General features: G+C 26.2%; 2 protein-coding genes and 2 long non-coding RNA genes across 4 annotated transcripts; 2 read left to right on the top strand and 2 right to left on the bottom strand.

Moving 5' to 3' along the window:
- The first annotated feature begins 3,256 nt into the window (after positions 1-3,256).
- Positions 3,257-3,713, top strand: LOC136083613 (uncharacterized). Its single transcript, XR_010639938.1, has 3 exons — positions 3,257-3,389; positions 3,471-3,521; positions 3,633-3,713. It is a non-coding gene; the product is annotated as an uncharacterized LOC136083613 (long non-coding RNA).
- A 3,214-nt stretch (positions 3,714-6,927) lies between these two features.
- On the top strand, positions 6,928-7,251 carry LOC136083612 (uncharacterized). The gene is made up of 2 exons (XR_010639937.1): positions 6,928-7,061; positions 7,148-7,251. It is a non-coding gene; the product is annotated as an uncharacterized LOC136083612 (long non-coding RNA).
- A 7,774-nt stretch (positions 7,252-15,025) lies between these two features.
- Positions 15,026-80,745, bottom strand: LOC136083005 (dynein axonemal heavy chain 3-like). The gene is given in 70 exon segments (XM_065802416.1): positions 15,026-15,088; positions 15,576-15,697; positions 16,505-16,593; positions 16,679-16,815; positions 22,870-23,127; positions 23,197-23,350; positions 23,569-23,732; positions 23,801-23,944; positions 24,148-24,254; positions 24,576-24,783; positions 24,913-25,119; positions 25,235-25,286; positions 27,077-27,173; positions 27,308-27,313; positions 27,616-27,776; positions 28,457-28,614; positions 32,260-32,421; positions 32,615-32,695; positions 33,603-33,650; positions 35,714-35,851; positions 36,001-36,105; positions 36,182-36,280; positions 36,601-36,704; positions 39,312-39,513; positions 39,687-39,768; positions 40,054-40,232; positions 40,391-40,467; positions 40,470-40,485; positions 40,571-40,682; positions 41,202-41,301; positions 41,304-41,415; positions 41,572-41,739; positions 41,983-42,268; positions 42,585-42,718; positions 42,979-43,080; positions 45,884-46,051; positions 46,177-46,278; positions 46,438-46,569; positions 48,926-49,324; positions 49,396-49,432; positions 49,588-49,769; positions 49,853-50,042; positions 50,139-50,258; positions 50,351-50,430; positions 51,635-51,760; positions 54,927-55,014; positions 55,798-55,862; positions 55,965-56,052; positions 56,142-56,276; positions 56,543-56,728; positions 56,840-56,931; positions 57,281-57,451; positions 57,533-57,652; positions 57,758-57,866; positions 59,903-60,103; positions 60,200-60,393; positions 61,879-62,010; positions 62,241-62,423; positions 62,425-62,443; positions 63,261-63,397; positions 63,534-63,659; positions 66,801-66,971; positions 67,314-67,425; positions 69,047-69,138; positions 69,275-69,485; positions 69,576-69,724; positions 69,768-69,840; positions 71,453-71,526; positions 71,597-71,683; positions 80,608-80,745. Coding segments are annotated over 70 exon segments (9,123 nt in total).
- Positions 80,746-82,206: 1,461 nt separating this feature from the next.
- On the bottom strand, positions 82,207-84,560 carry LOC136083003 (uncharacterized). The gene is made up of 8 exons (XM_065802415.1): positions 84,528-84,560; positions 84,329-84,422; positions 84,007-84,129; positions 83,768-83,872; positions 83,226-83,404; positions 82,647-82,806; positions 82,387-82,523; positions 82,207-82,290 (listed from the first exon to the last, which is right to left on the bottom strand). Exons 1-8 carry the CDS (start codon positions 84,558-84,560, stop codon positions 82,207-82,209), a joined length of 915 nt encoding a protein of 304 aa, XP_065658487.1.
- Positions 84,561-105,000: the final 20,440 nt, after the last annotated feature.

Genomic DNA, 105,000 nt, shown 5'->3' with positions numbered 1-105,000 from the left:
AAAAAAAAAAAATACCAATAACTTTTGAAATTTTTATTGAATAACTGTAAGCTTTTTACAGCTGACGCGTTAAAGTTATAGTTATATTATTTAAGAAAAATTTAGAAAAAATATACAAAAACCATTCTTTAAACCGCATTGTTGCAACTTACCCCTGTTGGAAGAGGCCCTGGTCTCCCCCTATATATATGTGTGTATACATATATATATATGTGTGTGTTTGTGTGTGTTTATGTATATATATATATATATATATATATATATATATATATATATATATATATATATATATATATATATATATATATATATATATATATATATATATATATATATATTATATATAATATTGGAAAAGTTTAATAACTTCTAATGTAAAATCCTTATTATATATGAAATTATTATAGTACTTAAAATTGAATTATTCATTTTAACATACCTGTGAATGAAAGAATTTCTTAATCTCCCTTACGCAATTTTCTGTCAAATAAAATATACACACACCAATTGGTTTGTGTATAAAATCTCTAAAAATGTTCAGGTCACACTTATAAGAATAACTAAGGAGTTAAGATTGTTCTGTTAATAATTTTGTCTATAAAAAAATTAGGGAAGATTTATCCGAATCCGGCTAATCATTATTTTTAAATTGTTGAAATAATATATTATATCTATTCTGTCATCTCCTGTTGTAATTTCAAAGCACTTTAGATTAACAGTTACATGATATTCCCGTCACATGCTTTTTCAATCTTAGATCTTAAAAAAATTCTCTCTTTTTGCTCCTTTAATGTTTTTCTGTGAACGTAATGTTGTCTACATCATCCAACATATTTTTTTTTAATATTAAAGTTGTGTAACTTATCCTTTCACCATTATTGGTGTAGTTATAAAGAACATTGACCACTATGGTTTTTACCCAGCAAACATTGAACACCAGTTGTTGTTTCAAAGCTGCCCTTTTTTTGTAATGACCACAGAACTTTATAACACTGTTTTTTTGTTATGAATTTTAAATTAAAATAGCTTAGTACTTATCAATATCATAAAAATATCTAAAACCTACAATTTTCAAAAAGTGACATCAGTGGTTTTACCCATGCGGTCTTCTTATCTAGAACTAAAGTAATATTTTTTTATACCAAAAATAATAATTGCATGATATTATTTGCAAACTATATTGCAAACAATATTATGCAAACAATAAAACTATATTGTTACTATTGTATGCAAAGATATTGATTGTATAAGCGTGTATAGCATAGTAACTAGCAATAGTTACCCATTCCGTTCAAAAAAAAATAAATATAATATACATACATAAATATAAGATGTATAAAAATACAAAACACAACATAAAATATAAAATAAATTACTATAAATTTAGATAAAAATATAGCTTACACGCATGAATTTTTTTTTTTTACACAAGCATGTAAAATTATTTTTTTAAAAAAAATATATAGAGGATAGAGGAGAAGAAAAAGCATGTCCTTTAATCAAACAAGTATCTTGTTGGGTTAAAGACCACACTTTGTATAAACAATTTTTTTATGTTTAATTAAAAAAAAATAAAAGCGCGAAAAAAAGACTTAGATAAGTACTTTCAATGCATGTAAATGCTAAACTATAAAAAATTATGCTTCATAGCGAAAAAAATTTAATACTATCTTTAAATTTTTTGTTACTAAAAATCTATTAACAAAAAGCACATGCAAACAAACATTTTCAAATAAATCTTATAATATATAAAATATTAATAAAAGATACAGTTGGCATTTCATCGTACAAAACTTTGGAAAATGATTCTCCTAATTTGTGTTTTTCATGATCCCAACGTGCAGCCTGTAATAGAAAATCGTATCCGCCTAGAATATCGTATCCCCCATAAGAAAATTGAAAACACAGATGCAATTTAAAATTATAGTGTTTAGAAGTGCACCTAAGCCGTCCGAAATAACAAACAAATGAGTTTTTTGGAAAATTTTATTGATTTTTTGCAGTGGAAAATATAATTTTTGACATACCTAATACATTTCCTAGTTAAATTAGAAAGAGTTAAATAATATTGAAAAAATTAAATATCATATATCATATCATATGACATGATTGACCATATAACTTATGGTCAATGATGTTCAAATAAACCTTACCATGGGGGATATGATATTCTAAGCAACAAATTCATTTGATATACAAGGTTATACAAACGCGTATGTTACAAGTAGTATTATAAGTATCAATATAAAACAAATATTTATAGATAAAGATAAAATAGATCTATTAAATAGTTTTTTAGGGTTTGCTTTTTACTGCTTTTATAGTAATACTTTATAGTATAATGTATAAGTTTATGCAATAAAATTTATACAATACATATTAGCATTTTAATTCTAATACTTATTTTGAAAATGAAAATGATACTCTCTCTCTCTCTCTCTCTCTCTCTCTCTCTCTCTCTCTCTCTGTATATATATATATATATATATATACATATATATATATATATATATATATATATATATATATATATATATATATATATATATATATATATATACATACATACATACATATATATATATATATATATATATATATATATATATATATATATATATATATATATATAAATATATATATATAATATATATGTATAAATATATATATATATATATATATATATATATATATATATATATATATAGAGAGAGAGAGAGAGAGAGAGAGAGAGAGAGATATACATATATATATATATATATATATATATATATATATATATATATATATATAAATATATATATATATATATAGAGAGAGAGAGATATATATATATATATACACACACATATATATATATATATATATATATATATATATATATATATATATATATATATATATATATATATAGAGAGAGAGAGAGAGAGAGAGAGAGAGAGATACATATATATATATATACATATATATATATATATATATACATATATATATATATATATATATACATATATATATATATATATATATATATATATATATATATATATATATATATATATATATATATATATATATATATATGTATGTATATATATATATATATATATATATATATATATATATATATATATATATATATATAATTAAAGCATATATATATGTATATATATTATTAAAGTATAAGTCTATTTATTTATTTCGTTTTAATTCATATATTCGAATATATGAAATAATATTAATTTTTAATTAAGTTTACATATATTCAATGGAGAAAATATTGGTAAATTGTGTGTTGTGTAAAAAATCTACTGATAATGATAAATATCATTTTGGATGTTATAAATTATGGGAAAATGATCTGCTCAAAATTTGCAATACATGTGCAGGTATACAATTTTTTATGTCATTTGTCTTTAGTTTGATTATATATAAATCAAATTTAATAGATATATTTCTTTATTTAATAGACTCAATAAGTGGTATTTCTTATCAAGAAAAAGTTGTTATAGTTGAAAAAGGTATCATTGTCACACTATATTTGTACTATCTATTATGTATGTATATAAATATGTGTGTGTCTGTTTGTGTGTCTATATATATGCATAATAATATATGTGTATATTATTTAGCTTTTCAAAAGTTCACAAAGCAATCAATTTGTGAAATTTTATCATCAGCATTGCTAAAGTCAATTTTTGTGGGTCAAGTATGTGTAATTCATGTCACCGTTACTGTTAAAAGTTGTTTATTTCTTTCGGATTTAATTAAGAAAATTTAATAATGAAAATAGCTTCAAACAAGTATTACAACATAATGTCAAAATTTGTAAAAATAAAAAAAAATTGCCATTTTTTTAATTTAAAATTTTTTAGTAATTAAGTAATGTTATTTTAGACTTTTTAAAATTGAAGTTTTATTTATTGCTTTATAGCTATACAGTTATAGACATATTATATATAGTTCTGGTATGAAATTAAAACATAAGTTTTATTTTAAATCTTACCAATATTATGTTAACATTATTGTTTTTCTTTTGTAAACTTTATCAAGTATTTGTAAATTTACTTTTCGCAGATAATTTAAGGTTGTATTTCGTAATAGACATAAGAAAACATAATTACAAGATTCAACTTAATTTTAAAATAAAAGGGAACCTTATGGACCAAGATTTGATGTACTTATTGACAAATCAACAAAAAGATGACTTATTGTTGACTTTGGGCAAATTCTCGAATAATCTCAAGGTAAGTGTTATATATAAGCAAATAAGAAATTGATTATCTATGTTTAAAGTTGTTTAAGTTGTTTAATATTATTTTAAAATAAAGAAAAGTTTAAAATTTTGTTTTTTCATTTAGGATAGTGATTTTACATTTAAAGTCTTGGTCCCTGAAGCAATATTATATCTGTTTGCTGAATTGGAAGGAATCTCAAGAAATAAAGTATTGTTCATTAAATTGCAACATTCTGCATAATAATTATTCAAACCTTGTAATATGATACCTATGTAAGATACCTATGATAAAATCTTGTAATTAGGCATTATGATTGTTTGATTTATATATATATATTTATATTTATATCTATATGTATATATTAATTATGTTTTACTAGGCTGAAGTATTGCTAAGTTCTTACTCTTTACAAAGGTATGATTGGTGAAAGGTGAACTGGTGAAAGTTGTCATTTTATAAAATTCAGTACTAAATATGGTATTAATTGATATTTTTTTATTAACTGATTATTTCAGGAAAAAAGCTAGAATAAATTTTCATACATTTTAAATTTTTTACTGATTAGTATTGCTGTGATTGCTTCTAATTTATTCTAGATTGCATTAGCTCCATTAATTGAAACATCCTAATTATTTATGCAATTTTATAATGTACTAATGGCAAATTGCCAATGGCAATCAAGTATATTGATTAATTGAATGACTGATTTCATTTCAGAACCAATGAGTTAGTGAGTAAATTGTCTGATGAAGACGATGATTTTTTTTTAGGTAATAATTTTTTTCTATGATTATTTGTTTGCTTTGTCAAGACAGTTTATTATATGCTCAATAAGTTTAATCCCATGGGGCTGTAGAAAATTGTTCCACTAATCAAAATCTGTTTCATATATAATGCAACTCTCACTTGCTGGTGGTTCCTCTTACAGCCTGTTGCCTATTTTTGAAATAAAATATAACACTCCTGCCTGTTACTATTTTTAAATAAAATAAAACAAATTGTTATTTTTGTATGCATATTTTTTTTTTATTGTTTTAGATAAAAGTCTGGTAATAGGAAAGAAGGTTTCACATATAAATTAATTTTTTTGTTTATTATTTATGCCTAATATTTATATTATGACATATATTAATTGTTTATTTTATTATGACTCTATTAATTTTTTTTTACCATTAGAATCTTTTGAGCGTTAATTATAGTGCAAATGAAAACAGTTCCAAAGACGAATCATCACAAATAGCACAGGTTGATCTCTATTTAAATGATAATTAAGTATTATAATAATTTAAATAGTAATTTAAATTACTATAAAACTTGTTGTTGTCTGTAATAGAATATGACATTTCTCATAAAAACACAAGAGTAATTTTAAGTTATAGTATTTAGAAAAATAAAAATAAAATAGTTGAAATATTATAAGTAATCAAAAGACTTTAAAAAATACGCAAGTTGTGTAAAATATAATTTTATATTTTTAATACTTTATTGATTTAAAAGGAAAATATAGTTTTCTACATTGATATTCTAATACCTTTCTAAATGCCTAGTCAAATTAGAAAAAGTTCAATGATGTTCAAATAATACATATTAAATAGAACCAATATTTTATTAAGTTGTATGCAGGTTGTGTTAGTATGTAAAATATATATTCTAAAAGTTATTATTATATAACAATACATATTTTTAATTATTTTCCAGCCTACAATTGAAAAGGAAGAGAAAAAACCACAATACTTTGATAATTTTATCCAATATTTGACGGAAAACATATATCCACCTGGTCTTGGTAAAAATGATAAACGTTCGTTTCGAAGTGTGGCGAAAAAATATTGTGTAGAAAGTAAGATGGTTAATGATATACAAGTTTTACATTTTTTTAGCGAAACTGCTTTTTAAGTTGTTAATTATTTGTAGATGGTAAGCTCAAGCGAAAAGTGACTGTTTGTGGAAATTCTGTATATGCAAATGTTATTGTAGACCAAGAAGAAAGAATAAAAATATTTACAGCGGAGCATGACAGTCCTTTAGGTGGACATAGTGGCCAAACAAAAACAAAAGTCAAAATTATGGAAAAATATTATTGGCCTAATATCAGCGGAGATATTATAAAAAGGGTAAATTGTTCACTTTTTAGAAGAGGAGTTAACTTTTAACATTTTTACTTCCTCTATAGAATTCCTGATTTTCAATGTTTAAATTTTGTTTTTATAAATTATTTAAAATAGCCTGACTGTTTTAAATCCTTTAAAGGCCCTACCAAGATATACACTCTAGACAACTCTATATTACACATATTTTTTTATCACAGTTTTTAACTAATGGTTTAATAGTAATTATAACTAATATTTATCTCACAGGTAAAACAATGCAAGCGTTGTCAAAAATCTGGTCAGATGCTTTCCGTATCAGAACCTTTACATTCAATAAAGGTAAAATAAAATGGTGTTAATATAAAACAAATTTTATATATTGCCTTTTTTCCATACTCAAAAATATAGAATTTTGTAAAATAATTAATTTAATAAGAATTTTAGCTAAAAAAACTGACTAAACCAAATACAGCAACAATACTTGAGCTAATTTTTTTAGACTACACGAGTTTGGGAAATTGTTGGGATAGATTTTGCTAGCCCGTTTACGGAAACATCAATGGGAAATAAATATTTCATGAGCTGCACAGATCTATTTTCAAAGTGGCCTATTGCTTATGCATTGCGAAATAAGGAGGCTTTAACGGTAGCAAAGTCGATAATTAAGTTAGTAACTACATTTGGGTTTCCATCTGTGATACTTTCTGACAATAGTACAGAGTTTTGTAATGAGGTAAGGACTTATATATAAGTTTTTAATTTTTTAATTTAAAACAAAAGTACTTTAATGAGTTTACGAAAATTTCACTGTCTTTCTAGTTGAACAACGAAATGTATAGGTTGTTAGGAATAGAGAGAAGAAAAACGGCTGTCTATCATCCTCAAACAAATGGCCAGGATGAAAACACAAACAAAAATATAAAGAGGCATTCATTCTTATTTTGTGTATTTTTAAATTCTGCACTGGTCATATAAAAACATTGAAATTAAAGTATTGTTACAGTCAATTTGTAACAAAATTATTTATTGTACTAATTTTTATTAGAAAAATAAGAAAACTAATTGATGAAAATCAATCCAATTGGGATGAATTTCTTGATGTAGTTTTGTATCCACTACGAATTGAAAGACAAACCTCTACAAAAGTTTTGCCATTTGAGATAATGTTTGGGGGTCGCTTACCTGTTTTTAGTTGTGAATTAAAAGATGTAAATACATTTTCTTACATGTACTTAAGTGTTTAAAAAACTCTTAAGTACATTTATTTAAAATATTACAAGTGCATTTATTATAGGAATCGCATAATATTTTACGGAAATTCCTGTTTTGGTCCTACAGAGGAAGAAGTTGTAGTTGAAGTTGAAAAAAATAAGAGCCATGTTAAAAATTTAACAAATCTAGTTGCCAAGGTAAACTTTACTTGTAGTTACTTAGTTGAGATAACACATTAATTGTACACATTATCTTTAGAAAATTATAGTTGTATTTCAACACTCAATTGATTTTAGAACATCAAAGATGCTCAAGCAAAACAAAAAAAATACTATGATGCTAGAGTTCTGAAAAATTATAAAGTAGCTTTAGACCCAATTGTGGTAGGAGATAAAGTTTTACTTCTGGATTTAAGAGGAAGAAGAAGCAAAGGGGCTGCATTCAAGCCAAGATTTAAAGGTCCTTATTATGTAGCCCACATTACAAAATGTGGCAATTTCAAACTCACTGAGTTGAATAACGTTCCTTTAAAAGGTACTCACAAAAAATTGCACATTAAAAAGTTCATTGAAAGTTTGGAGAAAGGTATTTATTATTTAATTTGAATCTTTGAAAAAAAAAATCTTTAATTGATAAATGATGAAAAAAACTTAAAATGATAAATTATTAAAAACCTAAAAATAATACCTTTATTAAAAATAATACCTATCAATTATATATATATATAATATATATATATATAATTATATATAAATCAATTATATATATATATATATATATATATATATATATATATATATATATATATATATATATATATATATATATATATATATATATATGGGAGATTCCGTGTGAGTAACATTTGACTCTCTTGAAGCTATTAAAAATGAACCGAAAATAGAAATGACTTAAAATTTTCCAGAAATGTGAAATGCTATCATATAATTTAGTATTTAGTTACAGCATTAAAGTCTTCACTTTTTTTCAAAAATTAACTTAGTGTAATTTTTGAAAAAAAGTTAAGACATTAATTTACGTAGCATGGCAGTCGTAATGCTTACTTTTTACCACTTCTGAAAAAAACAACATTGTCAGACAATATGCAGCGAATGGCATGGTTAAAAAAAATCAATTGATGTGTGTATTTGTAGAACATGTACATCTAGTTAATTTTAATATAATATATATTGATAATTTTAATATAATATATATTGATAATTGTCTAATATATTGATTTATGCAGTGTAGGAAACACTGATGATTTTGTAACATATTAGATCATCTTAGAAAATGTAAAATAAAGTTATTAATTTAATTTTTAGATAATGTTTTAGAGAATGTTGTTACAGAAAATTACAGCAATATTGAAAACAGTGAAGGTATATGTTATTCTGTTATAGAATGTGATAAAAAAGACTTTTGTCACAATCAGGGGCTAGCATGATGTATTAATGGGTTTGTGACATAGCCAACAAATTGAAGATTAAAAGAAACCTCTACCTCAACCCTACCTCTCTCTAGTCATCTAGTCACATTAATTCCTTTCAATAAAATAAACATTTTTTTGTTGTTGTTGTTCACCACCTCAAGGCCGAGAAGGCCACTAAAGGTGAGGAGGCTATTTAGTAGTGGTTATAACCCTCTCTCAACTCTATAACTCCGAAACATGAACCTTGATGAACAAGGCTGCTGCTCGGAGAAACAAGTTGAGCGCGGTACTACCAAGGACGTGGTGGGGATCGAACTCGGAACCTCTCCCTAATGAATCGAGTGCTTTACCACTACACCACTACCGCTTTACAACTACCACACTACAAACATTACAATAGTTATCTTCTTTTTTTATTTTAAAGAGCTAAAATCAAATATGTAAATACATATTATGTAAATATGCTTCATGTATATTTACAGTGGTAACAGATACAAAAAAAAGTTGCCTGATTGAAGATTTGAAAGGTACGTAGAACTTAATGGCACACCAATCAACTAATTTGCATTTAACAGCACACCAATTAAATATAAAAATATAACTACATTTAAAATATAACTAATAATAAAATGTTTTTAAAATATTGTTTTATGGTTGTTTTTTTTTAATCTGTTAATAGTCAATATATGTATTACTATTACATTTCAAAACAGGGGATATACCAATGGAGTGTCTTTGTCAGATTAGACCTATTAAAGCTATAATGGGTATCTATTCCAATTTGGGTGGTTGTAAGGTATATTATTACTCATTACTCATTACAAGATGCTCAATTTTTGAAATTGAGAAATTGAGAAATTGAGAAAATATCATTACTCATTACAAGATGCTCAAAAACAAGATTACTCATTACAAGATGCGTTAAATGACTGTCTAAGTGATGAAATTGTTTATGTTTATCTTAAACTCCTGGCAAGTGATCAGAAAAAGGTAAGATTTTTTTCAGAAATTTTTTTAATTAATAACAATATACCAGTGTTAAAGGTATCTTATATTACCTGAGTAGGTATTTACTGCAATGCTGCTTAAACTATATATATATACATATATATATATATATATATATATATATATATATATATATATATATTTATATATATATATATATATATATATATATATATATATATATATATATATATATATATATATATATTTATATATGGATGTGTGTTTATATATAAAATTTTATAATAAGTATCGAATCAAAGTATTGGCACCAGCTGGGTTACTTTCATTAGAGGAGTTGCCACATCAAACTGACTTGATAAGAAGGAAAAATGTGGTAAATTATTGTCTTGTGGTATCTCTATTTTTTTAAATAATGTTAAAATATATGAAGGTATTAATGATAATAAAATTTATGTTTCATTTCAGAATGCGCTCTTTAAGCTTGATATTTTAATATGCTGTGTTGTTGCAAAATTTCATTGGACGCTGAAAATTGTGCCTTTTTTTTTTTGAATAAGAAATATTTTTAATGTGTGAACAAGGCGTTATTTTCCAATGTTAACCAACCAATGTTAAAACAGTCTACATGTTTATAATTTTCAGTAGCCTCTTTAGTGTTTTAGTTGCACAATACTGAACATTTGATCTGTAGTGTAATTTCTATAATAAAATTTAGAGGCTTTACTTTTTAAGATTATCAAACCACACGAGAAAACAATCCATTATATCAACCCTCTTGGTGAAGCCAAAGCTTCTATACTAAAAGAAGAAACAAAATGGAAGTATGAAATCAATGATTTTAAATTTTCCAATTTGAAATCAAATTCAAAAAAAGATTTTCAAAAAATTTAAATAATTCTTTTGTAAATAACTTAGTAGTTACTTGCTGCAAAGATACGGTGTTGATGAGAAATTCAAGCTAGTGACATCAAAAAATGAAAAGTACATGAAAAAATGTTGACTGAGTGTCAAAGCCTAATAATTTTTAAACAAGAAAGATAAGGCAAAGGTTTAAATGAGATAATAGGAACTTAAAATAAATCTGCATGGTCATAGCACTGCATACTAAAACTGCAAATCATAAATTTACAGTGAATGGTTTCACTGTTAATTTATGGTTTGCAGTGAAACCATTGAAGTTATGAAGTCATAAGATTCAAAGATTTACTTAAAACGAATTAATGAAAGTTGACAATGATTTCTTTTTAATTGCAGTTGTATCATTTAATTAAATCAGGAGTTTGTAAAAAAAAATTTTTTAGTTTGCCGAAAATTATATGAACGGGGAAGAGTTGGTGCTTAACTTTCCAATTGAAGATGTTATAGAGTTTAGAAAGAGAGTGGTGCATTTACTTATTGATAGAGGAGGTAATTTAACTGTATTTGTTTTTATGACAGAAAATAAATTAAAAAAAAAAAGCAGTAAATGGTGGTGCATGTTTAAATTATTAGGTCAGAGAAGTTGGCAAGATAAACTTTGTCGAGTATGTGGGAATAAAGTAGGACCAAACACACAGCAAGTTAAAAATTTAGATAAATGGGTATATGAACTAAATTTGCTTCCGTTTTCTATTATTACGTTTTAAAATTTTATTTTTATTTTTTTATCAACTAAAAGACGGTATATTACCTAAAAAACCACTACTATTTTATAGATAAAATGCGATAACTGCATTCCAAATCGATGGCTTCACTTGGAATGCATTGGTTATGCTAAAAAAACAAGTGCTTTATTTACTTGCTCAAACATTTCTCTTGCTAATGTAAGTTGTTAAAAAAATCGATTTTAGTTTTTTTTGCTTTATCAACTTTATACTTAATTTCGTGAAAATTTTTGAATAAATAAAACAATAAATTATTTGGACTGATATCATGTTTTTAGATATGTCTGCCACGATGAGAGTTGATTTCGTAATAGTTGAAACTTTGATTCTTAAAAGACTATTTTTTAAAAAACGTTGTTATTATTAATTGTTTTTTAAAAGCAGTTCATATTAACAAAGAAGTTTAACAATAATTATTTTTTTATGTGGGAAGATATTTTTATTCAGAATTTAATTCGATTAAAAAAATTATAGCAAATCAATTTGTTTAAAAATCAAATCCGATATATCAAATTTTACTTAGAATATCATATCCCCCTTGTGTAACATTCGTTTTTGACATAGCACTTAGTAAATTATAGTATCAAATTTTTACTTAGAATATCATATCCCCCACATATAAGAATCGTTTTTGACAAAGAAGTTAGTAAAGTATAAGATATACTTTTATATTTTACTTAGAATATCATATCCCCCTTGTATAACATTTGCTTTCGACATAAAACTTAGTAAAATATAGAATTTAGTATCAAATTTTTACTTAGAATATCATATCCCCCTCGTATAAGAATCGTATTTGACAAAGAAGTTAATAAAATATAGGATTTAGTTTCAAATTTTTACTTAAAATATCATATCCTCCTTGCGTAATATTCTTATTCGGCATAGAACTAAGTTAATTATAGGATATAGTATCAATTTTTACTTAGAATATCATATCCCCCTCGTATAGGAATCGTATTTGACGAAGAAGTTAGTAAAATATAGGATATACTATTATATTTTACTTAGAGTATCATATCCCCGTTTTGCAACATTCGTTTTCGACATAAAACTTAGTAAAATATAGGATTTAGTATCAAACTTTATTTAGAATATCATATCCCCCTCGTATAGGAATGTTATTGACAGAGAAGGTAGTATAATATAGGATATAGTATCAAATTTTTACCTAAAATATCATATCCTCCGTGCATAATATACTTATTCGGCATAGTATAAGAATCGTATTTGACAAAGAAGTTTGTAAAATATAGGATTTAGTATCAAATTTTTACTTAAAATATCGTATCCTCCTTGCGTAATATACTTATTCCGCATAGAACTAAGTTAATTATAGGATATAGTATCAATTTTTTACTTAGAATATCATATCCCTCTTCTATAAGAATAATTCTATAAAAGTATATCTTATACTTTACTAACATCTATGTCAAAAACGATTCTTATATGTGGGGGATATGATATTCTAGGTAAAAAATTGATACTATATTCTATAATTTACTAAGTGCTACGTCAAAAGCGAATGTTACACAAGGGAGATATGATATTCTAAGTAAAATATAATAGTATATTCTATAATTTACTAAGTGCTACGTCAAAAATGAATGTTACACAAGGGGGATATGATATTCTAAGTAAAAATTTGAAACTAAATCCTATATTTTACTAACTTCTTTGTCAAATACGAGTCTTATACGAGGGGGATATGATATTCTAAGTAAATATTTGATACTAAAATAAATAAAAATTTGATACTAAAATCCTCCTTGCGTAATATTCTTATTCGGCATAGAACTAAGTTAATTATAGGATATAGTATCAATTTTTTACTTAGAATATCATATCCCCCTCGTATAGGAATCGTATTTGACGAAGAAGTTAGTAAAACATACGATATACTATTATATTTTACTTAGAGTATCATATCCCCGTTTTGTAACATTTGTTTTCGACATGAAATTTAGTAATATATAGGATTTAGTATCAAACTTTACTTAGAATATCATATCCCCCTCGTATAAGAATCGTATTTGACAAAGAAATTAGTAAAATATAGGATTTAGTATCAAATTTTTACCTAAAATATCATATCCTCCTTGCGTAATATACTTATTCGTCCTCGTATAAGAATCGTATTTGACAAAGAAGTTAGTAAAATATAGGATTTAGTATCTGGGTTACTTTCATTACAGGAGTTGCCACATCAAACTGACTTGATAAGAAGGAAAAATGTGGCAATTTATTGTCTTAAGCTATCTCTATTTTTTTTTAATAATGTAAAGATATATGAAGGTATTAATGCTAATAAAATTTATGTTTCATTTCAGAATGCGCTCTTTAAGATTGATATTTTAAAATGCTGTGTTGTTGCAAATTTTCATTTTACTTAGAATATCATATCCCCCTTGTGTAACATTCGTTTTTGACGTAGCACTTAGTAAATTATAGAATATAGTATCAATTTTTTACCTAGAATATCATATTCCCCACATATAAGAATCGTTTTTGACATAGATGTTAGTAAAGTATAAGATATACTTTTATAGTTTACTTAGAATATCATACCCCCCTTGTATAACATTCGCTTTCGACATAAAACTTAGTAAAATATATTTTATTTAGTATCAAATTTTTACTTAGAATATCATATCCCCCTCGTATAAGACTCGTATTTGACAAAGAAGTTAGTAAAATATAGGATTTAGTACCAAATTTTTACTTAAAATGTCATATCCTCCTTGCGTAATATACTTATTCGGCATAGAACTAAGTTAATTATAGGATATAGTATCAATTTTTTACTTAAATTTTCATATCCCCCTTCTATAAGAATCGTATTTAACAAAGAAGTTAGTAAAGTATAGGATACACTATTATATTTTATTTAAAATATCATATCCCTCTTGTGTAATATTCGTATTCGACATAGAACTTAGTCAATTATAGGATATAATATCAAATATTTACTTAGAATATCATATCCCACTTATATAAGAATCGTTTTTGACAAAGAAGTTAGTAAAATATAGGATATACTATTATATTTTACTTAGAATATTATATTTCCCTTGTTTAACATTCGTTTTCGACATAAAACTTAGTAAAATATAGGATATAGTATCAAATTTTGGTTAGAATGTTATATCCCCTTTGTATAATAATCGTATTTGACATAAAACTTAAGAAATATAGGGTACACTATTATTTTTGACTGAGAATATTATATCCTTCTTGCATAAGAATTTTATTAGATATATAATTTAGTATAATATAGGATATAATATCAATTTTTTACTTTAAATAACATTTATGCATAAATTCAATCTTACTTTTTTACCATTTAGAAACATTGTTTATGTCCGATTATTCTTTCGGACGGCCTAGGTGCACTTCTAAATGTTATAACTTTAAATATCGTCTGCGTTTTCAATGTTCTTATGGGGGATATGATATTCTAGGCGGATAGGATATTCTATTACAAGCCTCTAAGTATAAACCCTGTAAAACATTTATAAAATATATTTCTACAATTTTAGAAAGTAAAAAATATCTATAAAATACATTTTACCAAATCTAGAATATATTAAAAAAAAAAATTAGAGTGACTTTGTTTTGATTAGATCACAGCATATCCAACATATTAAGTAAAAAATAATTTTACGATTGTAATTTCAATTTTTTTTTTGTAAAAAATAATTTATTTGTGGCATTTTTTAAAAAGTAATAAATTGTCTTGACAACCCAGTAAACTCTGTTTACTGTCTTGACAACCCAGTTTTTTTCTTAGTTCTCATCTTAAAAAAATAGAGTTTTGAAAGAAAATTTACTTCAAAATCCAATTAGCGATGAAAAAGAAGTAATCAACTCATGTCACTAAAGATAAATTTTGAAATACATCAACACCATTCTCTTAGAGTTTATTCTCTTCTATTTGCAGTGGATAAACACCAAAAAAAACTAAACTTAAACAAAAAGAGAAACTAACCTTTGCATAAACACCATCATCAGGTTTTTTACTTAAGTCTGCATCTTTTTTTATGATGAAAAACTGAAAACAAACGTGATCAATAGGCAAATGGTACTTCCGAGCAAAGTTTTGAGATACACCTAAACAACAAAGAGACTTTACATTTTAAATAGGTTTTAACATTTTTAAAATAAAAATCTTTTTATGATGTTTACAAACTCTTTTATTGTTTAATAGATATAGAAAAAAAGTGTTTTAAGCTAAACAACTTTAACTTAATTTGGAAAAAAATTTAGAATTTTATTAATAGTTACATTTAAAAAAAATTTGAGAAAAATTAAATTATAAGAAAGATTGATTTCAAAGTCACAACTTCAAAGTTTATACTTAGATAGATTTATTATATATTTTATTTATTAAATACTTTCCTCCCTATAAATATATTTATATTATATACTTATATATAATATAAACAAATTTACTTTATATATTTAATGATTGTGGCATTAAATTTTTGTATGCCATATTCAAATTTAACTATATTTACATGTCAAAACTGTATAAATTTATTTTTTGTATATATGACTTTGTCAAAATTTTATATTTGACAAATTTTACATTGACTTTGTATATTTGACTTTGTCAAAATTTTATATTTTTATTTCGAGAAGATAGACTTGTTTTTATTTCAAATAAATTCGAAACAATTGAAATTATTTCTATCTATATATGATATTAACATCGATTGATCCGAATTGGTTTTCACTAAGTTGTTAATTCAGCAATTGGCTGTATCAATAATTCAGTTAATTTTTTTTTAGTTCAAACTGTTTTTAAATATTGTGATTATAGCTAAGGCAATAAAAACTGTTGGTTGCATATTTAAATAAAAAGTATATATATTAACTAATTCATGTTTTACCAAAATGGAAGTTACTATAACCTACCTGTAAGAAAAGACTGAGTGAAGTAAAATCCAGATATCCAAAACACCTTAGGGATGCCATTATTAATCCAATCATTGAAGAAGTTTAACCTTTTTAATTGAAAACATATACTGTTATAAGTAATAATTATAAATGAAAGTTAAATACAAATAGCAAAAATGAAAAAAAAAAAACCTTTCAAGAAGATCTGCAATATAGCTCCCAAGAGGTTTAAGGGAAGGATAAGACTTGGTTGCCCATGCTGTTGGTATTTTACCTACAAGCATACTGTTAAACATATCCTCTAACTCCGAAGATATAACAACTTGACCCTAAATAAAAAAGCGAGTTTATGAATATTATCAAATTAAAAAAATAAGTAAATAAAAGAGAACACATAAAAATAAACTTTTTTAAATTTTATTGTCTTTGAAAAATAAGTTCAATAAAAATATATAAGTATTATTTTTTTAAATATTTAAATCTTTAGATTTGAAGTAAGTTTACCAATATATAATGATAAGATCAGGTTATAAAAACAATTTATAAATGTTCTAAACAACAAGAAGGTTTAAACAAAGATTTTGCTTATTAAAAACGACAGACAACAGCATGCCCCTGATAGATGCAATTTTATGCAACTTTGCATAAACAGTTGTTTTCAAAATAAGAGGAGTTGATTTCTTTCTTAAACAAAACTATTTTTTCTTTATGTAGATGGAATTGTTGTTTAAATATATTTTATGTATAGGCCAAACATAGTGTTATTATCATTCACAATAAACAAGTAGTGTTTCGCAAACGGTAAAAAATCAAAGAATAAACTTCCAATCTGAATGTTGAAACTTTTTTTTGAGTAATGCAGAAAAAAAAGGTTACCTTAAACACTGCCATCATAAGCATATTCAGTAGGTACCAGAAATTTTTAACTTTTTAAAATTAAAATCAATTGCTTCAAGTGACATGCCTTAATTAGACCATAAAACTATGTGCAAAATAGGAAAGTTGCAGTTAAAACAAGTGTATATTATTTTTTCGCATATGTTCATATTTAATGAAACATAAATATTTTTTTTTTAGTTTTTATAACCTTTTAGACATGTTAAGGTCCTGTAAAAAACTTTTACATAAAAACCATAGAATTAGATAGACTTATTTAAATCAAATATTTATAAAAAAACATGGTTTTAAATGTTGCAAATTTTTATTTTTTTATTTTTTTCAATATCTTCACTTCCAACAAGACTGCAAGCAACAAATATAAAAGTTGGGAGTTACTGGAAGATAAAAGATGAAGTTTTTAGAGCAAGATAACGATTAACAGACTACTCAAATGCTCAAGACTATAACAGGTATATTTTCTGGATCACAAGCTGTAGAAGAGTCTAAGAAGGAAACCACTTTAGATACAGAAGCTGGAGTGATACGAATGCCAAGTAACGGATCAACCTGTTTGACAGCTATATCAGGTAGAACGCAACTAGTGGAATCAAGAGGTGATATTGATAAAAAGTTCTAAGCAAACAATTCAGCTTTGTCTTTAGGGAAGGTGACAAAATCTGAACCTTACAAGAAAGGTGGAATAACAGATTTGCCCTTATTATTGATACTGTTAAAGATTCTCCAGAAGTCACCTGTTTGTTGATAAACTAAGTTTGAATTCACTGATTATTCTTTCATGTGGTTTCGTTTAGCACAACTTCACTCAATTGCCTTTCTCTTTGTTCTATATCGCTCTCATCATCTCAAGACACTTTTTTCGATGTTATTTCTGATCAAATTGACCAACCCTATTTTTCTTTATCCTTCAGCCAATATTGTTGCTGTTGGTAACTTTAATACTCATCACACTGAATGGCTTGGCACTAGTGTCAGTGACTCGGCAGGCATTAAGGCACACAACTTTTGACTTTTTCAATCTCTAACTCAAACTGTCAACTTTCCAACCCGCTTTCCAGACAGCCCAAATCATTTAACTTCTCTTCTCGACTTATGTCTTGTTTCTGATCCTAGTCAGTGCTTAGTTTCTCCACATTTACCCTTAGGTGCTTCTGATCACAGTTTGATCTTTCTGAACTATTATCTCATTTTTCTTTATCATAAGAATCCCCCATCATCAGAATCCCCCCATTGTACCTCTTACAACTACCTTGAAGCTGACTGTGGCTCTTTTCCTGATTTTCTTAGTGAAGTCTTTGGGTAGAAATCTTTAGTCTTCCTACAAATGTACTTCTTACATAACTTTTCAGAAAAACAACTTCAGCGAAACATTTCTCCAGAAACCAGACGTCTATTTACTTTTGCTCGAAACTATTGTAAAAAGGTTTTGTCTAATGCCAAAGCCTGCTAATCTCAGGCCATACAGATTGACAACCCTGACAGATTGAAATTATAAAACCATTTGGGTTTAGATTAAACAGTTAGACAGCAAACATAAAAATTTCAGATACTTAATGGAGAAAAAACAATAGACTTTCAATAAAAAAATTTAGTTTTGTTTACGTTTAATTACTTTTGATGATGCACTTCTTTATAATTCTTCAAAAAAAAAGGTGTGTTCACAGGCGTTTATTTATGATGGTCAAACTTTTTTTTTTTTTTTTTTTTTTTTTTTTTTTTTTTTTATAGATTATTCACCACCCCAAGGCCCGAGGGGGGCCACTACAGTCGAGGAGGCTACTTTTTATTTTTATTTTTTTTTAGTTGTTATTCGTGGTACAACCCTCTCTCAACTCTTTAACTCCGAAACACGAACCTTTCTGAGCAAGGCCGCTGCGCGGAGAAACTAAGTTGAGCGCGGTACTTCCAGGGACGTGGTGGGAGTCGAACTCCGAACCTCTCGCTTATGAAGCGAGCGCTCTTACCACTACACCACTACCGCATTATATACCGCAACTTACTTTTCAAACAAGATAGCTATTTATTAACTTTAAAATTTTTATTTTTGATTCAACTGTTATTTTCTTATTAACTACTTACTCCAGCTTGAGGTAAATTAATGGAAAAAAATTGCTGATACATTAGTTAGCAAGTCAGATGTAGAAGGAGAAGATTAAAAACCATATTGATTGTGTGACAGTAAGTTATTTAACTCAAAATGGGATGTTAGAAATTTGTTGATTAAAGACTCTTCTGCAATTAAAACTAATTACAGAGTCACTCTCGATAACGCGTATACTATTCTACATCTTTAAATCCATTTTGTGTAGAATTAAATTTAGAACACACTCTTCACACTGTTAAGCAAACTGACTATAAACTGTTATTAAAAGTTGGATAATAGGAGTCTTGGGTAAATAGAAATAGGTTTTTTAATATAAAGCAAATGCTAGAGTTTGACAAAAACACACATTTTTAACTATTACAAAGTTTTTTTTATATACTGAACTATAGGTTTAAGTTGATAAAACTAAGATGTTAAGGTGTATTAAAAGCCCCTCAATTTTACCATTTCGCCCCATTTATGACTAAACTCTTAAATAAAAATTTTTTTTTCATCTAAACAATAGTTCCCAACTTGTGGGCTGTAACCCAAATGGGGGTTGTCTGACAATTTGTCAGGGGTCCCTATCAATTATAAAAAAATTTGTAACAAAAAAAAAATGGCGCCTATAAAGTTTATAAATAAAATCAGATATAAATAAAATCAGATATATATCTTTATAAATAAAAGAAGTCAAAAAACATAATAGTTAACTGTAAATACGCAGTGATTTAGGAGCAACCCTATTAATTGATTTAGGAGTTTTTATTTTTTGTTAGGGTCACCACAACTTGGCAAATGTTATTAAGGAGTCGCAACATCAGAAAGGTTGAGATTGCTATTTTAAGACAAATACATTAACATGAAAGTTTTGTTTGCATGGTACAATATAAAACCTCATGGTCTCTTTACTACTCAATTTCTAGATATTCTTCATTCTGGCAGTTTTAAAAGCTAGTTCTCTTCAAAACAAGGCTGCAAGCAACTACTATTAAATTGAGAGTTTATAGAAAACAAAAAACTACAATAAAGAGCAAACATGGGAGAAAGTTCCAAGGCATTGATAAGCAACGGAAAAAATAGACTTATAAAAATTTTTAGAACACAAAGGGACAGATACAGTAAAAGTATGCAACTTAGCTGAGTGATGGGTTAAACAAGGATGAGTTTATGATGGAGTGATTTGGAGTTGATAGCTCAGTTGATCACTGATCATGGTAGTATTTGTAGAAAAGAGACAGTGATGCAACCTTATGACATTGGGACAGTGGCTTAGGCTTGAAAAGTAAAGCAGGTACAACTGCATTTACTATGCATTTTTGAACAATATCTAAAAGAATATGAGCATCATTAAAAGAATCAACCTGAATATGAAAACAGTATTCCATACGTGAACAATTAAGAGATTTATAGAGATAGAGAATGAAATCAGAAAAAAGAAAAATATCAACACAATGGAGAGAAACAACCTTAGTAGATGTTAACTTAGCAACGGATAGTATATATCGTTTCCAAGAGGACTCAGTAAGAGAGTTGCTTGCCGTTTCTATATGATCAACAAGTAAAGATTTTTTGTCAAGACAAGAGTATGGTTGAGTAATCAGCAAATAGAGCAACTTGAGATGTAAGGTTGCCAGAAAGATCATTACTTGGGATCGAGTTATGATCTTCCTGAAGATTAGAACTTTATGGAACCCCAATAATTATTGGAAATAAAGAAGAGTGATGGCCTTTGAGGATAACTTTATTACTGCAGTCAGAATAAAAAAAGATTTAATAATCTCAATACTTCTCCAAGATACTTAGAAGTCTGACTGAATAATAGTCAGAGTGTCCTCCAGAGTTTATCAAAATTAAAAATAACTACAGATGCCAGAAAAACAAGATTAAGTTTAGTATTCATTCCAGTCCAGATAATAGTTAATATAAAATATTAGCATAGAGAGAATTTAAAAGATTCCTGGAGAACAGTTTTGTATTCTTATGTAAGATGATAGAAATTTTGGCTGGACCGCAAGCTGTAGAAAAGTTTAATTTAAAAATGAATAAATCTGCTTTTTTCAAAATCAAGCAACAAAAAGTTGGATTATTTTGAAGAAACTGACAAAAAGAAGATTTCAAAACAGCAAATCATGTTAAATAGAATCTTTTAATTTTAGATAAATTAAAAGATTAGTGTGAATCCTATATACAAAAACAGATTTCATGCTTATATGTCTGATATAGTTTTAGCTGTAGTTTATAAACAACATGAAAATGTTTTTTTGGAAAGAATAAAATGTTAAAATTGTTATATAATTTTTTAAATTACATTTTTATAACTACAATGCTTAGAAAAATTAATTTATTTTTAGCTAGTCTGTGACTCTTATAGATCTGAGCCATCTTGCATTTAAGAGCCTATTGCTATGCTATTGATTGTTAAATATAAATACATTACAATGTAAACATTATTTATTTATTATTTATTATACATTATTTATATAAATTACATAACAGATTTATGTAAACTGCATAATACATTTATGTAAATTAAATAATTGATTAATGTAAATTAACCGTCCCTCGTAGTACCGCGCTCAACTTGTTTCTCTGCGCAGCGGCCTTGTTTGTCAAGTTTTGTGTTTCAGAGTTATAGAGTTGAGAGAGGGTTATAACCACAATTAAGTAGCCTCCTTGTCTGTAGCGGCCTTCTGGGCCTTGGGGAGGTGAATTAATAAAAAAAATAAAAAAAATAAATAAAAAATAACACATTTATGTAAATTGCATATTACTTTTATTTAATATCTGAATTCTTTTATAATCATGATGACCATGATGATCATCATGATGATTATGATGATAATGATCACAATGATGATGATTATTATGATCATCATTATCATGGTAATCATGATCATGATGATAATGATCCTAATGATGATGACAAATCATCATTAGGATCATTATCATAATGATCATGATTGTCATCATCAATGATCATAATGATCGTGAAGACGATGATCATAATAAACATGATGATAATGATCATTATCATGATTATCTTCATGATTATCATGATGATGATACTTATGATGATGATCATCATAATTATCATTATTAATGATGACAATGATGATAAACATGATGATTATGATGATCATGATCATAATCATGATCATCATAATGATGATGATGATGAAGACGATCATGATGATGATCATTATGATTATAATGATCATTCATGATGATGATCATCATCATGATGATCATGATAATGATGATCATTATGATGATCATCATTATTATTGACAAACTTGTGTAAGAAACAAAAGTTGACAAAAATTTAAGTCTAAAAAAAAAAGAAAAAATAAGTTTTCTGATAAAAATGATGGTGATAATAATAATAATAATAAAAGTCTACCTTAATAACCTTCTGAATATCAACTAATGAAGTGCGGACAACCTTTATTAAACAATTAAATCGAATTAACTCTTGTTTGAGAAAAGTATTCATTGACTCTTCATAACAAACTGGAAACTTTTTCACTACACTAGTTAAATTACATTCTTGTGGAAACTTTGCTAGTATACTGTCAGCTAAATCAGATACTGAGTCAGCAGTTGACTTACCAGGTCCACTAGATTGACGAGGCAGAGACAGTAGAATTTTATCAAATAACTAAATTCAAAATTTAAAAAACGACTTTTTTTTAACAAGAATATTTAAAAAAGTATGAATTTTTTTTACATCTTGAGTTTCCTTTTGTTCTTTTGTGATATCAGCATTCTCATGAAGACCAAAAACTTCAGGATTAGATAATATTGGAAGTGCTCTTATGTACTCAACATATGTTTCAAGACCAATTTTATTGGGGACAAAATAAAGTCCACTTGGTGAAAAACTAAAAAATTTTTCAGTGATGTAGTAACATAACTGTAGAAACAAATATTAGCAATATATACTTAAAAATTTTATATAGACAAAAATCATAATAAAAAAATTATATATACTATAAGAATTATAGTAAAAAAATTATACATGCTATAATAATTATAATAAAAAATAATTAAAAAAATATATATATACTATAATAGTTATAATAAAATAACTTGTATTTACCAATATTGATCAACACTATACACTTTTTCACAAACAAAATTTTTAAGTAGAGAGAGTAACAATCTACGATCTTTATCATCAGTAACTCTTCCACCATAATGACATTCACCAAACAAATACACCAGAGCATCCAATGGAACGACATTGTAATCATTGAGAAACATCTATTTAAAAAAAATGACAATTAAAAAAAATCTAATAATTTAAAAAAATTAAATAAAGGATTATAAACCTGCAACTGTCTCATACTGATGCGTAAGTCAGACTCATTAAACTCATAAGGTATGTTCCATACTAGCGAACCAAAATTTCGTCTTTCTTGAACCAAAGCATGAAAAAAGCACAATTCGAACAGCATTTTTTCCCATTGCAGCAACTATGAATGTAAAAATAAAATAAAAAAAGTCACTTTAAACTGTAATTAGCATTATTTTACTTTAACTCAGAAAGTATTCATCAATAGTATGAGATAGAAATCAACAAATAAAAAGATTCTTGATGGTACCAAAACAAAAATATTGAAAAAGTTGCTTCAATATTCTATAATGAAAAAATCAATTCTAAAAACGAAAATGTTACCTTGTTGCAGCTACTATAAAATTCATTGTCTGATATGGGATCATTAGTGTATGATCTAAGTAAATTTGCCCTTATTCCCTTTGGAGGCTCATTAGTCAATTTAACACCTTTAAAAGTAGAAAAATTTGAATTAATATAACATTCAACAAAAAAAAAGCATTAACTATCCAAACATGAATTAAAAGCTAGTTAAAGTTATAATATACATTCACTGGAAGTCAAAGCTCTACTAAAACTTGTATATAAATTTGATTTATAAACCTATAAGATTCATTCCTAGCTTTTTTTATTACTATTTGGTTAATTATATTATTTGGTTAAACCTTTAACTTTGGTAGAAAAACCTTTTAAGACATTTGAAAAAATCTCTTGAAAAAAAATTATTTGAAAAATATGTTTGCATTTTCATATTAACTAAGAAAACATACCAATTTCTAAAATAGATACAGGGAAACTTGGCGATGGGTAACTTGTTAACCATAACCTAAAATTGGGGTGAGTATTTTCTGGAATTATATCTTGTTCACAAATCTTTTCAAGAGTTGGCATCCAACTTGTAGCTACATGGCAATTTTGCAGAACAACCCAGGTCCCATTTTTCAAAGCCAACTGAATCATTTTATACGCAATTGGACCCTACAACCATATAAAAAAAACTATAAATCAATTTTATCTTTTTTATAAAAACATAATGATGAAAAAAATAATAAGTTGTTTATTTAAAGTTTAGCTAACCATTAATGTAATTGAATTTAATTCTCATACTTGTCCTTGTCCGAGAGATATGCATTGAGTCATATCTCCACCAAAACCTCTTTCTTCTGCAAACTTTTTTAAAGCAGCCATAGGATCAGCACCAGGAGAAAGAACAAATATTAATGGAGTAGTATTGTTTGCATCACTAAAGCCTAATGGCAAGTTAAATGTTGGAGGTTCAATGTAAAATGCACCCATAGTAACAATAATGAAATCCTAGCAAATAAATGTACAAATGTCTTGTGACAAAAAGTCAATACATTTTAAACAAAACTATAAAAATACAATGACAAAAATAAAACATGAAAAAAATATTAAAAAAAAGTTATACCTGTATAGCTGGAATAATTTTATCTGGTCTGATGCAGCGCAATACTGCAAGCCTGAAAAAAATATTTTAAGATAAAAAATCAAAACCACTTTGTCAAGGGGTCTGTTTTAAGCTGCATATTTTATTGAATTAGATCAGAGTATTAAAACATATTTTAATATAAGTGATATATATTCTTTAATCTAAAGTGAAACTTCTTTTAGAAATTTTTTTGAATCCAAGTTATGTCTGGTTTTCTACTCACTTCGGAGTTTATTTTGGGAACCCTTATTTTAGTTATGCTAAGCTTTAACTCCAGAAACTAAAAGGTTATGAAACATCATTTACTTGATGAACTTGTAAGACAGCAATCAACCTACAGGCCTTGACATTTTTATGGCAGCTTATGATGTTAATTATGCATATACAAAAAACTCAGCACCATTTAAAGGCATAATTTAATTTAAAAAAATTGATCATTAATCAAATCAATTTTAAATATAAAATCAATTTTAAATATAAACTTTATTTAACACAATTATTCAATATTTCTTCTGGCACTGGGTATTGAATTAAAAAATGTGAAAATGAGTTTATATAGGCTGAAACTATTTTTGGCATAGAAGGTTTATTCTAAGTGTTAACTTTATAATAAGAGATTTTAAAATGGTATTTATGTTGTGAACTAGTCAGAATAGTTAAGACAATTTATGCTTTGTAAAACCAAATATCTGTGTCTAGAATGTTGTAAAATTTTATAACTAAAAAGCTTATTTCATCTAGTTTGAGCTGCTTTTTTAACTCATTCAAATATACAATCAAAAACCATGTGATCATTAAAATAGCAATAATTTTACTACCAAATTGCTTGAGGTGTTCATGTATGACAATGCATAAATGCCAACCATCCTTTGCCAGCATTTTGATCATATATTTTTACTTTTTTGTATATTTGGAAAAATGAACTAAAAACTTAACTTATTATTTATCCAAACCAAGTTCCACTTTACAACATTTTCATTTTTATATGAATTTTCTTAAGAAATTTCTAAATTTAAATGAAATTATTTTTATATGAAAAAGTACTAGTGATTAAGTGTTTACTTCATAAATCTTAGTTCAATCTCAATCATGTATTTAGTTCAATCTCCACCATGTCGCTAGTAATACCTAATTTAAATTTTGTTAAGAACAACTTAAAAAATAGGTAAGCTCCTCAACTGCAGTGACTCCTTTGACGTGGGGAGATTAGTAAAGCAAAAAAAAAATTATACACTAACTTAAAATGGGAGGCTAAATAAGTGCGAATTTCATAAGTGTAAACTAGCATAAGTGTGAAGCAGTTTCAAAAACTGGCATAAGTGCAAGCTGGCAAATATGCGCCAAAAAAATTTGCAAAAATTGGCAAAAGCGCAAACTGGCATAAGTGCGAAGCTGTTGCATAAGCGCTAATTGAGATAAATGCACCAAATAAATTTGCAAACGTTGGCATTTCACACTTATGTCAACTGGCATTCATGCCAGTTCACACTTATGGCAAAGTTTAAAAATTCTTTTGGTTTACTAATGCCAGTTTGCACTTATTCAGTTGTCTCATTAAAAATATAAAAAATATTTAAAGTGCCAACTTCTGATTGTTTACATTTTTTTTGGAGAATCCATTTTAAATTTCAACAAAAAATAACGAAAAATTATTATACAATGCAAAAAGCTTTTTTTTAAATCAGTTTTGATTTCAAAGAAGCATGAAATTTTTTTTATATTCACTCCTGCCTAACTTTTTTGAAAATATTGTTGTCACAGTAACCAAGAAATTAAAATTGCAAATAAAAATAATAATAATAAATTAGGAATAATCACAACCTTTTGATGCCTGATAACTTATCCCATGCTTGAGGGAATTTTTCTAAATGAGGAGTCGCAGAATCATAAACAACTTTCCATCCTGGAAGATTCATTTCTAAACATTAAATTTTTTTTTTTTTTAAATCAAATTCACTCCAGATAAAGAAATTATACGAGTCAGGATATTGTGTCAAGAAAACATTAGGACAAGGAAAAAAAGATAAAACTTTTACAGTATGAATGAATGACCTAAATCTATCAAAAATTAAAAACAAGTCTGACAGAATGAAAACAGAAATTACACTTTTATTATCATAAACAAATTATCCATATTTGTTTTCAATGAAAAATGCTAGTAACTCTGCAGTCTGCAGTAGTAAAAATGCAGTTAGCAATAGTGTTTTACTTATAAAGACAGCATGTCCCAAATACTACCTTTATAAGAAAAATACTAATGCTAAAAACAACTTGCCACTTGATGCAAAGGTTGCTTTTATTCTTATGACAAAAATTTAAAATAAAGTTATAACATCAAAAAAAAATAACAACTTCCTTACGATCTTTCAGACCATTAAGCTTTAAAAGATTAGAAGCACGCACAATTTCAGCCCAAGATTTTTTATTTAACCAAGAAGAGCATGGATTTGGGTATGGATTATCTAATCCAACACCGCCAGTTAATAGGAAACGCCATACTTGATCATCTATTTCATTCTTTAATAAAAAAAGATATTAAAATGTTGAGAATTAAAAAATAAAAATGGATTAAACTTTTTTTTATAAATGTATTATCTGGAGTGTTAAAAAACTATAAATTCATATATTATACAAATTTTTATACAATTTTAATAAAACAACTTGATAAAATAAAAGCAGAATAAAAAAAAAAAAAAATTTATTGCTTAGTAAAAACTAAATGCTTAGTAAAAACTAAAAACAAAGAGTGCTTATACACACAAAGAATCATGGTGATGTAATACACAAAGAATCATGGTGATGTAATACATAAAATTAAAAAATAAAAAGAATTCTTTTCATATTAAAAAATATCAAAATAATTTATAAAAACTTGAAATCACATCTTATGTAATGATATATCAGATTTTGGCATTATATAAGATGGAGTTGAATATGGACTTTTATAGAGTTTATTCTGGGGTGGACCTTTATAGGACTTGGTTTAGAGAAGAATTTTTTCATAGAAATAATGAGAAGTAAAAAAATTGATTTAAAATAAAAAATTATAAAAAAATAGCATAAACAACCAAAAAAAAGTGAAACATTATTTCACTACAAGTAAGTTGTTAGACATAAACCAGAGCCAATAAAAATGAAATATTTATTAGAAATCTTTATTTATAAAAATTCTAATATTCATTATAAAATTCCAAGTACCTTGCTTTCAACACATTGATTGTAAGGAGAAATGAAAAAAGAAGTTTATCTTTTTCTAACAATGAACGACAAACATTATTATAGACACTCTTTATAAAGTAATCATTTAGATGAGCGGTTCGTTCTAACAGGTTATCTGATTTTTCACTTTTTTCAATGGTCTGTGAAAAAAGATTTAAAATAATATACAACAATATTAAAAAAAAAAAAATTTTTTATTTAAAAGTATTTTAAACATTACAGGTGTTCAAAAAATAAACAGATGTGTTTGATTAAAAAATATAAACACAGGTGTTCCAGTTGTAAAGATAAAAAAAAGTACAAATTGCCAGAAACATAATTAGAGAATGTTGGCAGTTGTGTTAACTTGTTTTCATGTATTGAATCACATTATCGGAAAAGCACTACCAAAAACTGAATACTTACAGACTACATATAAAAACTAATTAATAATTTTTATAAAAGTCCTGGTAAAAAAAGATAAGCTTAATACTTTCTTAATATTATGAAGTTTATAGTAATGACAAATTTGACTATATTCAAAAACATAATTTTTTAACTTTTCATAAATAACGATCTATTATATAAATGATCATATTTTATTGCAACCAATTTTTGTTTTCTTTTTCTGAAAAACCTTGTATAAGGGAGGAAAAAATAGTACAATAGGGTGGTCCATTTTTAATTTTTTTTTTAATTTCAAACAGGTTTTTTACCGTTTATGACATTTGATCTAAGAATGTTAAAATACAAAAAATTTTGAATTTAGGACAATTTTGTTGGTATAATTTGTTATACCACCAAAAATTTGGAAGTTAGTATAACAAATTGCACAAATGTTGTGCAACATTTTTATCTATTAATGGTTATTATTTTTTAGTGGGGTTCGCATAATTTAATTAATAACCATTAGAAAATAATTATACTAAAGTTGATTAATTTACGACTATTTGTAGAGACTTGTTTTAAAACACCAAATGTTGCATAACATAAATCACGTTAGTTATTTTCATTCCAATACTTACAAAACATTCTAATCTCAATACTTTCGTGATATTACATTTAATATTGTGTAATTACATTTAAGAAAGTCATTAAGTCTTAAGTACCGAATCCTCTTGAGACAAAAACTTAAAAACATCAACGTTAATAAGCATTAGTTATTACAGTTTAATTTATAAAGTTTTTAATGAACCTTATTCTATATAATTTTAATGTTACAAAGTTTGTATATAAATGCATAGTTATTAACAGTGTTTGTATTACAAGCTTCAGTCTTGTAATAAACAATGGTAATGACCATACTTTTTTTTGGAAATACTTTAGTAGAAGGTGGAGCAGCTTTAAATAAAATTACACTTTCTAAAGCATCAGTTTATAGTGCAAGAACAGCTAACAGAATTAAAGAAGCTAAATTAATTGAAGAAACTTAGATTCTACCTGAATTATTGGAGCAACTTGCTGTGTATGTAGGGTCAACTCCTAGATTGCTTGGTACTTCTAAAATTTCAGATGGAACTGGTCAAACACAATGTTGCTCAGTAATGAAATTAGATGATAGTAGCAATTGAAAACATGTTGTTGCACTTTTTTATGATACAACAGCTGCAAACAGCGGAGCATATAATGGAGCTGCAAAAGTTTAGCTGTTTGAAAGGTTCAAGACAGAATTTCATAATCTTAAAAAGAATATAAAAAAACTTAGAATGTGGGACTGGCCACATCATCAAAATAGTTTTTTTTATTTTAACAACCACTGGAAATAAAAAAATGGGCAATGGAATACTTAGAGAGAAAATTTTACTTTGTGAGGACTATCTGGAACTACAGGAGTTTTTTTCCTTTTTTTCATGGGACATATTAAAAGAGGTTTTCCGCATTTGGTATGCTGGTTCTGATCATCATGCAAGATGGATGTCAAAAGCTATTAATTTTACAACAAATATTCCTACTCTATCATTTTTTTGAACTTAATGATGAAGAAGCAAAAAAGGTTAAGAGGATGGCCAAGTATATTTGCCTTTTTTACTGGTGCTCCAGCTAACAGGATTTTTTTTAAAGAGGAAACTTGAACTGACCCTAAAAGTGCAGAAAAAACCATCAAGCTAGTAGTCTTTTCCTTGTTCAACAACTCTGTGAGTTATGCAGAAAAGTCTATAATGGTTCAGAAACTTATTAACTTACCAACAGAATTCATCTAGATCATATTTAAAAAATCAATCTGGAAAACATATTGTAAAAAAAAAATTGGAATTTTTTTCCCAAATATGAATTTGTTATAATTTTAATTTAAACTAATGGCTTTCTCATTTTTTTTTAAATTTTGATTGGGTAATTTTATATGGGTAATTACTTAAAAAATAAAAAAAAACATATATTGCAAAAATATTTATTTAAACTTTTGTTTATGAAAGAATTTTTGGAAATCCGGAAAAACTAAAAGTTGTAAGAAATATCAACTAAAGAAAAAAAATCCCTAAAGTATTTACACCTTACAAACCAAAACCACAGAAATTATTATTTGGCATGACAAAGAAAATTTTTTTTTATTATCTTTCATGGGGAAAAGTCATGGTTGCTTTTTCATATGTTAAAATTAAACAGACCCCAAGAATTACTGAATATTCCATTAGAGCATTGGAACAAATTGGAGGACAAAATTGCAAAAAAATTTGTATGCAATCCTTCGTAAATTAATCAAACTTTTTAGAAGTATTTCTAAATAATTAATAATTAAATTTCGTGAACCCCACTAAGAAACAATAATAACAAGTAGATAAAAACATTGCGCAACATTTGTGCCATCCCTTAATCTAACTTCTAATGTTTTTTTTTTTGTGGGGGATCTGAAAATTATCCTAAATTGGAAAGTTTTGGTATTTAGTTTTTAGTTCAAATGTTATCACTGGTAAAAAAAATCATTTTATCACAGCTTAAAATTAAAAAAAAAAGTTTAAAATGAATCACCTTACTAGTACAATTTGTTGTCTTAATAAGCTATAGTATATATATATATATATATACCATATATATATATATATATTGAAATTTTATATATATATATATATTGAAATATATATATATATATATATATATATATATATATATATATATATATATATATATATATATATATATATATAATTAGTAAAAAACACTTATCTAACTTTTATCTTCGACTTGGAGTTTCACCATTGCTGGATCATCAGGAAGAGTTACTAAATCTCAAAAAAAAATTCAATTTATAGAAAAAAATATTTAACAGGAAGTTATAAATTATTATAAAAAATTTTTAATTACTATATTTTTTTTTATTTTTTTTTTGTTAATGGGAAGTTACAGAAAGTAATTATGAAATAATTTTCTTTGGAATGGGGATAGTTTAATTTGGTCATTTGTTTTTATAATTTTTTAAGAGGTATTTATTTTCGTGCCTACATTTAGAAATTAATTCAGATTTTTTATTTAATAAATTTTCTTGATTCAAATGAGTAATTATTTCAAATTTTTCTTGCAAACATAGCATACATTCTTGCAAACATAGCATACATATATATATATATATATATATATATATATATATATATATATATATCTATATTTCAATATATATATATATATATATATATATATTTATATCTATAAATATATATATATATATATATTTCAATATATATATATATATATATTGAAAATTTTACTTGGTTGCAAAAAACAATTATGTATATACATATACATACATACATACATATATATAAAGTAGTATTTTAACCAAAGCATATAAATTAAACATTAAAATAACTAACCAAAATATATAGATTAATAAACCACAAAAGTGAATACTGGTACATGGGTTCAATAATTCCAAGGTCAGAAATGCAAAAAAATAATGTAGATGAATGTGATGCCACAGATTTGTAACCATTTCGTGTAAAATCTATTTCACATTCTGTTTTAGCAGATTAAGCCTATTTGTAAGTAAATATATCTTTTAGTAAAACTGATCAACATATTATTTAGAAGTTATTTAAATAACTTAACAAAAAATTAAAAATTTAATAAAATGTAGATTTTTTTTATATTCTAACATTTATTTTAAGAAGTATTAAAAAAATATTTCAAAATATTTCTTTTGATATATATAAAAAAAATTATTTTAACCTGTTTTTCAGTAATTTCTTCTGATAAAACTTTGGATGATGACAAGAATTTAATTGCAGTTTCATCTTCCAAAATATTACCCTTGATAAAACATCATTAATATTTGTTTAAATTAAAAGAATGAAAAAGTAAAAAATTTTTAAAGACCATTTAAATACTATTTTAAAATATACACGGCTTAAAAAGAGCAGATATTTCAACTAGATGATCTCTCACAATCAACTGCTTATCTCCAGTATGTTTATATGTATCTTAGTATGATTAGATAAATATGGTAACTATGCATGTAGTTGTGAATTCTTTTTAATATTATTCACAAGGAAGAAATTTAATTTTTCCAATTGAGCTTTTAATGTAAAGATTTAAAACTAATGTTATTGTATAAAACCTTCAAGGTATTAATATTTTCAAGATATTAATCTTTTTAATATTATTCACAAGGAAGAAATTTAATAATTCCAATTGAGCTTTTAATGTAAAGATTTAAAACTAGTGTTATTGTATAAAACCTTCAAGATATTACCTGTTTTCAAACAACTTTTATTTGTAATGAAAAAACATGAGGGACTATTTTCTTAACAACTATAATTCAATATGCATTCAGTAAGTGTCATCAATATTGTTATTGTTTATTAATATTATTCTTTCACATATAGTTAATTATTTTGTTTGTAGCATTATAGTAAATTTGTTAAAACTTTGATGAGATTAATTGCTTTACAAAAATTTATTTATATATATTTTAAAGTCGAATTTTTCAATAATAGAATTAATGCATTTAGAACTGCATTACTATCATCTTCTTTCCGCAAAACTTACAGTGTACACAATTTGTTTAGTTTTATAACTTTTTACATTAATTTACAGAGTTAAAAAAAATTGTAAACTGTTAACAATTATAATTTGCCCTTATTGGTAAACTTATAAATAAATTCTAGAGAAAAAAAAGTTTAGCAAGAAAGAGAGAAATAACAAAAGAAAAGTTTACCTGGGTGGATGAAAGAACAAAAAGGATCTTATCCTTAATCTCTTTTAGCTAAATCACAATAAAAAAAAAATTAATTTGTGAAAATAAAAAAAAGAATAATAGATATAGAAAATAATAAACAAATATGACAATGAAAAAAATATGAACAATGACAAAAAGCAAGAAAATATGAAAACAAAAAAACCACAACAATACAAAAAAATCAAAAAAAGGATAACAATACAAAAAGAATAAAAAAAATAAAAATAAAAGCATTTTATTTTAATTTTATTTGCCAAAACAAATAATAAAGGCAGTTATTTAAGTATGTCGAATATATGTAAAAAACTAACCCTGATTGAGCGATTTTAATATTTTCCGAAAAATAAATTATAAAAACTCAAATGGTCAATAAAAAAGTGTCCAAAAGATTAACCATCTAAGTACTTTATGTCTGCTTTCAACTAAATTGCCCAAAAAAATCAATTTTTTCAAAAAAACAGTCTGGAGTCATTAGGTATTTTAATACTAATATTATATTGTTAATAAGTGAAAATTGGTCTTTATATAGAGAGAGAAAAAAAGAAAACTGGGTACAATTATTTTTTCTCATTTGATCATTATATGACACATATAAAGTTATATATTTATATATATTAAAAAGATATCAAATAAAGAAGACCATGTAATCTAACACATTCCACATTTTTAATTTTGATTATTAAAATGTAATTTATAAAAATGAAATAATAAGCAACACTTGACAAATAATTAAAAAATATAAGACATTTTATTGTATTTTACATGTAACTGGTAAACTTATACTTAAATTTGTATACAAAGGAATTATGTATAATATATAAGAGTATAAGTTATGGCGAAAAAGTAGCTTGTGCTGCAAACTACTTAACTTATGCTTTTGCTAAGAACATGACATGTTGTCACATTTTACAAGTCTAACTCTTGTGTTCTTTCCAAAATTTGAGGCAATCACAAATGTATTTTTGAGAAAGGAATTGCTTTAATGCAGCATTTAACAATTGAAAATAAAGTCCTTGGCAAGAAATTTTTGAACTTTCTGAAAAAGCACTAACATTCACTCTAAAATGCAGTTAAGTATGAATTTTTGAGCTTGAAATATGTAAACCCCTCTCAGCTAAACACTGTATCACTTTCTTGGTTTGAGGATTGGTAATTCTTGTCTTCCACAGGATTATTCTGGATTGATACACCACTGTTGACTTGATGCGCTGAATGTTATCAAGAAAAGTTGTCTTAGATATTCTCAAATGTACAGCAACCATTTGTACAGATTTGCTGACTTATTTTAAAAATTTTACTTGTGCTCATTTAACATATAATGATGTAGCTTTACTCTAAGATAATGATCAAGCTATATATGAATTTATTGTATGTAGAACATATAAAATAATTTTTTTCCGTTGATAACTACATAATTCTATAAGATTTTTTGGCCATAACCGTATGATTGATTCTGGGTTATTGGGCTATTATTGTAATTATTATCATTTTTATTGTTATTATTATTATTATTGTTATTATTATTCTATATGATGAGGTATACAATAGATCAGTATATAATATTGGTTTTTTATATTAACATAGGTAAAAATATGAATTTCTTTTAAAAACTATTTCAGAAGTAAAGAGTGGGAGCCAAAGCCAGAGCCATGGCTGAATAGATTCTGAGCCTTAGCAAAGTCATTTAAAAATAGCTGATTTCTTTGACTTGAATTTTTAATTCAATTTCTTAAATATTATGTCAAGTTTTTAAATAATTATTTCAACTGGAATCTAAAATGTCCAAAACATTTGCACAACTAAACATAATTTGTTTGATTTTTCTAATTTTCAATTCTAAATTTTTTTAATTCATAAAAAATTTAAACTATTTAAGGATACTAAAAGAAGTCGTATTTAAAGAAATAGAAAAAAAAGTTTGTAAAAAAAAAATGAAACCACAGCAGGAGTCAGAAGCATAAGTTCAATTAAATTGCACCTATAACCAGAGCCGTGTTTTTTTTTCCAGCTCTCTACTCTCCATACAAAGATCAGATATTCCCTGGGGAGTATCTGATATTTGTACAATATGAATGATTGCAAATAAATACCTGCTTTTTGTTTGAAGCGCTCTCAAGAACAAGAAGATTCTTTTGTTCTTCTAATTCTGGTTTTTCCTTGGCTGTTACAATGCAAAGTAATTGATCTTCCAGTCCTAATGGCGTAATCATAAAATTTAGCAATGTAACCTAAACAATAACAAAAACATTAAAGATTTATTGTCTGTACACATGGAATTATACAATTAACCATATTCATAATATTATTAATTATAATAAATTTAATAATTCAAAAAATTTATAAAGACAGTTTAAAATCAAAATAATAAAAATTTAACCTTTACTGAAATTTCTGGTAGATAATGAGGATTGCGCAAACGTGTTGTAATATAAAGCTTAAAATCTTTTGAATACTCAATAACATTTTCTCCAAGTTTCATATACTAATTTACAATAAATGTAACTATTTATTTGTTATGCTCAGAAGTGGATTTTAAAAGATTAGAAATAAAGTAATACCTCAATACCACTTTGTTTAAATGTTAATTTCAGCAACACAGGTTCTAACATTGGATCAAGCTCTTCACCTACATTTTCAAGAGGCACAGGATGCCCAAACTGAAAGAATTAAAGTAAAATTTTTAAAAATATGAGAGAAAAAAAAAAGTAAAAAAAAATTATGGACTTATAAATTATGAAGAAAAAAAAAATTGCAAAAGTTGTGCAGTTAAAAAAACAACAAACAAATCAAATGAACTAATATTATAAGCTTAAAAAATTAGTAAAAAAGGACCTGAAAAAAAGGAATTAGAAATTAAAAAAAAAAGGACATGAAAAAAAGAACTTAAAAAACATGAAAAAAGAATCTGAAAAAGGGAACTTAAAAATTAAAAAAAAAAGACCTGAAAAAAGAACTTAAAAAACTAGAAAAAAACAACCTGAATAGCATTTTCTAATGTACGTGCATAATTTGCACTTGACATTTTGACAACTTCTAATTTGTTTGCTTTTTCAAGATTTTTAATCCATTTATTTGCTTGACCTGAACAATTTGATTAAAATAACAAAATTAAAATACTAGAACATTTTAATTAATATAATTGTATATAAGTAACCAGTATAATTAGAATTTCTAATGATACATTTGAAATCATTTCTATACATTGTGAATCACTTTTTATATACTAAGGTAAAATGAGGCAAAATAAAATAATTAAGTTTTAACTTTTTTTAAAGGAAAAATTTTTTTTTGTTAAATTTTAACTGTATATGCAAATTAAATGTATTTTTTTAATTTTTTAAGAAACTAAAAAAAAAAAAAATTATTTGAATTGCATATACAGTTAAAAAATTATATTAAAAGTATTGCTGTTGCGATTTAACGCCATGTTAAATCTATGACAGCTTTTAACAATTTAACAACTACTAATTTAAAAAATAAATAATATATATATACTGTTTTCTAGAGTTTAGACTCAGACTAAGAAAATTTGATGATGAATTTTTAACTTTTAGCTCTCAAAATTATTGACTGTTGATGTTCTGATGGTTGACTATGGTAGACTTTTTCATGATGGTTGATTCTGGTAAACTATTCCATGTTTTTACTATTCGATTAGTAAATAAATGTTCTCAAATTTGACAACTAACCTGTTGAATGTGTAAGCTATGTTTGAACTGATTTCTTCTTGTACTGGCAGCTGGTCCAGACAATAATAACGATGCAAAAAACTTAGGTGGATTATACCATTAGATGTATTCAATATGATGAAAAAATTTATAAAATTTAATTAAATCACCACGTTTTCTTCTTTTGGGCAATGTTGTTAATATCATTTTGATTAAACTTTTTTCACATGATAATTGTTTTATTTCAGGTATCAACTTAGTTGCATGTCTCTGGACATTTTCAAATTTAATGTTAATTCACCTCCCTAAGGCCATGAAAGCCACTACAGTCAAAGAGGCTACTTTAATTATGGTTACAACCTTCTCAAGCGCTTTGCCACTACACCACTACTGCATCAAGTATATTAACATCATTTTTATAGCAACAATACTTTCCATACTTAAAAAATTTGATAAACTACTATTTTTGAATTCTGTGTCTCCAAATGTTAAGATGTATATACAGAAATAAAATAGTTAATTCAAGTTGCATGTTATTTTTGCTTCCTCAATAACAATGATACCATCTTTATTTTCAACTGCTTTAATATGGGTTTTAATTGTTGATTTGCTATTTATATATCTACACAATCATTTTTTGGTTTATGAGTAATAGGACTTTCATAACTTTTAGTTGCGTATTTGATTTTTTTAACTTTTTTATACTGCTCACTCTAGCTACATTCAAAACTGCTAAATTAGAGTTCAACTAGAATATAGAAGATTTAACTGCAGTGAATAAGGTTAATAAACCATAAGGCTAATGAACCATCAGAGTTGATAAATTATAGTTAAGTGAAAATAGCTGTACAGAGGATTAAGTAAGACAAGCTTGTCCTTCTGGTGGATTGGCTGCTATTTTAAAAATTTAATTGTTAAGAAAACATAGAAAATGAGAGAGAATTCTGAAGCACCAATAAGAATTGAGAAAAAAAGCTAAATGATCAAAAGTTTTTTGAGCACAAAGAACAGTTAAAATAAAAGAATGCAACTTTGCTTAAAAATAAAATTGTTACATGAAGCAGAGTTTTGGTAAATAGATAGAGTGATGGCAGCTTTTTTACCATGGTAGCATTTCTAGAAAAGAGAAATAGAGGCAACCATACAATAATGGAACAGAAACTCAACTTTGGCAGCTAGAGAAGGTTCAACAACATTTACAATCGAATCTTGCACCTTGTCAAAAAGAAATAAGGACAATGTAAATACAACAACAGAATTCCATACAAGGACAAGCTACTTAATTCAAAAAACAACAGTATTTTATATAAAGATAAAAGTAAGAAAATGGCAAGCAAGATTAACAGTGATAAATATTCTGAGAAGCATAAAGTATAGGACTCATTATATTATTAAAATAGTGAATAGTGGAATGTCAACAACATTGCAATAAATGCAAGCTCAAAGGTCTCACAAAAGGGGGATCAGATTCAAGATCAACTAACTGTTCTAAGCGACCAAAAAGTAATAACTTTTTGTGAAGACTAAAGTATACAATTGCATTGTCTGTAAATCAATTTAGAAGTAAAACTACCAGAAAGATTATCGATGTAGTGAACAAACAACAAAAGTCTTAGTTCTGCATTCTCCTTTAGAGAGATAGTAAGATCAGATGTATGAGAAATGTTAGACTTGTTTTTGTTACTTGTTTAAGACTTTCCAAAAGCCACTAGAATCTATTTTCTAAGATAAAATACTAATGATATAATGGATCTTAGTGTCAGAAAATACACTTTTTTAAAAACATTATTGTTGTCCTATTTTATTTCAAAAATACAACAATAAAAATATTTATTTAAACTACTTTATGTTCAAATTTGAATTTACTTCTTGTTTTTTTGGGCAAAATGATGGGCTAAGTACAATATTGAGCATTATAAAATATCATAGCATAATAAAATTAAACATATGATATATTTTTGAGAAACCATAATGTACATACATACAGAAACAAACATTTATATTTAAAAACAAATCAAACCTTGAGGATCAATCATAAGAGGCCATCGTCTTGTGTTGTTTACAATGACTCCATTATCAACAGAGAAAGAATCAACAGGAAGACCTGCAATCTGCCATTCTCGAATTTTCAGTGGCTCGCCAAGAGTTGAAGTCAATGTAAAACTTGGAGAACATTTTATCTTGACTTTAGCACAGAGTTATAACCAATCAGAAATACACTCCTAAACCAAAAAACTGCTACTTTATAAAACAAAATTAAAAAAAAAGTAAAAAAAAACAACAACAAAATGTAGCAAAAATTCTCACTGTAGTATTACTACACATAATGGTATATATCTTTACAATTTATATCTTTATAACTTTTATACTATTAAATAGCATAACAATACTCAACATTTCTGAATTCAACTGTAAAAGCACCCAAGTATGCAATAACTGCTGAAGACATTAAAACATCACCAAAAATTCTGGTGGAACTAAAAATAAAACAAAAAACCTCTTTTACAAAAATCAGGCAAACAATAGAGCATAAAAAAGAGTATAGGATTAAAGGTTATACTAACAATCATCTCTAAAATTAACTTTAAAACATGAACTTTAATGAGCATGGATGTTGCACAAAGCAACACATATGCTCATCAGTTGCAAAAAAAGTTGAGCGTGGTTCTACAAAGAACACTAATTCGATTCATGAAACACCACTTGATTTGGTCAAAAACTCATTTAGTATTGATTCAAAAACAACTTAAAACAAGAATTACAGTTCTCCAAGATGAAATGCAGTTTCTGTCCAATGACTTTTTTCGCCACCCAAACCACCAATCAATTTGCCTGCACGCTCTAGCTTTTTTTCACATAAAGAAATGTTTGCTTCTAAATCTTCTTTCTTTTTAGTCATTAAATTGAGTTCATCATGCAAATTTTGCAGCATGTCTGATACCTTTAGATTTGATTTTTAAATCTTAATTATAATATATTTATAAAATTTTTATTAGATAAAAGTTTATATCAACTTAATTGTAATAATTGAACAACTTTAAATATATTTAAACTGTATATTATATTTTTATTGACTTTTAAAAAGTAAAAAAAAAAAACCTCTTTCAAAACACAACGCTTTTCATTAAGCTTTGTCATTTGCATTTGCAACTCATTTTCTGCTTCTGCAAGTTTGAGTTTTTGGGTGCAACAACCTAAAAAATGTTCAATCATTATTTAATCATTTTACTTAATAAATTTTTTAATGAAAATATTTGAAACAAAGTTCTTCTTTTATACTTTAGCAACCCTGTCATACACTTCCATAGCTCGCACCCACTTGCAAAGCCCCTCGCAAGCTTCAGAAGCTTGTTTCACTATGTCTGGAACAAACTGATCATTTGTGATGTATCTAAAATAAATTGAAATGCAAATAAAAATAAGTTTTTTGTTTCTCCACCCCCTTAAATTCTTTTCTCCAACCCCTTAAATTCTTTTCTCCACCCCCTAAATTTTTTTCTCCACCCCCTAAATTCTTTCAGTTAAAACCAACAGCTTAGTGGTTGAAAAAAAGTTTTTATGTTTACAAGTTAAATCAATTTAAAATCATAAAAAATCTCCATCTTTCATCACCAGAAGTAAACAAGTTTTTTTTTAACAGTTTTCATAAACTTGAATTTAATTTACACAATTGTAAAATCAACTCAAATTTGATTTTGAGTTCAAAAAAAAACATCATCCATCTTTTGTTGCACATTCTTTTACTAAAATATTTTGCAAAATACAACCACGTCAGAGACATGACATGGCACAACACAGGAGAGTTAATAGCGACCTACATTTTAAAACAGTTTTAATTTCATTCAATTGCATTATACTAACTCCATAGTGAAAATCATATAGCTATATTTTGATAGAACAATCAACTTACTTTGTTCTTATGACTTTCATAATGGCTGGTGGAATGTTGTCTTTATCAAAAGATTTCAGTTGATCTAGAAACTTTAAATCACTTAGTATTTTTTGAGATGGTCACAATAGTCATCGATTTTTCCAGCACCAGATGCATCATTCTTTCGATCTGGTTTAATACCTTTCATGATACAAACAGCTTCCATCACTAATTTAATTATACTAGGAGGATTCTAGATAAAAAAAATTAAAAAAAATTAAAATAAAAAAAATAAATAAATATAAAAATAAAATAACAATAAAATAAATAACAAATAAAGCAAAAAAAAACAAATAAAAAAAAAATTAATAAAAAAAAAGAAAAAAAAAAACAATGTAAAAATACATACTTTCATAGTTTTTACTTGACTAATATCACTTGGTTTAAGAGTGTTTAAAGCCTCAATTGAAGCTTCAAGGGCTGGAATGGCTTCGGCAAGATCACTTTCACAGTCTGATTTAATTCCTTGAGCTATGGCAGCTGCTTTGTTAGCTATTTCTTCATCTGCAGACACAACCTAAAGTATTATTTTTTTGCAATATTTACTTTTTACTTTAAAAAAAAAAGTTATAAATTTAAAACTATAACTAATTTAATTAAAGGAAATAATTATAACATAAAATAAATAATAATAAAAAATCAAAACTATTAAACAAAAGTAATGTAATAAGGTCTACAACATATAACAAATAAAAAAAGAAAAAAGAAACAATGATTACTCCTGTATTTACAAATGTAAATACAGGAGTAAAGTGAAAACCTCTTTCTTTGCTTGAACTTCAACAGTGTCTTGCGCAATTTTAGTCATCAACTTTTTAGTTTCTTCTGAAGTCTCAACAAGCTTTGGTTGCAGTGATATTAACTCTTCTTGCATAATGCTAACTTGAGATGCTGCAAACTCAAGTTTTTCTAAGCCAATGACATATCAACTTTTGAGTGACTGTATCTCATCTTGTTTAACATAAAGCAAGTTTTTAAATGCTTGAAGCAACTCAAGATAAGAAGTAGAAGTAACGTAATTGTATCTTCTTAATATGAGTAAGTATCTACATGTTAAATTTAAAAAAAAATTTTTCATAGCTTTTTTAATTTTATTTCACAATAAAACATATTCAGCAAGCAAAAATAACATTGAAATAATGCCGACAAACAAAACGACTTCACTTTGAGTGAAAACTAATGATGCTAATGTTTCAGAAGTAAAAATGAATCTAGTTAATACCAAATAAATACAATTTAAGACACTATATACATAACTTGATTAAATCAACTTAGCATTGCTTCGTTTTTAGTAACTGTTTATACCTTAGTATAAATTAATTCAAAAACAAATCAAAATAAAAAAAAAAACTTATAACATACTTTTCTGATTGCGTACAGGCACTTTCATGAAAATACTTACACATTTGAACTGCCGCATTTTGAACAGTTGGCTCTATATTGGTATCTTTTAAAAATGCTTTTGCTACCATTTCTAAAGCATCATCAGGCGATGCCTATGAAACAATTTATATAGCTATGGTGATTTAAATTTCTTTTAATACTGTTTTTTATTTTTTTGACAGCATCCTCGTTAAGTTAATAATCAAACAAATAATATAACAATCAATCATAAATACTAAAAAAATAATCGTTAAATTAATTTAAATTTATTGACGGAGATGATTGACAGCTTTTGATAAAGTTTTGCATTCTGGTCTTCTTCATAAGCTTGTTTCATATGGGTTTTGAGATTATTTAACAATTTCTGTCTAACCCCATTATTAAAGTTGTCATTGAAGCCCAACACTCTTCTTCGTTTTCCAGTAATTTGTGGGGTAGCACAAGATTCTATCTTTGGTTCTGTCTTGTTTCTTATCTACATTAATGATCTTACTGACAATCTTATATCTAAAGTGGCTCTTTATTAGCAGACGACTCAACTTTATACTCCTGTCTTCTCTTTTTGATTGCTTAATACAATCTTGAATTCGATGTCTATTCAGAAACAGCTTAGGGCTTACAGTGGCTTGTGAATTTTAATTCCAACAAAAGTTATTTAATATCACAATATTGTCAATATTTTCTCAAAGTCCTCTTCTTTAAGTCTTATTAGATTATCATTCACTATTGACCTCTCATGAAAACCATATGTTCAATCTATTGCAAAGTTAGCATTTGCTCAGGTTGCTTCTCTTTATCGTGCTCGCCATTTTCTTAGTCCTGATTTATTCAAATATGACAATAGTATTCCTGCATGGAATACTAACATCTGTTCACAAAAAATCCGGACTGATTTCAAATGTACACAAATTGTTCTAAGTTTCGAATTTTCAATTCGAAATTTTTAAATTTATTCGGTCAACAACAACAGTTTCATTTTGTGGCAAAATTGAGTTTTTTTTTTTTTTTTTTTTATAATTAACCTCCCCAAGGCCGAGAAGGCCACTACAGATGAAGAGGCTACTTGTGGTTATAACCTTCTCTCAACTCTTTAACTCCGAAACACGAACCTTGACGAACAAGGCCGCTGCGCGGAGAAACAAGTTGAGCGCGGTACTACCAGGGACGTGGCGGGAATCGAACTCGGAACCTCTTGCTCATGAAGCGAGCGCTCTACCACTATACCACTACCGCATTTAAATAATTTTTAATAATTTAAGCAGTTTAAATAATTAATTCAAATGAACATGGAGCATCTAAAAGAGAACGATGTTAGAAATGTGATTGGAAATTTTTATAAACAAAACATAAACAGTGGAAAGAAATTTACAGTGGATCATTTTAAGAAAATGGGAATCGCTAAATCTACAATTTATGACATAATTAAAAGGTCTGAAAATAATTTGCCAATGAATAGAAAAATCCAGAAAAGAGAGAGTCCATGATTGCAAGAGCAGAAGAGAGAATCGGGATTTCGCAAAGAAAATTGGCACTAAAATATAAGAAAAGCATTTCATACATAAATAGATAATTAAGTATGCATGGACTAAAGTATACCAAAAGAAAAAATGCACCAAAAACAACAGAAAAGCAAGAAATTAAACAAAAGAAAAACTTATTAACACTTTAAAAAACTTTTTTCAAGCCATCAAATGAGTTTGAAATCATCATGGACGATGAATCTTATTTCTGTGTAAATGGTGCAAATTGTTCACAAAACTCTGGCTACTATACAAAGGATAGTTCTCAAACTGATCCTAACATTAAATTCAACTTCAAAAAAAAGTTTGACGAGAAAGTTCTTGTTTGGTTTGCAATCAGTCATTTTGGTCATTCATCGCCTTATTTTGCTGTAAAAAACTGTGCACTGGATGCAAAAACTTATTCTAAAGAATGTATTACAAAAAGACTTCTTCCATTTATAAATTCCAAGCATCAAAACATGAAAATTTTATTTTGGCCTGACGGAGCGAGATGTCATTATGAAAAACACACATTAGAAACTTACAACACTTTAGGTATTAACTTTGTCGACACTAAAGATAACCCCCCAAATGTACCGCAGTTAAGGCCAATTGAAAATTTTTGGGCACATTTAAAAGCAAAAGTTTATGAAAATGGATTTACTGCGAAAAATCTTGACCACCTTAAGAATAGAATTCGATTAAAGTTGAAAGAGTTTGATCCAGAATACTTTTTCAACCTAATGGATTCAGTCAAAATTAAAGTTCGAAAAACCGCTGATTTAGGACCACTTTCGGTTATAAAATAGTTAACCATGTCCAGTCACTCATTTTAGTTAAAATTTTTGTCAAAAATCGATTAATTTTGTATTCAATTAAATACAATTTTTCATTCCGGATTTTTTGTGAACAGACGTTATTGTCATATTTGGGCATGTTCTTCTAATGATGCACTTTCTCTCCTAAACAATGTCTAAAAACACTTTTTAAAAGTAGTTAAGCCTGCTCTACCTGCATTACCTACTTGAGCGACTTTTCCATCATCAAAAAGTTGTTTCTTTTTGATTTGTTTCATTTGATCAAATTTCCTTGTTCCATCATGGTTGCTATTCAAATGAGCTTTTATCACTATTTCCATTAACTTGGCGTTCAGTAAAGTCACATCCTTTTACTGTATTGGCAATTTATGCTCTAAAAACTTTTATTCATCTAGTTTTTTCTCTTTGCACATCTTCATGTTTTCTTGACTCACACAATCAATAACTTTTCTTCTGTCAAACGTTTCCTCGCTCTTTTACACTAATCTTTCTTTAATATTTAACAATATTCGTATTCAATTAATTAATCAACTAACAGATGCAGATTCTCTAATAAAACCCTCTTTATTTAAGACAAGGTCCAAAATCACATTGCCAAAAAAAAAAATGTTATTGGACCTTGTTTTTGTTGTTGCTTGACATGTAATTGACTTGCTATTTATATATACTTGATATTTATATAATTACTTAAATTATAATTTATTTAAATTATAATTTAAGTAATTTTAAGTGTTCTGCTTTTTTTGCACTTAACAAACATTGTGATCAATTACAAATTTAATCACAGATTCAAACACAAAGTCACAGATTAAATCAAAGATTGAAAAAGTTTTTTATGTGGATAAAATCAACAAGTTTAAATATTATTTTAAAAACTAATACAGCCCCTCATTTTTTTTATCCCTTTAACTAAAAATGGATTCCACTATCTTTATCCTAAATGTATAAATGGAATTACCTGAAACCAATCAATAGTACAACAATTAATAAGTGAAGGAAACATTCTTAAATGATTTCTAAAAGTATCTCCAATTGGGCTCATTGCTAATACTATGTGAAGGTTTGCTTTCACTCTATCAATGAAGTAATTATACATTGCTAATGGTGTAGAATCATTTTTTTTACCCTAGAATGATTATATCAAAAAAGAAAAAAATTAAAAACAACACATAAAAAACAAACAAGCATAAAAAATAATGATAACTTATAAAAGCATAATAAACAGAAATAAAAACAAAGCTATTCAATTACTTCATTTCTTGCTATTCCTTGCATTTTATCAATTACATCAGCTTTCTCGTCAGCTGCAATTATATTTGGCACATCACCTGTATTTAGAATCATGTTGATGTCCTCAACAAACAGCTCATCTTTTATTTGGTTATCAATAAACAAAAAAACGGTTGGTTTACCATCAACTCCAGATAAAATCAACAGTTAAAATTAAAACACATTTAAAATACTTAAACATTTTGTTTTGAAAATATAACTAAAAGAAATTTTTAATAAAACCTTTTTAAGATCATTGTGCCAATCAATCTTATTGTAACATTTTGATATCTCAATTTGAAACAGTGCAAAATCTGCAATGAAAGTTGCTAACTTTTCAATACTTTGACGGCCACGTCCTCCAAGACCTAAAATCTACATTTTTATATTATGATCAAAAATTTTCATCTACTTTTAATTATTAAATAAATTGAAATATATATTTTTAAGTGTTTTTATTGTTTTCATAACAACTGCTTTATAATCACTTTTTCAATTTTTGATTAAATGTATGATTTCCATTAATCATACATTTAATCAAAACCATCCAGTCATTAAAAACCTGGTTAAAAATAAAGTATTAAGTAAAATTAGTACCAACTAATAAAGCATGTGTACATTATATATATATATATATATATATATATATATATATATATATATATATATATATATATATATATATATATATATATATTTATATGTATATATATATATATATATATATATATATATATATATATATATATATATATATATATATATATATATATATATGTATATATATATAGTCCCTAAGGCCACTACAGACGAGGAGGCTACTTAATTGTGGTTATAACCCTCTCTTAACTCTTTAACTCCAAAAGACGAACCTTGACGAACAAGACTGCTGTCCAGAGAAACAAGTCGAGCACAGTACTACCAGGGATGTGGTGGGAGTCGAACATGGATCCTCTTGCTTATGAAGCAAGCACTCTACCACTACACCACTACCGCATATATATATATATATATATATATATATATATATATATATATATATATATATATATATATATATATTGTTTAAAACTCATATATATATATTGTTTAAAACTCAATTTAAAAAAAATTTCTCTACCAAACTATAATATTATGATATTTAAAATTTTGTTTTACAAAATCAAAAGCATTTTAATAAAAACAAATTAAAGTATTTGAATACAATATACAACTTTGAATATTATAAACAGTGCTTTCAAAAAAAAATATGTGCAGTAAAATATTCAGTTCATTTTCTTTTCTACTTTCTTTTTAAACTTACAGTTACTCACAATTAATTTATTAATTTAAATATTAGCTTAAGATTTTTCTATAAAAGGTTGAATAAACTAAAAGCCAATGCAAGGTTATGATATAGTGAACTTAACATGTTCAACAAAAACCGCAAAAAATGCATTTCTTCAAATATAGATAGAAATGAAAAAATTAGTGTTTATGCAGCCGGTAGAAAACCTATGTTGACTGCTAGAAAACAGCTCACAAGATTAAGTTGGTGTAAAGAGATGTTTGAGTGGTCTTTGGAGAAGTGGAAATAACTTAGGGATCAACTAGTTGTTTGAGAAGTTAGAGAAGTGGAAACACTAAGATCACCAAGTAAGATCACTAACTTAGTGATTACTAAGTTGGAGAAGTGGAATCAACTTTATGATCACTAAGTAAGTTCACTAAATCTATCAATGCATTTATTGATGAAAGTAGCTTTGAAGTATTACAAATAAAAAACACAAATAGAAAAAACAAAGTTCTATTTAAAAGATTTAATTCTAAAAAAGTGTTAGAAGTATCTTAATTTTAGCAGAGTAGCGTATATATCATTTATACAGACCAAATCATCCAACATATTTATAAAGAGGCGCTAAAAAACTGCATGGATTCATCAGCATAAATGCTAAATGATCAAAATGAATGATGACAAATTCAACAGAATTTAGTGCCTGTCCACACAGCTCCTACAGTAAAAGGATGAAAAAAGAAAGAAAAAAAAGTTTTTATGTCCTTGACAAGCTTGATCGCCTGTTTTGAATCCAATTGAATCTTTATCACCTTGAAAAGACAAAAAATTATTCAATTTATAAATAAGATCTATATATACAGTAGGTAAAAAAAAAAGGCACAACTTTTTTTCAAATGAAATAAAAAACGATTGTTAACTTTTTTTTTAAGGGAAAAAAACAATCAATTATTTGAAAATAGCATTATATTGAAGCATTGCAAAAAAAATGTGTTGCTTACAAAAAAGATGAGTTGCTTACGAAAAAGCTTGTGAGGGATATTTTAAACACTGGTTTGAACGTTATTTTTGTCGCAAATATAAATTTTTTATATTTTTTGTTTTTATGTTTAATAATGTTTTTATATACATTTTTATGTTTAAGTATGTTATCCAAGATGCAATATTTGTTTAAAAAAGATTTTTCTAGCAAATAAATATTTTTAAATATATTTCCTTTAGTTTCTATTTTATGGTAGTTCAAATATGCTTAAAGCAACAAAATTTTAAAATGCATGTTTTTTTCGAAAGCAATGTATATTTTTAAAAAATATATCTTTAAAAAAATGTATATCTTTAATGTATATCTTTGTGTATCATCAATATATATAATGTATATCAATGTATCTTTAAAAAATAATAAAAAAATACATATACACACCTTTCCATTCTTAATGTCAATAAAATAAGGTCTGTTACTTCATCATATATTTTTTCAGAAGAATTGCTTGGCATGTAATCTCCAAAAAACAATGATCTAATGCTAGAATCTGTGATAGGTCCACTAGGTACAAGATGTTTCATTAGAGTGTCAAGTTCTTTATTAAATTGCTTTTTTGTAGTGTCAGTTATCAAATCAAAGAAAAATAATCTATCTGAATCGTCAATAAGTCGATCATAAAAAACTCGATAGACTTCATGAACCCATAATCTAAGAAGTTTATTAGTATCCTGTAAATAGGTACTGGGTACTAATAGTATGCCTCTAATGACTCGAGAAAAATCACGAAGGTTAAATACATAATGTGATTTGGATGGTGTAGGAAGAAAATTAGCCATTGCTGATTTATACACTTGCATTGTGGCATTTACAATTATCTTAAAATATAATTAATAAAAAAAAATATTTAATTTATTTATTTGACGAATACTTATACAGGATAAATTACTTCAGAAATTATTACAATTCTGTAATCAATGTAAGTCCTGTTATAAAATATAATAAAATTATAATCATTTTTTTTATATATATAATTAATATATTTAAAAAAAATAATATATATAAAAAAGCAACCTAAAAATTACTTGAATGTAAAATCATAAAAAAATATAGCTTTAGACTTTTTACAAAAATTGTTCACCCAAGTCGAAGAAAATCTGCTTCAAAACCTCTTTCATGATGCCAATCACAGATAGTGGAAAAAATCTTCGTAAGTGTGTTGTCGTCAAAATCAGCAACAGAAACAACATTCAAGTGTCGCATGAAACGACTTGTAATTTCATTTCTTCCTCCTCCAGGAGGACACATTGCTGTTATAAGCAACTAAGAAAATTGATACAAAAAAGGTTAATACAATGTAATAATAATTCAAAATTTTGCATTGTACTTAATTTCATTTAACTTACAATATCTTCTAAAATTATAGTTGAAGTATCTTTCAAATTATACCAGTTCTTTTGATCTAATAACTGTAAAGTTGAAAATTGTAAAAGTTGTTCGCATAGCTTAATCTGATGAGCTTTACAAATTTCACAATTTAACTTCAATTCAATTTCAAAAATTTTTTTAAAGTTTAGGCCAAAAAAATCTCCAACCCTAAAAAAAGTATATAAAAAAAATTCTATACAATATTATACCTGCCTTAGAAGCTCAATTGGGGGTTGGAGATTTTTTTGGCCTAAACTTTAATACTTTTCTTTTGCTGGCATATTTTTATCATCAATAAAAAAAACCCACTTTTTACCAGGTGGTGGTCCGTATACACCTTTGTGCCGCCAGTCAAGTAACATAGATTTAAAAACATTTGTAAAACTTATTAATATTAAAGGTTGAGTAACGAAAAAAATACCAATATAATCTTTTCATATAAAAAAATGTTTTTACCTGTCAAGCTTTTCCATCACTAGTTCTTGAGTTTGCTGTGTAAATCCAAGAAAAATGTTTGTCTTGTTGTTTCGTCTGTGTTAATTATTAGCTCAGATACCTAACAATATATATGTCAAAATATGTATTTTTTTTTACAAATATTTATGATTTGATTTCTGGCTTCAGACCTCCAGATCTGAAGCCAAAATATATATACATATATATATATATATATATATATATATATATATATATATATATATATATATATATATATATATATATATACACACACACACACATACATACATACATTTATTGTGTTAAGATACATTAGATACATTATACATCACACTTTGCAATGGCATTATACATCATACATTGCAAATGACGAAAGTGTTTATTTAACGGTGAAAAGTAAAAAAAGAGAAAGGGAAAAGCAGAAAGAAATTATTTAAAAAAATAAAAAAGTTAAAAATAAAGTAAAATAACAAAAATGTAAAAAGGAACAAAAAGATTTTAAAAAATGACGAAAGAAGAAAATAAGTAAAAAAGTAAAACGAACAAATAGATTAAATAAAATACAACAAAAACAAGCAATTAAAAGCAAAGTAACAACTTAAAAGAAAAAAAGATCGAAAAATTATCAAAGAAACATTTTTCTGTTTCCGCCAAAAATCTCTTTTGTGGTTCTACCAAGAGTAACAAATATAATTTATTTTATTTTGTAGAAGTTTTTGTATTTGCTTTTTTGTTGTGTAATTTTTGTTTTCGTTTTGTAGTTTTTGCCTTTTCATTTGCGTAAAGTTTGTTATTATTTGTGCTGTTGCTGCTAATGATTTTTATTGTTGTTATTAATTGAGTGTTTTCATATTTTTTGTCTTTTTATTTAATTTATTATATCTTAATTATTATTTTTTTATAATTAATTTAATTTACACTTGCTTTCATTTATTAATATTACAGTTGAATTTTTTTGTTTGTTTGTTTATTTTATTTAGGTGTCACTCCAATGACTAGTTTTTAACTATATGAGTGGCAACTAACCTAATTTTGTAAAATTATAAAAATTTGTAATTTTCAATTTTTGGTTAAATAAATGGATACATACTGAGAGATAAGGTAAATGAAACATGTTTATAGAACATTTATTGCAGCAAAAAACTTTGTTTTTTCATAATACTTCTTTTTCTGAAAACTGGCATATGTATTTAAAAAATAAAGTGAACAAAATAAACAGTTGCAACCTAAATCTGCAAAAATAACTGTGTAGTTAGAGAAATAAAAAGAATTGAGTTTGAACCTAAAAATTAAGTTTGAACCTGTGCAGTTTGAGGAATAACAAGACAATTTTTATCAACAGTCTCCCTCCAATGCAGCCATGAATAATTTCCTTGTTTAACAAACACATAATCATAAACAGTTCCAGCATCAGGAATAAGATTGCTCTAAAACCAAAAAATATTTACCAAGTATATGAAAATATTTTATATAAAAAATAATGCAAACAATATTGAAGTAATGCAAGATACCATTGGTTTTAAAATAACTCATACAAAAAACCAACCTTTAAAATTTTTTTGGCTTTGGATTTAGTTTATCTTGTCCATTAATAAGTGTTCTATAAAATTCACTAAATATTATTCTACTCTTTAAGTCTATGAATGTACCAAGAGACCATACAATAGAGAAAATAAAGCAGGACACCAACCAGGATAAAATCTAAAAAAAATTATTTACTATTATTTACAATAAAAAGCCTGTTTAAAAATATACTTTGTTAGTTTGTTCACAAATCAATTGGCTGATAATTTCAGTTTTGAAATAATAATTTAAACTAAACACTACTTACTGTTTTTTTTATTAAAAAAAAAAATTCTTTTTTATTAAAATTTGTTAAAAAATTTTAAAAGATACAAAAATACTAAAACATTTTTTTTTTAATTTAAAGTGTAAAGAAATTGGAACTAAAATGTTGCAAAAATTTTTGTTAAAAAAAAAAAAGAGCTAAAAATTATCACATTCTTCTTATATCTGTCAGTATTTTAATATTGGATTATTTTAAGGATATTTTCAGAAAGTAATGCTTATTACATAACACAAACCTGACTTGTTGGATACTTAATTGCATTGTCTGATTCTTTACTATGATATACTTCTTCCAATAACAATGAGTAGAGCTTGAAAAAATTCTGAACCAAAAACATGTTTGACATACTGCATAGTAACAGACAGTTGTTTTTAATGTAGTCTAATAATAAAATAAAAACTTGTTAGACAACTTGTTGTTTTTTAAAAACCTTTGATATGTCATCTTTGCATCATTAATTCTATTGAATGCACCATAAAACACTTCAATTACTATTGGTTAACAAATGATCAGTAAAACAAGAGGATCAAAATTCATATTGAATGTTAGAGAGTAAGTTAGACTTAAGGTAAGATATTAAAACTTTGTAAATAAAAACTTAAAGAACTTGCTAATAATAGTAAAAAAACTGATTAGGTAAAAATGATATATATAATATATAAATATATTATTAGAACAGTCAAAGCAATCTATAAATGTTTTTAAAATTAGAATCATATAATTTTTAGATATCATTTTATAGCAGATAACAAAATTCAGTTAAGCACTTGTTAAATAATTACCAAGTATTGAAAAGAATTCTGCAGAACATTTATGCAAGACTGTGACAGGAATGTTAAAAAGCAAACCAAGTATTGAAGAGAATTCTGCAGAACATTTATGCAAGGCTGTGACAGGAATGTTAAAAAACAAGAAATGGGAGTAATTAGTGTCTAATAATGGTTTAACCTCTTAATAAGCAATAGGAAGAGTTTGGTCATTAGATTCTAAAGATGAAAGAAAGATAAGTTAGAAGAAACGAAAATAGTTCTGTCTTTTACTTTGCAAATAATTCTGTCTTTTACTTGAAAAATAAGATATGCTTTCCACATGATTTAACAGTTTTTAAACCAGGTATTTGATGATGTAATGTTTCCAACTAAAACTATATAACAATAGTAGTTTTTTACAGTTTATAAAATTTTAAAACTTTAAATTTAATAAAAATACCAATCTGAAAAACCTTACTAAATTAGAAAAAAAAAATTATTATTTTACGCAATTATTTTTCTGAAGACTTTCATTTTATTTGCTTTTTTTTAGAAAATGTTTTATTTAGAGTTAAAAACTTTAGTCTTTTTAAAGCTCTTTTAAGTATTTTCTTTTTTATAGTTACAAATATAAATGGCATAAAATGCCTCTTAGCAAAAATGAACCAATAATAGAAAATTGGCGCTATAGTACAGATATTTTATATTAAACCAACTTAAAATTTTTTTGTTTAAAAGTCTACCTAAGCAAGGCTGCATCAGCCATTTAAATAAATCTTGTACAAGTTCCATCTGCTCTTTATTCAAAGACTCTTGTATATTTTGCAAGTACGAAATCATAAGTGGCTCCCAACCAAGCTGGAAGCATATATTTATGTTCAAATTTAAACAAAAATTATATAAACTTGGTATAAAATGCAATTTTTTCTTTGCAATTTTTTATATAAAATTTTTTTTTTTTTTATCAAAAAAATGAAAAAAAAACGAGAAAAATGACTTTATAAATAAAATTGAATTTTTTATGGCAAATATCAAAATTAACATTTAATAATATTATACATAATTAGAAAAATCAAAAAATAATAAAATGTGAAATTTTCAAATTTTACCTAGTGTGGTTCCAAATAGATCATGCCACATCGACTGACAGTAGCTGGTGATGCCTGTTCAAGATCAGCAGTTTCAAATACCAAACTCTGTTTAACGCTCATTTGAATAATTTCTCCACTCATTAAGCTTAGCTGAAATTTCAAAATACTTTTAAATATAACTTTATACTTTATTGTATAAGTAAAAGAATTTTTTTTTTATATAAAAAAAAGAGGAAGAAATTCTAAAAAAAAGTCTAGATGGCTTGCATATTGCTGTTGAGGTCAGAAGCATTAAAGAACTCTTTGACAAGACGCTGAGTGTGTCCTTAAGTTATTCAAACAGATGGATGGCCAATTTGAGGGTCAAGCCAACAAATATTTTCAAACTTGTTAATAAACTTGAAGTTGTAGAATAAATTACCTTGAATGCATCTTTTATTTAGTGATGTGAGATGAAGATGTAATTATCTGTCTTTGCTGTATAAGACTCTGAGAAGTGGAATTTCTTTTTTCAAGTATTTTAATGCTGTGTGCAGAAGTAGAATTCCATACCATAACCAACGCAAGAGCCAGGTTGCAGTCCAATATATGATTTGAATTATTGTTTTGTAGCATAATTGGGCTGTTATGGGTTGAGTTAATAAAAATAAGTTTACTGTCACTAGCATAAAACTTCATTGAATTGCTAACTAAGTCTGTGATGTCATTATTGTATAAGTTGAAAAGAAGAGGTCCTAGAACAGATCCTTGTGGGACACCACTAGTGACTGGTAACCAATCTGAAGTAGCGGAACCTATGACAACTCATGATCTGTTAGAAAATTTGTGGAGCATAAGATCATGAGGAGGTGTGTCAAACGCTTTTTCATTATCTAGATATAAAGCATCTATACTACTCTCTTACCATTGAATATGATTTTTCCTTTAAGTTGTTAAAAACTAGTTGTAAAGGACCTGGATGAGCTGGAGGTGCTTTTGCCACCTCTGAAGCGCTTAATAGCAACATGTTTACATTCAATATAAGTTTGTTTAAGAGTGATGATACCAGCATTTGGTCATGTTTGATATGTTCAGCGGCGACTGGAGAAGGAGATGTTTTGGTACCAAAATTGATAATATTTTTTGATTTCTTTCTCCTTCCTGGACTTCATGTGCAAGTGCTGCTATTTTTGAATATTTTTGAATGCTTCTTGGATATTTTTCTCTTCTTTTAGATACTATATTTTTTTCTGTGATCAATTATGTGTTTATGAAGTTGCTACTTTAGGAATCTATTTTAAGTTGTGTAAATTAAATATAAATACCAAATTATTTTTTTTACATTTTATAAAAGTTTTATGGAGTTTGATAAACTTTCGAAACAAAAAATTGCATACCTTTTTATTATCATCCAGTGCTGTGTTCATGTTTTCAATCTATATTGCATCTACTGGACCATCAAAAACAATCCACATACGGTCATCAGTAGTGGAAATAGCTTGCTCACGAAAGAAAACAGCAAGAATACCATCAGACCATTCATGAGAAACTGGATCAAAATTACCATACAAATTATTTAACCGTAACAAAAATGTATATAGAAAGGAACACAGATATCATTGTGTGAGGTGCGAGTAAAAGTTTGAGTGAAAGTGTTTAATAATATCCATAGTCAACCTTCCAGTGACATAAAATATGAAAAAAAATCTAGTCAAGTCTAGTTTTGGTAGGGTATATTTTCTTGTATTTGTTTATTTGTGCAATTTTATCTAATCAAAACAGCATTAATAAAAAACAATAGAACCTTAAAAAAATCTGGGGTCTGTAATTTTTCTAAATCTGACATTGCTTGGGCTAAAATCTAAATAAAAAATAACAAAAATTATAGATTTATTGAAAATATGCTAATAATGACTACAATTATAAATGGCTGCTTTTTTAATAAAAAAATATGCTAACAAACCTTGATAGCATTAGTTTTTCCACCAAGTGGTTCTCCATCAATCATAAAACCATGCCTTACAATCATCATTTCATATATCTTAACATACCTGATGTCAAAAACAAAATTCAAAAAGAAAAAACATTACATAATAAAAAGCTAAAAAAAAATCAAACCAGAATAATTTTTTTGAGATGCCAATCAGTAGTCTGCAAAATTTCTTGTTTGCAATTATTTATTATTGCCTCCATAAGTACACCATAGTCTGGAGATGGCCACGATGTACCCGGGAATAAATCAGAGATAATTCCTTCAAACAATGGTACATCCTGTAAAAAAGAAGTTTTTAAAAATTTCAAAAATATCCTGTGTTTTTAATATATATTTTTTTGACTTAAAACCTGATCCCCCCTTTTTAAAATTTGAAATCTGAAGCCTATTCATATTTTTATTTTAACTACAAAATAGCTAATAATAAAGAATTATCATTATCAGTATTGATGCATTATTTTCATTCAAGAATTTTTAATTTAAATATGGCACCCTAAACAAGTTTCAAAATAAAATTTATTCAAAAAAATAAAAAATAAATCATCTGTGACAAAAACTTAGCTAAATTAACTTCTAGGATTGCTCTAAGAATAAGATTTTCCTCGCCATCATTTGGGTATCTTAGTTTTAAATTACCAGCTGCTTTAACAGCTCGCATGCCATAATCATAATGTGACTGAGATGATAAAAGCTCAGAACACAACTTGTATGTTTCAACTATTTTAACTGCCATACTAACAAAAAGTTGAACAGTTACTGACACATAAATTGCATATTTAATCCAAACAAGTTTTTAAACTTTAGAAATAATTATTTTAAACAAAATAAAAATAAAAAGGTATTACGCTCTTGCGTTAATCAACCCCATTGAGTATAATGAAATCTCAGAAATAAGGCAATAATCTGGCACCATCATTGCTACAGTCCTAAACAATATCTAAATAAAAAACCAATAATATAAAAAACGTTGTTAAAATGAAAATGAATATTATACCATAATTATGTGATAGTGGTGTAATGGTAGAATTCACGCTTTGTAAGTAAAAAGTTCCAAGTTCAATTCCCATCACTCCCCTGATTGTAATGTGGTTAACTTGTTTCTCAGAGCAGCTTGTTAAGGCTTTTTGTTTTTCCTCCTGCTTTAGAGTTATTGAGTCAAGAGTAACAACAATCAAAAATAGTAAAATTAAAAATGAGTATACAACTTGACTTGGCTTGGAAAGGTGAATACATTAAACAATTTTTTTTTTACATACAACTGAAAATAATATTGATAAAATTCTTACCTTTAGATTATCAGGTAGTTCTTGGTGCCCTGCATAACCAGGGTTCATAGTAATGAATATAGTACATGTAGGATTCAGCACTAATTCAGTGCCTTCAAAAATAAATGTTTTACATTTAACAGAGATAGAATTTTGAATAGTTGAAATTTGCTGAGCAATAACTGATAGTACCTATAATAACATTTAGCTTAGAAATATCATTACTTTGAATATTAAAAAATAAGAACCGAAACAACAACAACAAAGGTCAACCTCTAATTCAATTCTGTTGAACTCATCAAAACATGCCCAAGCCCCAGCTTGAGGTAGACTTTTAAAAAATTTTCCCATTGCTTTAAAATCTAATCCATCTGAACAATTAAAAACTACACACTATAATAAAAAAACGAATTATCAAAAAAAAAAAAACTATCAGTATAGTGTATACATGCCCGTTCATTAAAAAACTATAACAAAAATAAAAATATAAAAACAAACCTGCTTTGCAACAGCCTTAGCAAGGTCCTTTGCTGTTTCTGTCTTTCCAGTTCCCGCAGGACCTTCTGGAGCCCCACCCAAATTTAACTTTAGAGCGCCCATTAGAGTTCTAGAATGATAAAAACTTGATTTAAAATTTTATATAAAACACATGTATAAAGAGCAAAACTTGATTACAAATTTTATATAAAACACATGTATAAATATTAAATATAGAAAGTATATCTTTCTATATTTTTTAATATTCAGGAGAGGTAATTGAGCATTACCATTACCAGCTCTGCTTTTTATCTATACCATGACAACAAAAACAACAACAAGTTATTTATTTTTTAATAATAATTTATAACTATATAAATAACAATAATAGTAACAACAATAACAATGAAAGAAATAGTAATAAGATAACAAACTTGATAATCAAAATATTATTACTACAGCTAATGTTCAATGTTTAATGTTTACCATCATCTTATGCAATTTTTATGTTGTTTCCAGGTTTTTCTGAACAGAACAGGTTTCTTACCTTCACAGGGTCTTCCAACAAGGTCTTTTATCAACTAAGAGCTGATAAATCTCTTTTAGCTTTCCTGGAAAATTGTTGTTGTTCTTTGTTTAATTCAACAAATTAATATTAGTTTAATTTTGTTGTTTTAATGAACAAACTTTTTTGTTCACTAATTTATTGAATCTGTTTCTTATAAAGTATAAAATAAATGACAAGGTAGATTTTTTAGTAGTGATTTCTCTTCAGTTCAGTTTTGTCTTTAGTCTTATTAAAATTATTTTTTATAATAATTATATTAAACAATAATTAAATTTATGGACAGGTAGTTGTAATTTGAATTTATTTGTCTCTATCAAATTTTAATTTGCTTTTTGTTCTGAAACTTAGTCAGTTTCCTGTCAGGTTGGCATATTCAATGATAGTTGATAAAAGTCAAGATCAAATGTTCGACAAAGTTGGTGTAAATCTAAAAAAACTATGTTTCTCTTAGGTGCAACTATATGGAGAAGAACAATTAATAGTTTGTTTTTCTAAATTGATAAACATCACATTTATGGTATGGTAGATGAAAAATGTTTCAAATAATGTTATACTTTCTAATGTTACTAATACATGGTCTTAAAGGAGCATCATAGTTTTTAAAAGATCATTAATGCGTGAACAATTGCAATGCATAAATATAACTTACTATTGTCAAAAGGTCCTTGACTGTGATTAACTGGTTTATTAAATAATATTCATGTTTTAGATCAAGAATGTTTAATAGTTTTTTTTTATAGCTAATAAATATTCTAGGCATGTCATTTGGAAAATATTTTAGAAATGTTGTATTTCTGGATATTATTAGTTTTCAATAACTAATTGTTAATAATTATGTGTTATATAATATGTTTATAGTATATATATATGTTTATATTAAGTTGTTTCCATATTTTAAAAGTGGTGTTATTAGACAACACATAGTGCAAGATTGTTATCTATGCCAGTTAAGCAGTGTCGCTAAATTGTGGTGTAACTTGGCAACCTTGAGTTAAGATGCTTGAATGTCATTTTTTTATTGCGATGTCTGATTTATTTAAATTTATTTGGAACTGAGAACTAAGTATAAATCCTACTGCAATTAGTATCTAAATATTAATGTTACAATTGGTTAAGTTATAGCATATTAACACAACTGCAAGCTTTTCAACACAGTGGAAATGCTTGCATCCTCTGTCTATCTATTGAGGATTTATTAATAAAATAACTGTAAATGGAACCCTCTATGTTATTACTCTGTTCTTAGACATTTCCGGTATTTTATTAAAAAATTTTCAATTTTTATTGATTTGATAAGTGTTGAGTAGTTTTTTTATCTTGTTATCTAAAAGTGAACACAACTCAAAAGATTACTTTTAGAAAAATTTGCATTTTTATATATTTTTTGGATAATATATCAAGTTAAACTGTTAGTTATTTATTTACTAATAAATCAAGTTGCTAGTAAGGATATAAGAATTACAGTTGTTTACTGCTAGTAAGAATTATAATTGTAATAATAATATATCATATTATTAAAAAAAAATATATACTATATTAATATTGTAATAATAATATACTATATCACTAAAAAAAATGATAAAAATTGAGAATTGCACCTGTAACATCGATTAGTCAATGGAGTTACTACAAGTCTTCCAGAATTTCCAAGATACTCATACCCGTACATAATAGTAGTTGTAATCATTCTCACAGCAATTAATCCTTCTTCAAAATAATATCGAAATTGAGCTATCCATTGAAAATCATTTGGATTGCTTATATTATTCTTTGTCATCATTTCAATTACATAACGAGCTAATAAAAAAAAACTTTGAAGTTTTATTTTTTTTTAAATAAAAATATTAATGAAAATGAAATAAACTCATTATCAAAAATTAAAAAATAAAAATAATTTACCATGTACATCAATGACTACTAAAGCACCAAGAGTCAGCCGTACTCCTTTATCTAATTTTCCACGAACTAATTCTACAAGTTTGCTAATTTGATCATTGGACTTATTTAGATAGCTGAAAAGGGCATTGGGTTTAAGTATTGCCTCACTAACTTCTGCAGTCCAATAAATACTACTAACTGCTATAACTATCTAAATAACATATAAAAGGTTTTTACACTTTTTTGTATTATATAACATATGAATGGTTTCTACACTTCTGCATATTAAATAACATATAATTGTAGAATCCTCTTACCTACATTAAAACAATCAAATAATTCTCATATCTAATTCTCTATATGATAATGTTATATAGAACAAGTTGGATTATATACACACTGCTAGTAAAAAATTTTTCCATGCACTTAAACAATTGAAATGATTTTTGCAAACTAATACAATAAGAGCTTGATAGATGTTGATGAATATTGATGGATGTTGATGGATGTAGCATTTTTAAAAATAGTAAAATAAGTTGCAGAAAGATTAAAAAATGTCTCTGCAATTAAAATCACTTAAAATGAAGAATTTAAATAAAATGAAACGACAAGTGGCATGTGATATGCTACTTTTATGTGATAACTACTTGTGTTTTATTAGTACTAAATTAGACATAAGTTTCTGTGCAAAACCAAATGTAAGCATTATATTAAAACTCTAACTTTAAATGTATGCATTTTGTTAAACATTTAAGACTGTTTAATTCCTTTAATAACATTGTTTCTAAGATGTAAGTTGTAAAATTTTATTGTGTAAATTATTATTATTAAAAACATCAATGATAATGCATATACATTATGTCTAAGGAATGTTAGTGCATACATTTATGTTTAAGTAAGGAATGTGCGTATATACTGTAAGAACATGTTTTATGCAATAGTTCAATATCTAGTTAGAAAAAAAAGTAAACTTTGATCACAAAAAAAGACAGTTTATAACTTTGTCTAAAAGCAAATAAAAATTACAAAAAAAAAAATAATTACACACAGCTATTCTACTTTATATATTATAGTTTCAAATGCCTTTGATGGATTTTTACATTTGATGAATATGAAATTGTATATTAAAAAAAAATTTATCTTAAGCAATTACAAGAAAAACTATAGTTATTTCAAAAAAGCTATAGTGGTATTGAAAGATTGCATTTAAAACTATAGTGGTATTAAAAGATTGCATTTAAAACTATAGTGGTATTAAAGGATTGCATTTAAATCTATAGTGGTATTATAAGATTGCATTTAAAAGAATAGTGGTATTAAAAGATTGCATTTAAAACTATAGTGGTATTAAAAGATTGCATTTAAAACTATATTGGTATTAAAAGATTGCATTTAAAACTATAGTGGTAGTGAAAGATTGCATTTAAAACAATTTCATATTTATATCACGCCTCAGAGTGACAATAGGTTGGGTCAACAAGTTAGCATGTTGGGATTGCCTAATACTAACATGAGCTATTTATTAATAACTGTTTTTTTAACACTAAAACAGCTTATTTATTAAATAGATAAACCCAACATAAAACATGTTAAATAAATATGTCAAGTCAGCTTGACCTGATAACACTGAATTACCCATTTTTTATTTAAAAATAGTTTAGCTCCTTTATAAATTATAATAATTACAATATCTCACCTGTCCTGGCCATTCTTGTACCCAACTCTCTCGAGGTGTTAAAGAATATGTTTTAAGAGCATCCTCAGCAACTTTTTGTAAACTTATGATCATAACACTTTCAACTTGAAGAAGCCATTTCTCTACCATGCCCTTCAAAATGTAATATATGAAATATAACAATATTATTTTATCAAAATTATGTGATCAAAATAAGAATATTTTATTATCTGTAGTTATGTTTTGAAATTTCTTTACTTAAATTAACTATTTTGTACCAGATGGTGTCCATACATGCTACAATAAAAAAGTTATTAAAAAAGAGCCTTAACTATAAATCGATGAAATAGTCTAACAAAAAATATTTACAAAAAAAATTAAACCTTGACTTCAGCAGGAATGATCTTTTCCGTAAATGGAACAACTTCTTTCTCAGCACTTATCATGGCAACAATTTCTTGATTTTCAGTAAATTTAAGCTTTGATATACCTTCAAAGCATTTCTTTAAATGTGGTTGCACACGAAGAGGATCTTTTGTTTCAGAAAGTATTTCCAAAAGTTCATAAATTCGAGAGAAAGAAAAATCTGAAAAAAAATCAAAACTAACTTTATATCAAGAAAAAAAAACTTAATATCAGCTAAACACAATTAAAGGATGAAACTCCATTAATCACTTAATCATTACTGATTACTTGAACTAATTATAGAGTTATGATTCTTGATTAAACTACCTTAGTCTTCTCTAAAAACTACTATATAGATTTTCCTAATTTATAGCACAAGGCAACTAAATTTTTAATAATTTTAACATTTGTCACAGTTGGTTTTTTGAGTTGAAATAAAAAAACAAGTCTTAAATCTAGAAAAAGTTCAAAACAAGATAAAAAAAAACTGAGTTTTGAAAAATGAAAATTTCCTTCAAAATTCTTCTTTTTCACTAGAACTTATTTGCAAACAAACTTTTTTTACAATCTCCAGGTCAACAAATGAAACTATTTAAACTAATTTAAAGATATTTGGTTTGGATTGCTTCTATGCAAGTAATCTGCTCCTTTAGTTTAAAAAATGAAATATTTTTAAGAATTTGAAATAAGATTTTGAAATGAAAAAACCCTTTAGTAATATATTTAGCAATTCAAATGAGATAAATAAGATAAATCTGTTGAAGTAGTTTTAAGTAACAAAAAATTTTAGAATTTTATTTAATTATTTGTTTATTTACTGTGTAATCAACTAACATTTTAACAAACTTATTAACATAATATTAGTTTTTTTTAAAGACAAACTTGATACTTGAAATTATTCCATGACAATTCTAAATGTTCAGTTAGTTTTAAAATTGTTTCATGCACACATCAAGACTAAAAAGTGACAAAAAAATTAAATACTTAATATGTTATACCTGGGAAAGAAAAGCTGCTTTTGCTCTAGATAAGCATTAAGTCCCTTTTGAATGTCCTCTAAAAGTCGGTTTGCTTCAACAAGCCTATCTAACATTTTTGGCTGACTAGTGCATACAAGCACGTGTGGGTCAACAACCTAAGCATATTTTTGTTTATATTAAATTTTATTGCAATCAGAAAATCTGTATATTCTTATTCTACTATAAAGTACTTTTTTGTATTTGAGTTATAAAAACATAGGAATTTAAGGAAGCTACAATACAAGATCATACTGAATTTAACATAATGTCTCTCCAATAACTATCCACAATTTTAAATTTTTTTCCTTCTTCAGGCATCTGTTTCATTATATCTTCTGAACTGAAAATTGGCTCCAAATACATCCACGTGGCTTGACACTGATAAATAAAAATTGCTTTTTTATTTTTGTATATATAATTTTACATTATTACTATTGTGATGACTTTTATATGGCTTTTATATAAATCTATGAATATTAGTACAAGAGTATTGAAAAAAACATTCATTTGATTTTCTTGTTGAAAAATGGTCAACCACAAACCAATAATTCAAATTCACCATATATGTGTATGGATAAAATATCAAGCAATTTTATGATCATTATTTTTTAATTCTAATTTAATTAATTATTATTAAGTTATTAAGTAGTTTTTAAGCATTTAACAGTTTATTGTTACATCATAATACTTTAAATTATAAATAAATATAAAATTACAAACTTAAATAAATTCTACAAGTACAGAAAGCTATTCTATATATTGAAAAAATGTTGTTAAGAATTCTGCTTAATTAAAGCATACTATATAATTCTTAAGCTTTGTTAGACAAAATAACTCTAAGCTGGAGGTTCTCTCTTTTTACAGTTGCCAAAAATATCTTAATGACACTTGACTGCTTGTTTTGCACACTGATTTCTTCTGTAAATTACCAGCCTCAAGAGTTCCTAATTCCAAAACTTTTTCAATGAGTTAAATGCTTTTTCGTGACCATGCAAGCTGCTACATAGCTCCCAATAATCATCTGCATTGTACATTTGTTCAGTAAACCAATGATTTACCCATCTGTAAGAGATAATTCTACATATGTCAAGTAATTAGTCTCTTCATCTCTGATAGAAGAATAAATGCCAAAAGTGCTAGTATTGCTCAGAAATTCCATCAAGAATTTCCACCAAGTTCTACATCCGTAACTATGTGAAGGACTCAGTCAGATCATGTTGTTGACAACCAATGAATTGTGGTTTATTTTCTTTCTTTAGTAAAATATCTTTGTAGCTGACTGCCTTTACCTTTAACAACAGTATCTGCTTTCCATCTGGTAGATCTAGCGCTTGTAACTTAACTTCTTTTGTTTATTCTTCAACACTAACACTTAACATTCTTGGTTGTTTACTACCAAAGTGCAGTGACCTTTCTATATGTAGTGCTTTCCTCATTTCTTCTTTAAGTTTAACTGCATTTTTAATAGTTAATTTGAACATACCAGACTGTGAAGGTGTTTGAATGTCAATCTCATATTGAGATAATTGTTGACAAATGGTAGCTGCTTTGCTGGTTGATAACTTCAAAGATGTTACTAATTTGGTTGCAGTTTTGACTTTGCTGTAGTTCTTGCTGGTACTTGTGGACTGTTCTACTGAATTCTCAGACTCTTAAAATTCTGCCTCAGACTCTTAAAATTCTGCCTCAGACTCAGATTCTAAAGTTGAAGTTGTTGCTGTTGTCATTACTGTTTGAAGTAGACACCATTTTTCTTTTTTTAAATGGATGGATAGTCTTTGAACTAGCAGCCTTCCCAGTTGTATACCAGACCTGTTCTTTGCTTTTAATCTGAAGATTATACAATCTTTTATCCTCACTGCAGAGCCATTTGCCATCTTTTGTCAAAAAATTCATTCAATAGATCGCATTTACTTTGTTTTACAAATTTATTGCACATTTTCAGCACTTGATCCAGTTTTTCCTGTATGACCTGAATTGAAAAATTTTTCTCAATTTCTTTCTTATTTTGCTTTATGCACTCTTGTCTCTCTTTGATGGATTCTCTCAGGAACAGATAACAACAATTTGGATTTTCAGTGGTATCCTACTGTTATCTTACAGTGATAATTCTTCTAGTGTGAATTGTAAAATCAAAAGAGATTCTTCATCAAGCGGGTTATGTTTTTTTCGGTGGTGGAAGCACTTTTCTTATAGGACATTATAATTCAAGATAATACTTGAATATATATCTGAAAAATAATAATAAATATAAGTGCTATTGTACTATAAGTGCTATTGTATTATTCGACTGCCATCTGGTAAATCTGGTATGCGCAATCAGGCAGCTTATATAGTCTAAATCTTGCTAACTTCCTTAAACTTCTGGAATTCTGGAAAGTTTCAGAGATTTCTAAAACCATCCAGAACAGTCCAGAAAATTCTAGAAAGTTCCATAAGGTTCAAGAAAACTCTAGGCTTCAGAAAGTCATAATGCTACTGCCTGCAAATACTACTTATATACCATTATTAACATTTTGTGTTGTGGGTGACTCTTTCTAAAAATTCATTAGAATATATATATATATATATATATATATATATATATATATATATATATATATATATATATATATATATATATATATATATATATGTATATAAATATATATATATATATATATATATATATATATATATATATATATATATATATATGTATATAAATATATAAATATATAAATATATAAATATATATATATATATATATATATTTATGTATATATATAAATATATATATATATGTATATATATGTATATAAATATACATATATATATATATATATATATATATATATATATATATATATATATATATATATATATATATATATATATATATATATATATATATATATATATATATATATATATATATATATATATATATATATATATACTCACACTATGGGGTTATAAGTTTTTGGTTTCAAAGGTTGACTTTATGAAAAAAAAGACAAAATTTCAGTTTAAAAGAAACTAAAAGATTGTTTGTTTTGTTTATTTTTTGAAAAAGATTATCCAACATGAAATCTGATTATGTGCTGGGATATACTTTTAAAGAAAAGAAGGATTGTTTTTAAAAAAAATAAATTACTCAAACTTTATTTAAAAAAAAAAAACTTTTTTAACAAATATTAACAAAGTCTATTTTTATAACATTTTAAACCAATATTTTTTAAAAAGTTTTAATAAATAAGATTATGAAATCTCTCTAAAAATTCTTTTGAGATTTAGATTGATATAATCTAAAAAATTTTTTTTACTGATATATAAAACAAAATTTTTACTGATAAATTAACCAAGTAATTAAGGGACATGCAGGGTGATCTTTTTCAAAAACTAAGCAAACCCAATGATATCTTAGTTACTTTCTACCAAAGTTCATCTATTTTTTATAAGGCTAATCAATGAAACATCAAAAAATTATAACCCTAATATACAATCACATAACATTTAACAAAACTTGTCTTAAAAAACCTGAAGCCAATTATCAAGTATATCCTTGATCATGATTAGATTTTCTTTCCAAATTTTCATATCAGTCTCGAAAGGTTTAATAAAAGGTGAGCCACTCATTGTTTGAGATTTAATGATATGGTCATCAAGCAACAGTTGTATTTCATCTATAGATGATAGAACTGAAACTCCCTAAATAAAAAGCTATTGATTCTATATTTTATATAATAAGTCATTGGTTCAATATTACATGTGCTATACAATATGTACTTAAAAACTTAAAAAAAAGTATATACAAAAAAAAAAAAAAAAAAAGGAAAAAAAAGATCATCTTTTAATATTTAAAAAAAATAAAGAAAATCAAATTAAATAGCAAAAAATTTAAATAAAATTTTTTTGTAAATACTACAAATGAAACAGGGAACAAAAATTTTAACAAACAAAATTAAAGTATTTTTATCATTTATAAGTAAATTTAAGTAGTAAATTTTATTTTCTGTTTTAATAACAAAATTAAAATTAAGTTTATTTAACTAACTGATATGGTAAAAATTCAAAGATTATTTCAGCCCATTCATTTTTTTTCTTGTCGATAGCTTTTTCAATGGAGTATTCTTTGCTAGCCGTAACACTTATTTCTTCAAGTCTAATTGTATAAAAAGCTGTTTTTAACTAAAGTATTTATTAATAGTAACATATAAAATAAATATAATAGTCTCATCATTTTTTCAAAATTTTCTGAAGGTTGTCATTCTTGATCAGGTCATTTTTGAGACATGAAACATGTGAAATGACATCATCATTCTTGATGATGTCATTTTTGATGCATTGTGATGATCATATATAAAAAAGTATAAAGTTTGCTTATAAAACAATTTTATTACCAGTTCTTGAATATGCTGTAACTTTTCTTAGAATTTATTTAAGTTAAAAGTTTTTTTATTTGTTTACAATTAAATCTTATTTGATTTATTTTTAATAAACAGGCCAATTACCTAATATGCAGTGTAAAATATTTACTCAAGTCACATGATTAAAACATTATTAAAGTAAATTAGTTTTTAAGAAATTTTACCAGTTTGAGTATATAATTTAAAAATTTAATGGAAATTTCTATAAATTTTCAAAACAACTTTACTCAATACTCAATACTTTGGAAAAATAGTAAATTTGAGATACAATATTCATGTTAGGTATTAAAATAGAGACACAAATGAAATCAAAAATTTCATTCTGTTAAAACGCATCAAAAGACCAAAAATAAGCAAAGGAGAAATGCTTGGATCTATGGAAAATAATATATCTGAAATAATATAATGTATAAATAAATAACATTTAGAAATTAATTTCAAAAATATTTGATAACTTTTATATCTAAACCTGTTTGATTTTAACTTAAAAATAGTCTATTTTTTCACTTTTAAAAGCATTTATTTTCTCCTAAGTATAACAAATTTAGTAGATGTTAGCAACAAGAAATAGCTTGGTATACACTATTAAAGCCCTGGTTAACGTATATAGGAGAAAACCTCAATTTTAGCATAAGGTCATAAAAAATTAGACACAAATAATAATGTAATTTTGGTGGTTGAAAAAAAGTATAACTTTTAATAATTCTTTTTTTTATACTTGGTATTAGAAATTTGACAAATTAGATTGCAAGTAGTTAAAAAAATCTACTTAAAAAAAATCTTATGAAAAAGCAAGAAATAGCTTAATAATTTTAAATTTTCTTAAATGTCTATAGTATAATAAAAATTGATAAAAATAAATCACTATCACTAAAAAAAAAGTTATTGAACACCAAAAGCTGCTGCTAAAGAGATCATATAAAATAATAATAAAATGTTTACAAAAAATAAAATTTTTATTAAAAATATAAAATCACAAAGCATGAAACATAAAAATGTAAAAGCATAAAACATAAATTGTGCAAATCCAAGCAAATATTGCACAAACCAACAGAGAATTATGTAAAAATGCAGAAATATCAGGTCAAAAGTCAGAAAACAATATTTAAAAAAAGACTGGCAGACTGAGTAAAAATAAAGTTATAAAAATTACTTTTTTTAAATATCTCATGAAAACACAACTAGAAGTTGACCTTCTCTCACAACTAGAAGTTGACCTTCAAAAATCAACTAATTTTCAGAAATTCACTGATGACCTTAAAATATCAACAACTTTGCAGATATAAAATATTAAAAAAAAAAAAAAAACATTCAAAATGTGAATGCCTTTTTTTAATAGCACAAAATAACTTTTACTCTATAAGAAATTTCAATAGCCCTGTATCAATGATTTCTGTAAGAGATGTTTCTTTGTCAGGCTTTATATCAGAACCAATAAGATTGCTTATCTGCAAAAGAATATCAATATTGTAGCAAAAACAGAAAAAAAACATGACATAAAAAATTAAAAAAAAAAAACACCCTTTACTTAACTTTTAAACCATTTTATAATATTTTTTTGCTTTTATAAAATCATGTACTTACTAATTCCCAGTGGCGATCTCGAAGTCCAGGCTGACATATTGAACTTAATAAAGAAAGACTAGTTTTAAATTTATCAATCTTTAACTTAATGGTTTCAGCAATGCGGCGCGGGCCAGAAACTTCAGAGAAAATTTTGATTAGTTTGACCATTGTTCGCCACATAGACATTACCTCTTCTTCTGCTTTCTCAGCATTTATATCTTTAAATGGACTTATAAAAAAAGTAAAACACCTATAAGCTAACTTTATTTTTTTCTATTAATGTACTTTGTCATAATTGCTTTAATTATGTGACATTTACTTACAACTCATCCAACTATTATATGAATTTGTAAACTGCAATGCAGTATTCCAAAGTTTTTCATATGGTTCTTTAGTTGTAATTAAGATTTGCAGGAGTGGATACTGTGTAATTTCCCATCCCAGAAGCATATCTTCTTTACATAAGCACTAATTCATTTAAAAAATGTTGATTAATTATATAACCACATACCTGGATTGTTAAAACTACATGTAACATAGCTACTTTATCTTTGACACAGATAAATAATACACTACTATATCCACTAAAATTTATATTTAAGTGTTTATATCATTTATAATTTTTTTTTTTAAGTGTATGTCGTTTTAATATTAAGCATGTGCAAGTACATTTATATTTGATAAATTTTTAACTTGTCTGTTGCTCAATTGACCTGAATTATTTCTATAGATCTTTTGTTTCACAAATTCCACGGAAAAGTTTTAGCAGTATACTTTTTAAATTATATTTTATATTATTAAAGATTTCCAGAAAGTTTCAGGATTGCACTAAGTATCATAGAGTCACAGCAACCATTTAAATGCAGTTCATGTATGGTCGTAATAGAAATAAGGCATGGAAGTTGCAAAATTATTGAGTTCATGTTGTTAGCTTTATGAAAATAAATTGCTTGTAAGTATTTCAAGTGAAATATTATATCCCTACAACTTATATTTAACATATTTTTAATAACAAATAGAAATTGTCAAATTATTTCTGGAGTAAAATCTCATTGTATATTTTAAAAGCTATTGCAACATTAACACACACACAAAAAAATTAAAAATATACATATTTAGGTAGCCAACAATCATGCAGCCTAAAATATATTAAAAGAATTTTTGTTATAATTGTTCTTTAAAATAATCATAATAGTATGTATAGTGTTTTAAGTTCAATGCTTCTCTGTAAAAACACTCACAAAAATGGAAATGCTCACAGAACAAAAAAAATCACTCACAGAAATAGCTTTATATTAAAATGCTTTACAAAAACTATATTTTGGCAGAAATTCCCATTTTCACAAAACTATTGGTTTTATATCTAATTCAAATCAAAAGTTTTATGTCTCAAATCAAAATTATAGTTATTTTTTTTGTACAACTATTTCATTTTCCTAATTTTTTATTTAAAAAAATCCAGTTATTTAGAGATTTCGAGTCAACATATGAGCTACACTAAATGATTTTTTGAATTGAATGTTTCATTAAAACATATTTTAACAAAATAAAGTATAAAAAATTATTTATACTTTATCAAAATTTTGCTATTTAAATTTAAAACTTTTATGTATAAACATTTTATGCATTATAAAAAGTTGAAATGAAGAAAACTTACAAGTTTGAGACAGCAACAAAATTTGAATAATAAGTTTTGATGTACAGCAATAAATAAAGATTTAAAGACACATATTTATTATTAAAAGGATGAATATGCATTTTTTTTCTTCAGCCAATTAAATAAAAAAAAATTATTTATTGAAATTTTATATTTTTATTTATAGCTTATTAAAATTATATTTATTATTATTTAAAAATAAAAATTTATTTATTGAAAAAATAAGTCAAAACAAATTAATTCAACTTATGATATTTACAAAAAATTTTACTTTTCCTCTTTAGAAAAATGTTTTAGAGATTTCAAACAAAATTTTTTGCATCAAATTAATAAATTTAAATAAACTAATTTATTTAAGAAGTAAATTTATGCTTCTGTTCATCATTGTTATAAACACTTCATTGTTTATTTTACTGCATACAAACTTTATGATCAGTTTTTTTTGCTTCAAACGTTTGTGGTCAATTGAAACAAAAACTATTCTTAATTAAAACTCAATTCAATTAAAAAAGATTTTTGTATGACCTTAGACATTAAACTCTTTAGACTTTGATAAAATATTACATGACTCTTTGTGCAGCAGTCCACATTCTAAATCTTTATTTGCATAAATCTTAAACAATTGTTCGACCATTATATTAGCAAAATCATATACTTAGAATTTAAAAAAACTTTTTACAAACCTCAGCTTCTGTTCTGGCTGCTTCAACATGTTTATTAATCTCACTGAGATTTTCTACATTTTTTTTCATTTCCTCTGTAGTTAATACCTAAACATAGTATATATCTATATAATGTATTAAATAAAATAAGTTAATATGTGAGTGTGTGTGTTTATATATATATATATATATATATATATATATATATATATATATATATACATAAATATATATATATATTGTATATATGTATACATATATATAATATATATATGCATTTATATAGATATATGTATGTATATATATATATATATATATATATGCATGTGTGTATATATATATATATATATATATATATATATATATATATATATATATATATATATATATATATATATATATATATATATATATATATATTTAAATAACTTTTAAAATATATTCTACAAAATAGAGTGCTCAATGTTCTTAAAAGAACAGAGCAATTATAAATTACAAGAAATTTATAAATTAGTAACAATTATAAATTACTAAAAATTTTCTCATTTAACACTGTGTTTCATCAATAAAGACTCATCAGAAATGAATGATAAACAATATATTGGCATAACAGAAGGTGAATGGAAAAAACCATTTACCAATCATAGGCAATCTTTTAAAAATAAAAAGTATTCAAAAGACACCATGCTGTCAAAATATATATGAGAATCAAAAGGTAAAAATATTGAAAATTTTGTACTGAATTGGTCCATCCTAAAACAGCGCCTGCATATAACAATATTTCCAAAAAAATGCATACTATGCCTTCCAGAAAAATTTGAAATAATTACTCATGCAAACCAAGAATGCTTATTAAACAAAAAATCTGAATGAATTTCTAAATGTAGGCACGAAAATAAGTTTCTCCTAAAAAACTATGAAAATAAATGAACTCAAATAGTTACACTAAATCCCCCTTTAAAAAAATATTTTTCTAAAAAGGCATAAGTAATCATTTCCAAAGAATTCTTTTTATAATAGTGTCAGTAAATTCCACAAATGTGTATGTATATATATATATATATATATATATATATATATATATATATATATATATATATATATATATATATATATATATAAATATATATATATATATATATATATATATACATCACAAAAATCTTTGTTGATGAAACACAGTGTAAAATGGAAAAAAATTTTTGTTAAGTGATTTTCTACTAATATATAATTGCTCTGTTCTTTTAAGAACATTGAGCACTCTATTGGGTAGAATACTTTTTAAAGGTGTTTAAATATAAATATATATATATATATATATATATATATATATATATATATATATATATATTTATATATATATATATATATATATATATATATATATATATATATATATATATATGTATATATATATATATATTTTATATATATATATATATATATATATATATATATATATATATATATATATATAACTCAAACTTTTTAGGAAACATAGAAATCAAAATACGTTGATTAAATTTTATTTTAGTAGTCATTCTATATAAAACACAAATAACAGTAGCCTAATATTTTCTACATTTTTTTGTTGTATTTAGATCTGAATAGAATATTATCTGACGTAAAATAATGCTGTTATAAAAACTATTACATTATAAATCATAATGAAATACCCTTGAAAAAGCAATTATTTATTACTTTTAACAAATTTCTCAATAAAAGATCTATCGTTTAGATGGAATTCTATTACCAAATAATAAGAAAGTTATTGTGTTGCTTAATTTTTTTCAATGTTACCTTTAAAGTGTACAACATGAATACAATACATAACTTCTTTCACTGAAACATTTTTCACACATTTATTAGTGTAATAGTGTATTTTTAATGTTTATACTTCAGCATTTAATAAAAAAAAACTTGAACTAATATTTCATATTAGTCGAAGTTTGCTTAAGTTAAACATTCGTTAAGTCAAACTATTTTTCTTGAGCTTTTGGAGGTTCAAGTAATTGAGAATTAACTGTAAATCACTAAAGCTACGCAACAAAATGTGATGAAAAAATGTGCTTTAAACCAAAAGTTGTTTTAAGGCAACTTATTTTTTTAAGAAAATATAATAAAAAATTACCAAGCTTAAGGTATCTATCCAAATAATAAATAATACATTTGGCATCAAATAAATAATTTTTTTATGAGATGTATACTTCATTAAACTGTTTTCTGCCATATAGTGGCAGTGTTTATTTTTTATCTTTTTTAAGTGTCTTAATTTGCATACAAAACAATATATTAGGAGTTAGTCGAATAGGTTGAACTGTTTTCCTAACTTTTAGCATGCAGTGTGTGTATAAAATGTGCAAATAAATAATATAGATTTTTCTTTCACTAAAACTTTTATACTTTTCTTCAAGCGAAACTTAAAAATTTGGTTTTTATGAATATGTATACATGTACATATGTATATATATATATATATATATATATATATATATATATATATATATATATATATATATATATATATTCATATATATATACATATATATATATATATATATATATATATATATATATATATATATATATATATATATATATATATATATATATATATATACATATATACATTTATACTGCTGATTTAGGTGAGCAATTGACATCATACTGAAATAGCCTGCTGTTGGGGGCTTCAGTACATAGATCGACTGACAAATAGCCTGACTCGCAGTGGATTGCTGCTACATAGACTGAGGGTTTGGGATGGGGCAGCAATCTTTTCATTCATTATTCTTCTTCTTTTTTTTCTAAAGAAGATGTATCCATTTAGATAAGCAAAAAAGAGTGAGCAAGTGCTCAAATAAATATGCTATAGTATATATATATATATATATATATATATATATATATATATATATATATATATATATATATATATATATATATATATATATTATATATATATACATACATACAGATCAAAGGTTAATTTACTTATTTTGTTTGGAGAGAATGTTACAAGAATATGTATTGTGCTAATGCATTTATTGTTTTGAAATATGAATGTTGGTGAGTCTGTCAAGCAAATTTGCTTTTATTAGTTTGTTTGATCTTTTAATACTTATTTGCATTTGATAGTAGTTAATTCTTATGTCTGTTTGAGAAAGCATAGATAACATTGTCCTGCAGCACACATACACCTCCACATCACTACTGACAAAAGATGCTCAAAAGTTGGTCTTGTGTAGACTGGGATGCAGGGATTTGAACCACAAAGTTGTCAAGCATATTGTTCCTCATATGCAAATGGATGCAATGTATTCTCATCACTTCAAATCACAGTAGACCATTGGTATTGTGTCCACTTTTTATGTTGTTGACAGAATCGGTCAACAACATATAAAGAATATGTAACTTTTTATCATAATATGTAATTTTTTATTATCATTGAATTTTTTTAATGGTTTGACAACAGGTAAACTAAGACTTTTATTTAATACAAAACATACAATTGATCTCGAAACAATTTACAGATCAGGAATAATTCGCAATGACAAAAACATGTTTGCTTTTATGGTTCTTTCCATTCTACTTTGTGTAGGGAGTGCAATTTATGACAGACTTCTAGATCTCGCTTCCTGCTTGATGTAACCAGTTGAGTTGACTTTTTTTTAATTCAAAATACACCTTAATTTCAAAATGATTAGAGTATTTACAGCTGAGTAGTAATTAAACAGGTGAATCTTCTTCAGCCAAGCAATAGATTCATGACCTGCCCCTATAACATTTTAAAGTTACATTACGCCTCAATTGGTTACAATTGTTAACAAGGTTACATTCTCTAATTATTAATAAAATATTAAGTAAATAAACTTGAAAATGCAGTAAATATTTGTTTAACATTGCCATATTGTTAAATATCATCTTTTATTTTGTTTTTATTGTAAAATAGCTTCGACTAATTTATTTACATTGTCACCAAAAAAAGTCTTAATTCGCAACATTACGTCTTAATTGTCTTTTTTTTTAACTTTTTAAAGTTTAACCAATTGAGACGTAACGTAATGTAACTAAAGTTAGATTTGAGACGTAACTAAAATACGTCTATAGACGTAACTAAAATACGTACATAGATTTTTTTAACGTTATGTTACGTCTCAGTTAGTTACCCTTTAAAAAAAAAAAACGTAATGTAATGTAAAAGAATTTATATTTGTGACGTATTTTAATTTACTTTTCAATTCTTAAATGTTTTACGTTACATTGTGTCTCAGTTGATTCTACTTTTAAAGGTAATAAGTACTTTAGATTGCTTTTTTTTTGTGTCTAACTAAAGTAGAGAGCTTTTTTTTTGTGTAACTAAAGAGAGGAAAAAAAAAGTTTCGATTTGCAAAGTTACGTTTCAATTATTTTATTTTAACTTATGAAAGTGCAACTTTTAAAAAGTGTAGAGTGACACGTAACTTAACATTAAAAAAATCTATATTTGAGAAGTATTTTAACTACATCTCATATCTAGATTTTGTTAATTTACATAACGCCTTTTTTTTTTGGTCAATAATACAAGCATAATACTTCACAAGTTTTTATAAACCCACAAGTAAAAATGTATATAAAATGTCAACCTTTCTTATGATTTAATTCAATGTATATCACAAATAATTAAGCATAAGCCAACTAAGTGTATCGTTTGCGCTCTCTGTGCAATATCTGTCTACCCTCTCTGACTTGACTTCACTTTTTTCTCTCTCTTTCTCTCTCTCTTAATATTGCTCTCTTTATATATATAGTAGGTCTCTCTCTTCATATGTATAAATGTACATATGGAAAAACAGAAATAAATTGTATAGACTATAGATTACAATGTGATGTGTCATTAGGTCAAAATGTTATGCATTGTTATGTAACATTCTGCACGTAGTGTTATGTTACAGTGTTACATCTCTGTTTCATAAAAATAACTAACATTTTGCACATAATGTTACGTTACAGTGTTACGTAAAATGTTACGTCTCGGTTACGTCAAAATAACGGTTATTTTGCACATAACGAAACTAATCTTTTTTATGTTACAATACGTAACGTAATATTAAAATGTTACAGGGGCTAAATATAACTGTTTTGCTTTGCCTATTTTTTAACATCATATAAGTCAAAACATTACATATTTTAGTTTACATAATGTATCACTACTGACAAGTAATTAAATAAAAAATAATACACATTTGAAACTTAATTTTACTTTTTTTTAAAAAAACTAATGGTTTTTTATAAAGACTTTTGCACAGCACTGTATATAAGCATATATATATATATATATATATATATATATATATATATATATATATATATATATATATATATATATATATATATATATATATATATATATGTATATATATATATATATATATACGTATATATATATATATATATATATATATATATATATATATATATATATTATATATATATATATATATATATATATATATATATATATATATATATATATATATATATATATATATATGTATATATATATATATATATATATACATACATATATATATACATATATATATATATATATATATATATATATATTTAAATATACATATATATATATATATACATATATTTAATATATATATATATATATATATATATATATATATATATATATATATATATATATATACATATATATATATATATACATATATATATATACATACATACATATATATATATATACATATATATATATATACATACATACATATATATATATATATATATATATATATATATATATATATATATATATATATATATATATATATATATGTATATATATATATATATATATATATATATATATATATATATATATATATATATATATATATATATATATATATATATATATATGGATTTACAGTTTTAGGGGCCCTATATTTGAAGTAATATGCTAATTTGAAAAAATACAATCTTAGTTTAATGTAATTAAAAGTGTTATTTCAATTTTTTTAAAATAATGTTTAAAATCTACATAATTTTTTTTCTGTATTTTTCATTAACGAAATCTTCAATCAATGAATCTATATTAAATGACTTCATTTTGTCTGCGTTGCTTGATAATAATGCAAAATTGTTTAACGTTTTTTGTGACATAGTTGATCGCAAATCAATTTTTGTTAATTTTAATTTTAAAAATGGCCTTTTTCCAGAGCCAGAGGAAATGTAGCCTCTATTTGTTTTTCTTTTATAAGTTTGTATAAATCCAAATGGGACAATTCAAGAACTTGAGTATTAAAATGTTCTTTCAAATACAGATGTAGATGTTCAATTTCTGTATATAAATTATCATCCATATCTTCCGTGTAGTCTTCCACCAGATGATTAACACATCTCTTCAGTTTATCTTTGTTGAATCTTGTGTCTATTAAAAATATGAGTTTATCATTAAATTCCTGATAGCATTGAGCTCTTTCTTTTAAATTTGTAGTATGACTATTGATGTTTTTAAAAAAAACGTTTGTCTTAAACTCTTCACGTGAACTTTAATTGAGGTTCTTCTGATCAGTTTTCACCTAATAGCGCTTTCTTATTACAGCGTCTCTTTTGTAAATAATCTATGTCTGGTAACAGTAATCTTGCTCTATTAAATCGAATGTGTTAGTTAATCCGAGAAGATAATCTCCAAGAGTTGAATAAATTTCAGCACATGTATCTAGAGTAATAGTTGCACTTTGCAATGATTTGGAAACAGTATTAATTTGTTGCAAAATTTGATCCCAGAATTTTTGTTTGTAAAGCAAATTCAAAAGTTTCCATTTTCGATAGTAAATTTCCAGCTGCAGCTCTTGTTTTTGTTTCAAAACTTTCACACTCATTGATTTTGACCAATCTTTCCATTTATTTATTGTAGTTCTGGTGAATGGTTTTGACCGAGTCAGTATGAGTGCTTCACTGAGTATTCAGTAGTGATTTCAATGAACTACTTGCAAACTGTTCTAAAACACTCGACAAATTTGTAGATGCAGAGAAAAAATTGCACAGTTCTTGAACAATATCACAAAAAAAATGATTCCCTCGATGCAGCAATCTACAGCAGCCTCTCCTACCAAGTTAAGAGAATGACCTGAACATGGCAAGAATTTTGCCAGCTTATTGAACTCCAAAATTCTAGTTTTCATTCCATTATATTTTTCAGTCATATTGCTTGAGTTATCATAAGACTGGCTTCTGCAGTTGCTGATTTCCAAGTTCAATTTTACATTCAAAAAGTCCACTGTTGCATTTGCTAAGTTTTCCCCGGTGTTATTACCGATGTGAATGAAGTTGACAAATCTTTCAATAGGCTTATTAAAAATTTGATTAATGTACATCAAGATCACACATAGTTGATCTTTGTGACTCACATAAAGTGTTGAATCTACTGATAATCCATATTACTTAGATTTTAAAATATCATCGCTGATTGATTGCAAAAGTTTTCTTGCCATCAATACGGTTAATTCATCACATGTGTTCTTTGAGAGGTAGTTCGTTTTTCCAGAACCACTGTCACCATAATTTTTTATGTGTTTGGCCAATAAAGGATCAAACTGAGCAATCAACTCAAGCAGACTAATAAAATTCTTGCTGTTCTCAGACCTAAATTTTTCATTTGAACCTCTAAAAGCTTAGTTTCTTTCGATCAATGTGCAAATTGTAGCTGTAACTCTTCTTAAAACCTCTCTCCAGTAGTTTTTTTCTTTGCGAATTTTGTGAAGAAGTTGATCATTTAAAAAAAACCTTGTTATTTTTTCTGTGAAAGTATGCTAAGGAAGCTTTTCTGTGGTCTGATGAGTGTTTATGCCCCTGAATTGATGCCCAAAGCACATTTTGAGAGTTCAAAAAGCTTGCAGACAAAACAGAATACACAACCTTATTTTGGAGAATATATAAGCCATTCTCTATTAAACGCTTCACCATTTACTTTTTTCCCCATAAACAACCTTTTTGACCATATCAATTTTAAGTCATAATCTGCATTTTGACATCTTAATGGACCGTTCTCTATCCAAAATTGTATATCCTCAAAGTTTCCCAAAGTCCTGCATCACTTTTCCTATTTAATGGCAAATCGATAGGGAAACATACCCTCTTCTTATTGAGTTCCAATTGTTCGTTTAAAGTTTGAGTTTCATTGAGTCCTCTACAAAATCCAATATTTTTAAAATATTGTCCGAGGTGTTGTCTAAACTTTCAAAACTATTTAACAAATGCTTATCAAAGTCTTGTAAAAAATTCTGGAGAGTCATCTGACTTGTTTAATTACAGTCCCATTAGTTTTCTTCCTGTCATAAGCAAGGTTTTTAAAACTTTAGTTAACATACAACTGATCTCTTTTCTTAAATATAATAACTTTCTGATCATCAAGATGGATTTCAATCTTCTCATTCTACTGCTGATTTGTTAACGGTAATAACTAATGGGTCTTATCATGCATTAGATGTGGGAAAGTTAGGGCTATCGCTCTCAACAATTCTAAAGCCTTTGATAAAGTGTGGCATGCTGATTTTTTTTATAAGTTCTCTTCTTATGGTGTATTATGTAACACCTTTAAGACCATTGAACCATTCCTTAGCAATCGTAGTATTAAAGTTGTATTGATATATCAATGTCTATAGACAGAACTCTTCCTCATTTCCTGTAACTTTAGGGTTCCTCCAGTTTCTTCTTTTGGCCCTATACTTTTTTAAATTTACATTAATGATCTTCCTAATATTCTCACTTCTAAGATGGTATTGTTCGCTGATGATACTGCCATTTATTCTTGTCATGATAAGAAGCCAATACTCTCTGATTGCTTTGAGGGTCATTTGAGCTTGAAAAAGATCTCACTTCTGCTACAGCATAGGGTTCTTAGTGGCTGGTAAACTTTAACTCAAACAAAACTCAATTTTTTCAGCTAATCATCATCACAGCAAACTAGATTTTCCTATATTTATGAGCAGTAATGTACTCAATGAGTCATTTACCCTTAGTCTAGGATTAACTCTTAATTTCGATCTTTCTTTGAAACCATATATCAAATCCATTGCAAAATTAGCATCTGCTAAGATTGCATTTCTATATTCTGCTTGGCACTTTCTTAATCCAGATTCATATGTTAACATATCGGATTTTCAAATGATGATCTTTCTCTCAGACAAGGTGTAAAAACGAATTGTAAGCATAGCTGGATACAAAATATTTTTCAGCTGAGAGGGAAAAGATATCAGCCCAAGGACAGTGACAAAGAAAATCTTAAAAAGAATACCAGTCAGCTTTAGGGTAGTAGTAAGTAGTGGGATGATAGGGTGAGTCCAAATACAAAGTACAAGATGAAATATTTAAAGAGACCATTGCATGGTCAGAACCACCAAAAGGAGAAAAAGAAAAAACTGAACACAAGTTTTAATCAGAGGCAAGACATAAATCAGAGAGTAAAGGTAAATGATTAGGGTTGTCAGGAAAACAAGTCACAAAGTTAACTAACTGAGCAAGTGATTGAAAAATGCAGAAGTTAAGGTTTCAGTGCCAGCAGGTTCAGTTGCGTTAGAGCCAAGTCATTCAATTTGATGAGCATTAAAGTCACCAACATTAAAAATATTTGTAGAGGGGTAAAGAGAAAGTGCATGGCCAATTTGATTAGAAATTACATCTAAAAGAGTGCAGTTTTGGAAAGAAAAAGAATGATAAAGAACAAAGACAAAGGTCAAAGAGTAAAGAGTTGCTAAGCAGAAGCACATAAAAGAATGGTCAAAGGATTCGAACCTGATTTCACAACAAATAGGTGAATTGATGCATATGTATACCCCCAAGTTAAGCATGTTGCTATTGGAGTCTTTGAAAGTCAAAAAGATAGTATCCATCAACGCTGAGATCAAAAGAAGGAATAGCAGAATTTAAATTAGTCTCACTAAGAGCAAATGAGTCTGGTGAATTTTGCAAGAAGTAAGATTCAACTGACGGAAGGTTGCTTTGTAGACATAAATATTAGTAAAAGATATATTAAAACAGTCAGATGGTTAGGATGGTTTTTTATGTTTAATATTTTGGATCCCAGCTAACAATTAACGTTCAATGAATGTTGCCACAACGTTCGTTTAGGTTTGCGTAACATTCGTCGCGAACGTTACATGAACTAACTTCTGTGAACTCCGAATTACAGTTCTTGAACGTTCAATACGAACGTTCAAACAACTAACAGCGAACGTCGATCGAACATTCAGTGCAAACGTTATGCGAACGATATTTTAATAGCCCTTGAACGTTCACTTTAAACGTAAAATAACGAACATCGGACGTTTACGGAACGTTTCTTTTTTTTAAATTAAATGTATAAATGCATTGATTTAAACGGACTTACGGTTTAAACCTATACATTTGCTAGTTTAATATTACGAATAAACAATACAATGCTTTTTCTTAACATTAAACTAATGTTTAGAAAAAAGTTATAACAAAAAATACTACAAATAAGTAATGAAAAAGTTTATTTATTATCTATAATCCCGTAGGAAAAAAATTTTTATAAATCAATCATAAATTATAAATACAATCAAAAAACAAAGAATGACATAACTATTTTAATATTAATTCGTATTTTCAGAATCGGAACTTTCTTCGGCTTGTCGCAACAATACATCTTTTTTCGGAGTATTTGTTACAATTTTTGCCTAAATATAAATAAATAAACATTTTCATCATAAAGAATAAATGAAATACACTAAGATCAGCATTAATAGTTAACATTTACTAAAAATGATCTTTACAGAGAGAAAAAAGCAATTCAATTCATGTGCCTCATAGTTAACTCCTCCTGGTCGATTAGGAGCATGCTTTAATACCTCCCTAATCTCGTCCTCTATTTTTTGATCGTTAGCATCTTTGATAATCTTTTTACAAGCTTCTAAATGATTAATTTTAAATCATATATTTACAATAGTTAATAAAAGTAGTCAAAGATTAACTGCATAACCAATCGTTGCTTTTTAAAGTAACTTGCCTTATAAAAAACTTTGAAAAAACTTACTCATCACTACTTGGCAGAGTAAACAGCTCTCAAATGATAGTTTTCCTTTTCTGCCATTGAAACTAAACAAAGACCAAAGTTGGTTCGTTGCTGTTGTGCGCATAATGCGCCGAATCACATCTTTACAATTCCGGCTAACTAGACTTCCAAAATAATTAATCTAAAGAAGCAATTATTGTATCTATTGTAATTATTGTATCTAAAGAAGCAACTATTGTATTTGCAAAAAGTAGCATATAAAGTAATATATTGTTATTATAAAATTATATATAATTTGCAAAATGCGTCTATAACATAATTTTAAATTGCTAATTGAAAGCTTATGTAAGCTTAAATAAATTTGTATAACATAATTCTTAGTATATAGTGTGTCAAGTTATCTAGTACTGTCCACCAAAACCCGTATGAATTTAATTGACAAAGTATGGCGAGAAAGAGAGTCAGGGGATGATAATATACATTTACAAATATACCACAATACAACACTTTGTAGAAATTTTGGTCTGTTGTCAACCAATGCATAAATAACGTAAATTAAACACAAGTAGTCCTAATTTAAATAATATTGACAATAATTACCATTTTTTTGCGAAAACTAGGATCCTTCAACTTTATTTCAAGCTGTCGCAATTTATGTTCATTTTTCATCTTCTGGGGAAACACATCGTCAGAAACATCATCTCTGCTAACAGCCACAAGACTTCTCAGCATCGCTTTGATCTCCTCTTGATTTTCAATTATTATGTCTAGTTTCATAGCTAAATATATTTAGCTTCAAATTTATTCTATAGGATAAATTTGAAGTAAAATTAAAGTTATAGAACAAAGTATAATATGCAAACAGTAATCAGTAAGTATGTTGTTTTTTTAAACGAAATCTACATCTACATTAATACTCTATAATTAATTTTGTTAAAAAATGTTAAACATTAACCCTGGTAAAGAAAGATTTTTATTAACAAATTTCAAAGCATTAAAAAAATTGTAATAAATTGAAAAATTAAACGATTTTCCCTGTTTTTTTTTACTAAACCAATCATTTCCCCCTAATTTTTTATCTAAATTTCACAGATATCCCTGATTTGGTGGCAACCCTGTTATATAAATTGAAATCAACAAACCGTGTGTTCCCGCAGTATTTTCACCTGCTCTACCACCAGCAAAATTTTTACTCTCTGTCAAACTATTGACCATTGTCCCACCAATAAATAGTCTTCTGATACTGGCTATAAAATTTTTTTTTTGTTTTTTAAAGTTGATAAAAAATACCATCAAATTTTGTTAAATTTGTAAAATCCATAAATACGTTTGTTTAAATTTTGATACAAAAATAAATTAAAGTATTTTAGCTTCTACCAACCATTTTCACTAGACATCCTGTCAGATGCAATACGTGCAAGATTCACTTGACTTACAGATGCCGAAGGTGAATGAATAATATTTGCAGCAGCTGACACAGCAGCATTTCCCGCATGCTGAAACACTTAAGATGAAACAGCTGTTTGTTCCTGTAGGGATGCATTTGAAGACTGTAGGGAAGCATTTTTTTCTTTGAAAAATAATAATTTATTTAATATTATTATCATCCAACTTACACATTGTAATTGGTGGCTTTTATAATAAACATATGAATTATGAATTTAAGTATTGAATTATCATTAATAATATCAAAACAAACTTGCCATTGTTCTGTTTTGCACTATATTTTGGTGCAGATGGAAGGTTAATATTTTTGCTCAGAGGACTGTGATCACCAGAAGGTTTCTGTAAAAGTAACTATAAAAATTAATACAATTTGTGTTACAACAGAATAGAATTTTAGTATTAGATAGATGTTAGTGTAATTAAAATCGTGCTACAATACATAACTTAATCAACTACATTCCAGATACATAGATTAGTGATATATGTCATAATAATGTCAACACATGTTAAATGTAAAATACTTTATTATTAAAACAGAAACTAACTCTTGCCTTTGCTTTGTTTTGCATTATACCTTTGTGCAGATATAAGTTGGATTTTTTTCCTTGGAGGACTGTGATCACCAGATGAGGTTTCTGTAAAATTAACAATAAAAAGGTAACAAATTTGAGTTACAACAGCATGGAATTATAAATGTTAGGTAATAAATGGTTGGTAAAATCATGCTACAGTATACAATTTATACAACTACATACCATCTTCAATATCAGAAGAAGTCTCTTTGTTTATATCAGTATCTTCCACATTTGACATTACTAATGCTTTCTTAGCTAAATCTGATGCCTTGCTATAACTTTCCACTGGTAATATATAAACTTAAAATATACAACCTGCCTAAAACCTGATTCAAATATACTTACAAGAATAATGTAAAACTATTGTAACATTACCAAAACCTGATTCAAATATACTTAAAAGAATAATATAACTTTATTGTAACATTACTAAAACCTGATTCAAATATGCTTAAAAGAATAATGTAACATTATTGTATTAAATATATTTTTATAGCTTTACATTTCTTGAATAGATTGCTTATACAATACGCGATATTTTAAAATAAAACAATTTTATAGATTTATTACAGTTTTATAAATTAGCATAATGCTAATGTTGTAAAAATGAATTTGAATTACCAAAATCAAATTTTGCATCAAAGTTTAGTTCAACTTTAAAATGCTAAACTTTTGAATTACCAAAATTTAACAAATAGTAAATATCACTACATGCAAAGACGTATAAGTAGATGTACGTTTAACCTGTTGTTTAAAAAGCAGATTATTCATTTTTTATTCAGTGCTCATATAACAAAATAACAAACTTGCAACCAAAAAATTTTTTAAAGTCTTTACCTGCCGCCCCAAAAGTTCTAATTTTGTATAGTGGCCATTTCGGATCAGGCAGTTCACTCTTTTTGACTCTGCATACTGGATCCTTTCTGGGCCAATAACCAAACAGTTGCAAAAACAACCACAAAAACATTCTAACACATGCGTTCAACAACATTGTGTAATAACTATCAATAATTAAATCTTTATTTACAATTTCTGCATCACTGTTAGAAATAGTACAACTATTACAAAACAGATAACTGCACTGCCTTACTAATTAATTGTAGCAACAATTTACCTCATTCTCGTAAACAATCCAACTTTTTGGCATTACCTCCACTGATTGCTCATCAACAAACTCAACAACAACAAAGGGACCGCTACTCATTTTCTAAACAAGAAAAATAAGTTATTGCATCTTAATAATAATAAATTAGATAGTGAACTAAATAATTAAAAAAGAATAATTAAAACATAAGCGAATTGATTCAGTCAGATGAATACAACTTTTTTTCTAAACATATATTTTAAATATTAAGTTTTACATGTCATGTAGCAAAGTCATAGGTATAATTTTTTTCTTATTTTCTTTTTGAATCATAAAACCTTGCTTTTTACGGCCCTTGATAAAACAACTTCAATAGAAGAGTAGTCAAAATTTGCAACATGAACTCCAATTAGTCGAGAGTCACAAGGGACATCAAACAATGACTTTGTTCTTTGAAATATTCTGCAACGATATTGTTGCAAGTCAAAATTTGGATTTTCCCCTTCTTTGCAAAGAACTTCACAGAATCTTCCATCATCCAACATATATGAATTGTTGGGGCGAAACATGCAAATTATTTTAGTGTGCAATTTTTGATGTGGGATCATATTATTCATTTCACTAAGACGCTTAACAACCTGGCTAAGAGGAGCTCTACCTGATCTTACTTTTTTTTTCAAAACCTGAAGATAGTTTTCAAAACTAAAACCACTGCACCTATCTACATTGCCATATCGTTTAGCAACTGCAACGAGGTGTACTAGACTGTGTACATTATAAACAAGAAACTGTGGTCCATAAAGATCTTTAGCTTGATCGACAAAATATAAAAGTAATTGGTGCGCATAAGTTTCATATTTTCTAACTAACCTTGTACTAACTAATATAGATAAAGCTACACTTAGAACTAAAAAGTGTTGAAATAGGTCTTTTCGCAAGATGCTTTTCAGCACAACTTTTCCAGTATACAATAAAAATTGCCTATACTTGGTTGCTTTCCAAAAATCAATTTCATCAAGAGAACGTGGCTTCCTTACAAAATCTTTGGGTACACATTTTTTTAATTCAAGCAATTTAGCACTAACATCATTTTTATGAGCTGCAGATATTTTTACTCCTTTTTTGTCAGTATCTCGAATCCAGGTCACCAACAATTCTCGCATTACACTAAGACAAGACTGATGCATATAGTCAATTGGAAAATCCTCAACCATATTTATAGATAAAACACAAAATGATGATACCAAACCATTATGGTGATGATTTGCATTTGATTTTTGACGAAAAGAATGATCATTTCTCAGTTGCAGTCCAATAATTTTTGGATATGTCATCCGTCTTTCACAGTAAAAACCTTTTTGGTTACACTTGTCGCATCCGTAGTAACCAGAATATAGTTTTACACATTTTATGAAACATTTGGCAGGCGTATCACAAACAATAAACTTTAATATTATGCTTATTCTGTTTGCATTATACTCCAATCCATTTTCAAGCAAGCTTCTCAGTTCTTCCACTGCTTCATTTAAAAACTGGAGGTTGTCAGGTTTTGCTTTACTGTAAGTCAATGCTATGGGAAACACTATGGGAACAGAGCTAACAATAAGAATAGAACATAAAATTGGCCACATGCATGCTTTTGTGCTCCTAAAAAGCGGAAGCCCATCTATATTTAGAGCGATTTCCAAGTCTAATAAATTGTTTAACTTGTCCTCTTCTTCAAAACGACCTAGTATTTGTAACAAATATTTTTCAATTCCTAGATAAACATATTGCATGCCAGATTTGCAATAAATCTCAAGAGTTCTGCATGTTTGCAACAGAGTTCTTACTGTAACTGGTAATTCAGGGTGTCCATTGATTTTTAGTCGCTTTAACAAATCATCACCAGCATTGTGTTTTACATCAGGGAACAGTTGCATCCATTCTTTTTTGCTCTCACTGAATGACATACTATTTTTATGAGTTGAGTCAGAATCTGAATCAGATTGAAGGGAAAACTTTTTTTCCGAGTTGCACTTACTTGATACCAATTGATTCTCCACATCTAAATGAATATTACTAGAAAATGGACTAGCCACACCATCATTGCTACAACATAAAGTTATTTTGTCAAAACAATATCTTCCAGAGTCACTGTCGCTTTGACTGTTTTTTTATTGTTGCAATTGTTGTATAAGAGACCTCTTAGATGCCATCCACTTTCGTCTATATATCTGACGATTATTATTGTTTCGCTTCATTGCAACTATTTACTAGTATGACAATATAATCAAAATAGATACTACCAAAACAGATACTGGTTTAAAACAGAATTGAAGTAGTAAAATATAATCATAAATATTTATATATATGTATATATATATATATATATATATATATATATATATATATATATATATATATATATATATATATATATATATATATATATATATATATATATATATATATATATATATATATATATATATATATATATATATATATATATATATATATATATATATATATATATATATATATATATATATATATATATATATATATATATATATATATATATATATATATATATATATATATATATTTATTTATAACAACAATTATAACTTATTCTATAAAATAGAGTGCTCAGTGTTCTTAAAAAAACAGAGGAATAACAAATTATTAGAAATCATTTATCAATTTCAATTATTTACACAATGTTTCGTTAATTTACTTATTGACGAAAAGTCAATGTTTCGTCAATATTATTAATTGACGCAACATTGTGTAAAAAATTAAAATTGATAAGTGATTTCTAATAATTTATATATATATATATATATATATATATATATATATATATATATATATATATATATATATATATATATATATATATATATATATATATATATATATTATATATATATATAATATATATATATATATATATATATATATATATATATATATATATATTTATTCATTATATATATATATATATATATATATATATATATATATTTATTATATAAATTAAATATATATATAATATATATATAGTAGGTGCAGTTCTCCCCCCCCCCCCTTTTTTTTTTATTGCTGATTATGAAAGAGAATTTTATGCTGATTAAGAATCGTATAAAAACATAGGTCTGAAAATCAACAAAAAGTGCTTTAATTTGCTGTTAAAGTTTAAAAAATTACACTAAAAAACGCTAATATTCGCCATTTTTTAAAACGTTTTACATCAAAGTTTACATTTTGAAATCAATCGGTTAGAAAATCTTTTTTTAATTATGCAACCCGGTTTTTATAGGCGTCAAAATTAAATTATATTTAAATTAAATGTTTTTAATAATATATTTTATATATTTTTAATTAATTTTTTAAAAATTAATTTAAGATTTTGCTTTTTAAATGTACATAAATCGACTGACAAATAGGGATTGGCGCAACTAAATGCACATATATCGACTGACAAATAGGGATTAGCGCAATTGAATGTACATACATCGACTGACAAATAGGGATTGGCACGACTAAATGCACATATATCGACTGACAAATAGGGATTGGCGCGATTAAAGGTACATGATTTGAGACAGGGTTAGGGTTTGGGTCAGAGATAATCCAGAAAATGATGCGCTCAGCATTTTTTAACAGTTTTGCTTTACATTTTTGATAGAAACCAGGCTTTTTTAAATTTATCGTTGAAAAGGATTTTATTTATAACTGAGCATGAAAAAATGGCGAATATTAGCGTTTTTTAGTATAATTTTTTAAACTTCAACAGCAATTTAGAGCACTTTTTGTTGGTTTTCAGACCTATGTTTTTATACGATTCATAATCAGCATAAAATTCTATCATATTCTGCAATAAAAAAAAAAAAAAAAGGGGGGAGAAACTGCAGTAGCACCTATATAGTATATATAATAAATATATATATATATATATATATATATATATATATATATATATATATATTTACTATAGTATAATACTATTATAGTGGGTTTATAATTAATTATAAACCCACTATAATAGTATTATACTTATATAATTATAGGTATATAATATACCTATATAATACAGGCTAAAAATATATGGGTATATTATATAGGTATTTTATATGTAGGTATAAGGTAGAATTTTTGTAATAGTATTATAGGCTATATTATTATAATATATTATAATAATTATAATAGTATTATACTTATTTAAGTATTGAAATAGGTAAAATACTATTATAATATAGCCTATATTATTAATATAGGCTATATTACAATAGTATTAGACCTATTTCAATAGGTATGCTATAAAAAATTTTTATATTAAATAATATTACGTATTATATGTATTATAAAAATCTTAAATTAGGATTTTCAGCTTTTTTTCAAATAACTTAACAGTACTTCTTTCGCGTGACTCGAGTAAATTTTTTCGTATATTTAAATAAGAAGCTATCGGGAATGAAGAACTCGCCCAACCAAATATAGAGCTCAAAATAATACAATTTTAGAGAACATTCGTGGAACGTTCATACAACGTGCTCGAACGTTCGCAACGTTCGTTGAACGTGCGTGAACGTTTTGTGTTAGCGGGGATATTTTTGGCATGATTTAAGTTTAAAATGATCTTGACTAATTCATAGATAGAGCACAACCTCCTAAGCAATGAGCTATGCAATTTTATAAGTCCTGTTAATTAACATAGGGTTCCTTATGTGGATTAAGTCGTAACATAGGGTTCCTTATGTGGCTTCAACAATTCACACCAAAAGCATTAGCAAGGACACCATCCATACGTAAATGTCACTGTTAGAATTCTGATATATTGCAGCTGTTGATAAAATTAGCCTCACTAAGAGCTACCACAAAGTTTAGGTAACCTTACTACCAGCTGGCTTTAGAACCATTAAACTAAGTTTTAAAGCTGTACCCTCATTAGGAGATAACAGAAAGAGTTTCATTGTCACTTTCTAGGAGGCACAAGCAAAAACCAATGAGAAGAGTCAAGAAAACCCAGCACTCATTACTCTTGACAGGAAACAATGTAACACAGATTTACATTTATGCCAGCCTAATAGATGAAGAAGGGGTTTCAAGCAGGCTAGCAGAATTATTCTGCTTACCCCTAAAGTCTTTGCATACGAGGCCTCCGACAAGACAGTAGCTGGATGCAGTTACATCTACCCAAGATGCGCATTTTTATTGAGACATGATCTCTAGCTTTTACTCAACCAAGAGCCCAAAGACAGGGGAAATTCAGCTGGATGCAGTTAATATCTGCCAAGATGAGTATTTTTATAGAGACACCGCCTCTAGCCTTTACTCAACCAAGAGCCCTAAGATAGGGGATTTTTACATCTGAGTTTGTTCCTCCTAGCCTTTTTCTAGAAAAACACATTCTACATGGCAGTAGGCCATGAGGCAGGTAGTACTAGATTACACAATAGCAGTAGCAGGATGATCATAATGATCCTAAGTTTGACTTAACCTGGAATTCATAATCTTTTTATTACATAAAATAAAAAGTTTCAATTAGTATATGAGTGTTTCTTGTAAACTAAGTATTTCTTTATTAGAATTACCTTTTAAAAATCGTTATTTCATTAAAATACTTTCAACTCTGATAGCAAAATAATAAATTTGTAGGTAATATTATTAATTAATACTATTGTGTTGTTGGTAATTTAAAAATATATTAAGTTATTTGAAGTTGATTTAATAAAAATTTCTTTTTGAATAAAACTTTATTTGTTTTTAGTATGCAAAACTACATATGTAGCTAATTAAAAATTTCAACTTAGTTTAGTATAAATGTTTGTGTCGATTTTGTATTATTTTAGAAAAAAACAACTAAAATAAAAAGTAAAAAAAAAGCCAACTATTATTATTAAAAATTATTATTACTATTAAAAAATTAGCCAACTAACAAAAGAGCACACCTATATAGAGATGCAAGAATGACATGGTTCCATCAATAGACTAGCTATCCACTGGTTGAAATGAATGGTGGCAATATAAACAAGATATGGCACTTGCCCAAATAGCTTGTACAGTCAAAACATTGATGAAAAATAATAACAGAAAATTAGACCTAGACAGCTTAATTGCCAGATTAAATCCCATCAAATCTATTTTAGCTTGGATGTACAAAGAACTAGTCAGGATCCAAATAAGATCCATAAATAGCTTAAAGCAAGAAAAAGATAAACAATGTCATCTAATATTGTCATTTATCTAGTTCTTGCTTTAGGTTATTTTTGGATCTTATTCGGACCATCAGATGACATAGTTTAACAAAAAACTATAAACTTCTTAAATTATGTCATCCAAGAACTATGGGTTGTTTAACAAAAATCTTTCTTGCAAATAAATAAAAAAAAGTTTAATATTATCCTTAGTTTCTATTTAATGATAGTTACACAACCTATCATTTACACAAAATATCATTTAAGCAACAAAAAATGTTACATATAGATACCATTCGGTTACAGCGATAAACCAATTTGAAGGTCTGGTGCTCTCAGACAGACTATCAATTAGTAATATAAATCAGTTGAAGATAAACCTTGCAACTCAAGAGATGGCAGAGATGATAGTGTAGCTTTGTGTATGGTGGTATTTTTGAGGTACTTTTTATAATAAACTTCTTCCACAGTATCTTTTCTTGTGATGAAGCGGGAGCAACCGCTACCCACACATGAAACATGCTCCTAAATGACCTTCTGGGCGCGACAAATAGCGCTCACTAGTTATATTACGAGAGTAAAATATCGCACTCATCTGAAGAAATTGCGAGGGAGAAAAGTTGATTTTTTAAAAAATATTTTTAGTAAAACAGTTTGCTTTAGTCAGAAAATGTTTAAACGGTAGAGTTTGCATATTGTTAAATAAAGAAGTAAAATTCACAATAAAGAACGTCACGCATAATTCATGCGTGGCATACTTTAATTTTAATTTATGCAACATTAGTTCAAATTAAAAATAATTTATTTTCATCTATTTAAAAGCCAAATTCAGCTTGTTTTTTTTTTTTTTCCAGATAAACTTATCATATTATCCACTTAATCGTACCCTAGTTACCCTGGTACCCTGGTTAAGTCGAACCATTCACTAACTCATACAGTTTCTAAAGGTCCATTTGACAAAAAACTTCGCTTAACTGGAACTTTTACTTCGAATTGAATAAAAGTTCATGTAATAAAGTATCAAAACTTGCATCACTTCAACGAAGATTCCAAACTTAAATGTGAAAAAATTAAATTTCTAGTGTAATATTTATAAATATCTTATAAGTAAATATCGAGCCTAAAAAATTTATCGAACTAAAACTTCATTCACAGCTTCGATTTCATACAGGTTCGATCACATTCTGTTAATTAATGACTATTATATTTAAAATTCAAAAACATCAAATAAAATTCAAGACGTTGGAATATTAAATATTTTTGTCAAATATAAGTTAATAAACTAAATATTTTTATTGGTATCTTCCAATCAGTTAAGCTTATAAAAATGACTATTTATTAAAAAAGTTGAAGCTAAACAAAACAAAAAATTAAAAAAAAAAAGTTTCAATAAACAATACATATAACAAATATATTTTTTACATAACTTTGAATTAAACTTTCAGAAGCGTGCTCACAAACACCAAAAGAAAAGAATTAGGTTTCGGTTTAGGAATATGATACCCAACTTTCTTAATAAGCTTTATTATTATCATCTAATAATGATTAAATAAGTTTTGTTATTTTTATTACGAATAAAAAACAATATTGCTTTATTTGATAAATAATTACCTAGGATAATTTTATTCTAAATTCTATATTTAGGATATATTTATATATATTTGATATATATATATATATATATATATATATATATATATATATATATATATATATATATATATATATATATATATATATATATATATATATATATATATATATATATATATATATATATATATATATATATATATATATATATATATATATATATATATATATATATATATATTTATATATACATTTGATCAAATTTTGCAGGTCATGCCTGTGCATGACAAGCAAAACCCGTAGACACACCTATGTATATTAGTTTAAGTCTGTTATATATTTATTAAGTATATAATCAAGCATATAAAAAATTGAGAATAGATAATTTGAATTAAAAAATTAAAATATGATTGAATTTTGAAAAATCGAAAGTTTTAATTCTCAAGAACTTGTAAAAAACCTAAGACTCTTCTGCTTTATTGTTTTTAATATTTCACACATCTTTTGTAAATAAATTTTTAACTATTATTTGTTTTCAATTAAATTAAAAACGTTTCTGTTGTTTATAATGTACGCAATCAAGCAAAGCACTCTGATTATTTCTTTTAAAGACTTAAAGCCGAGTGCACATAATCGCGCTCGTTGATAACGTGTTTCAGTATTACGAGCATGAAATATCACACTGGGTTACTTTATTTGTCATATGCACTAATATATATATATATATATATATATATATATATATATATATATATAAATATATATATATATGTATTTATATATATATATATATATATATATATATATATATATATATATATATATATATATATATATATATATATATACATAGTCGTGAGAAGTGAATTGTACACAGCAGTAATTTTGGTTACTTAATAACTTTTCGTCTTGTAATTCAATGGTTACATATTTTGTATTTTTTATTTCATAACTAATCCATAACTAAAAAGAGAAAATACTACAATATATTTCAAATAATAATACCAATTATGAAAACTTATTTAAATTCAAGTACAAAGTAATAAAAACATAGAAACTTACTGCTGTGTACAACTCACTGCTGGCGACTGTGTATGTGCATATATATGAAATGTCACACTGGGTGACTTTATTTGTTGTATGCATGAATATATATATATATATATATATATATATATATATATATATATATATATATATATATATATATATATATATATATATATATATATATATATATATATATATATATATATATATATATATATATACATATATATATTTATATACATATATATATATATATATATATATATATATATATATATATATATATATATATATATATATATATATATATATATATATATATATATATATATATATATATAATTATATACATACATATATATATATATATATATATATATATATATATATATATATATATATATATATATATATATATATATATATATATATATACATACATATATATATATATATATATATATATATATATATATAGATATATATGCATACATATATATATATATATATATATATATATATATATATATATATATATATATATATATATATATATATATATATATATATATAGATATATATATATATATATATATTTATATATATATATATATATATATATATATTGCACTAACTTAGTAATAATTTTCAAATAAATAGCAATCTTTTAAAAACTTTTAAACAACATTTTTTATCAATAACAACTGAAATCATCAGTTATAAATAAAATGCAGCAAAAATATATCGGTACAATATTTATTTCAATGTTGCCTAAATGTTGTTAACAAGATTGCACCAAGATAAAATGTGCACATTTTGATATATATTTTGCAAATATTGATTTGCAATACTGGCTAAATTGAAACTGCAATATAAAGCCAACATAATTTTTTTTCATAATCAATGAAAAAATATAAGAATTGAAAAAAAGAGCATCCTGGAGAGGAGTTGAACCCCAATACTGCTAGCAGCACCTTAAAATTAGACACCTATTACACCCACATGATTACACTATATCAATAAGAAAAAATAAAAAGATTTAAACATTTTTTTGGGTAGAAATAAATTTTTTATTATGTAGACATCATTTGTACGAAGAATGTGAGCTACAATGTAATGGAAACATTTTTTGTACGAGCGCATAATAATGACCTTCTAGAAATAAAACATTAAAAATTACACACAAAAATCTTCCTGAGGAGGACTTGAACCTCCAAAACTATCACCTGCACCTCAAAAGAAGAGCGTTATTATATACACAGCACTACCTAAATATATTGACAACGCAACAAATAAAAATCCAATTTGTGGACAAGTTACTTGATGAAAAAATCTGGTCATGTGAAAGAAGAGATTATTAAAATAAAATAAATTAGTTTTAATTTCTGTATATAATATTCTTTTTGGATCCATAAAAATTTAATTAGTTTTTAAAGTTCTTTTTAACTTTTTATATTTTAACAACATTTTTATAAAATAAACAATTACCAAAAAATTTTATAAAAGATTTTATAAAAAGTGTTAAGTAATAAAAAAAAAAAATTAGGAATATGAATAAATGGTAAGATAATTGATAAATTATCTTTTTTTAATAATGGTGTAAGATTTTAACTGTGTATGAATTTTACTCTAAAAGTAATAATGGAGTATGATTTTAATTGTGTATGAAGTAAAAGTTTTCCCATATGGATACCCTTCTTAAATTTAAGTTCATATTTAGAGGGAGCTCTGTCAATAAAAGAGAAGGAATGAAGATTTGTTGAATTTTAGTATTTTTATGATAAAGCAAGATGCTTGTAAATATGAAGGTCTTATTAGAATTTAAATGTTCTGAAATTTTTATTGAAACAACAAACACTAGACAACAAGTATTTCAGAACATTTAAATTCTGATAAGACTTTACTGATAAGACCATATTTACAAGCAACTTGATATATCACAAATGTGGAAAAATTCAACAAATATTGATTTCTTCTCCATTAAAAAGCTTCCACTTAAAATGCTCAAAGTTAAGGAGGCTATATATATATATATATATATATATATATATATATATATATATATATATATATATATATATATATATATATATATATATATATATATATATATATATATATATATATATATATATATATATATATATATATATATATATATATATATATATATATATATATATATATATATATATATATATATATATATATATATATATATATATATATATATATATATATATATGTATATATATATATATGTATATATATATATATATGTATATATATATATATGAGTATATATATACATGAGTGTATAGGGTAGAGGGGGAAGCTTTGAAAAAATCCATATTTGAAGCGTTTTTGTATTTAAGCTTAAAAAAACTAGATATTTTGTGAAGATAATATTTACCCTCGCATCTGTCATCTGTTTTTCCTGGCATTTTGCTTAAACTGAACAAAATATTTGATTAATTTTTTTTGAGGACAAATCGTAAACATTTCGATGTTAAGTTGTAAGATTTTCCTGACCACGCTTCTTACTTGTGAGATGTTTAATGTAATTTATAAGATAGAATGATTCATAAAATTTACTGTTAAGCAGAAAATATCAATAATTGAGATAATTTTGTTTGAAAAAATCATAAAATGCTGTTGGGGCAGTTTTGAATAAAACGAATGGGGCACCTTTGAATCGTTTAAACGTCTCACACTGTATTGCTTGATTATTACGGCCTGAATTTTGATTGTCTTATTTTTAAAATGGTTAAAAATTATTAAAAAAAGAGAGTGATAGAAGTCATAGAGGAAGATATTAATAATGCTATTCTCCAAGTTGTTAATGGATCAATGAGGCCAAGCGAAGCTGCTAAAACTTATAATATAACACTTTACATTACAGAATAAAGAAGTATAAATAATTATCTAATACCAAGCTTTGTTTGACAGCTAAAAATATTGATGCACAAGTATTTAACAAAGATGAGGAAATAATGTTAAAAGACTACCTAATAAAAAGCTCTAAAAAGAATTATGGCCTAACATATAAGCAAGCAAAAGAATTAGCATTTCATTAAATGGACCAAGTAAATGGATGGAAAATAAACAAACTGGTATAGAGTGGTTGAAGCGTTTCATGAAACATGCGGTAGTGGTGTAGTGGTAGAGCGCTCGCCTCATAAGCGAGAGGTTCCGAGTTCAATCCCCAACACGTCCCTGGTAGTACCGTGCTCAACTTGTTTCTCCGCGCAGCGGCCTTGATCGTCAAGGTTCGTGTTTCGGAGATATAGAGTTAAGAGAGGGTTATAACCACAATTAAGTATCCTCCTTATCTGTAGTGGTCTTCTGGGCCTTGGGGAGGTGAAATAACAAAAAAAAAAAAAAAAAAAAAAAAAAAATTACCAAGAACTTTTACTTAGAAAACCTGAAAATACAAGTTTTTCTCATTCAAAAAGTTTCAATCAGTACAATGTAAATCAGTTTTTTGATAACTATGAAAAAGTTAAAAAATATATATATAATTTCACTCCTGATAGAAATTATAATATCAAGGAAACCAGCATTATGACAGTAGTACAAGCACCCCATGATATAGCATCATGTGGAACAAAACAAGTAGGACAGTGTGTGTCTGCTGAACGTGGACAACTAATTACTATTTGTGGTATAGGAAATGCCATAGGAAATTCATTCTACCTGTGTTAATATTTCCAAGAGCACAGTTTCATGATACCATGATAAAAGGAGGACCACCTGGTTGTATTGATTATGCAAACAGTCCAACAAGTGGCTGGATGACAGGGCCATTGTTTTTAAAAGTTCTAGAAAATATAAAAAAAATGCTCAGATGTTCAAATAAGGATTCTGTTTTACTCTTAATGGATAATCATAACAAATGAGGATCCTGTTTTACTTTTAATTGATAATCATGAAAACCATTGTATATTAGATGCCATTAATTACTGTTGTGAAAACGTAATGGTAGTTTTAACATTTCCTTCTCACTGCACTCATAGAAATGCAACTTTTGGATGTGGCAGTTAATGATCCTTTCAAGCAAAAACTGTCTCAGAATGATTGGCTTGTATGCAATCCAGGAAAATAACAACAATACATGATTTAGTTGGCATAGCAACACCAGCATATACTACAACATATATTGTCAAGAATGTTGTTGCAGGTTTTTCCACATCTGGAATATATTCTTTTGCACGACTTTTTTTCTGCAATGACAACTTTCAAAGTGCTGAACTAACTAATTGCCCTCTGATAGAAACATTTAGTATAGCTTCTTTTGATAATTTACATCAAATTCCTATTAAGCCTGAAGGCATAGTTATTCAAAAACAAGATTGTATGATTGATTATAAGGATGATGAGCAAAAAATTACAAGCAATGCCTTACAATCACAGCACACAATAACACCTGAATCAGTAAGACCATATCCAAAAGCTCTATCTCGTAAAAAAAACTAACAAAGGCAGAAAAAGTGGGAAATCTAAGATTCTCACTGATACCCCAGAAAGAGAAAAAATAAAAAAATCTTGTCTTTTACGCAAGGCAATACTTGAAACATCATTAGGAATTAAAAAACAAGAAACTTATAAAAATAGATCCTCAAAAGCTAAGCTAAAACAAAAAATGCTTTAACCTATGTTGAGTTATCTTAACTTTTAATTATTTTGATTTTTTGCACAGTTCTTTTTTTTTGAAAGTTTAGATTTTGTTGTTTGTAAAGATTCTTTTAAAAATTATTTGAGGTTTATTATATATATATATATATACATATATATATATTTATATATATATATATATATATATATATATATATATATATATATATATATATATATATATATATATATACATATATATATTCTTTATTACATTGTTAGTTTTTTTAAATGTTCTATAATACAATACCATACTAAACAATGCACAAACACAAGAATTTGTATTTTTGAGGTGTAAGATTTTAATAAGATCAGTAAATCTTTTAATATCTTTACATAACCTTTGTTTTATCTATTGTTACTAATAGAAACTTGAACTTTATCCATTACTATTTACCGGTATATTTGGGTTTTTTTAAGTTTAAAGCTTAGTTAGATTTGTTAGCTTTTTTGTTTTAAGCTGCTTCTATTTACAGCTTAAAGAGCTTTATATAACTTTTGTTTGATCAATTTTTTAGAGTGATTATAAGATTAGATAGTATAAAAAAAAAATATTTTTACTATTAGAAACCTAAACTTAATGAAATTTAAAAGTAAATCAATGCTCTATTTAAAAAAAAAATTAATCTCTGGTTATTTCCATTTGCCAGAGATAATTCAAAGCTGCCCCAGGTGTGTTTAAAGCTACCACTGGCTCCTTTTAAAGTTAGAGCACAACGAGATGGTTTATCTGAATATAATTTATATGAATTTAATATATTGAATAAAGTATTCATGCGTTCAACAAATCTTGTTGTTAGTAATACACTTAAAGAAAGTAAATTTGTATTTGAGCAGCAATATAATGCAGAAGCAACCTGATAACTATTAACTTGAGTGGCAAGTTTGACCTTCATAGATAAAAGAGGACCAGGGTCTAAGTCAGGGTGTTAGCCAGCCTGATGGCAACGCATATAACGCGGTATTCCCAATTGGTTTAAAATTCTCAAAAGTTTTTAAGATCATGGTCAAAAAAAAAAATTAAATCAGTCTCAGATTTAAAGTGTCGCGCTAGACTAGTAAAATACGCAATTAGTACGCACGACAAGTAGGGTTTCTGTCAGCTGTTTAACAGTAACAGTAAAACAGCTGTTTTTTCGCCAAAAACTAAGAACAGCAAACAGCTGTTTTTTTGTAACTGTTTTTTACTGTGTTTTTTTTTAAATTTTGATATGTTACCGCGATTACATTTTACTTTTCTAAAGTTGAAGTGATTTGAAAAAAAAAATGTCCATACAAGTAACTACTTTTTTTAAAAAAAATCGCGGGGCTTTTCCCTTCGCTTTGAAGAAAGTGATTTTGTCACAATTTAAGTTAAAATAATAACTTATTATAACAAATAATTATTTAACAAAAAGTAAGCTATATTACGAATTAAGTTTAAATGTCTTGCACTATTTAATACTTATTTAGATTTCAGCTATGTCTTCTGTTTGGGATTTTGTAATTAAACGCAAGAATGCAAAAACAAAAGATCTCGAAGGTAAATGCAAAAGTTGCAACAAAGTTATTAAGTGCTCTGGTAACTCAACGACCACATTAAAGAGGCACTTGATTTCACATGGTATTACGTTTGATAAACCACCTGATACAGCTGAATCCAGTCAACAAGCTGTAACTGAAAAGAGAACAATGATGATCCCTGATGTTTTTTCTAAAAAAATGACACTTAAGGAGATAGTAAGTGACTTGGCCACTGACAATATTTCAATACATGCCATCACAAACAGCAAATATATCCGTTTATCCATATCACGAGACGATTTTAAGTTGCCAAGAAACAAGAGCGACGTCATGAAATTAATTCACGATGATTATGATGATAAGAAACAAAAAATGATCGGCAATATCAAAGAATTGCTGCAGAAGAATGCAAAGTTTACCTTCTCGGTTGACGAGTGGACAAGCATACGAGAACGGCGATACATCGGAGTGAATCTTCACAATAATGTTAATAAGCTGACTTTTAAGACAGGACTTGTTCGCATATTAGGCTCATGCTCAGCTATGGATATGATAGAAATTATGAAAAAGCATTTTTTAAGTTTTGGTTTATCAATGAAAACCGATATTGTTGCTGCTACTTTGGATGGTGCCTCTGTAAACAAAAAATTTATTCGTCATGCTGAGATAGAGGGGCAATTTTGTCTAAATCACGGAATTCATCTTGCCGTTTGCGATACACTCTATAAGAAAAATAATCTAGTCGATGATTTGGAATACATTGATAGCGATGATGTATCAGAAACAGATGAATTTGACGAGAATGGTGACCTTCAATTCCTCGAGGAAAATTTTTATGATGTCGAAACTGAAACAAGGGCCTTCTTAAGAAATCACGAGAACTTGTTAAATTTATAAAAAAATCATCTGTCAAAAACCATGCGTTTCAAATTCACGTCAAAAATGAGTTAGGGCATGAGAAAGAACTTCATCTCGACGTTAAAACTAGATGGAACTCAATTCCAACAATGCTTGAGTCACTTATACAAACAGAAAATTCTATTCGAGCAACAATATTTGACTTTAACTCACTTCATCTAATCGATTCCTTGGATTTTGGTGCGCTTAAAAATTTGCTCATAGCTTTAGATCCTGTGAAACTTGCAGTGGAGAATTTAAGTCGAGAAGACGCAACATTAGAGACTGCTGATACAATCATCGAGTTTATGTTAAAAATGCTTTCAATGATGAACAACGAAATAAGTAAAACATTGTACGAGAACATAAACGCCGAATTGATGAGCGCTGGACAAGCGATATAATGAATCTCTTGCGAAGCTTGAACGATCCTTCCACGACACCGTCAAATAACACTTTGATTTTTGCTGTAAAACTTGCATCTCGCCTCTTTGGAATCAATAACGAGGAAAATGACAATGAAATGACAGTCACAGAGTCTAACGATGCCGAGCAAGAAAGTTTATCGCTTCAAGATGAACTTAACATGCTTCTTCAAAAAGAAAAGTCATTAAAAATATTGGGGCAAGATAAATTCAAATGGTTAAAAAGTGAATTTGTCCTTTTCAAAAATACAGACTGACGTTACCAACATCGACTGACGTTGAGCGTGTTTTTTCAGTATGCACAAATTACTGTACAAAAATTCGATCACAATTATCGGACAAATCACTAAATGCACTTGTGTTCCGTAAATATTTTTATAACAAATCATGTAAGAAAAGTCATACAATATAGTATTTAAATAAAAAGTACATAAATTTACTATTTTCTTTGTATTTTTTAAAAAAACAGTAAAACAGCTGTTAACAGCTGTTTTTTGAAAACAACTGTTTTTCAGAAACCCTAACGACAAGGAAATGAATTAAGACTAAGATTGATTTTTTATAATGCGAAAAAACGAGTTATCATTATCAAGCAAAATCATTCATTCAAAAATTGAAAAAAAATTGTTTTTCTAATTTTTTATTGACATCAGTTATTCTCCAGTTACACAGTGGACCAGAAGGCATATTAGGTTTGATGGAGTGTCACCTAGAATTTTTTTACTGATTAAGTATTGTTTTCATTATACTAACATGATTTAATCATATTTAAAATTAGTTTAATTTCCTAAAAGTGAAAAAATCACAACTCTTGAATGCCAAAGTATTTGTTGATGAAATTTGAAATCTATTGATTAATTTTGATTTAGTTTATGTCAGTAAAAAAGTTTTTATTGAAAACCTACTTAACACAGGTGGGCATGGGATGTCTAAAATTGTGGGTTATATTTGTCCCTATGCTCCAATCCCACAACATTTTCTAAGGCAGCTTTATTTTACAATATAATAAAATTGAAAAATTTTACAAAGCATAATTTCTATAACTATACAATATTATAATCTTTTAATTCCAAAATCAACAACAGCAGTTTTTAATCTATCTCCATTATCTTTATGATCTATATTACGTTTATAGGCCTAAACTTTGCATGAATCGCCTCACCACACTGTTCTGCATACTTTGACAAGCCGCATCCTGCATGCTTTACAAAGGAAAAACATGGCAGCATATATAATGGATTTTCCATGACACTGTTAGTGTCTTTCCGAATGAAGAAGCTGTCTCTTGTAGGCATAAAATAGCATCGTTAAACAACGCTATTTTGTGTTCTGAGTCAGGATCGAAATTTATTCCAAAACAAGCTTCTTTTACATATTTAAAAGCTCTTAAGCTTTGGATTACAGGAAGTAGATAAGATACTTTAAGTTGCACTTCATGTTGAAGTTCATCAATCAATTTTAAAATTTTATTTGCATTCTTACCATCCCAACCAACTCCATGATATCCTCTTTTAATTATATTGTGTTTTTTCAACCACAACTCAAAACCATCCCACTCAGTTAAAAGAAACCCTGCTATTTTATCTACTGCTCCAATGAGAAGATGCAGCTCAGGTGGAGCAACTAAATTTTCTAGAAAAGTATTTTTATCAGTGTTAAGATATATTAGGCGTTTGTTCACAATGTTATCAAATACCTTTATGAGCGATCTGATAGATCCATTTTTAATATATGCTTCATAACAGGAATAAAGGTTGTAAATAGTTCTAAGAGTTCCTATATCAAGCGTACATTTGCCACTACACCACAAACAAGCATTTTTACCTGCGTGCGATGAAAGACCAAATAATACATTGACACATTTAAGATCAAAAGCAATACAATAGTTTGCATCCTCAAGATTAAGTTTCTCAAGCACTAATCTAAGGTTTTCATATTTTTCAGGAATATCTTCAACAATCGCTATAATAAGAACTTATTGAACGCCACTATTCATAAATTTATTTTCAGATTCTTGTTCTTCAAAAACATTCACAACAACTTTAAGGAACCTCCTCCACCATCTAAAGAAACTCGTACAAAGCCTACACATGGATTTAAGCCTATTTCTTTGATAATATGCAGGATTAAATCAGAGGGATTTTTAATATATACTAAATCTCTTCTGATAGCTTCATTCTAGTTAGAAAAAAATTCAATTTGTTCTACGCTATAAAATTCATCTAGTTGTTCTTTAAGATTATCTAGTTTTTGAACTATATTTCCTTCCACAGAGTCTCTACTATTTAATCCAGTTCTAATTGTAGAACAAAGTTTTTTAGTTGCATTATCAGAAAGTTCAAGAGAGACTTGCAGTTCCATGACTGTTTAAAGAGAAAGTTGTTTACTGCTTCTGTTACTCTTTAAATTGGGAGCTCCAACTCTAATAGAGATAGGTGTTCCTCGTGTTTTTAGTTTAAAAATTTTCCCTTTTCTATACCTTCGCTCTCCATCTTTTTTTTAATTAAAGCACTGGCTATTTGTTCTGCATATTCTCCTAATTGTAAACAGTGACCAATTAAGTTGTTTCCAGCAGCTTGGGTACACTGATGAGAAATGCCTCGTCCAGTAACAAGAAAATAAATAATGCATATGTTTTCAGCTACTTTCGGTTCACTAAATGTTGGATTAGTGACACCCAAACATGGATCAAAAGATCGCCTTTTGTTGGCCCAATCAATCTAAAACATTTCAGACTATAAATTAACAAAATTCTACTACAACTTAACAATAAATTATACAAAGAGATTTGTTTGTAATAATTTGCTTTAGTTTTCTTATATGTTAAAATATATATCTAAATATATATTATAAATAATGGATTGTTGAAATTTATTGCTAGCAATTGCATAAACAGGAATAAATGATCACCAATATAGTACATCCACACACACAAATATAACT

The sequence above is a fragment of the Hydra vulgaris genome, chromosome 08 (assembly GCF_038396675.1).
Source record: "Hydra vulgaris chromosome 08, alternate assembly HydraT2T_AEP".
NCBI lineage: Eukaryota > Metazoa > Cnidaria > Hydrozoa > Anthoathecata > Hydridae > Hydra > Hydra vulgaris.
This window is presented reverse-complemented; position numbering and strand designations above follow the sequence as displayed.

Excerpts from the sequence above, each read along its gene's own strand:
- LOC136083003 (XM_065802415.1), bottom strand. The coding sequence starts at position 84,560 with ATGACATATATCACTAATCTATGTATCTGGAAT. Across the intron at positions 83,873-84,006 it reads CAGGATGTCTAGTGAAAATG|CCAGTATCAGAAGACTATTT; the intron begins GTTGGTAGAAGC and ends AAAATTTTATAG. Across the intron at positions 82,291-82,386 it reads TGAATTGCTTTTTTCTCTCT|GCAAAAATTGTAACAAATAC; the intron begins GTAAAGATCATT and ends ATTTATATTTAG.